Source organism: Saccostrea echinata, unplaced genomic scaffold (genome assembly GCF_033153115.1).
Source record: "Saccostrea echinata isolate AGI-Se365-2 ecotype Australia unplaced genomic scaffold, CSIRO_AGI_Sech_v1 ptg000029l, whole genome shotgun sequence".
In the NCBI taxonomy this organism is placed as follows: domain Eukaryota; kingdom Metazoa; phylum Mollusca; class Bivalvia; order Ostreida; family Ostreidae; genus Saccostrea; species Saccostrea echinata.
In genome coordinates, this window is record NW_026889778.1 from 20,762,041 (window position 1) to 20,906,219 (window position 144,179).

The 144,179-nt window shown below is 32.4% G+C and overlaps 6 protein-coding genes and 1 pseudogene across 6 annotated transcripts; 1 reads left to right on the forward strand and 6 right to left on the reverse strand.

Annotated features, from left to right (window-relative positions):
• Positions 1 to 19,691: 19,691 nt before the first annotated feature.
• On the reverse strand, positions 19,692 to 31,954 carry LOC133195086 (perlucin-like protein). The gene is made up of 6 exons (XM_061330962.1): positions 31,894 to 31,954; positions 30,907 to 30,909; positions 30,054 to 30,290; positions 29,688 to 29,767; positions 20,125 to 20,221; positions 19,692 to 19,924 (listed from the first exon to the last, which is right to left on the reverse strand). The coding sequence occupies exons 1-6, from the start codon at positions 31,952 to 31,954 to the stop codon at positions 19,692 to 19,694; spliced, it is 711 nt and encodes a 236-aa protein (XP_061186946.1).
• A 4,529-nt stretch (positions 31,955 to 36,483) lies between these two features.
• On the reverse strand, positions 36,484 to 53,436 carry LOC133194621 (IgGFc-binding protein-like). The gene is made up of 6 exons (XM_061330545.1): positions 53,368 to 53,436; positions 49,392 to 49,470; positions 46,688 to 46,717; positions 41,172 to 41,355; positions 38,165 to 38,263; positions 36,484 to 38,088 (listed from the first exon to the last, which is right to left on the reverse strand). Exons 2-6 carry the CDS (start codon positions 49,452 to 49,454, stop codon positions 36,812 to 36,814), a joined length of 1,653 nt encoding a protein of 550 aa, XP_061186529.1. The 5' UTR covers positions 49,455 to 49,470; positions 53,368 to 53,436; the 3' UTR covers positions 36,484 to 36,811.
• Positions 53,437 to 71,316: 17,880 nt separating this feature from the next.
• LOC133194622 (IgGFc-binding protein-like) lies at positions 71,317 to 72,931 on the reverse strand. The gene is made up of 2 exons (XM_061330546.1): positions 72,836 to 72,931; positions 71,317 to 72,752 (listed from the first exon to the last, which is right to left on the reverse strand). Exon 2 carries the CDS (start codon positions 72,337 to 72,339, stop codon positions 71,476 to 71,478), a length of 864 nt encoding a protein of 287 aa, XP_061186530.1. The 5' UTR covers positions 72,340 to 72,752; positions 72,836 to 72,931; the 3' UTR covers positions 71,317 to 71,475.
• Positions 72,932 to 75,058: 2,127 nt separating this feature from the next.
• Positions 75,059 to 82,915, reverse strand: LOC133194623 (uncharacterized). The gene is made up of 3 exons (XM_061330547.1): positions 82,835 to 82,915; positions 75,529 to 75,558; positions 75,059 to 75,390 (listed from the first exon to the last, which is right to left on the reverse strand). The coding sequence occupies exons 1-3, from the start codon at positions 82,898 to 82,900 to the stop codon at positions 75,088 to 75,090; spliced, it is 399 nt and encodes a 132-aa protein (XP_061186531.1). The 5' UTR covers positions 82,901 to 82,915; the 3' UTR covers positions 75,059 to 75,087.
• A 22,373-nt stretch (positions 82,916 to 105,288) lies between these two features.
• Positions 105,289 to 106,206, reverse strand: LOC133195087 (IgGFc-binding protein-like). Its single transcript, XM_061330963.1, has one exon. The coding sequence runs from the start codon at positions 106,204 to 106,206 to the stop codon at positions 105,289 to 105,291; it is 918 nt and encodes a 305-aa protein (XP_061186947.1).
• A 10,212-nt stretch (positions 106,207 to 116,418) lies between these two features.
• Positions 116,419 to 117,716, forward strand: LOC133194624 (uncharacterized; annotated as a pseudogene).
• A 12,687-nt stretch (positions 117,717 to 130,403) lies between these two features.
• On the reverse strand, positions 130,404 to 138,261 carry LOC133195697 (uncharacterized). The gene is made up of 3 exons (XM_061331622.1): positions 137,992 to 138,261; positions 137,394 to 137,468; positions 130,404 to 130,466 (listed from the first exon to the last, which is right to left on the reverse strand). The coding sequence occupies exons 1-3, from the start codon at positions 138,254 to 138,256 to the stop codon at positions 130,426 to 130,428; spliced, it is 381 nt and encodes a 126-aa protein (XP_061187606.1). The 5' UTR covers positions 138,257 to 138,261; the 3' UTR covers positions 130,404 to 130,425.
• Positions 138,262 to 144,179: the final 5,918 nt, after the last annotated feature.

Consider the following 144,179-nt stretch of genomic DNA (forward strand, 5'->3'; position numbering starts at 1 on the left):
CCCGCACTTTCTAAAGAAAGTTCGGGTATATTGTTGTTACTCATGTCTGTCCGTCCGTCCGTCCGTCTGTCACACTCTTCTTTCTCAAACTCCTCTTCCATTTTACACAGTAGCCTAATCATCTTTTGGGAGGTGGTTGGTGGTGTCATGTAGATGTGCAGTAAGGTTTCGGAATTTTCATTTTCACCCTAGGGGTCAAATGGGGGTCGAAAAATGACGTTTTTTATTCAAAAAGCCCCTGGTTCCCTGAACTCCTCTTACATTTTACAGAGTAGCCTAATCATCTTTTGGGAGATGGTTGGTGGTGTCCTGTAGATGTGCAGTAAGGTTTCGGAATTTTCATTTTCACCCTAGGGGTCAAATGGGGGTAAAAAAAAAATGACGTTTTTTTTAATGCAAAAAGCCCTTGGTTCCCTGAACTCCTCTTACATTTTACAAAGTAGTCTAATCATCTTTCGGGAGGTGGTTGGTAGTGCCCTGTAGTTGTGCAGTAAGGTTTTGGAATTTTCATTTTCACCCTGGGGGTCAAATGGGGGTCGAAATATGATGTTTTTTATACATAAAGACCCTGATTCCCTGAGAACTCCTCCTACACTTTACAAAACAGCCTAATCATCTTTTTGATTGATTATGATTGATTACTATTGTTAATGCCGAGTGGGCAATAGTTCAACCATATTTCGGCAATCAAATTAAGTGTATATTCCCATTTATGAATTTTGACACAAATTTAAGAAAAGTGAGCTCAAGGTCAAAGGAAAGGTCAAGGTCAAAAAATGTTGATTCAGTTGAATAGCTTACATCAGTATGTATCAACATATGAAGTTTGGTAACACTTTCTTGAATGGTATCTTTAAAACTGAGCTTAACACTAATTTAAGAAAAAGGAGGTCAAGGTCAAAGGAAAGGTCAAGGTCAAAAAATGTTGATGCAGTTGAATAGCTTACATCAGTATGTGTCAACTTAAGAAGTTTAATTACACTATCTTGAATGGTATCTTTAAAACTGATCTAAACACTAATTTAAGAAAAGTGAGTTCAAGCTCAAAGGGAAGGTCAAGGTCAAAAATGTGGATGCAGTTACATAGCTCTCATCAATATCTATCGGCATAGGAAGTTTGATAAAAATATCTTTGAAAGTTTCTTTGAAACTTAGCTTTGAACAGAGCTAAACGCAAAGCGTGACGGAAAGACAGACGGAAGGACGGATGGATGATAGGAGGGAAGACGGACATGACAAACACTATATGCACCGGCCATAATCATGGCGGGGCATAAAAACAAGGTAAAAAATTTTGTTTGCATGCACCCTTTCTCCATACCACCTCTCCATGTTCCAAGATTGAAGTTTTAATGTCGAAAGGTTCTTAAGTTATGGTTTGGAGGTATTTATCTCAATTTGACCTTGAATGAAGAAAGGATTCAAGGTCAAAATTTTATTGCAGTCCATCTTTTGTAAATGTCTTTTTTTTATGTTACAAATTTGAAATCCTAATGTCAAAGGGTTCTCAGGTTATAGCCTGGACTATATTTTTATGTAAAGATTGGCCTTGACCTTATCGAAAGGTCAAGGTAAAAAAAGTTTGGTGGCCTCAACCCCAATTCCATACCACCTCTCCATGTTTCAAGTTTGAAGTCTTAATGTCAAAGGGTTGTCAAGTTAAGGCTCGGTCAAAATCTTTGATTGAAGAAGAAAACTGACAAAAACAATATGTAGACTAGTATAGTCTACTTGTTGCATCAAACCTGTAGGAGGAGTAGTTTTGAAAGAACAAAATAGTTTCTACATTATGAAACTTTCACATAAGATTCAACTTTTCTTGCCTAGTGGTTCTTGAGAAGGAATTTTTTTTCTTTTACAGTAAAGCATGCTTATAGCGAAACAAGCCTATAATGAATTGATACTTACAGCAAAGCGATTTTCATTTCCCGTGACTTTGAAATATATTGTAAACTTAATGGATATAAGCAATTACACTTATAACAAAGCAAAATCGTTCGTCCCAGGCACTTTGTTATAAGCGTGTTTTACTGTACATTCCCATGTTTTCAAAACTTTGATCCCCTATTGTGGCCGCACCTTACCCCTGAAGGTCCTGATTTGGACAAAGTTGAATCTTCACTAAGTAATGAAGTTTCACATAATTTTAAACTTTTCTGGCCCAGTGGCTCTTCAGAAGAAGATTTTTGAAATAACATTAAATTTTCACTCATTCTTATCTCCCTTTAGAAGAAGGTTTGGCCCTTCATTTGAACAATTGTTTTACACAAGAAAGAATATTTCGCATGAGAAATAAAACTCTTTGTGTTTCGAAAGATTTCATCACACCTCTAGTGTGTTTCTTCTTATTTTAACTAATGATGATTAAATGATGACTTCAATTTTGTACAGGCCTTTGTATGATAATTATATCCTGAGGGTATGTTTACCTGTCTTCAACAAGTCAGGTGATTGTTCACAGTGAGTTCTTTTCAAGCATAATTGATCAAGTTCATTTCTGCCTATTGAAAATACTGATTTTGAGCAAATTAATAGGAGTTCCAAGTGAAATTTGTAACAAACTATATTAAAAGAACTCTGGCTGTGTCCTTTTGTAATAATAGATATAGATCAAAGACAAGATAGTGAGTAAACTTATTTTTTTTTCTGGGAGGGATAACATTCTTGCTGCAATATGAATTAAAATCCTAAAAAAGTAATCAATTAAAAAAAAAATGTCTTATAATTCGACTTTAATTTTGACTCAAGTAGATGTTAGAGAGAGAGAGAGAGAGAGAGAGAGAGAGAGAGAGAGATTACACCAGGTATATAGCCCCATGCAAAATATATATAGCTGTGATAGCAAATTCTCAGGAGACAATTTTTGAAAAGCAATTTTCCTTCATGCATTGTTTTCAGAAAACTCAAAGCTGAAAATTTAAAATTTATACCCATGTCAACATAGTGCAACTTTTATCTATATTGATAAAAATGTACGTTAAAAAAAGTATGATTAAATATCTAAAATCAAAGTGTTTTGAATAGCAAAAGCAAGCTATACCAGTATAGCTAATTAAACTACAGAGCTTAATTTTAAGAGATTGTGCAAGACCTGTTTTAATTCTTAATCACTCTTAAAATATTTATATCACCATTCCTGATTCAAGGGAGAGCTAGGCATATGACCAAAAAAGTCCATGATCTATTGATTTAATAAAGACACATGTATGTTGTGGGAAGATCGGTAAATAATGATGACAAGTGGGAAACGATCGGGTTAATATTCACAAATTTTAGGAGTTTTCAACATTTAAGACCATGCAGACATAACTCCTTCCCCTTTTCCACCTTCTCAGCCCCAGGCTCATTTATTTATACAAATTATTTATAATTTGTTTTGGTATAAAATAAATTGTGAATAATACAAAAATGTACATGTACACAAAGTATAATGGCGGGTTTGTTTCTGAATCATTTTCATTTTCTAATTCTAGGAGGGTGGACTGACCCTATGGGGTCCTGAATGAAATGTCAAGCATATTATCACTAACACCCTTTTGACGCAGGTCATATTGTGATAATTTCCAGTTTCAGGATGAGGATGATTTCAAGGGGTCATAACCTTTATACCATTTAATGCATAATGACTCGAGGAACAATATTATATATGGTTAAGGGGAGAGATTTCAAACATTTTCAAGATACAATGTATATGATCACGTGAAGTTTTAGGGGTTGGAATGACCTCTGGGGGGTCATGACCCCATATATCCTATTTAGTGTGTTATAATACAAAGATGACTTAGGTGCTTTTACTCTAATGAAAGCTATTTTATTGTTTACGGTTCCAAAGATCGAGTGGAATGACCACAGGGACTTGCCTCATTGTATAATTTGTATAATTGTGGCATTCCAATGATCTTTGACCCTTTTCCACCTGTAAACCATTTTCATTTCCTATTATTTTAATCCGTTCTTGTCGCCCGTGTGACGCAGTGGTTAGAACGTCTGCTCTAGAGTCGTGGAGTAAGGAGTTGATCCTTAAGTCGCGAGTTTGAATCCACTGCGGGACATGGAGATCAGTTCTTCGGATGAGAGTGTATAAACCGAGTTCCTATCTTGCAGTAGTTGTTGGCACAAAAAAGATCCCTCACTGCTCAATGGCCCTAAGTGTCGACCCTAGGTTAAAATTTGCAGCCCTTCACCGGCAAGTGGTGGCGTCTCCATATGAGTGAAAAATTCTTGAGAAGGACTTTAAACAACAAACAAACCCCGTTCCATACTAAACGTTTAAAATAATATATTCATAATGTACTTACCGCCTGTTATAGGTACTGTTTACTTGATAGAATAATAGATCCATTTAAAACACACACTAAATATTAATAATCCCAGTGGTTATAATGATGTGCATAACAATAATGATAACGGTAAAAGTAGTGCTCGCAGTGTGACGTAATTCTACGCACGAGTCTAGAAATTTTCCAAAAAGGTGTACATTTGTAAAATTTTTAATTACATACAATTTTTTTTCATAAGTTTGTGTTATCTATTCTAAATATGACAGGAAAATGGGTGAATCGTGGGTGGGGGTTGATTTTTGACAAAGTTGATTGGGTCAAGATTGGAAAGGGGTTCTCCGAGTCCTACCCAAATACCGATAAAAATTTGCACAAGTTGTCATTTTGGCATCTAAATTTTTTTTAAGTTCATCAAAAAAGCTCTGCACTAAAATAATAATATTTGTTGGTTTGACAATAAATTCAAGAAGTTCCAATTATGGGTAGAAATTACCCCCCCCCCTTTTTTGTACACAAATCTTTCAAAAATTCTCTCTTTATCAGAATTTTCATTTTTAGGTAATATCAGACTGGTAATGAAATGCGCAAGTCTAGAAGGAGAGAGGGGTCCGGAATCTATATACGAAATGTATATATGAAAGCAACTAAAAGTGACCTTTGACCCCCCCCCCCCCTGATTTACATAAGAGACCCATATGGGCTGCATATTCACCTGAGCATTTTATGCTTGATTGAAATGTGTGCTTCTTCCCTGGTTACCAGAATTTGAAGGACAGCAGTCACAGCACATTTCAGGACCTAGCAACGTTTTTGAAAGGGGAGGGGGTGCAGCCAGAGAAAAAAAATTCAACTTACCTTAAAAAACTTGAAAAGCCATAATTTTTTTTTTTTCAAAACTCAAAAATCCTATTTCGTGGGGTTTGGTGGGGGTGGGTTCCAACTTCTTTCAGTACCCCAATTTTATATATACACTACTTCATTACCTTTATTTGACTATAATGCAACAAAAAGTGGGAGGGGGGCAACTACTCTTTTATGCATATTTTCAATAGTAAAAAGTTATGTTTTGAAAAAAGTGGCTGGAGGGGGGGGGGGGGGCTCTGCCCCCCCCCTCCCCCCTTAATGCTATTTAGAGGCAAACACATTAATGCGGGTATTACTTTCTTATGACAGCATCTAGTTAGAATTGAGTTTGCTGCAAATGACTTAGCGGCGCAGGGATATGTAATAAAATTGCTTCAAATGTGGTTTGTCCACTTCAGAGACGGAAAAATGATACAGAGATGACATAACACACTTGAACGCTAGTAGAGAAGTTTTTTTAATCGTATAAGAAATTCTAGGACCATTTTTACCTCCATCCCGTAAATAGTTACGCCTGTATGATGTAGAGAATTGTTTGTTAAATTCAGAAGGTGAGGAACGTTATGGGTCATGATCAACGTCAATTGTGTGTTTTCTCTGCTACCTACGTGTACTTTTCATGTACCTTTCGAGGACTGATATTTGAATCTGATTAAAAAAAACTATGGACATTGGTCAGCTTTACTGAATTCCTCAGTCAACAGTGGTTTTCCACTTGATATAATAAAGAAAAGCTTAAGAGACGCTTGTTAACACACGTGACAGTATACTTAAAAATGATCATGACGTTATAAAAGACGTAAATTACGTTTGCTTTCGTGCGCCTATGTACACTTATATGCATTCTTCATTTTTACATTATTATATTTATTAAATATGTTATTATTGAAAACTTTAAATTCATTATCATAAAAAGTTGCTTCTTACTATGAAAAGATTGATTGATTGATTGATTGTATGTTGTTTTACGTCCCATTCGAGAATTTTTCACTCATATAGAGACGTCACCATATACCGGTGAAGGGCTTCAAATTTTGACCTTTACTCGGCACTCAGGGCAATTGAGCAGTGAGGGATCTTTATCGTGCCAACGCCTGCCGTGACACGGGGCCTCGGTTTTTAAGGTCTCATCCGTAGGAACCGCAACTTTATAGTGTCGAGCGCATGACGAAGGAACAGTTGCTACCCATTTTTTATCGACTTGGGTCTTTAATCTAGCAAAGAGAACCAAAATTATTTTCCCTGTCTACGACTTTTTGGACAACCCTCGTGCTTTAATTTTTTACATGTATATACATGTACTTTAATAATCAATATATCATTTGGTTATTTAAAAATTTTCAATTCAGTAAGTAATTCAATTGGTGCCTGCAATACATGTAGAATGCAATTCAATTAACGCTATCAATAATCAAACTGCTGAGCGTATCAAATGAATTTTCGTAAAATAATATCAGTACCATATTCATTGAAAAGATGTGTGTGTTTAATTTGCTCTTCACTTCCACTGAATTCATAATTCTTTCAAATATTCTATGAAAGTCTCACTTATATCAGTCATACTAGCTTAATTATTATTTTTATTATATCCATACATATAATATCTGATAAGTAATTTTTTCAACATTTATTGTTAAATAAGAAATCAAAATTAAATTTTATCATGCAGGATTCATGGTCTGTTGGCTTTAAAGCGTGTTACTTAAGATGTATGAAGTTATCAAATTGACTGAGTGAATTTAAGTGTACATTTTACGGATTAATGTGTAAAATCTACCGATTAAAGTGTAATTTTTACAGATTAAAGTGTAAATTTTACAGATGAATGTGTAAATTCTGCACTTTAATGTGTAAAATTTACAGATTAAAGTGTGCATTTTACAGATTAAAGTGTAAATGTTACAGATTAAGGTGTAAAATTTACAGATTAAAGTGTGAAAAAATGAAAAAAAAAAATTGTCCAAATCCACTAATACGCTTCAGTATTTATACGCTATAAACATTTTACACACTCTTCTTGTTGAGCTTTGATGATGATAAAGCTACATTGTTGTATGTGTATGTAGCATTTGTAGGTTGTATTTAAATATATGTTGGGACATCCTCTTTGTAGGCAACCCTTGTTGTACTTGTTTACAATAAATTCATAACAGCCTTGTGACGGTGTGTGACGGTACATATTGTCATTCTGTATATATTGTCGACGGCACCAATATGTACCTACTATCTTTGCACATATTGTCGTCCATTGGAACATTTCGTCGCCGGCAACAATATGTACCGAGACGAGCCTATTTTTCATCCTGCATAACTGATGACAAAATGTGTAGTCATGCATTGGCACATTTTGTCGTCGGCGACAATATGTACTGCGAACATTTGCACATATTGTCGCCTATATATTGTGTTGAAGAATATCAACTAAGGTCATGGAGAGAGAGAGAAAGACAGAGAGATAGAGAGAGAGAGAGAGATTGACACGCACACACACACACACACACACACACAGAGAGAGAGAGAGACAGAGACAGAGAGACAGACAGATAAAAGGATATACAAGGCATATATATATATATATATATATATATATATATATATATATATATATATATATATATATATATATATATATATATATATATATATATATATATATATATATATATATATATATACAAAATACTTAAAAAATCTACTCATGAACAACAAGCCCATGATTAGTGATGATGATATGGAAGAATCATCAGGTAGTGAAGATTTTAGTTTATTCAAATCATGACCCGGGTTTAGTGTTGGGCCAAAATGAGCTGTCAAAGTTCTACATAGGAATGTATAGGAAAATTCTTTACAATCTTCCTCTTAAGAGCAGCAAAGCAATGAGTAGTCATATTTATTTGAAAGCATTGTCATGAATTGCCATGTAACATGTACCGATGGACGACAGAATGTGCAGTGAGGGTAGGCTCGATGGTGATGGAAACAGAGTACCCTCGATATACAATGCGTATATATCATAATACACCACGTATCAAAATAGAGTTGCTAACATGTAAGAAGAAAACATCAATTAATTAGTGAAATTGAAATTTAAAGTAGAAAAAAAAGTGGGGAGGGAAATATCTACTTCTGTTCCTAAACCAACTACAGGACTTTGAACAAATATTTCTTCCTGCTTTATGCCTGTAATTTATCAGAAATTAGAGAAACTATTAGTAGAAACTATGATATATTACTGGAATTATTCCGTCAGCAGTGGTAAAAATCCAATTCCTCGCGCTTGCCCGGGATTTCATCTAGTATTTATATATGATTTAGATTTGGAAATACTTTGAAATTCCTTAACGAGGCCGAGTCTAGTTCGAGTGCGCATGACTTTGCGCAGCGTTTTAGTTTCATGCAATCGTAGGTGCAACATAACACTTATCCTTAGTATTGTAATTTTGATACAAAATTAACATTATATTACGTCATCTGTAACTTTTATGGGTCTTAAAATGTGATTCTAAGACAATGATTAGGAATAAACGCTGAAATGGTTTTCACGACGTCATTGTTTTCCTGTTTTCTAAGCAATGCATGACGCTGAAGAATGACGCATGACTTGCTTGAGTTTTCAAGACGTCCATGGACATTTTATTAAAAACTGTTGACAGAACATCAAAAGAAACATACCAACAATCTAAACATTGTTATTTTGTACCAAAATAACTTATCTGCGCCGTTATATGCAAAATTTATGCCGCAATATGGCAAATTTAGAGGTATTGGGCATAGGAAAAAAAATAAACATTTTAAATAATTCCTAGACCAAACCAGATGGTAAACTTTTTAAAAATTTCACGATTTGGTGACTTTTTACAATAACTTTCATGTATTTGACTGAAAAGGAAATCCCTAGGGCAGAAATAAAAAAAAAAAAATAAAAAAAAAATGGGGAAAATGTGATAATTTGGCGCTTTTCCAACAAATTCCCATAGGGTTCAATAGAAAAAATTGACAACTTTTGAGATGGCCCCCTAAGAAATCAGGATGGTAAACATTTGATTTTTTTATTTTAAAATAATTGATATAATAGTAAAAATTCATTCAAGAAAATTTATCAAAATATCTAAGGTGGAAATAATTAGACTCGGCCTCGTTAAATCACATTATTTAAGATATGTCTACATGTATCTATCACCGAATGATTGTATTCCTTTATATGACCATTGTGAAATCGGAAGTGGTTGTCATAATTTTGCAAGGAGACCATAACTGTTTACTTGTTCAACTGATTTATAAGAAAATATTTAATTGTTACACATTGGGATATCTGACCGTAGGGATTTTTGTTAGCAGAAAATTTCCTAGTTTTGAAAATTTTGTAATTGTCTTGGTTTAATTTGCGGTCGAGGGTATTCTTTTAATATGATCGCGACCTTCTAAACTATTTTAAATCTGATGCATCCTGTTGAATACAGTAATGTCGTGCAGTAAATGACCATATTTTATTAATTTTATTTGGTTCATTTGTTTAATTTACAAAGTAAAATATAACCATTTTTGAAAATAGTAAAAATATGTTATATTAATATTGTAATTCTTCGGTTTGTTCCTCGGTTTTTTCCTCATTCTGCATGCAAGGCATGCGATACAATACAATTATGCAATGACTGATTAATTGATTAGTTATAAATATAAAAAAAATTACAATACTATGAATAATATGGACTGCGCATGCATACGAATTGAATAATGTATGTGATGACATTTAAATTCACTAAATGCATTTAATTTTTGTAAATTTACATAATCTTAAACATTCTGCACTTGCCAACACTCTACAGTATTGTTAATCTTTTAAAAAGACTATTTTGTTTTTTGCTTAAATGCCTCTAAATTTATCATTTGGTACTGTATTTTCAAAAACTTCTTCCAAAAGATATCAACACTTTACTGAAATTTGAACATGCTTGATACGCATGTTGTTGTGAGAATAATTTGTATATTTATGTACCTTGCGTGCTCTACGTTTACATACATGCACGTGGTTTCAGCTGTCAGATATATATCAAATATTGTTTAAATGATATTGCATTTTCCTATATATATATATATATATATATATATATATATATATATATATATATATATATATATATATATATATATATATATATATATATATATATATATATGTATATACATGTAAAAATGTGTACCAAAACTTTTCTCTCGATTTTTTAAAAGTAAATGTAAGTACTATTGTACCTTTGCATTCCTATACCAATACAGCTCTCAAAATCGTCAATTAAAGTACTCAGTGTTTTTTTTTTTTTTTTTTTTTTTTTTTTTTTTTTTTTTTTTTTAAATTAAGCAATTTTGAGCCTGAGGTACATGTAATCTATACTTACAGTGTGTATAAAGGTCTTTAAAAAGAAAAATAATCATCAAAGATGAAGGTTGTTATCCTTGGAATCTTAGTGTGCATTGTCAGGATTGCTACTGCTACCCTTGTTCCCTTTGAGTGCAACATTTGGAAATGCAAAGCAATCTGTCGTGAAATGGGCTGGAAACCTAAGTGTATGAAGGACTCTGTGGAAGGTAAATCAATGATTTTTTTTTTAATTGTACAGGATATTGCCACTTAAGTTGGATACCATGGCCCAGTTTCCTCCTCCTCTAAAATCACCTATAATTCAAAATTTATTATTTTACACAGAACCAGTATTTTGTTATCTATAGTGTACCTGCAAGACTTGCCGAAGATTACATCGAAAACTTGCGTAATATTTATTTCAGTGAAAAAAAAAATGAGAGAGATAGAGAGTATTCTTATGATTGCAAGCAACGGACATGCTATCTTATGATTCAATGATTTATGTTTGAGTCTACTAGAGACAGACACAAATGCGATTACATTTCCTCAATTTTCATGTATTTGGTTGACCAAAAAAGCAAAAAATGACTTATTCTAATAGATTCTTTCTATTCTAATTCGGGTTTACATGTAAAACTTCCGAAACAGTATTTGCTAGTTTCATACCAAGACGCACCTGTAGTCCATATTTTATCATTAAAATTGGAGACATGTCGTTTCCAAAGTTTGTTGGTGAATGTATGTTAAGTGCATACCAAAGTATTTTGATAAACAATGATACTACAATACTTTGAAGTAATAGGAAAGTGTATTGTTATACTTAGGTTTAATATGAAACTTTATTCTCGAACTTTACTCAACGAACTTTCTTTGAGCATCAGATCTTTAATTACTTCTTGTAAATGTAAATTTTACAAAGTAATATCTGAATTTGAGAAGCATTCAGTTAACATTTTAAAATTAGACGATTTGGATAAATGAATTACAACAAATATGAAATTCATAGTTAGATACTTTGATTTACTATTTTTCTCAAAATTTTATTTTTTAGGTAAAATTCTCATACTTTAATTTACTATAGTAAAGACTTTGATTCCATAGTAATCTATAGTTAAGTATAGTTAACACTTGTGTTCACTCAAGTTAACCCAATTGCAATCTTATTTCAATTATTAACGTATGAATTCATGTATGCTAAACTCGTAATTGTCACCTGAAACATCTTATTCAACAAAACGATATGTTTCCCCCGTAAGCAATCAAATTTCTCTCACATACAACTATACAATGCTTTATTATTGTCTTACTTTTTTGTCCATTTACAGATCCAAATCATGCCATAGCCTTCTACGCTGTGCTGTCAAAACAGTTGAATGGTCTTCCTGACAATGCCATAGTAAGATACGACAGGGTGAAGGTAAATGCTGGGAAAGGCTATGACCCAGATACTGGTGTTTTCACTGCGAAAAAGGCCGGTGTCTATTCCTTTAGCTGGTGCTACTTGACGAAGAAATGGTATACTGCCTATGTTGGTGGATATGTTGATAAAAAGTTATATTCTCCTGCAGTAATTCACAACCAGGCCAGTACCTGGATGAGTACATGTGGGCATATGATAGTTACATTGAAGAAAGGAAGCAAGGTTTCAACGAAAAATTATTCCAGGGGCAGTATTTATTTGCATGATAAATATACATATTTTTCAGGTCATAAACTGTAAATCAGTATCCTTTCTTGCTGACAAATACTGCTGTCACTAAAATAAATTTTTGACTTTACAAGAGATTGTGTTCATCTTTTTCAATCATTCAAACTGCCATTTAGCTCATACGGTAAAGCGCTCGTTCCGTGATCAGAAGGTTGTGGGTTTTAATCGGCCTGCGACTGACCTAAGTCGTAAAATATAGGTAGAAACCCTTCCACTGACAAGCAATCGACACTTTGAAGTGAAAATTGCGGGTCTTTTGGATGAGACCTTAAAAACCAAAGTTCCCTGTCACACAGGCTTTACCACAATAAAGTTCCCTCAATGCTCTGTGGTCTTGAGTGTCGAGTAAAGGTCTAAATTTGCAGCACTTCACCGATATAAGTTGACGTCTCTATATGATAGAAAAATTCTCGAATGGGAAGTAAAACAACAAGCAATCAATAAATCCATCCAACAGTGAGAAAACATGAAGACTCCACCATAAGTAAGTAAATTTAATAAAGAAATTATGTATTTTAGTTATACTAGGTAGACTTTAACAGAAAAAGAAAATCTTACCAGTACTTTGTTACTTTTTGCCAAATTGACGATTGTTTTAATTTTAACTGGTCGCCCGCGTGGCACAGTGGTTAGAATCTTTATTCTAGAGTCGCACAGGAGATTTTTCTTACGTCTCGGGTTGGAATCCCACTGCTGGATGAGGAAATCGTTCCTTAGGATGAGGCCGTTTAAACCGAGGTACTGTGTCGCAGTAGGTGCTGGCAAGAAGTAGATCCCTCACTGATCAAAGGTCGTAAGTCTAAATTAGCTGCCTTCCGACGGCTAGTTTAGTTTTAACTGTTTCAACCTGTGTAAATAATTCTCGAAGGAACGTTAAACAATCAAATAAAAATTGGTTTTGTGGGGACGTCATTTTGTGCGTAAGTCTATATTCAGAAGATTCAATGAATAAATATGTTGACAAAATAATTGTTCGTGGGGATGTACATTGATAAGGGTGACCCTAGAAATTCACGAACATTGGTCTACCAAGAACATTGGTGATTCCACAGTACTACATGTAAAGTCAAGTTAAAAAAATATTTATTCTCCTCCACAAGTAATGCTATAATCGTGTGCATTTTAATTAAGAATTAGATTTCTTTTAGAAAATCAAGAGCATTAGCAAAATTTGAATGAGTGACTAGGGAGGATGGACCTTAATTGTGTTTTGATTGATTGATTGATTGAATGTTGTTTAACGTTCTATTAAAAAAATTTTCACTCATATAGAGACGTCACCGTATGCTGGTAAAGGGCTTCAAATTTAAACCTATACTCGGCACTAAGGATCATTGAGCAGTGAGGGTTCTTTATCGTGCCAAGGCCTACCGTGACATGGAACCTCGGTTTTTAAGGTCTCATCCGAAAGATCCAAAACTTTCACTTCTAGTGTCGGTGTAGCGAAGAAAAGTGACCCCTGTAGAATATTGAAATACTGACTGAGGGTCTTTTTTCTACGTAGAAATTTGACCCCCTGGTCAATATTCTACGGGGGTCACTTTTCGTCGTTACACTGGGCGCTTGGCGAAAGAACAGTCACTATCTATAATTACGTCTTAGGTTTGACGCGGCACCGAGACCGAGAATCGAACTCGGGCCTTCCGATCACGAAGCGAGCGCCCTACCACTAAGCTACCGTGACTGGTTTAAATTTATGCTTTGGAAGACAATAACTTAATGGTATGGGTATTTGAGACATACAGTACCGACCAGACAAAACATGGCACCCAAGCAGTCCAAGAAACAGTCCCCGGGACTGCTCTGGGACCGCTGCGGGACTATTCTAGAAAGCAAACCCAGCAGTCCCTGGAACTACTTTGTTCATCCGTGCGTGAAAATAATTCTGAGTGACAAGAAAGCCCAGACCCTGTATTCCGAATTTGTAGGTATCATTTTGTACAGTGGTTTGTTTACTTTCAGCAGAGAATTTGTAAAAGAAGAAACAAAGAGGATTTTCCAAATATTTAACAAGTACGGTTAGTTACTGAAGAAATATAGGATACTAATATACGTCAACCGCCGATTTCGCACAATTGCAGTGTAAAATCAATTAGAAAAATTAATTAAATGTTGGTAATAATAAAAAGTTGTTTTGCCAGTTAAAAGAAACGGAAGTCGTAAAAAGATTTTTTTTTAATTCGTGTATTTAACATAAAAAACAGGTGTTTATAAAATTAAGCAATTTATTTAATCAATTAAAGCTGTTAAATTATATACTCAAAGTTTACATTTTTGTATGTCCTAAAGAATTAAACAATCACTTCCTTAAAGATTTAAAAGATATTCAAAGCTACATGCTGCACCGGAAAGTGATTATTTTTAAACTGTGAAGGGTGATACATGTATCACGGGAAAAAAAAAAACATTCAATGCCGTTTTTTACCGCTTGAAAATAAAACCTCATAATTAATTCAAATAAAGACAATCTTTTTCAATGAAATAAATTTATCTGATATTCTCCCGTCATATTAACAACGTGAGCAATAATTCGTTGATTTTTTCCCAGATTAATTTTTAACTTATAATTAAGTTTACAAAAAATATATAATTATATTTTTAAATAAATATGGTTGAAAATATCGAAATTTGTGTTTTTATTTCTTATTTCTTTTGAGTACGTTTGAGGAAAAACAACATACACTTAACAACTGCACTGTCCGGCCGATTAAATGCCATATACAGTCTATGTTATATGTACATACCTCGCTAAGGTTTCAGTCGCCTTCGGGCATGAATAGCAGACAGTCCACGTTTTTTATTTGGGTATCAATGTTACACATCACTGACCATGCTGATCAATAATGGCATTCATTTCGTTCTTCAGACAGCAAATATCCTTGTTTGAATAAATAAAGTATAAATGTATTTCAGGATTATTTAATTTTTAAAATAGCTGAGATACTCACTTGCATGATTTACATGTACATGCACACCGATGTAAGGGCTCAGTAAATATTTTAGTGATATTGTTTTACGGTACGTAATGATTCTAACAATAATTAAATGGACAAGTCAATAAAAATTATAGGCAGAATATATTAGTCGGCAAAGTTTGATAAAGAATTGACTGTCATTAAATTCATAGTATATTTTCTCAAGCTTCAACGTCAATGAAAATCATATTCGGAGTAATATGGGAATCGTCCTTGCTCTATAATTGTAGGATCTATAATATTCTAGTCTAAAAATAAACCATTTATTTAATAAGCACTTGCAAACATTGTATGATTAATTTTCCATAAAAGAGTATACCGTAACCATTATCAAGAAATCAAATTTAATAGCCAAATTGGTTTACTTTGGTGTCAAATTAATATGCTATAGATGTAATTACATGTATTTAGTGTTAAAGTTTCTTTTCTTCTATTATTATTATTTTTTGTTTATATACTGTAATCTTATTACTTAATCAGAAATAATTGTCACATAAGAATTGTGAATATGTTGTACATGTAATATAACACTTTTTCTCCTAAAAAACGATATCATTAATTTCAACTGCCTTTATATTACTGACATTGTTTGTAGATTCACTGTCCAAATAGTTGCTACGCCCATTACATTATCAGACCCGCCTACTGGGACTGGTGGGACTGCTTTCTGGGACCGCTGGGACTGCTGAAACCGCTGTGGGGCTGCTCTGGGACCACTCTGTGACTGCTCTCAGACTGCTCTAGAAGTCCCAGAAAGCAGTCCCTGGGACTGCCTTTTGTCAGGTTGGGTCTGGTTGGTACTGTACATATTTCAAACTTTCTCTGTGTTGATTTAAATTCTCTCATTTCTGGGAGAAACATTCACAATTTAATTTAAATTCAATTTTGTTCTCACATTTATTTTAAAAAAAAAACAACATGAAGAAAATACAAAAACGATATCAAACATTATACAAGAGTGTACAATTTACATTAAATTTGGAAGGGTATATCTCTTTTTGGGTAAATTATTCAATTTACTGAGGTTATCGATGACAGATACTTTTGAAGGCCACAGCGTTTTCTTCCTCTCTTGTATAGTTGAATAAATTCTTCTTCATAGGAATATAATAACAGGCTAAACGGCTAATAAAGGAGCACAATTATTGCCCATCAAAATTTCAATAGTTTGTTGGAAGGCCTGGTCTCCGAGTACTATATAGATATTGTCCATGAAGAGCTCCATTATTCTTTCAAAATCAACATTGGAGTACTTTTGCGCAGAGTGATTTTCAAAAAAGTTATTATGTTGCTGAACAATTTTAAGATACGAAATTTTCTGAATTCATTTTTTCGCAGAAGCAGCTGTCTATTCTAATTAAAAGTTTATTTTTTAATTTATCGTGAGGAATGGCTGTAGAAAACAGTGTAGAAAAGTTGCACGTTTTGATGTTATTGATTCATGAAAATATATAAGTTTTAAAGATAGGGCTTGGTAGAGCACTTGCTTATCCGCAAATTCTTTTTGTAAGTAAGGATGTATATGAAGCCTGGGAATCTAGTATAGGTAGCGTACATCGAACTCACCTTGGTTGACTGGAATGCTAAAGGTATTAAACACTGAAATGTTATTTTGAAGAATCTCATCTTTAGACAGTGACCTTTGAGTATAATTTGGATTTCACAGAAGTAAAATAAACCAGGCTCCTCTCAAATACAGTTATAACAATTAGCTTTGCAAACAAAACGATAGTGTTACAGACCTTGTCTGCCCGAGTCAAACCATAGTTAATGCAGGTTTTTTTTCTTGTTCTTTTATCAAATCATATTTTGTGAAAACGGAATGATAGACAGTTTGCATATTGCCTTTTAGCTTTCTAATACGATTCTTTAATATATTTCTAAAATACTTTATCTGACAAAATCTGGCATAATCTTCGACATAATAGAAATGAATTTCTGAAGCCTATTAAAAGATTGGGGCCTCGTGCATTTAGGAGTTTTTAAGATGATTGCTTTTATTTTAATTTGTTTATAATTTAATAAAAGATTGGAAGCTTAAGCTTCTATGAATTGCCAATTCAAAAAAAATAAAAATTCAAGGGTTGTACGATGGAAGGATGTGATAAATTAAAGGGTTTTTATCACGTACCTAAATTTCTTTAAAATAAAACACTATTATATTCTTGAAACATATAATTATCGTTTAATTATGAAATATTGTTGAAAACGGCCGTAATTAGACGATAAAACGTCCGTAATATAGGGTCCTCGGAGTAAAAATTCTCCACTAATTAGATAGGGGTCACGTGGTACTGAAACGTCATAGGTGTCAATGGTCAATCAAACTCGTAAAGCTTATCGTTAGAAAAAATACATTGAATAGATATTTACGCTAAATAAATAGAATACACAACACAGCCGGTTGAAATTTTGACATCGACTATATTCCTTTGGTTATGGACGGTCAATCTTTTATGTATGAACGTCTTGCTTTACAGTTAAAATGATAAAACTGCGTAAATTTATAAAAACTATCTGTGAGAGAGTTGGCTCTCCTGGTTAGGTCATTGTTAGCTTTTTGACCTTGTACTTTTTCTGTTTCACGCATGCACATATATTTAACTATATCTGTAATCTGTCTCTACACTGTACTTAATGTCAGTTTATGAGAATAAATTCATTGTCATTGCAGAGAGAAATAACCAGAAAATATGCCGACAATTGGAGAGGTCACCGAAGACGAAGCCGTTGATAACTCGGGACTTCGACTAAATAGAACGCAAGACTAAAGTTTAACTTCGTAAACATTTATAAATATGGGAATTCTAAATTCTCCTTCATTATTATTTTAATTATATATAAATAAATCCTATATATCTTCTATCTGTTCTAGCAGTGAATATCATGTACTAGAAATGACACTACTTCAATGGCGCCGTACGCCATTACGAAGTTCACAGCATTCCGACGAGACTCTGTGCGACTTTTAAAAATGCATGTTTGTCATTTGTTATCTTTTAAGGTATCTTTCCTTAAAATATTTTATAGGACAGAAAAAAATAATTCGTGATCGATCGGGCATAAACGATTTGCAGAAAAGGGCCTCCCTTTCATCTCTCGTCCTGGAAATGTGAAAAAAAGAATTTCCTAAAAACCTTTCTTATGCACATGTGTGCATCCTAACGCCATGAATTATACCTTACTAGCTGTCAATTATACAATTATCAATTAATTATTTTCTAACAGGTTTAATAGACACAACAAATGACCCTTTTGTATACACAATAAGTACTTCGCTTGACCAGGATTAACACCTATGACATCAGAGCAATGGCGCGTAACATCGGCGATCCAAATATGCATATTGGGAAATTCAAACTTTGAATCGCTGAATCATCAAAAATATTAATTTTCTAGTAAAGATTTCTAAATGTATGATTTTAATAGCATGTAAACTTTGTCATATCCAAATATTTTGATACGTGATACATGTAAAAATCCTTTAAGACGTAATTGTTAGTTGACGTAAGGCAAAATCAAAGGAGTGAATCGAAGGAGGCATTATATATGTTTGGTCCATTGAATGATCGTTGTCGTTGACTACGCCTACGACTAGGCGTATCGTTAAAAAGTCCCATCACATTTACATTGGCACAGTGTGGGCTTGAAACATTCCCTACATTATTTATGTGGTCGTTGCAACCATGCGTATGGGCTGTGCCTAGTTTCCTAACCAAATATTCTTCTCGTTGTCAACGGAATGGACTATAAGATGGATGATATATTTTTTCGGAAATTCTAATCTTCATTGTAAAAATAATCAACGTAATTGAAATGTTTACAAAAACGTTGATTGCTGTCATCAATTATTTCAAACCTCTGTCCCGACACTTTCTCACTGAGTGAACCCTTTGTGTTCAAAATATAAATCAGTCAGCATAGAGTTTATTCAATTCCATAGAAACGTTTGAAGTTTTACAAATCAAATTTACTCCTGTTTTAATATTAAATTTTTTTCTCATAAAGATTGCAATAAAGTAGTAACTGTTAAAAAAATATCACAGGTTTTGCACAGGTTTAGAGGAACATGTTGAAACGAAAGACACAGGGTCTAAAAAAAAAATTAAAATATCTCTGAGCGAAACCCTACAATCTTTAATTTTGGTAAAGATTTTGTTTGTTTTATGCCAAAACTGTTTATCTGATGACTTCATTTATCATAAACTGTTAATGTCTCGAAGGAGAGTTCGAGTGGCACCAACCATAATGTCAGAGCCTGTGCCCCTTAAAGACTCAACCGAATCGAAATTCATATGCATATCTCATTAGACTGACTTGCGCTAACAGTTTTAAAATAATTATAAAAATCTACAATATTCTGTGTGATGCTCTTTAGTATCCTTATTATTTACATTATGCCAACATTCTTTATTCGTATATATTGCATTGTATATGGAGAGTTCAAATAAAATGAAAGATAAAAAGTAAATGGAGCACGTGAAGAAATGTTTTTTTTTTTTATCTTAATCCTTTTCACAGACGAAGGAAGCAGCAAAGGTGCATGTGCGATCCATCCAAAATCCATTCTGGCACAAAGCTGCGCAGTCTTGATTTCCATTAGCATCATTAGGTTCATCTGTATACCAGTTCCAATATGCCATGCTTCTTTGTTGGGTCCAAGTAAATAAACCCTCTTGATCAATATCACTTGTCCCAATCCAAGTATTGCAACATCTCCACAAAACCGAACAGGCAGCTGAAGGCAAAAAAAAAAAAAAAAAAAAAAAGACAAGATATTCTACTTTCAGTATTTCAATTTTTTTCTTATTCGGGAAACTCTTTACCAGGTTAAGATGTTCATCAATTCTTAAGAATTAGTGCATTATGAACTATTTATGCTGCTTAATTAGGTTAACTTTATTCTCTCTTGTACTCATATAACTATCTTTAATTCACCAGCATCCCATGGTGGCACGAAAACATCCATGATCCATTGGTTCTCCTCGTCAGTGTCTATTGTAACCATGTGAGCACCACGGCTCTCACAATATAGCTGAAAAATGTATCTTTAACATTAGAATATTCATATACTAAGATAGCAGACGAGTGTAATTGATAAAAGCTACATTTTCATTTGATACTAATCTTTTTTCTCTTTTCTTGTTACAAATTTTTCTTTTGTCCTTAATTCTTCGTTTTTGATATTTCAAATTACCGTTCTATTTGTTACTTATAAGAACAAGTATATAGCCCTTCTTCTTTTAAGTATATAAGCCCTTGATTAAGAAAGTTATATGCAAATTATAATAGAAGAAAGGAATACGCATACAGTACCAACCAGACCCAACCTGACACAAAGCAGTCCCAGAGCAGTCCCGGGGACTGCTTTCTGGGACTGCTTTGGACTGCTAAAGCAGTCCCAGAGCGGTCCCAGAGCAGTCCCAGAGCAGTCCCACAGCGGTCCCAGCAGTCCCAGAAAGCAGTCCCAGCAGTCCCAGTGGGCGGGGTTAATTAATTTAATGGGCGGAGCTTACTCAGAATGAGATTACCAATAAACAATGTAACTATATAAAAGGCAGTTGAAATTGATGAGCAATTCTTTCTGAGTAGTATCAACAAATATTTACAATTCTTATGCGACAGTCATTTCTGAACTGTTAAGAAAATCACAGTACGCGTATAGAAACAAATTATAATTATTGAATGAAGAAGACGTTCACACCTATTAATCACATGAATATTTAAACACAATTATTTGGTATATTAACATCAATTCTCTGTAAGGACCAAAATTTTACTGTTGGGCTGTGGCACACACCATGAGCGATTTTCATGAAACTTTTTCAGGCGATTAATGACCATACACTATGACATAATCAACATTCAAAATTAAAGTTACTACCTTGGTTGCCATGGTAACGGGCTAATATAGATTTTGTCCCAATTTACTCTCAATTCAAGCATAAAAATGCTATATACTTGATTTCTTGTGGTTTAATCATCTTTATTATTTTGAGATAATTCATACATTATATGAATAGAACAAATGAAGCACTATATAACACAATAAAAAAAATTCTACAAGTCACCTGCAAATTCTTCAACTGATGGCTCAAAGATGACCAAATTCTTACATTTTGAAAATGGTCGTTTTTACCCTATATTTCAAGAAGTCTTTCAAGAAATGCAGGCAATTCAAGAAAAAATCACCTTAAATTTTAGAAACACCATAATAATATCAGTTAACTTTTATGAAAAGTGGAGTGGGGATTTTTTTCGTTTCGGTATTTTTAACTTCGAAAATTGACATTTTGCCAAATAATATTTTGTTCAAAATGTTACTAGACACTGGTTGTTTTATAAAATTCTTTTCCAAACATTTTTCTCACTAATAGATAAGACAAACGGAATGATAAGTAAATATTATTAAAGATAATAGATAGGATAAAACAAAATTAAATGAATTATTATTGTTTCTCTATGATCCTTTACAAAGGGCAGGTAACTCAAAATCTAAAGAAAATTAGCTATTCAACTTTTCACTGGAACTTATTTCAGTAAACAACATTTTCAAATACTAGGTAAAAAATGGAAAAAGATAATGGATTAAAACTCTAATGATACTTTTCAACAAAAAATAATAAATAAATAATAAATTATTACTTTTTCATGCATAGGTAGGTAGATACGGTGTATTAATTTAGCAGGTTTGAAATTTGATAAGCTAATGTAAATTTCCTCCTTTTAAATTTTGCTTGTTCCCAGATGCAAATCTTTAGATATCAATTTTATTTGGTTAAAGAAATTTAGAATTATTTAGACTGACCATAAATTAACACCCCATTAAAAATAATACCATTAATGTATAGTCTTACAATCAGAAAACATACACATATTCATGTGAATATGTATAATTTTATCGTTACTTTTACAAACAGTTTTTTTTTTCAAATTATTAATCAAGCAAGAATCTACATCTAAACATTATCCAAAATGTGTATTTAGAGATAAACAAAATGTAGAAAATAGCTGCTATATATATAGCAATTTTGTAGACAATAGAAACAGCTAGGCTTGATGTTTCCATGATTTCTCTTTACATCAGAGGTTGACCATTATGTGGTGTTGTGTCTGACCAGTCAAGAAGAATTTTAAATGGGTTTGAAAAGTGATACTTGAAATAATCATCTTCATCTTTTCTCCTGGATAAAAAAAACATACATGTATATTTTAATCAAAAATTAATTGTTTAATATCTAGTACATTTTTCATGTGATAACAAATAGAAGTATATAAGCATATCTATTTTTATCAAAATGTATATAATACTAAGCGAGTAGTTAGTATTTACATCTTGAAATAAATTGCCTCAAAATTCCTGCATGTGTACTTAAAAAAGCAGGCTTCATATCACAGGTGCTTGGGGACGGGACCCCCCCCCATAAAAATTCATACTCTCGGATACTAAAAGAGAACTTTTAGTATCAGAGAGTATGAATTTTTATAAAAGGTTAGTTTTAGGTTATATTTTGGATTTTTGAATTGTAATACTTTGTTAATGTGTCATAGAAATATATTTTATTATAAAAAAAAAAAAATCGGGGAGAACCCTTGGAGTATGGAACGCGGGGGAGGGGATCCCATTCCCAAGCACCTGTTCTTCATATTTTATCGCCTTTAACGCAGACAACAATGCATCAATTAATGAATACCTTAAATAAATCATTAATAAATACAATACATGCCGCAGACGTACGTAGCGCTAATTCATGATTACGCCAACCACTCCATACCCAGTGATTGCGCTAAATTTTGAATACGCCAATTTATGTACACATACAGTATTTTCAGTGTAGCGAATTGCAAGATAAAGTAACTGAAACAATTTACCATCACCTACTTCAAAAGCTGTCCCCATGCTCTAACAGAATCTTCTCCAAAGGAATATTGTTCAGTTAAGATACTGTCCGATGTTCAATTCTCACGGTCAATTGCAAGGTTTCTGTCTCCATTAGTTAATTTTGTAACTGCCTTCTGCTTCTGGTATATAGCCTTTGTGTTGAATAAAGATGATAAAAACACAAGAATAAAGGTTTTCTTTAATCAGTTATTTCCCAAGCATTTGCAACTATATCGATCATTACTGTATACTGGATATTTCTATTTGTAGTTAATTTATACATGTAGGCCTATGCAATTTTCTTGTATAAATCATATGCATTAGGGATAATCATACAAGTCATCAACACTATTTCATATATATATATTGAATTAATTAAATTATAGTGTACTTACAGGTGCTCATATATCTTTCATCGTTGTACTATTTGAGTTCAACCTTTCATAAGTGATGCTCCTGTGTCACAGTCCTAAAATGTTAACAATATATACATAATAGTATATATAATCAACAACCAATTTGTATTTCTTTTCATAATTATTACACCCCCAGAATCTGTCAAAATCATGACTTTTATAAAAGATTGATAAATTTATGGTGGCAGTGGCATTAAAAAAAAAATGAAAACTCATTATCCAGACAATTGTAATATTAAAAACTAAAATTCACCTGCTTTTTACTGAAAATTATTTCTCTATATATCTTTTCATCTTTTTTCTTTTCAAAGCACCAGTACATCTAAAATATGTTCAAAATATTTTTTTTTCAAATTAAAGAAATTCATTCTTATTGTCAATCATGAATGCATACATTTACATTGGTATATTATATTTATATCTTATTAGTTTGTATTTATAGCTGCAGTTAAATATGTTTTGTTCTTTTACAGTGAATCGGAATTATATGACTTCTTTTTAGGCTAAAAAAAATTGTATGTGTTTCCGTTAAGTCGACCATCTCTAATTTTTACCCACGACCTACTACTTTTTGGCCAAATTAGATTTTAAACTGTACCAATTGCGGATTTAGAGCCCCCCCCCCCCTTGTGTCCAAAATATACATCAGATTTAATAAATCAATTTTTTGGTGTGGCCTTGAGCCAGTACCCCGAGACCAAACTGGTCCCCACCCTCTTTTCAAGATTCCTGGAACCACCACTGTGTACAATGTTACCAAAAATATATATATTTTTTTAAATAGCCTTGTGTATATTTTTCATTACATACAAACTTACATCTTCTACAATATTCTCCTTCTTTTGATAAACTTTGTAGTTATGATTTGCCAAAGTAAGTTGCTTTCTGAAGCAAGCAAAAATTCCTATAATGCAAATATATTAATAAGATATATATCTGGAATGTCCTGCTAACATGGTGATCTTTGAATATAGACCAATTAAGTCTATTATATAAAAAAAAATATTTAATTTAAAATTATGTCAATTTATTTGAAAAAGCTTCTTACATGTAGTTTTTATACAAAATGAATATTTGAAAACATTCAAATTTATACCTGTGCCTAGGGTTGTTCTAACCATTCCCACTGACTGCCCTATCTTCTGCTTGTTGTTTTCCTCCAATTGCATCTTGCATTTTTCTCATGGGTTTTAGAGTACATGGAATCCCACATGATGGGAATGCAAGTCAGACCTCATAAAATTTGTTTCAATATTTTGCAAAGTGAATTTGACATTAAAAATCTATTATCATAATAAAGACCTGTACATCATTATCAAGTTGAATGCTGAGAAAGCAGTGTGATGAATTCCTTTGCCATTCACACCTGAATTCCATTTTAAAAAGTTGAAAAACACGTCATTTTTCCGTTATTGTTTAATGTTTATTTTTCTGGCGTCTGTTTTTGCCACATGTTGTTATAAACTTCTTTAGACTTCAATACAGGAGAGTCAACAAAGGGAAATAACACCAGTTTAATTTTTTTGTCTTCAGTGCAAAAGAGTCAGCAAAGGGAAATAACTCTAGGTTAATTTTTAGGAAAAGTTATAATTTGAGGGTATTGGAATATGACTTTTAACTGATTTCCCCACCTCAAATCTTTTTGCATCTTTTAGATCTAAGCTTGATCTTACTAAAAAGATCTTTTTTCTAAGTTTCAATTGCCTGCAAAATTTAATATGCATATCAAGAAATAGGCACCTTTGTATTCATTTTTTATGACAAATTCATGTAAATTGATCTGTATCATATTAAAAAACCTTGGGTGAAATTGAATAAAATTTAGATGCACAGAAACTTTGATTACTTAGCTATAAAATGAAACCCATGTTATGTTCATAACTTTCCTACATTAAGGAAGCACGGAATTATTTTACATGGTGATGACAATCAGGTCAGTTTTGCCATGACAAAATATTTCAAAGTCGTTGCTATGGAAACCAAGGAGGTACTGTCCAAAATTTACCCACCAATAGTCTTTATATAGGGCACTCTCTAATATTATAGTGATAAAATAAAATTCCATGATAGTGCGTGGCCAAGCATTTTTGGTCCTTACAGAGAATTGGTGTTAATTTTTAACCAAAATAAACCAATTTCTTTTTTTTTTGTGATTGATATTGGTTTTCATATTTATTTTTTTTATATAGAAAATTAAACTGGAATTGTTTATTTTATACCAGAATTAGCTTTAAATAGATAATAATAATTATAGAGCAAGGCCAATTCCCATACTATACTCTGAATGCATTTTTCTTAAGTATTGGAGCTTTTGAAAAATTCTTTGTTAAACATTGCCGAGTATTATATTTCAGTCATGATTATTTTCAATTACTTCCCAATTTAATTATCTTTAGATTCTCAGTTTTAAGTGTTTTAATATATAAATGTTCGAGTGTACATCTGTAAATCACGCAAATGGAACCCTCAGATTATGTTCAAAATTAATCCCGAAATAAATTTATACACAATTATTGAAACTAAGATTTTTTGAAGGACATAGATTGAAATTAGTGTCAATGTTGACCAGCGTGTTCAGTAATGTGTAACACTGATACCCAAATAACATGCATTGATTTTCTGCTAATTATGCCCAAAGGCGATTGAAACCTCAGGTGTTGACACCATTTTATACAATCCAATTGTATTAAACGGCCAGGTAAACACAATCAAAAGAAATAAGAAACAAGTCACAATTCCCGATATTTTCAAATGTTTATTTTTTAAATAAATGTACTCTTTTAATGACTTGTTTATAAATTAAAAACTAATTCATAAATAAATCCCGGAATAATTGTTCACATTGTTTATGTGACAGAAGAATGGTAAAATAATTTTATTTCATGGTCATTAAATAAATTATTAGGTTTTATTTGAGGGTGGTAAAAAATAGCATGGAGTGCTCTTTTTTAAGCATGGTATTAGCTTTTTCAATTAAGAAAAAAAATCCAGTACAGTACGTTCCTCTGAATACATGTATCTTACTGAAATGACAAATTTGTTTGCTTTTTGTTTGTTAATGCAAACTTTGAGTACATATGTAATTTGACAGCATTAATTTATTAAATAGGCCTAGATAATTTTTTTTTCAAACACCTGTATTGAAGTTTAATTTAAGGGATAAAAATTATCCCCTGACTTCCCTTTTTAACTACTTTTATTTTCTTAAAATTAATTCTAGACTACAATTGTGTAACTTTACAGCCCTCTGAAGACATTTAGTAATTACATGTATAACTATCTCTATTTATTTAATTTTTGTAAGAAATTAATACTCGATTTTTTTTATATTTGCTTTTATCTTAAACACCTCTCTGCAGAAAGTAAACAAAACAGCAACAAGGAGCTGCAAATTCAGAATACACAAGGGGCGGAGCTATCATGTCACTCAGAACCTTTTTCACGCATGAGTGAACAAAGCAGTCTCAGAAAGCAGTCCCTGGGACTGCTGGGACTGCTGGGTCTGCTTTCTAGAGCAGTCCCACAGCAGTCCCAGAGCAGTCCCATAGCGGTCCCAGAGCAGTCCCAAAGCAGTCCCGGGGACTGCTTTCTGGGACTGCTTTGGCGTCAGGTTGGGTCTGGTTGGTACTGTACGTTTACAATACGAAGAAAAATCCGTATCTACCCTAACACTCTCTCCCTCGAGACCAAAACCGAAAAGATGAGTGAGAGATTCAACATACCTAGTTTATAGTTTGCAATGACATTTAATGAAAACTCGTTGTAAAAAAAATTGCAATGAGAACTCGTGATTTTTTTCTTCTATTTTCACTCGTGCTTCGCACACGTGAAAATATAAAAGAAGTCCTGTCCCAATCTTGAAATAAATTCCATATCAAACGACAAAACATTGAATATCCTCTATATACAATAATAGATAGAGGATAGTGAATTATAGACTGTGATGATTGAGTGTCATGTACATTTAGCATACTTGTCATTTTTAAAAGATGACTATAGGTTTCTAGACGTAATATTAAACGAAGAAATATACTACCAGACTGTATAAACCACTTCCTATTTCTTTCTAAAGGATGACTGCACTTAAGAACATACAAAATTTGCGACAAAATAAACTTTCAAAACAAGCATTTTTCTTTTCATTGCAAGAATGGCCAACATCCAATCTACAACTTTATCTAATTACGTTTGATAAAAGTGTGTGTTTACGAAGTTCGAATCTGTTTTCAAAGGCAGGGGTCATCACAATTTCTTAAATCTCTGTTCGATAATGAGGAGGCCCACTTTTTTACTGACTTTATACACAGTCAGTGCATGTTTGTCTGTTGTTCTACGATTAACAGTACTTGTATATTTGCATAAATAATAATCTGTCAAAAGGAGTTTAAAAGACAAATATGCGCTTATGGTTAAAAAGAGAACAAAATGCTTCTTCTAACATTCGCTCCATGTGTTGTAACCAAGGATTGTGACATGTTGAATATTATAATTCACCACGTGATTTCTTACCTCAGGTAACTTCGTGAATACTAAATTCCATCACGCGACTTGTAAGGTAGCATGTTTTGTGCTTACTAGGACATTGTGTTCGAACACGTTAAGTGATCTGGCATTGATATAAAATATGCTTTAATTACATTGACGTGCTAATATCATCAATTTCGTTTAGAAACCATTGTAAGAAGTGTATTTGTGCCATACAGAATTGAGAGGGAGATTGAAAAGAGTGATCACGTTCTTTTTTCAAACATGTCATTGTTATTTATCAAGTCTAATTCTAGACCCATTCGTACAATGTTAGCTCCACCTCTCATGCATATCTAATGTTCAATCAAGGGCAGGTAAGTGTAAATTCACTATATTTGGAAAGCAGTAAGGACAAAAAACATAGAGTCATTTTATTATATCACAGTCTAAAATGGTTTTAAGATTTAAATTTGGCTCCAAATTGACAGGATTCTTTCATAAACATACAAAAGTGAAACAAGGTTTAGATATAAAAGCAACAGAAGCAACCGAAAAATACCCAAAAACAGGCGTTAAGTGCAGTCATCCTTTCGGTTTCACACTTTGATATTTGACCTTTACCTTGGTAAGGATACTACAATACAATTAACACTAAGATTCTACTATGATATTATTTCAATTAAAACAATTAAAACAAGGTAATTGATTTAATTATTTATATAAATGTAATTTTTAATTCCGTAATAATCAAAACCTTTCCGGTTTGATGCAACCTTTTCCGAAATTTTGTATAAATTTAAAGTTCAAACAGTAGGGATTTGATTATTTATAAATAGCTTTAAGTTTGATTGTGAATATGTAATGTTGTGGACCCATTCATTTTCATGGGGGTGAGATGTTTTGGTTTTGGAATAACCATTATGTGGTTGATATGGAAAAGTGTTTAGATGAAACTATTTAGTCAATTTTATATTAAAGAGAGCCGCCCGCGTGGCGCAGTGGTTAGAGCGCCTGCTCTAGAGTCGCGAAGTAAGGAGTTGATTCTTACGTCACGGGTTCGAATCCCACTGTGGGACGTGGAGACCGGTCCTTCGGATGCGACCGTATAAAGCGAGGTCCCGTGTCGCAGTAGGTGCTGGCACGAAAAAGATCCCTCACTGCTCAATGGCCGTAATTGCCGAGTATAGGACAAAATTTGCAGCTCTCCACCGGCAATTGGTGGCGTCTTCATATGAGTGAAAAATTCTCGAGATGGACGTTAAACAACATACAAACAAACAAACAGATATTAAAGAGAAAATTTAAAGTTTGGCGATTTAATTTATTTCACGGTCTTGAAATAGAAAGAAAATAAGAAAGGATGGAACCACTGTATAATCTTTGATATTTGTTAACGTAAAGATTCGTTCCTGTAGTCAATAAAAAATAAAATAATTGAGTTTTAGAAAACAAATACAATTTAAAATGTATGTATCTTCTCAAAGCCTCTTTTTGTTTTCAAGAGATGATTCATGAACTCGTTCTTCAGGATCTTTATTTCACAAGGAGAGTTTGCAACGAGACTTGTACATGAAGTATGGAAAATCTTTGTTTCCTTAATCCTTAAGTCCTCAATTATTTTTTTATCCCTGTTATCAGAGGTCACATAAATCTTATGAAAGGATATAATATGTCGATACTATCCATTCTGTGAAGTAAATGAAACTTTAACACCATGTCCTCAAGGTAAACCTTACCTCAGCAGTCATCCAATTCATGGCAGTTGGGCTCGCAATGTAACAATGTCCATCGTACAGTATCCAACCTGAGTCACAACCTATGAAACAAAATGCTTGAATTTACTAATGTTTACAAGAAATACTTGATTAAATCGTTTTGAAATAGTCATTTCGATAATTTTTTATTCATTATATCTGAAAGCTATAAGCAGCTAGGTTTAAAAGAATTAAGATACCTTTAAGGAGCAAAGAAGAATTCTTTTTGTATGTCTATAACTAGTCTAGAGATATTAATAAATTAATGACACTGATATTAATATTAATGTGTTTTAGTCAAGCTTAGGACTACATTTTATGAATAAGTCGGAATGATCATAAACAAACCATTGCTGTGCACAAAAAGTTCCCATCCTATTTCTATTCGACTTCTGTCAACTGTTTGTTCATTAAGGCTAGACTTCACAGTTTTACAGTGTTCTGTTGCATTATTGTACAGCATTCCTGCACAGTTTTTGTTGTGTAATAAACAGCGAAGTCCACACTGAACTCGACTAACACCCTGTAGCGTTTGAGAGACGTACACAGCATCGCTTTTTGGTAACAAATTTCTATACTCAGAATCTGGTTTCAGCAAATTGTGGTGAATTACCAATAATGTTGTGCCGTGTTGAACAAGATGTGTATATGTATAAATCCATATTAATTCTTTTGAAAATTTAATCTTTTCTAGAAACATCGGTATTTTATTACGTTGAAAAATGTGTTATCTGTAAAAGAAAATTATATGTAAGCATATTTTAGAATTTTTTTGAAAATAGAATAAAAACACGATTTAAAAAAAGAAGAAGAAAAGAATTTTTATGCTTTTTGTAGGCAACTTCATTTTACTACTGAAGCACTACACACTTTAGTGAATTTCATTAACTATGATACTCTCTGTTCATTATCTTTTCAGAAATTTAGTCACAAGTACTCAAGTCTCCAAATTTCCGTACGAATAATGAATTGTGATAATGCAATTGAATAATATTACGATTTAAAAAAAGAAGAAGAAAAGAATTTTTATGCTTTTTGTAGGCAACTTCATTTTACTACTGAAGCACTACACACTTTAGTGAATTTCATTAACTATGATACTCTCTGTTCATTATCTTTTCAGAAATTTAGTCACAAGTACTCAAGTCTCCAAATTTCCGTACGAATAATGAATTGTGATAATGCAATTGAATAATATTACCTTCTGAAATATAAAAATAGACAAAATGGTACTGTTAATCTTATTTTATTAATCAAAATGATATAAATTGATTTTTAAAGGATGAATCCTGTATCAATCTTTTCAGGAACCACTGAAACACATTTTACTTATTGTCATGTAAAACGTCGAATATCACACAGTAATACACATAGCGTTATTATGTGGACCCTTTTCTAGAGCCTTTTTCGATCTCAATTTCAATGGTTTTGATTTTCACATAAGTAACGAGGATTTCGGAAATGTATGATTTTTCCGAATAGGGTAGCGGATACATGTAACAAACAATATAACCTCTCTCAATAATATTAAAGCTGAACACGATTCATAAAAGGAATTTGTCGGCCATATTCTTTTATTCCGTCATTATATCTGAGGGCCCCTATATAAGCCGTTCACTTAGTCACTGTTCAGTGTAATCAATTGTCACCGAGGACGTATGCTATATAGCTATTGTACAACACTCGGTAGCGACAGAAGTAAAGACAGGAGAGAAAGATACAAAAGAAACTTACATCAGCTGCCGTATAAAAAACAAACACAAATACACAATAAAATGTAAAGAAAGATAATATAAGATAACCAGCACAAACACGTGTCGTCAACTTCACGCAGGTAACGAATGTGAAGGATATATCCCAGTGCTGTTGTTATCGGAGATAGTAAAATTAATATGGTGTTTACTTATGTACAAGTCGTGTTTAGCTTTAGGTATATGTTAGAAAATTTTTCCCGTGTACCATGAGATTTGGTGCGGAACGAAGCTAGGGATCAAATCAAATGGCGATGGAAAAGTTTAACAACATACTTAGAACATGTTTTATACGAGAAATTAAACCCTTTGTGTCTATTTCATTACAACTCGTGTGTTTCTTGTTATTCCATCAAGATAATGATGTTTTAATTCTGATTGGTGTCATTTTTGTACAGGCCCAGATGTGATAATTATACCCTTAAGTGTATATCTACCTGTCTGTAACAGGTCAGGTGACGGTCCACAGGGAGTAGTTTCAAACATAATTAGGTTCATTTCTGCATATTCAAAATAAAGTCATGTCTTTTGGAAAGGATTTCAGTCAGAAGCTTAGGAGTCTTTTGGACATTTTAAGCTATCAATAATAATGATGATAATAGTTTGAAAAAAAAAATTATGCACACAATGGCATAGTCACTCAACCATGAAGCTTGGGCTTGGAGTGTACCAAGTTATTTCAAATTGGTAATTGCAAAAATTCTTTGTTCGAGGTGTAAAACATGTATTAACATATGCCAGTATAATTTGAATGTCTGGCTTTGAAATAGCATTTGGTCACCTATACTTTACTGACGATAGGACAAATATAAACCCAGATCTCAGATTATTCTTCTTAATATAGTCATTTAATCTGAAGTAGAAAAAATTATAAATTTATGTTGGTTGGAAGACCTTTTATGTTTGATATATTTTAAATCTCTGTATCCCAATTTCATAAAGTACCGTGTTTTTATGCAATGAGTAAATGATAATGTCGCATTTGATTTGACGCATTTTCAATAAGAGCTTTTATGTTTTCTTTTAATTAACATAACAAGGATAAAAAGGATATTTAATCATCATTAGGAGAAAAAGAGACGACACGATTTTAAGCATCTTATTATCTTTATGACAAAACAAAACTTTAGTCCAATAACTTATCTATGCCTATGAACAATAACATTGATTCCAATAAATTATTTATCTCAGATATTGTTAGATTTAGAAAGATAAAACAAATTGTGATAACCAACTGTCAATTTTTTTCTGAATCAAGATGTAACATCATCAAAGAATACACCTGAGATTCATATCTTGTATATGCTTTAATAGCTTTGAAATTTGTTAGTAAAGTGAAAAAGGTGAAGATATCATTTATAATGTCGCAGAAAAGAAAAATGTAAGAACATTTTTTTAAAAAGTTGATTTTTATTTATTGTCTCCAGTCTTTGGCACCTTTTTTCAGCTCCTCCAAGTCTTTTTTATTTAAATATTTTGGATTTCGGCTTGAGCATCACTGAAGAGACATAATTTGTCGAAATGCGCATCTGGTGCATCAAAATTGGTACCGTATATGATTTAAATTTTCATAGCTTCTTGAAGGATACAAAGACAGTATATAAGTAAATTGCGAAAGCAGTCTAATTGTGGTCTTTGATATAGGTACAAGGGAAAAAAAACACCTATCTAGAACTTCAGTTTTATTTACAATTTTCATAAAATAAAAATACAAGTCTATATAAATGATAGATTGTATGTTATTTAACTTTTTTTTTTACTCAATACTCGGCCTATATTATTTTTTATTGTGCTTACGCCCCGCTGACCTGGGACCTCGGGTTTTACGCCTTAGATTTGATGCTGCGAGGTGAACGAGAATCGAATTGGCCTCCCGGTCCTTTTACTTATTGAAGTTGGAGAAGGGAAAATTTAATAAACCATGTATATCCTGTAAAAAGCAGTTTTTTGGGGAAAAAATGTTGTTGTTTTTTTTTTCAAACGATTAAAACGTTAAAGTACATTTTGTAATGAACCAGGCATTTTTTTTAAAATATAAGATAACCCCAAACAAATATTTACTATAATTAACTATGCATGTAAATGGTGTATACTATAGTTAACTATAGTCAATTCTTTGATACTTTAGTTTACTGTGAAACTTTAGTTAAAAACTTCTTTCAATATTTTTTTCAATGCTTAGATTTTCTTAAATATAATAACGATGCTGTAAAGTTTTGAAGTAACATGTGAATATACACGTAATCCTATCATTTATTAATATTACAAATGTTCATGTATGAATTGGAGAATCAGAAGAAAAAAAAACGAACAACAAATTTGAATCCATTGTAAAGATATTTTGATGAACTGTTGAAAAAGCTTTGAATTGCTACAGTAAAATGTTGTTTGTTTCGGGCATTCAAGAGGAAACGAAGGTCGCGGATATTTATTTGTAGGGAAACTTGGTTTATGTACTGTACATTGCGTATGCTTACAAATAGTTATGTACTTAAGGTTTCTTTTAAATATACGTTGCCTGTATGTTGTAAATTGTTTCAACACTTCTGGTTTGTTGAAGATAATAGTTTGTTATAAAGAAATGCGATTTACTAAAGCGTCTTGCAGTTCAAATCTGAGTAGCATGTCAAACAGCAGTCATAATAACTAAATCCTTACTGACCCTATTCATTGAAAAATAAATAAAGTAGAAGTATAATATAGTATTTGTAGTAAGGTTTATATTATGTTTGTATTTAACATACATGTAGACACATGAACAAGAACATCAATAAGATATAAATAATTGTGTGAAAACAAATAATGTATTGATGAAGTTTAAAACAGAAGAGTACAAAAATTATGAATATTTACATCAGGTACAGCTTACTATGCAATCATAGTTAAATTTAAAAATAAATGATAATTTATACAACCTTCTTATATATTTAAAGAACTTTTTCACAGTACAAGATTTCCAGCCCTATCCGCTAATTTTAAATCATACAAATTAATAATAAGAATGCATATTTATTTATGTAGAAAAAAAATTAACTTTTGTAATATTAATTTCCTTCTTAAAGTCCTCAACTTACCTGAAACACTATCTTCTACTTTACTATAAACTTTCTAAAACATCAAAGGAGTGTATTTTGAAATCTCGCATGTAAATCTTTCTTCAACATATTCAACCAAATGTGAACTTGCGCTTTCCTTTCATTGGCTGGGTATAAGAAGATCTATGATGATTGGTCCTGTTTATTGAAGATAAAATACATAATTTAAGATTCCCAGACTGCGTCATGTAGAAGACAAAAGCACTGTTTTCCATCAAATATGATTAACTATCTGTGTAAACTCAAAAATAATAAATTTTATACTAAAAATCGTTTTAAATTGAATTCTTTTTTATATATATATTTAAGAAAAATACTTATCCTTGACACTATATACAGTACCTGCAAAGTAATTCTTTACAATTATATTGCGTAATGCTGTTTGTGTGTCAATAGCAACGTTAGTTTCTCCATTCAGGTTGAATGTTTGTCGCATCGAATGCTTTGCATTTATCGGATTTTCCGTCTATAAATGCAATATTATTGAGAATCCCTATTGTTCTTAAATATGGTAAATAAAAAGGATGCCAATTTTCATGGGGGCACTCTTCCTGAGAATAGTCTTTTCTGTTCTTTCGAAATGTAAATTTTCATTTAAACCCTGTTTGGCCCATCTTTTGTTGCTGTTAGCAATTTTTGAAAAATAATTCAACCTCATTTTAGAAAAAGCTCTACCTAACCCCTCCCCCCTCCCCACCCCAGGAATAATATTTTCGAGATTAGAAAGATTATACTTTTTTGCTTGGCTTGTTTTTTGTATCCCCACCCAACATTGATAATTCTTTCTATAGGCTTGTGCTATAGGCTTGTGCTTGTGGGAAATCAGTGTTAATGATTGAAATTATCTATTTGATAATCTTTGAAAAAGGACTTAATTTAAATAACATAGACGTACACCTACTACTTTTCTGTAAATTCATAAATTTTGAATATATACCGGTTTTCAGTGTCTGAGGTTTTCCAGAATCGGACTTGACTTGTGTAAAGTTTGCAAATAACATTCACTGATGAAATAAATATTTACTTCACTGGAAAATGAAAAAAAAAAAATGTTGGCATGGGATCATATCTTGTGACATACTTACCCCATTTTCCAAAATTGTTAAACTTGTATTACCATTTTGTTACATTAAACATAATAGACGAACAATTATTTTAAAAATCGCACGAACTGTTATAGACTAAGACAAGACAGTGAAAGGTGTCATTCTGCCTTGAATACAATTACGCTTGGAATTTGACTGCTAAAGTGGTTTATATTTATTTATCTCCATATTTAACTATGAGAAAGTTCGATAAGAAAAAAAAAAAGAGACACAAAAACAAATTAGTCCTAAACATTAATTTTTTGTAATTATGCTTGTTTCCAGTATAAGATATGTCCTTTTCCTTGTCAAGCCAATATTGTTCTTGTCGAAAGGCTTGGGCAAGTAGTCACCGAAATCGTTGAAAACTGTTTGGAATTTTCAAGCAGTATTTTCAAACTTGTGAGGAAGAGTAGAAAAAAATTCTGAATACCTCTCAGATGTAGAAGGAGGATTACAAACAAAAAATAAGAAAACTTGAAAAAGGTCAAAACGCAATTTACATATAACAATAATCTCACAATAGAAATAGCGTTTTTAAAACGTACGATAGCCGACGTCCTTTTTTATACATACATGAGAAAATGGTTCAATTAAGTATTAATTACGTACAATACTTTATTTAGCACACTGAGATAACAACGTAAAAACGTAGAACCCTTTGGAAAACTTTATCCACTCAAAAATAAAGTTCCTCTCTGGAAGTTGACATAACAGTAAAATATCACAAATTTACATACGTATAGTGAAATATGCATGCACAAAATTCCTAATTACATATAATGAAACATTTGATACGACTACAATTGAAGATTGTAAAAAAAAATAACGTCAACGGATTGAATACATATAGCTTATAAAGTAGAACTGAATTTCTACTCCTTTATAATGGTGTACAAGGATAAAAAACAAAATTTTTTGGATTAAACTCATTCGAAACAAAACTATATGTGAATCACAAAGAAGGAAATAAATTTACAAATGGCATAAATAGTTTATATTTCAAATAAATACAAATACACTCTTGCTTACATGTTCTTTTCTATCAAGCCCCACTGTGTGTGTATTATTATTTAAGTCCTTGAAGAGGGGATTCTGAGATAGTATTAAATTTGATCTTATATACTTGATGAGGCTTTTCAAGGAGAAATTCATATTTTTTTTCAAACTTGTTGTCAAGTCTCACAGTCAGTGGTCAACAGTGCATTTCCAGCGTACCCATGACCGTCATGTTTGCGTTGACCAGTAACGATAAAACCAAATCGCGACCCATCAGAGGTTTCTACATTAATTACTCCACTTGGAACACTTGCGGTACAAACATTGTATAGGTCAATTCCAACTAGAAAGGAGGAATGAAAAAGACAGCTATCTACATCGATGTTTGTTCCGTTGATTTGAAGATTTCTCAGAGAATCGTTTCTAAATACAAAAGTAGCAAAGCTAAAATTATATCCAGCAGGCACGAAATTGGTATATGAGTTGAGATACTGATTAATTCCAGGGATCGTCACCATAAAAGTATCGCCATATACTTTAGCCTTGGTTGAAGATACAGCAATACTGTTTACTAAAACAGGTTTTGTAGAAAATATAACGCCCACTTCGTGTTCGCGAACAATAAATTCAGCAAACCGATTTTTCAAAAGATGTGTCCTCGTTGTGATTTCTTTGGTAGTATATTTAATATCCGTGTTTACAACCGAGGAAATGCGTACATGCGATTGGAATCTATGAATATTTGGTGGAACAATGAATACATTATCTAATTTTTTAGTAGGTGGAACCATTTCCATAAGCATGCTGCAGTATCCGTGGTACCCCACAGTAATACACCTATTCCCTGCGAAAACAGCAACCGGATTGGAAGAACGGATTGTTGTTCCTGTCAGATCTGCATTATGTCCAATTTGAAATGTTTGATACTTGTTTAAAATTAAATTAAAAGTGTCCCCTCTCCCGTAACCTTTCCCCTGTAGCACTATTTTTGTGTCATGATCAGCTACGAATACTATGCTAACAAGAGTATTGTCTTTCATTGAAGCAACTGTGAAATGAGTTCCACTGCCTAAATAACGATCTGACGGTGCAGCTGTAGATATGATATAATACGTTGAAAGCTTGTCCATGGGAAAAACTGTTGTCGTATCTGATGATACACGGTAGTCGGACAAAGACAACACAGATGACGTCACAGAGGTGGTAATGATGATAGCTTTAGATTCAGTTGTAAAGTAAGAAGGAACTAGAGAGTAGTGTACATTTAACTTCTTAAATGTTGCCGTTTTACTTGTATGACTAGAAATGGATATCAGATTTGAATTTTGACTCTCTGGCAGTGAAACTGTTAAATTGAAATCAGTTTCTGATGACGCAATAATAGTTCGGTTTGTTGTATTTCCGTCGTTGTGATTTTGTATAAAACTGACCAGAAAACTTCGCCCTCTGCTTCCTGAAATTTTTTTTTTTGTTTTAGCAAAAGTAATTTATATATAAGTAGAAAATTTGCTAATTAAATACATCCTTACCTAAATTTGTACTTCCTTTATCTGTAAATTTGGATATTTGACTTCTGCAGGGTTTGTTGATAAATTCATCCATAACCAAAAGTTTTGGTGATTGCTTCTCTGTTCATAAAGCAATAAAAGATTTGATGTATGATTTCTCTGCTAGCGTACATTCTTTTATTAACGTAAAAATTGTATGTAAAAGTAACCACGCACATCTTTGAAATGTATGGAAAAATGAATAATTGAATTGAATGTGTTAATAATGTTATAAATCATTTAGGTTTTCGTTCAGATATAATCATAGGTAATTGACGTAAGGGGCATTCAGGATGACAGGTAACGCTGGGTCGCAGAAATCAGTTACAAAAGCTTTAAAAAGAAATTTGCATTCAAATGAATGATTGAATGATTAGTTTTGAAAGATATAGTCTTATAACTGAAGTGATGTGTGCAAATGATTTGAGTAACGAGCTTTAGAACGTAATGATTTTTCCCCCATACAATTGTACTTATGAAGCCACATCTTTCAAAAAATAATCATTCAACGCTTACATTTTTGACTACTTAACTTGTTTGCAGATTGATATTTAAAATCCCCTGTCAGTATTATCCTTTGGGTAAGTTACATTTGATGGAATGGCTATAGCAACGGCTACTGCCGTCATACTACTCATTGTGAGCGTTAATTTTGATTTTTTTTTTTTTGTGGTCTTATTATAACGTTGCACTAGCACCGCGTTCAACGTCCGTGACATCAGAAAAAGTCATGCTTTAACCTTCCGACCACTCGTTCGTGCTTTGAGTGCCATGGCTTTCTATAAAATGATCGTTCATAATACCCGTTAGCAAGGACACGTTTTAAAACCGAGGCCCCGTGTCACGGTGGGCGTTTGCACTATAAAGAACGTTTGCACGATAAAGAACCCTCATTACTCATCACCCTGAGTGCCGAGTAAAGGTCTTAATTTGAAGCCCTTCACCTGTATTTGTTGATGTCTCTAAATGAGTGAACAATTCTCGATCGGGACGTGAAACAACATACAATCAATCAATCAGTCAATCTTGCTTAAATAATCTTGCAAAAGATCATGGTAGTTACCGTGATACATAGAATGAGTAAGATAGATATCATCGTCAGGTAAATACTTTAGTGAAAATCAAAACATTAAATACCAGTTTATCCTTTTAGTATAAGCATCGTTCACTGGTTTCAACATCTTCGCTAGCCAAGGGTTTCTGATACGGTACTCTCCTCATAAACCCTTGGCATACGGTGCTGACAAAAGACGGGATTGTTTTTGTCACGTGATCACGATTCTTACCAGATACGCACAGATTGCGTCATCGACAGAAATAAAAAGCGTATTTTAAAAAATAATATTTTTAAAGAATAATTAACAAGAAGGTATTGAGTTATGTTAATTTGTTATTTAAACATGTTAAAATGCAAATCTACATCTTCAGTACTGATTCTTAATCATATATTTTGCACGTAGCTTAAGATATTGGATGACACCATGTAGCTATTCATAGAATGGCACGGATCGTTGTTTACTTGTGTTTTTCATTCCCGATATTAAAGAGTCAAGATATATCCCGAACGCAAATATCGTCATAATTACAAAAAAAAATTGCTCATTGGTCGAACGATGTCGATCAACTCCAATCACAACTTGAGAAAAAAATCCCAACTTTTTTTAACACCGTATGCCAAGGGCTTATGAGGAGAGTAGCGTATCAGAAACCCTTGGGTAGCGAAGATGTGGTTTCAATAAAGAATAAATACAGGAGATATCATTGATATATTATACATATTTTGCAAAAATAAAAGTTGGATATAGTAACATATAAACTGTTTGATTTTCTTTTGTTTAGAAATGCAGGTCTGAAGAGAACTAGGTTTTTTTCTTTAGAAAGGTTTTTCTTGATGCCGCTTAAAGTCAAGTGATATTCCTTTCATATTGAAAATAGTAAGGTGTTCGTTTATTTCGAATATGCTTAGCCTAGTATTTTGCCGTCTCTTGTCCTGTATCGTCTGTTTACATAAATATTAAGCACTACATCTCAAGAACTATCAAATATCATTGTCAACAAATCTTCTTCAAGTTATCCTTATGTAGGAAAATAAAGTCATATTTTTCTCGAGGACAGACTGTTAATTGTTCTCAAATATAGCGGACATAGTAAGGTTCTATTGAGTATTTAAAATGAAAAATTAAAACTTTTAATCCTAACATATCAAAAAGAAAAAAAAATTGAATAAAATAGGCATTTTATCACTTTTATAGATTGCACTTACTTTGTTTTGCCTAAATGCAAATAAATTTAATTCATGATATTTCATCTCCTATGCACTTTTGACAACCCAGAAATATTCTCTTCAGAATTTCTCAGAGTTAATTCGTATAAAAATCAAAACAGATATATACAACAATATTGTATTTTTTATATTGAACATTTTTTTTTATTAATATTGTCTTTTGGCATTATTTGACTGGATTTTTTCGTATTTTTTTAAAATATAATTTCACTGGTACTGCAAGTAAATCATAAAATAACAAGAGAAAATATAGATTTTCATACTAGAGATATTTAAAAAAAACATCAGCTCAATATGTGTGAAACCAACCATGTTTTGAACTAGTTTGAGATCACAATATAAGACAAACTACTGCAATATTTTGAAAAAAAAAATAATCTGAAGTTAAACAGGATCAAGTCGATTCAGATGAGGAAAATGGTTTCTTAGCCAAATGTATTTATTTCAACGACGTGGCGAATATTTAAATACGTAATAGTTCAAAAGCAAATGAGATTTATTTCAAAGATAAGATGATTTAATTGTTTTGATATGTAAAAAATAGAAGCATTTGCTATATATACGATTTTTTAAATTAATTAATTATTGAAGATTCCCTCGTCTAAAATTATAATAATAACACTTTATTTAAAGAAGGCAACCCGGTTAATGCAAGCACTATTCTTCTCTGCAGGCTTATAAATATTAAACGGTTGTATGAATTACCATTTGATTTGTTTCTCTCTAGAAAAAGAAATGCACTTGTTGTGGCAAGTCCGAGGATAAGAACGATGATTAAAATTACCACCAGAAGACGCTTCATGGTCCTTTTTGGAGAATTATGTTGAATAGTGTCTCCAAAGACGTTCATCTGTTCAATATTCCGTGTTTCTCTTGACTGCATCTGAAGCTTTCAGAAAGAGATACTTACGTTGGTAAAAAAAAGTGAAAAACAATATTGTTTAAGGGAGACTCATCATCTGACAAAAGAGATCACTTTTCGAGTAATAAATACTACTGTTACTCATAGTTTACTTTTTCAGGGTTTAATAATTGAGACCATTGAGTACTCAATTCGATTAAACATGACATATGATGGAAACATTACCTTCTATTTCTTTTGCATATACTTTTCATTTTTTTTTTTTATTATATTTGACAAAAACGTTTAAATCCAGTAATAAAGCCCTTACAAATTAAATAAGTTCTATCATTTTGATGACCATTTTAACAAGAGGCCCAAGGGCCTTAACGGTCAACTGAGTATAATGTAACGATCCATAGATTAAAAGAAAATAAGCTGATAAATGAAAGTGTTGCCCAAAAGCAGGTGGTATGGGATGATCAGGGATAAGCAAAAAGATTAATTTAGTATTCAGTAACAAATCTTAAAGTTGATCAATTTATTTGCCTTTACTTTCCCCAATTATTCATTATCCTCGAGTGGATTAAACAGAACAATAGTTCTAGTCTAGAACACTAAATAATAAGTTAACACATTTCATTCCCCCTCACATTGGCCTCTCTTAGTCTTTGAAGATTATTTCTATGTGCAAAGATATGATATTTTGCCCCATTTTCATTTATTTATTATTTAATAGTCTACCTGATCATAAAAATTATGAAAGTACTTTAAGTTACATTATTTACAGGGATTAACTGTCATATATGAGTAGCAAAGTGGAATAACTGCTTTCAGTAGAAATTAATTCAAAATCTGGTAAAAACACCCTTGCTTATTACAACTTTATGTACTTTGTTTGCCTCCAAGACGCCCAGGAGCAGAGAAAATGTTCAAAGAAATAATCCATTTTTCAATATAGATTCAATATTGCCCCACCCTAATAGCAGAAACCCAAGAAACATGTATTCACAGTTATGGAAGATGCGCTCTTGCACTTAGTATGTTTTCTTAATAACAATGGGCAGAGAAAAATATTCTCAAAGAAATAATGGATTTCTATTATACATTTAAAAGAGCCTCACCCTAACACCAAAACCCCTAACTCCGGGGTTATGAATTTCAAACTTTTTTGAAAAGACAACCTTGCTTATAATAACCATGTACTTAGTTTATCTGTTACATACCCAGGGGCAGAGAAGAAGACTTTTCGGGGAAAAAAATGCATTTCCACTATATATTCAATATACCCCACCCACCCACTCAGATGAACCTTAGACCCTGGGGTCACAATTTTACAAGTTTGGAAGAGGCACCCTTGATCATCATAACCATGCACCTATTTTAACTGTTTGATACTCAGGAGAAGAGAAGAAGATTTTTAAAGAATTTATGCAGTTTCAGTATATATACAGTCCCTGAAACGTTCTACTTTCCCATTTTTCCGTTCGCTCATCGTTCGTTCACCGTTCGTTCAGCGTGCGTTCACCGTTCGTTCACCGTGCGTTCACCGTTCGCTCTCCGTTCACAGTTTTGCGTTCACCGTTCACCGTGCGCTCGCGTTCACCGTTCACAAAGCGTTCAGCGTTCGCTCTTCGTTCCGTTCACTTTGCGTTCACTTTGCGTTCAGCGTTCACCTATCGTTCAGTTTTGATTGTCATTCGGAACTCCGAAGTGAAAGGACTTATCTTTTTGTAGGTAAGGAGTTACAGGTTTTTTTAATTTAATAACTAACATATCGTGTTTGAAGAATCATTATTTCATGGGGAAAAATATCTACGATATATATATTTATTATTCTAACTTAGCTGTTGGGTTATTTATTAAATTACTCTGGAAAATAAATGTTATTATAAGCACATTCTGTACCTATGTAGACCGATGCTGAAATATTAAATTTAACTAAGGGCAATGTGCAAATACTTCAAGCACTGCAACAATTTGTTGTTTTGTTAAAGACGACAAATCGTTAATGCTGATATAATTATCCAAGTAAAATAATTACGCAGCAAAACTACGAAAATATTTATTTCTAACACCTTTTTTTTCAATTACTACAGAAAATATGATAGAACTAGTTCTGAGAGTTATACATAGTACTGCGGATATCCTGTTAATTTATTATCTTTGGAGCGAATTAAATTGATAGTGTGGTTAAAGGAAATATTTATTAAAAATGTAATACACTACAGAATTTTCTCTACTATAATATGTTAAGTTTATATATAGTTATAGAGAAAAAAAAATTCTTTCTTCACCGTAACATTATATGTTTGCCATTCGATATGATTAATACCCCCCCCCTCCCCTTTCCCCCAAATCGGTTACTTAGTCAGTACTGTATTTCCAGAATATTTTAATTAACATTTAAAAAAAAATGTTAAGGTCTTTTTTAGAACAAAAATTTCAGTCTCAAAACAAGCATGCATCTAAAAAAGTCACAAAACAATAGTAGTTCAAAATGTACACGTGTCGGCGGTGGTATTTGAAATTGGCAGAGAGTATGTTTCAAAGTCAAATGCTAATGCCCAATGTATTTTATTCATTTATTATTCAAATGTTGGAATCAAATCTAGAAATGATAAAAATAAATGTTATAACTTGTCGGAAGTACTCGCACTTCGCCTTCGACGTGACGAAACTTTCACACCTGCACAGTGTCGAGTGATTTTGATTGACAGGACAAGCACTTGGAGTTCGTGTGAACTTGAAGCAGGAAAATAAAAACGAGTATGACTGTCAAACAAATGGATATGATTTGTTGATAAAAAAAAAAAAGTTACTTTCACTGCCTGATATATTTAGAAAAAAAATTCAGAGTTTTTGTTTGATATAGGTACAAACATTTAGTGAAGCCTGAAAGGAAGGGGGGGGGGGGGGGCTAAAACGGAATATTTCTCTCTCTCTCATTTGTCTGTTTAATGAAAACTATAACAGCATATTACTTAAATATCAAGTTCTGAAAATTGAATTTATAACAAATAATATGAATATGCATCTTTGTATTATCTTCTCCGAGTATAATCACGGCCATCTTCAGAAACATGTAGAAGTCTGCTCAATAAATCATCATGAAAAAGTAGAAATGACACACAATATATTATTGTATTAAACATTTAAATACGAGCGTATAAATGCAAAACGTCCACTGACCTTTGTAATTATTTTTTTTTTCATTACTTTACACGAAATCGCCTTGACACGGAGATGTTTGAATGGATGTTACAACCGCTTTAATTCATTCTGTAAGTCAGAAGTTTTCTCTGATTTGTTATCAAATAAGAATAAACATTCTTTTTTTCCAACTAAAAAAACATCTTTTATACTTCAGCGTTCGGCAACAATTACAATGTTATAATGCGATAAAAATCGTGTGATTAAAAACTTATTGTGCATGCATCGTCTTTCTTAGGACAATTTTGGAGAATTTATTTTATTGACTTATTTATTCATTCATTTATTGGTTTACTTATTTATTATTTATTTATTTATTGGCACCTGACATTATAATACAATAAAATAGTTTCAATGCAAGGAAAAGATCAGAGGCATTCCGAATATATCGTTCATCTTGCGTTCATCGTTCGTTCACCGTTCACTTTGCGTTGGCGTTTGCGCTCCGTTCGCGTTCTGCGTTCGCTCACCGTTCACCGTTCACACATCGTTCACCAAGTTGCGTTCGGCGTTCACACATCGTTCACTCACCGTTCGCTCTGCGTTCGTTCAGCGTTCGTTCACCGTTCGTTCACCGTTCGCTCACCGTTCAAGTGGGAAAGTAGAACGTTTCAGGGACTGTAATCAATAGATCCCTGCCCCATCCCCAGAACCCATAACCCAGTGGCCACGATATTAAAAAATTTTGGAAGAGGCGCGCTATCTATTCATAATTATATACTTAGTTTATCTGCTTAATATCTAAGAGCAGGGAAGAAGAATTTTTTTAAAGAAATAATGCACTTTCAATATATAATCAATAGAGCCCCCTCCCGCAGGACCCCCGACCCTAGGGCCACAGTTTTTACAAATTTGGAACAGGCACCCTTGATCATCAAAACCATGCACCTGGTCTATCTGCTTAATATACAGGGGGAGTAAAGATGATTTTTAAAGAATTTTTGCATTTTTTACTAATATATGATCAATAGATCCCCGCCCTCACACCAGAATCCCTGACCCAGAGGCCAAGATATTCACAATTTCGGAAGAGGTGCTTTTGCTCATCATAACTATATACTTGTTTTATACGCTAAGTACCTAGGAGCGGAGAAGATTTTAAAGAAATTAGGCACGTTCACTTAACATTAGAGCCCCCCTTCCCACAGAACGCCTCACCCTGGGGCCACAAATTTCACAATTTTGAAAGAGGGACTCTTGATCATCATAGCCATACTCCTAGTTTACCTGTTTTTTACATACAGGGGGGGGGGGTTTAAAGAATTTTTGCATTTTCACTATATGATCAATGGAGTCCCACCCTAACTCCAGAACCCCTGACCCCGGGGCCATGAATTTCAGAATTTGGTAGAGGGCTCAATGCTCATTACAATCATACCAACATTTTGACTGCTTGATATCCAGGAGTAAGAAAATTTTTAAAGATTCCACTTTTTTGATGGATTTGGTCCCATCCCTAAGGCCCCGGGGGGGGGGGGGGCAGGCACCATGACATTCACAAACTTTGTTCCCCTTCACTCATAGATGTTCTATGTCAGACTGGTTGAAATTGGTCAGCGGTTGCAGATAAAGGCTGAAAATGTTTAAATGTTTACGCACAACACATGACACACGACGAGGGAGGAAAGCAAATAGCAATAGGACACCTGAGTGACTCAGGTGACCTAAAAGTGTGAAGTACAAAATGTAGAATTTTTGTTAATATTACATTTTTTTTTTCAATGAAAAAAAAAATTATAGTAAAGATAACACTTGCGATTCTTTTCTTACAACCACATATAACATTGTGATATTCTGACTTAGGAAGTAACGCTTAATTATGTCTTCTTATATGAAATTAATAGGTATGACATTAAATATTATTTTTATATACACCTAATATTTTTAATTTTATGTTGTGATAATAAATTATTACTTTTCATATTCTCAGGATTTAAATTTTTTCATATTATGATCTGACATAAAAAAATCTTTTCTGAAAAAATAAGCAGCGCTTTATAACTCATACTATTTTTCATTTGAATCTGATGCTTTAGCTCTTGATGAAAATCAATGTCGGGAAGTTAAAAAAAAGAAATTTTAGAGCAGAAGGTAATAAGTAATTAAGTTCATATACCGGAATCCATGAGTATTCATTAATGGGAAAATATTTTGAAATGTTTTTTACCTGTTCATAATCTGCATCACCTTCCACTTCCTTTGAATAAATAAAACAAACATCTTAATAAAGTGTTAATAAAGTGGAAAAATAACTTAAATAATGATTTATATAACCAGACCCAACCTGACACCAAAGCAGTCCCAGAAAGCAGTCCTCGGGACTGCTCTGGGACCGCTCTCGGACTGCTCTAGAAAGCAAACCCAGCAGTCCCTGGGACTGCTTCCTGAGACTGCTTTGTTTACCTATGCGGGAAAATGATTCTGAGTGAAAGCCCCGCCACTTGTGTATTCTAAATTTACAGGTTTCAATTTATACACTAGTTTCCTTTACTTTCAGCAGAGAAATTGTACATTAAAATAAAATCAACAAACATTTTCCAAAAATTTAAAAAGTACGGTTATAATAAAATCAATTGGAAATATTAATTGGTTGTTGGTAATAAAAAGTTGTTTTGACAGTTAAAAAAAACGGAAGTCAGAAAACGATTATTGTAATCCGTGCACTTAACGTAAATGCAGGTGTTTGAAACTTAACAATTCATTTGATTAATTAAAGCTGTTCAATTATATACTCAAAATGTACATTATTCTATATTCTAAAGGGAGAAACAAGACGATATAGTTTTAGGAAATATTCAAAGCTATATGCTGCACTTCAAAGTGATTATTTCTAAACTGTAAAGACAGCTATCACGGAAAAGAGAAAAAGAAACGTTCAAAGTCGTTTTACTACCGTTTCAAAATAAAACATTATAATTAATTCAATTAAAGACAATCTATTCTATGAAATAATCTCCAGTCATGTAAACATCGTGAGCAATTATTCGTTGATTTTTTTTCCAGATTAATTTTTAACTTTTAAAAAAGTTTTACTAAATATATGAAATTATATTTTTTAAATAAATATGGTTGAAAATATCGAAATCTGTGTTTTATTTCTTATTTCCTTTTGTGTACGTTTGAGGAAAAACAAGATACACGTAACAACGGCTTTGTCTGGACGATTAAAATCCATACACAGTGCATAAAATGTTCAAACTTCTGGCTAAGTTTTCAATCGCCTTTGGGCATGTATAGCAGGCAGTCCACGCGTGTTATTTGGGTATCAACGTTACACATTACTGACCATGCTGATAACAATGGCATTCATTTCGTTCTTCAGACTACAAAACTTCTTGTTTTAATAAATATGGTACAAATGTATTTCAGGATTATTTAATTTTAAGAATATCTGAGGTAATCACTTGCATGATTTACATGTACTTGCACACTTATGTAAGGGCTCAAGAAATATTTTAGTGAAATTGTTTTACGCTGCGTAAAGATTCCTACAATAATTAAATCGACAAGTCAATGAAAATGAGAGCCAGAATATATTTGTAGACAAAATTTGATAAAGAATTAACTGTCAACAGATTGATGATATATTTTCTCAAGATTCAACGTCAACGAAAAACGTTTACTTAGTAAAATGGGATTCAGTCTTGCTCTATAAGCAATTCATCTTCTTTAGCACATGACTAATTTTCTATTAAAAAATATACGGTAACCATTATCAATAAATCCAATTTAATTAATTTAATTGTTTTTCCTCAAACGTACACAAAAAGAAATAAGAAATAAAACATGCATTTCGATATTTTCTACCATATTCATTTAAAAATATAATTTTATATATTTTGTAAAACTTATAAGTTGAAAATTATTCCGAAAGAAAATCAACGATTAATTGCTCACGTTGTTTACATGATGGGAGAATGTCAGATAAATTTATTTCATAGAAAAAAAATTGCCTTTATTTGAATTAATTATTAGGTTTTATTTTGAAGCGGTAAAAAAACGGCAATTTTTTCGTGATAGCGGTTTTACAGTTTGAAAACATTAATTATATTGTTAGCAAATATAACCTATCATTGGATTGTCTTTTGATTGTCATATTGAAGACCAATTGTTATGTCTTGTTTTTATTCTAAATTTGACTATATACAAAATATTCCGTGAACCTGATCAACAGATAAAATTAACGGCGTATGTGACTAACCCACATGTAACGCTTTTTTCCCTATTTACGAATTTGCATTTTTGGTAGTTTTATTTTTTTCATTGTGGCTTATCTTCACCTTTTTTATTCTATTTGTTACTCATTGTGTTCTTTCGGACGAGTAATGGTTCTATTTAAATGTTAATAAACCTTTTTCAGAATTATAAAGAAAGTATTCTTTAAAGAAAATGTAGCTAGTTATGAACAATTAATTTTGCTCTGTGCTTCAGCGTTATTATATGGATATTTATGGTGACCAGTGACACTATCTAAAGAAATGAAAAGTAATATATAAACAACTAAAATCTATGAACACTATATAACTATAAAGAATCGTCGAGTTCTTTGCTTTGGAAAGAATGGAATTTGATTCTTTTTTGGCCTCATGTTTGATTTTGCTTTTTTAATAAATAAAAAGGTTATATAAGTTTGTTGTTTTTTCCTTGAAGTTAAAAAATGTCTTAAAATAATACATGCAGTAACCAAATATTTTTGATTACCAATGGCTACATAATGCATGTATTTGTCAAGTTTAAATCTATGCGAGAGTGTACTTTGAAATATAAAAACTGAATATTATTTTTCTAACAAATAAAACAGTTTGACTTTTCAAAATAATAAATTTATTTATTTACTTTTTTTTTGGTAGAAAAAATAAAGTATTAATTACATAGTCTGTGTAATAGTCTTCTTTTCCGCTGAATCCTTTCATATTCTGTGCGTATTGATTCATTCCCCGTTTCTTTTTCCTGTAGAAAAAAATTCCATCCTTTTACTTTTTTAAAAACAAAATCCAATCAGAAATATCTGCCTTATGCCAATAATATGGATATATATATATATGACTTTTCAACTCCTACACGAATATTTCACTTGATAAAATAGAGATGAAATATATGGAGATAACGAGCAGTATTCAAGCTCAAAAGTCCATTAAACATTACAAAATAGGTGCACAGCAAACACGGACCTTCAAAACATCAGAGGTGGGATCAGGTACCATGAAGAAGTGAGCATCTCCTGCTGATCGGGAAATAACGGAAAAATCCATAGACAATTCAGTGTGTAAATAATGGCCTAACAATTAGTATGAAAAACGTCAGTCAGCATTTGTCTCAATGATAAATTGTATTTGCTGACAAGGTTATTGTTTCGACCATAGATCTTACGAAATGATGACTTTAAACGCGACTGCTGATATTCTTGTTTCATCAACTTGTTTGTCAATTATTTACCTCGTTTTAGAAATTGTACATAGGTAGAGCATGCTCTTGCGTATAGAATCAACTGAGAGATATAAACCCCGTATGCAGGTGACGAAGGTATATTGCTGCATAAGTAAGGGAAGTTGACGATTGAAAAGTTAAAGTCATCACATTTATCATTAAGCTTGATTGTTAGATTACCATTAACGTCTTTTTCAAGTAAAATATCCAAATATGAAGCAGATGTGTCAGACTCTGTAATATCTTTTATCTCAAGCTCAACCGGATATATATCGACATAAGAATGGAAATAACCATTGTTAATTGACAATACGTCGTCGATATATCTAAATATCGAGTTGAACGCCACAGAAAGTGTTTTCTTCTTTTCACGTATAAGATTTTGGACAAATTCTGCTTCATATGAATACAAAAAAGGTCTGCTAATAACGAGGCGCAATTGGTACCCATGGGAATTCCAATAGATTGTTGGAAGACCTGGTCTCCAAAAATCACATGGATATTGTCAATCAGAAACTCAAACATATTTTTAATGTCAACTTCAGAGTACTTGTGTGTACAATCAGAATGATTTTTAAAAAAATAATTTTGCAAATGACCAATGACAAGGTAAGTAAATTTACGAGTTCCATTTTTATTGAAAAAGCAGTTGCCAATGATATCAAAAAGCCTGGACTTTAATTTATCGTGGGGAATGGTTGTGTATAAAGTTGAAAAGTCGTAAATTTTCAAGCTTTTCATTTTGGTAAAATCTTGTGATTTCACATTTTCCAAAAGTTCCTTGGAATTTTTAAGTATCCACATCTGATTTACACCACTTCTCGAATATATTGTTGCACAGTACTCCTGAGGTTTCTCCTTCACTACTGTTAATATTTTAATGAGGAGTAAAGAAAGAGGCTTGGTTGAACATTTACTGGAACCCGCTATGTATCTTTGTTTGTAAGGATTTTTATGAAATTTCAGAATCCAATATAGATATGGTAATTCAAATTCATTTTGGTTGTTTGGAATATTAAAAATCTTCAAAACTGACATAAATTATGATTTTGAAGAATTTCTGATCAGACCTTTTGACGTTTAATCAAATATTTTTGCGACGCCTTATTTTTACGAGGTAAAAATATTGTATTTATACATGGATGCGAGGAATAATTTTCAAAAAACTGGTATTATTTTATATGATTTTTAATGTATGTAAACTTATACGCGAAGATGAATTTTTTTGAAAGCAGACAGTCTCTTGCGGAATTTCGACAAAATACAGTTCTAAAGAATAAAGAGTGATTAAAGTAACTAACTGCTTTTACAACAAACTGAAGCTAGAAGACTTAAGAGGATGAAGGACACATGGTCACATGACTCTGTTTAACTACGTCATAGTCTCCGTTTATATAAGTGCAAAACGTGTAAAGCATCAGTTCATGTATAATTTTTTGACAATTTTTTAACTTTAATTACCATCTTATATAAAAAAAAATTAAAAAAAAGTTTTAACATTCTTGTAAACATTAACAAATTATAAAAAAAAGATTTATCCACTCCTCTGTTTCCCTAAACTGCGCGTCCAACAAGTCGGTAACGTCATACACGATCTGTTAGTACAGCAAGATCATACTCGGTGAACAGAGGGGCGGTATTATTATGTAAAAACAGGTCATAGTCAGTATATGATGAAATATTTTGAGAAACGGGGAACACAAAAATTATTTTTGCATGGCTGATGATGGAAATCTTATGTAGGTATATCTTATTTCGTTTATTTAGCTTACGTGTGACGTCATAGTTGTTTTTTTCCCGTACTCGAGAAATGTAACATGACACGTTTTTGTCACGCTTATGTCCTCTTTAACGATGTCTGTGAAATAATGAGGTCAGCTTCATCATTCGAAACTTTTACAGTTAGTCAATAATTTGAAGGATTTGCATTTCAACGTAAATTAAAAAATATTGAACGATAGAATTTTTTGTAAATTACGTTTTTTATTGTTTAAGTTGTCCTAAAAAGTGCGCAATTTTCCCTATCCAGATGCAGTGTGATAGACAAAACATGCTTTTTCGAATTTTAAATCCTAGGTATACTCTGAAATATTTAAAAAGATACATGTCCACTTTGATATTTTTTATGTATGCTTAAAAAATCCCGTTATGGCCAGAGTAATGCGCCCGGAAACATGGAGAATTAAAACTCCACTTAGATATTGCAGGGCATAGTATTTGTCAATCAATATCTCCAAAATAAGGTTAGAAACCTAATGATACAACTGCTTTAAGATATGTGGGACATACATAATTAGAAATATACGAAATATGAAAAACATTGAATGACAAGTATTTTTTCAGCCTAAGGTCCTTCTCCTCCTTAATATTGTGCTATTAATTATCGAACTTTGGAGAAAACGCTTTCCAACGTCAAGCTGTTCGACGTACATCTCCAAGGCATCTGTTGTCACATTGGTATTGACCTGTTCACGATTCATATTTTGCTTTAAGTACTATCCCTACAATCCCTCTATAAGCCGCAGACCCGTTAACAGTTCAAAGTATTTCGCTAAGGAGGTCTCATCTGTGTGGACGTACATCTTACATTACCGTGTTACTCTGTCGTGATGAAATTACTTTTTCCGAGCCAGGAGAAAAGAAAGATCAAACATATAAGTCAATGCATTATTTACAAACAGAAAATGTACATAAAACAGGAATAAACGCACAAAATCTAAGACCTCAAAAGGAATGCTACACGTCGGCCACGAGTTTCAAGTGTGCAATCGGGTGTAACGAAATTGAAGAGTTTATATATCCGTGTGATGGTGCCTATTTATGATCAGTAGTGTTCAGTTTTAAATCTCCTAGGTATCAGTCATGGCATTTGCTAGGTCCCTGTTTTGCTTTAGTTAATTACGATTCGTTTTGTTATACAAAAAAGGAATACGCAGCTACATGTATGTTTAGGCTGTCCGAAAGCTTAATATGCATTAGATATATACTATTTCATTTTGAGCAATGTTTTGATTTCAATTTATAATCTATCTATACATACACAGTTATGTTTTAAGAAATGTTGAATAAGGTATTATAAAGAAGCATTTTAGTGATGTCACATGACTGTGTTGACAACGTGACGGACACATATACTCTCTTAAATGTTGCACAAAAATCGCATCGGCACAAGTGAAAAACAATATTATTGTGAACGGCTTGTTACATAAATCAATTACATGTAAACGTATTCCTGATTGTTTTTAAATCTTATATATAAGAGAGCGTGGCATTTCTATAATCATTTCGGGCTTATGTGACGCTGCTTTAACATTCTAAAACGTCAATTTTCATCTTTATAGAACTATTGTATGATATAGATCTAATACATACATCGAATAAGAAAATCTTTTAGTCAAATAAACATAGAATACAAATTACCTTTTAGATTACTTTCAGTTCCTTTAGGAATCTTTTGTTATTCTAGCCGTGAAACAGAGTTATCCTCTTTTACAAAGATTGAGTTACATATAGTAGAAAAGGGAAGTGAAACGCTTAACAAAGCATATCACGTGATTAAAACGAAGGGAGTCATCTTACAAACTCTTTATTACATTTACATTTCTAGCATACGAATGTTAATTCTTTAAATAAAGTATCGAAAAAAGAGAACGATCATAGCATTAAAGTTGTATATGAGGCAAAAGCAATAAACTGAAGAGAACATAGATTACGGTAAACAAATTATTAAAATTTACATAAAAATGAAACTACATGTACTTTATATGCAATATTTCAAAAGTTCCTGAAGGAATAAGAGTTATTCTGGAACTTTGATATGGTGTAAATTGACTGTGTGAGAAAATCAACTATATGTTTTTGAGTTACTTACTTTGATGGTTATTTTAATTTTATTTAGACTACCATATTTCGTACAAACTGTTAGATCTTTGATTTTTTATTAAATTTTACTTCAGAATCAATCCATCTACCTAATCAATACATAAAGCTCACTTCAAGTGTTCATTGTAACCGGCCGACAATGGGAAGGTTACTCCTCCTAGACACCTGATCCAACCACTGGATTTTTATGGGGTCCTTTTATGCCCTATTCACAGATTTGGTCTATTTGTAGGTTTTTTGATCAATGTTTATTATCTAATCCTATTTCATCTCTCTAACAAAAATATTAAGTTTTGCCAGAACACGAAAACTAAGCTGCTAGATTGGACACACTCAAAAATCATAAGGACATGCATCCTGTTTTCCAGATAACTACTTATGGTCGAAAATTGTAACCATTTAGTAAGTGTTTATCTCTCAGTTGTACAGAAAAATCATGCTGACTTTAATAGGTCATTGCTTGGTTAAAAATTATGACTGACATAGGGTTCTAAAGTCCATTCTTCCTTAAGTAAAAGTTTAAATATCGTGACACTCTTCAATCCACTTAAATCTAATTTAGTCTACTCATTTAAAGATCTGATACTGTAGGAAAGAATAACAAAGATGACCGAGCAATAGCGAGTAATTTGTGAATTTAAAAACGAAAAAGAGAGAGAGATTTCGTTTGTTCCTTATGTTGCTTTTTTATGTATTCAGTTTTCAATTAGAGGAGTATAAGTTAATGATGGAGGGAAACTATAAATTCAAGACAATTTTACTGTTTTAATTTTTTTTTTAACGCTTAACGAGCCTAGCCTTCTGTTGTGTTGCTAGTATCTTGAGAATTCTAAAAAATTTTCCTTTAGGAACAAGAAGATGCATATCGTAACATTGCAACGTAAAATTACATAAACCTGATTTTCATGTATTATCTGATATTTAATATCAATAAGTTCTCAAAACACTTCCTATTTACATTATTGGTTCTTATAGGTAGTACTGGTAAAGTTAATAAGATGAATTTAAAACAAAATCTAAGATTAGGTCTACTACATGTAGTAGGGAAGCTGCCATTAAAATTACCTTCATGTATTCTAATATACATGTAGGTATTGATAATATTAAAGCAGAAAGATATAACAATCTGTAATAAATATGATTCTATTTAAAATTATATCGTTAAAAACTATTTTTTATGTTTAATCTTATTCTACGACGTAGTGTGATTAAAATGTCGCTAAATTTGATGTTTATGTAAAAAAGTGCATTATAAGACTAAAAATAAACTTTAATATGTAGAAGATGTTAGGCCCATTTAAACATGTTCATATGTAGGAAGTAAAGAAGTAACAAAGGTTAAAATAACTCCAGAAACTTCTGATATGTAAAGAAACTACCAGTCAGTCCTGCAGTCAGACGCCCCTTGAATTCTTGCATGCTCTTGTCTAATCTGAGGAGTTCCGTCGTTCATAATTTACTTCTTTTAATTTCTGGATTTTCATACCCAGGGGCAAAGAATTTCACAATTTTGGTAGGGGTTCAATGTTTATTACAATCATGCCAACAGTTTGACTTCCTGATTCCAGGAGTAAAGGAAAAAAAAATAAAGATTGCATTGCATTTATTTTGATGGTTTTAGCCCCGCCCCACAAAAGCAAAGGGGGATGAAATTCACAATTTTTGTTTTCTTTACCCATAGATCCTTTATGCAAAAACTGGTTGAAATTGGAACAATGGTTCAAGCACTACTGGACGAAAAAAGTGCTGAGAATTCCAAATTTTACTGATAATGTTTGATAATTACTGATACTGTGCTGTTCTTGCTGATAAATACTGATATTTACTGTTATTCTTACTGTTGTTACTGATAATTTTAGTTGTTTCTGATAAATGCTGATAATTACTGTCGTCTTTACTGTTGAGTCTGATAAATACTGATAAATACTGTTGATGTGCTGTCGATGCTGAGATTTACTGATAATTACTGTGGTCATTGTTCTTGTGCTAAGAAGGTGCTAAAATAGAGTTAAGGGTTGTTTAACATAAGTCACTGTAATACTAAAACATTAATGCTTTTTGAAAAAAAAAAAAAAAAAAAAAATTGATAGCCCGACTCAAGAAATTTGGGTAAGGAGGTTGGTGAATTTTTTCATTAAAAAACACTGATTATGCATATTTTTTAATTTTTTTAAATGTTCGGTCTTTCTGATTTTTTCCCTCTGAAAATCTGCCCGAAACTGATAAATTTTATGCTTTTTTAAAATAAATTGAGAGAAGAAAACAGGGGTGAATATGTTCCGTCTGGAGGCACCTTTTTTTTTTTTAATTATTTTTTTTCTTTTTTTAAGAATACGTAATGCAAGCATTCGTAAGATCGTCCCAGAATATAACTCTGCTACATGTTTATACATGTGCAACCGGTAGACGGGGACTGATAAAAAATTATTTGTCAGAATTGTAGCGTAAGTGCAATAGTATACAAGTGTACATGTAACTTTGATGTTGGTCTCTTACAAATTCACAAGTCACCAAATAATACATTTTTATTCAATAAGTTTTAAAAATCTCATTCATTTAATTTTATGGAATGGAAAATAAGAAATGCGACCTACTAAATGTAAAAAATGGATGATTAAGTTGATCGATTTTAATACTGTAAGGTCACAGATCTGAATGGAATACACGTTTAAATTGATTTGTATTGATCAGAAATCGAAGATCAACCCGTGATTTGGCTTTGTACATGTCTTAAGCACTGGGGCAGAACGGGGTACAACATGTATATTCCATGTATGTTGTAGTGTTTAGCGTAACAATGGGCACTAATTACCTATTGTTTTGCGTCTGCGGCCACCGGTGTTAATAATAAACAAATGAACCTACACAGTACATGTACTTGCAACTTCAAGCCGGAATAATCTTTATGGACGCACAAAAAATTTATTTTTGTTATCGATTTTGTTGACAAAATAAATTGATATAAAAATGTTTAGCAAAATAGGACACAGTACATATGTACAAAATAAAAAAAAGGGAAAAGAACTGAAGTTATATACATTATACAAACTTATTAATTAAATAAAGTAACTTAAACATGTTAAAATAAATTTTAATGAAATTTATTTTAATTCACGTAGATCTTTGCTCATTATTTAATATCATTTGCTAGTTTTACGTACATTTCTTGAGATAAAGTTAAAAGAATATCCGGGGGGAGCGTCTACATGTAAATTCATTTGAATCTCTGTTAACAGTGTTTAAGGGCCTGTAAAACGGAGACGAGGATTTCGACTTTATCTAATAAATAATTATGCAAAATTTGTACGAGATTTTTTTTTATAAGATGGTTTAGTGATTTGGCAATTTGTGTAATGATATTATTATCAACTGTTCACAATTCAGAAGCGCAAAAACTCCGCATTGCTGAATCCGAGGGAAAAAAAATCTGACAGGTTATGAATTTTGAATGTCAGTAGCATGCTGATCGCACTCATGAATCATGGTATAGCTGAATTTTGTATTGTTCCTTGATTCTCTAAAATAATTTATTCACGTATATTATTGATATTAAGTAATTATTACATGTATAACTTATGGAACTTAAAACTAAAGAATCAACCTTGCGCCTATCAGCTTAGTTAACAGTCTTTCATCCCCCCTTTTTTCTTCTACAGTCTGAATAACTACATGTAATTGAATCATGTCGCGTGTACTTTGAGTACACTGGTCTCTCACAACGAGAGATGGAATGGACAACAAATATTTTACTCTCTGTACAAGGTTATTTCTAATTTTATTAAATGCATGTCGTAAGAAATACAAAATGTACTAATATTTGACCCGATCCTCAAAACGAAAGTAGAAACTTCTACACGTGGTGGACATGTATATATTTTACATTATATATATGTGTTTTAGAACAACCGAGTAATTTCAAGTTTTGTTTTGTTTTGTTTTTTAACTGACTGACCGCGTATAAGCAGGTTATTAATTTTTTTAAGTTGATCTAGCTGTTACCAGTAATTACGGAAGAAAGAAAGATGCGTATTTCATTGAATGAAAATCACACTGCATAAGATTTCTAGTTCGCTAGTTAGCACTAGCTAAAAGAGATAATTCAACAAATTTAAGATCATGATTAAATCTTATTATCTGAACCTGTCACATTCTTCATTAAAGGGCATAGTATATGTTATATGAATAGATTTTTGTGAGAAATATTTAATACTGCCTTGTGAAAAGGAGAATGGTTTGTAGAGGGGGAGGGGGGGGGGTCTCAACTAACAGAGCAGACGGAACTCATGTTACTTGTCAAATATTCAAGTTCACTACATGAAAATATAAATTTAATTGCAGCCATTGACTGTATTAAAGATGCTTCCTAAAATTTTTAACGACAGTACAAATACACGCGGAAAAAAATATGAGATGGGATTTTTTTTTTTTTTTTTTGGGGATTCTCAGCACTTTTTTCGTCCAGTAGTGAAGAGAAGAAGCTGAAAATGATCAGATGTAAACGGTAAAGTTTGGTTTTTATTGAAGTTTTGACCATACTCTAAGGATTCGAAGTGAAATCCATAATTTGTTAAAAAAAAATATTCGACAACAATTAAAGTGAATACAAGACATCAGTTATGTATTTCAAATATCTTCTAAAGAAATGATTCGCCTATATCGACTGTGTATTAATTTTTTGCAAAACGTGTAATGTTTACTTTGAAAAAATAGTATAATTCATAAAGAAAAATTTCAGAGACAAAAATAAACGCTTTAATACTTATCACACAGTCAATATATATATCTTAGAGTTTCCAAAATATACCTTCTCCCAAGGAATTTGCATGCATTTCTTTCAAAATATTTATTCTATTCAAGTTTCAAGTTTCTTTATTTCCTAAAGCTAACTGCTTCATCAGAGTAACAGGTATATGCAATTAAGAAAGGAATCATACACAGGGGGTGAACATAAAAATACATGCATAAAAATAGTGGTATACATATATTTTGTTTTGTTTTTCTGAACAATGTGGCAGCATTCAAAAACTTGCCTTAATTTAAAAGATATTTAACATTATTAGTGCTTGCAATATGATTAATTTAAAGACACTAGGCTTACCAAAACAGTACTTTAAAAAACATTCTTTCTTAGGTCGTTATAGAATGGGCATTTCAGTATGAAATAAAAGTCGTCCCCTATATCATGAAGATTACAACATATGCATAATCTAATAGTTTTAATTATGTAACGGTGTCATCCTGTTTCAATATTCAACATATGATTAGATAATCTAAGTTTTGTTAATAAGTGTCTATATTTTTTGTCAATAGGTTCTCTTATATATGATTGCAAGCAGAAATTGTCAATTCAATGTTGATATTACTTGGCTCCAGTCTTTGACACTTTTTTCAGCATTTCAAAGTTTTTTATGTCAAGCCCTTTTACTATTTATTCGTAAAATAAATTTTCACTCAAAATTACAGAGATACCTCTTATTTTAGAGAGATATCTCTTAAAAAACAGAGATATCCTTAACTTAAAGAGATATCTGCCAAGGAACATTTTTTTAAATTCTTTTTTAAGAACTGAAAGATTGTGTGTACATGTTTCAGCAATTTCAGCACTTAAAATAAAATCTTTAAATATTTTATTACATGTACCTTACTTCAGCAAGCAGACTAATTAAAACAGATTTTGAAACAGGTTGCCAAACCAAATTTGATGATAATGACGTAAATTCAATGGAAACTCTGCATCGTGTCATCATTAAAATGTATCAATGCAGAATTAAAATGAATGAATGAATGGTCACACTTTTTAGGCAATTTTCAATATTTGTAGAGGACAATATCCGATCTGAAGGTTTATTGTGAAAGTCACTTTATACTTAAAGCACTGTTATACTATTAGAACTTCTTTAACATTTGTTTGCTCCTGTCTGTATCATATATTCAGTGCGCTCATAAAAATTATATTCTGATAGCTCAGAAATACTGTGGAAAATGTGATATGCATAGAACAAAGTGTCTGCAATGTTATGAACAGATAAATTACTACTATTCAGTTACATTATCCTTTTTTTAGAAATACGCCTTTACATGCTGGGAATCTCTCATTGCCAATCGGTTTTCTTTTTCATCTGTATGATTAAGAAATATATCAATTTCAGAAACCCTACATGTATAATGTATTTGATGAATTTTGAACAAATATTTATGAAAGCAGGCATTGTGATGCTGATTAAAATTTGTCTTCCTGTGACAAATAATTGAAAACCTAATTCTAATACAATTCTGTTTTAAAATTTGTTCAGATTTTAAAAAGATGATCCTTCTTACTGTAAATTTTTCCGACTGTTGTTACGTCCCGCATGTTCTGCTTAACAGTGTATTACCAGCGTAGCCATGACCATCATCTTTGCGTTGACCAGTAACGATAAAACCAAATCGCGACCCATCTGAGGTTTTAACATCAATTACACCGCTTGGAACACTCACAGTACAAACACTGTAGATGTCTGTTCCAACTAGAACAGCAGAAAGAAAAAGGCAGGTATTTACATCGATTTTTGTACTTTAATTTCTTAAAGAATCATTTCTTATCATGAAAGTAGCGAAGTTAAAATTATATCCATCTGGCACGTAATTTATGTATTTTTTGAGATACTGATTTATTCCAGGAACTGTTATTATGAATGGATCACCATATACTCTAGCCTTGCTTGAAGCCCCTGCAAAACTGTTAAATAACACAAGTTCGTTAGAATGTATAACACCTACTTCGTGTTCGCCGACAGAAAATTCAACAAATCGACTTTTCAAAAGATTTGTTCTCGTATTGGTTTCTTTAGTAGCATACTAAATACCAGTTTTAACAGTCGTCAAAATGCGTACAAGCGAGTGGTATCTATGAATGTTTGGTGGAACAATAAAAATATTGTCGAGTTTGTCAACTGGGGGAACCATTACAACAAGCATACTACATAATCCAAAATACCCGACATCATTGGACCTATTTCCCGCAAAGAAAGCGATAGGATTTGAAGAATTAATCGTTGTCCCTGTCATATCTGCTTTAAGACCGATCTGAAATGTTTGATACTTGTTCAAAATGATATGGAATATGTCATCTCTTCCATATTTCTTTCCTTGGAGCAATATAGTTATGTCATGATCTGCGGTAAACTTTATGGAAACAAGCGTATTGTCTTTCATCGAGGCAACAGTGAAATGACTTCCACTGTCTAATGTGTAATGTGACGGTGTTGCTGTTGATATGATGTAGGATGTTGAAAGCTTGTCAATGGGAAATATGGTTGTGGTATATGAAGATAAATGAAAACTGCGATGAGACAATACAGATGACGGGGCTGAGGTGTTGATGATAACGCATGTACTTACAGACTTGCCTGTGAATATCAAGTAAGTAATATGTAGAGCGAATAATTTTTAAAGTGGCTTGACTGCAAACATCTACATATGTACCTCATCTTTCACAGTGTATTAAAATACAGGTATTATAAGTTCTAGTGACACAGAATAATGCACAGTACATGCGACTAAAAATAAGAGTTCAGTTAAAATATGCAATTTAAGTATGTGCAGTTTTAGCCTACGTATACAATTATGAAACATTTAGCTCCCACCCCGTCTGTTATCAAAACTTTTACTGTATCTGTTAAGGACCTTTTTATTCTAATTGCAAAATGATCTCCACGTTCCTTTCAGGAAGCAACAAAATACATGTTCTGTTCATTGTTATAAGAACTCTGATCAATCGTTTAATTAAAAAAAAATTGTGACCAGATGAGGTAACTTTAGGGCCCATTAGGTTAAGGAGGGTTTATCAAAGTTCAAATGCATTATTGTTGGGCACACCGTGTCCACAAAAACGGAATAGATGCTAAAACAAGAGTAGTTTAAAAATCAAAACGGAATAATCTGGGCTCTTTTCACCCTTTGATTCAATATGGGACATTTAACTATCTGCGCACACATTACACCCTGCACTACTGTTTACTATGCACTGCCAGCTCCATGTAAATCATTCATAACATGTTATGTACGAACGAGCATTTTGATGCATTTACCTTAAGATGCAAACGTTTGTACAGTTAAGCGGTGAATAAAATTACATTTTTGTTTACATGAGTAAGAATTCATTCGGAAGTTAACTTCCCTTAAGGGTGAAGTTTATTCGTTCATGCCATATTTGGGTGTTTCGGAATGCAACTAAAATATTCAAGTCAAAACGAATTAAGAAACAGCGACTTATCCTATTCTGTCTATTTGTAGCATTGTGGACTTTCGGCATTTCATCGTTCATATAGAAGTTTCGAATCTCACCAATTTCAGTTTAGATGTATTTTGAATTTTACCGTAATGGTGATTAAAAACACATAATATGAATGTAGGAATACTTGTTTTAAAATATTTATTATGATAAGAGTTAAATTCCTTGCGTCGGGCAATTCAAGAAAAGCAAGTCATAGAAAGTGCAAAATACACATTAGCAATCTTTGGAGCACATGCCTTAGTTGTCATGTTGAATAATAATGAATTTTAATTCAGATAAAACAAATCAAATACCATAAAAATTACAAATATATTAATGATTGCTTTAATTTACGCATCCGAACAGGTAAATGTTTAAAATTATTTTTTGTTGACAATATACATTAGATGTTAATAGGGTATGTAGAAAAAAAAATACTTAAATGAATAAAATAATGTTTTGTAAAAAACGAGATGTTACTAGAAAAATTCAAATGTTGTGGTAGATATTGTATTTGTCAGTCTTTAGCATTATAAATTTTAGTTAATCTTCATTATATTTTCCCCCGTAGACTCGAAATAATAAACCCATGTAGAAATTTACCTCTGTTTTTTATTTGGATGTTGACTGACCGCAGTAAGTGTTATATCTACATGTAAAATGATCTTTAGCCCCAAATCTAAAGCTAGAAATAAAAAAAAGGAGATTTTACTTGGAAATAAAGTGTGTTGTTACGTGGTCAAATCTTCAGAGAAGCAAATCGCGCTTTAGATCATGTGACTAATCCACTTCCTTCTTAATAAAGTATTTATTCCTCATAAAAAATTCTTTGCTTTAATTTTGTTTTTTTCTGCCAGTACCTTAGCAAAAATATCTTCGATGCCTTTCATACCATTTTGACGTAAGAACAACAACAACAACAACAACAAAAACCAAACAAACAAATAAATAAACAAATAAACAAACAATCAGAAATATTGTTTATGTTGAATCTGGAAAACATAACAAAACAAAGTTACATAAAACAGCTGAGTGAAAGAGACTTGCAGCTATTGGTATACACAGTCGAAAACGATTTTTGCGTACTCTTAATATAGTATTTTATTTCCATGCGTCATGTCCCAGTATCAATAAAATGTACGGAAAAAGAAACGAAATTATAAGATGAGGCATATAATATTTTAACACGCGTATTCTTAAAATATGTATGGATTTTCTGAATGAGATTTTTTTAACTACAATGCATATTTAGCCTTTGAAAGATGGACCTTGCAGATATTTCTCGATTCCATGTTTCCTTTTCTCTATCCTTTCGTTCAACAGCTTGTTGTTAACAGTACATTTCCTGTGTACCTATGATCGTCATTTTATCAAAAAGAAATTCAGCATGTTAAAATGTTTTACTTCAATTTAAAGATGCTTTATGTAAATGTTGTGTTACAAAATAATTTGTTTTTTTTTTACATTGCGTGCATTCACACTATATTTACTTACATTGTTTCAGATATCAGATATATCAAATATACTTTTAATGATATTGCTGATTTCCGATATATGTATAGAAATGAAAAAAAAAATCACAAAATACTTTTTCTCCGGAGATTTTTAAAAGTTTATGTAAGTACTATTGAATCTTTGTTTTCCGATACTGATATTTAAATTTTTATATTTCTCACAATTTAAATATATTAGAACATTTACTTGAGAATTACGCTATGGAGATTTATTTGTTACCTAAGCATATCAATCTTTCTTAAAAGGTAAAATTTATCTCAAAAATGAAGGCTGCATTCCTTGGAATTTTAGCATGCCTTGTCATCATTGCTGTATGTACCTCTACGCTCAATTCTGAAGAATTTTTGAACAATGTAATGTACTGTAAAGCAACTTGTCATGAAATGGGTTGGGAGCCAAAATGTACTAAGAACCCTGTGAATGGTAAATAATACAATATGATTTTTTGTAATGTTAGCACTTTCTAAAAGCACATAATCATTCCATTAGGTTGTAAAAAAAATGGGTATCATAAAAGAAGACCTATGCCTCCTCGCCTCTCTATTGTCGGAAACCTCAACCGATTTGTTAATACTCAGCATCCTCAGCTCAATCATAAATGAATCAGATCATACATGATGTCTAATTTATTCTAAGTGTTATCACATTCAAGAAACACGTTAACATCCACTGAGAATGTAAAGAGTGGATATCACAGAAGAAAAGTAATTAGTATATATTTGTTAGTATGTAACATTCGGAGCTCAGTCCTTTATGAGTTTGTTAAAATAATACAAGGGAAAACAAAACAAAAGACAAACAAATAAACAAACAAAATAAAAAAAAACCAAATAAACACACACACACACACCCTCACACACACACACACACATACACACACACACACCCACACACACACACACAACAAAAACAAACCCCCCCCCAGAAAAAACAGAAAATGCTAACTATATACAGATAGATGTCAACGGAAAAAAATACTTGAATCCTTTTTAGCATTAAATAGCAGACTATACTGATGTAAACAGAAAAGTGCTATTGTTCATAAATTCTATTATTTACGTATGATGAACGGGTTAGGGGGGTTATAAGGATTACACGAATATTGATATTTGATCCGGTGTATTTCCAATTTGTGGCATGAAGTACAATGTAGATATGCTTAAATGCACATAACTTATCTTCTGGAAAAAAATAATCAAATAAAAAAATTCAGGCAACTTTATCGTTCATTTTGATCCAGCCCTTACACAAATCATTCATCTGTACTAAAAGGTCTTTAATAAAGTTGTTTCAATACGGATTAAAGTAGAAAAAAAAATATATATCTTAATATGCCCCTGTGATGCATTTGGAGAGAATTAGATGTGAAATTAAAAAATAATTTATAAATATCTTAATTACGTACTTTTGTTAAGTTCATTTTATAAATATTTAATGAAATAACGTTAATGTAAGATTTAATCTTAGCTTTATTAATTTCTGCTAATTTTGTTACTTATAAACAATCGATCAATAAAGAGCAAGAGCCACGAACCATCAAAAATGGCCCTGTCTAATAAAGTAACAGGGTTTTGTCAATTGATAGTGTAGACTTTTAGCTTTTCTTTGTCGTTTTTCCTTTTTCAATATCGATTATATTTTTTGGAAAAGAGAGCTTGAGGTATGACGGTGTTTTAAAAGAAAAATGCTAGTAGAGCGTCATTTTTTGAAACGTAACGTCGTAGGGCGGAAAAATTACCTTGAGCGATTTTACATATGTGACTTTGAATTAAAACTAGTATTAAATGGGATAGACATTTATTATCTTACATACTAATAAACTTCATAATTAATTTAAGACAATTAAGAACAGTTGGAAATTGATTTCACATCGCAGTCTTGATGGCAACTGCGTGTTTAATTGATTGAATTTTATACATACATGTACAGTATAAATAATCTCCGTTACTGTCCCGGAAAGTTTTCACTCTACCTGGTCCCTATGCTTATATAATTTTTAAGAAGGAACAATGTATTTCTATCCCTTGAACACATTTTTGTGCGATGCATCGATTACATGTAAGTATTGAGTATTGAACATCATTAAAAAAAACATACGACTTGCTTCAAATGACGATAGCCTGTCCAACTTAGTTTTCCGGACTTTTTCCTACACGCCTGCAAATATTAGCTGATCTTTGGAATGCGCGTCCAGGCATGAAGATTGTTTTCCAAAGTGGGGAAGGGGGCAGTCGGAAAAAAAATAACAAGATACCTGAAATGATCTTAAAACGAATGTTTCTAAACTGAAGAACTACAATGTAATTCAATAACTGGATAGAAGTAATTGCAAAAAAAAAAATGTTTAAATGGAAATAGACTTTAAATGCGAAATTCTTAGATCCTGAACTTGCGAGTATTTTAACATATAAAAGTTCTAAATGATTTGGAAAAAGGGAGGAAGTAAAAAGTTGGAAGGTCTTGTTCCTAATCCATTTATTCATTTGTAACAATAATTTGAACGTCGTTTCCAAAAAAGAAGCATAGAAAATTATAGATTAATTGAAAAGGGCAACTTATCAGAATGGTTTATTAAGTAAACAGAACTCATCAAAACATTGTCGCCCTAAATGTGAGTTTCTTTGAAGTAATATGGAATACATTTCAAAAACAAGATGTGTTTGTGAAACACTGAGGCCCGCCTATGGCAACTTATAGCGAAGTTTAAACTTCCTCAAATGCAAATCAAATATGATGGTACCATACCAAAAGTGTACTTGTACCAAGGAATATACCTGTGAAATATGAAAGCCCTAGCTGCAACCATTGAAAAGATATGGAAAGGTTGAAGATTTTCAGAAGTAGGTCAAACTCCAAGGTCAAGGTCAAAGGGTCAAAGTTGCAGGTATCCAAAGGAAGGTCTTGTCACAAGAATTACACATGTGAAGTTTGAAAACACTAGCATTAACCGTTCAAAAGTTATAGCCATTGTTAATGTTTTTCAAAAGTAGGTCAAACTCCAAGTTCAAGGTCAAAGGGTCAAAGTTGTTGGTATCCAAAGGAAGGACTTGTCACAAGGATTACACATGTGAAGTACGAAAGCCCTAGCGCCAACCGTTCAAAAGTTATGGCCAAGGTTAAAGTTAAGAAAAATTTTGTAAAACTTTGGTCAAGGTCAAAAGGTCAAATGTGATGGTACCCAAAGAAAGGTCTTGTCACAAGGAATATACATGTGAAACATGAAAGCTATAGCTTCAACTAATCAAAAGTTATGAGCAATGTTAAAGTTTTTGCGGACAAACAGACAAACAGACAGACAGACAGCTAGACAGACAGACGGATAGACAGGGCAAAAACTATATACCCCCGAATCTTTGATACGGGGGCATAAAAATATTCTTAAAAAAGATAAATTTGTTAAAAATCACTAATTTAAGGCTAAAGCAGAAAATAAATCAGCCCTGTTCGTTATTATATATTTATCGATATATTCGTTTTTAGCATATGTAACTATAGTGTAAAATTCCCACTTTCGATTTCATTGCACATAATGGTTTTTATGGTTTATAAAAAGAGTAGAGCTGCATTTATATTGTTTACATGTGCAGGCCTGTAGGAAGCAAAATCAATTTGGGGGGCTCAGCCATACATTTTCAGTTGACAGTTGAGGAGGCACTACCAAAAGTTTCCTGACAAGCAAAAAAGAAAAAAAAAAGGTCATCAGACGTTTTTATTGAGGGGGCACAAGCATATAGTATCTATGTTTACTATAGTAATCGATATATCGAAAAAATTATTAGGGGGGGGTAAGGTCCCCCGTGTCCCCCCCCCCCCTCCGTTCCTACGGCCATGATGTGGGTTACAGTCATAAGTGAAAGACATGTATGGGTGGTCATTTATCCTTGTCTTATTGTCCTACAATCAGCGCAAGATTGATTTTATACAACAAAATATTGTTTAAAAAAGTCTTACCCGCAGAAACAATAAGAGCTGTTCCTATATTTTCTTTTCAGTTTTCTTTTTTAAATATTTTTTTGTACAGAGTGGTGGTGCCGCACCAGCCTCCCCCCCCCCCCTTCTTTCTGAGGAAAAAAATGTGAGGAGTAGGAAAGTCTAAAGCAATTTTTCAATTTCTATATTGATTTCTATTAATAAACAATAAAGAAAATTAAATTCAAAACAACTTATGGGATTAAACTTTAAATAATTACATTAATTGCAAGTTTTGCTGTCATTAGTTTGTGACCCCCCCTTTTTTTAACCTCACTGGAAGTCTTGGATCTACCTCCCCTGAAAAGTCCTTTCTACATATCATAATACTAATAATTAATTAATACTGAGGAAGGAGATTCAAGTGTACTATACCAGAATAAGCTGACAATAGATTTAAAAAATATTATTATTACATGTATTATATAAAATTTTTTTACTTCGTTGGGTATAAAATAACCAGCTATAAACAACTTACGCCCATACGTTTCAAAGAATATATTCTTGGTTTATTGTTTTGAGTTTTAAAAACATTTTAAGGACTCTCTCTCTCTCTCTCTCTCTCTCTCTCTCTCTCTCTCTCTCTCTCTCTCTCTCTCTCGCTCTCTCTCTATGAGATTTCATGGTGCTGAATTCTTAGATAAAACAAAACTGCATACTTACAGTCGCAATGAAGAAATGGTGGCAGATAAAAAAAAATGAAGAGCAATTTATATGTAGTGTACTTTATTTTGTTTAATTTTATTCGTTATTTTGTCTCAATAGATTTCAAACCACTACCCCCAACTGTCTGACGATCAGAAGCATAAATTACTTATATTGTGATAGTAACAATAAAATATTTGGGGCACAGTAAAAGATGCATAAATATTTTATACTGGATTTATAAGACATACTCTGATATTTTGTATTCATTTTTACTCACTGGGGTGTAACTGAATTATGTTTCACAAATGATGAGAAAATCAGTTGTGTTATATGTACACATGCATCATCAATATCTTCACTTGGAATTTATTAAATGCAGACATATTGAAAAATATATATGCTTTTGAAGCAGGATGGAAATTTACCCTTTTGTGTTCATGCATAAGAATCATCTCAGAGGATTTTTTAAAATACAATTATTATATCGATAGCTTATACATGCTGGTACAAAAGTATATAGTTATAGTATATGTGTATGTGTGTATCGATATCGGGTTTCGTCACTTGATGAACCCGCGCCCTCGACCTAGATTCTGTTTAGCGGAAAAGTAAATGATTATCCAAATGCGTTTTTCCCCTTTTTTAATATTCACTTTGCACAGCAAGCTATGTTTTTATTATTTTGCTTGTTTTACAAAGGTCTAGCGTGATATCTTTGCTACATTCTCTTTTAATTTGTTTACAATTTGAGTCATGTCTGTTAAGACGCACAGCATTATTAAAATTGTCACAAGAATATCAAAAATAAATAAAATGAAATTATATATAAATTTAAAAAATGCTTAAATATAAGATTGTAGGTCTAATAACAGCTTTAAAAAAACAGGCATTGTGGGGTTGGGGTGGGGAAGGGGTGTTAAGGGCAGTAAAGAAAACAATTTGGCGTTAATTTCTGATAATTAATAATTTGATGGTATCATCCAGTTGGGCTTAAATCATACAAATAATGACAGCATTCGAGAGCATAAAAACTTTTCAGCAACATTCGAAATAGTTTCCAGCCTTTATGACGTCACAACTGACGTATTATTAGTAACGTCATATGTAATAATGGACCTATTCACAATAAAAACCATGTTTTGCCAGATATTTATTTTAGAAAATGTTTAATCTTGAGGGTATTTTTCCCACAATAAGCGTTTTAAACGAACAATAAATTGCTTTTTTCGCATATTTTGTGAAATTTATAATTTTTTATTGTTGTATGAATTAAATGTTAACGATTGATTCACAAATTAGTGATTATTTAATGCATCAAAATGGCCACACCCACGAACAACAACGATAATAAGCATAAAAATTTGTATCGGCAATATCTATATCTATGGTAAGTATAAAAGTTGTTCTTGACTGTGGCCACATCTAACTTTGGGAAAATCTGTCGAAAAATCGACATTTTTTAACTTTTTTATCACACCGTCGCATGTTCCAACCGTCGCACTTGCCTAATGGCGCATTATTTAACAAAATAAGTTACGTATGGAAAACAAGTATGTTGTCCTCTAACATTTAATGTATAGCACTCTTGTTGAATCGAAACTTTATTTTTGTGAAAAACACAGGGCCAAATTTGATGGTTCGTGGCTTTAGCGCTTTATATACAATTATGCAATACAATAAATATTATACTTTCCTTTTTGTACATTTACAGATCAAACACAAACGACTGCTTTCAACGCAGTGCTGACAAGCAATATAAGTGCACTTACCAATGGGGCTATAGTAAATGTGATACTTTAAATTGAAAGTTTGGAAATGCTATGGCAAAGACACTAGTGTTTTCACTGCTAAAATGGCCGGTGTCTATTCCTTTAGCCAGTGCTTTTGACAAAGAAGGGATATACTGCCGTTGTTTGTGGATATGTCGATGCAAAATTATATTCTCGTGCAACAATTTACAAGCAGGCTAGCACCTGGATGACTACTTGTGGAAACATGATAGATACACTGAAGAAGGGAAGCAAAGTTTCAACAAGAAATTATTCCGGGATGAATATTAATCTGCATCGGGCGTATTCATATTTTTCAAGTTATGAATTGTAAATGAGTATCTGCTCCAACTGCGGATTACGTTTGACCCTGAAATAAATTCTTGAATTGATATTTCTTTTTTATTTGCAATCCTTGAATCACATGGAAACATAAAGACCGTTTCATATTTGAGGAAATCAAATAAAGCAATTTTATTTCAATTGATAATGAAAAGTTAACAATGTATATTTCACAGCATGCAAAACAAAAGGCTTTTAAATCTTAATTGAATGACTATAGTAGTCCTAAAATTCAAATACCTTACTTCTGTTTGGGATCCATAGGAAAGTTCAGACTTGATTACAATGGCGAATACAATCCGTTTACAAGTCCTAAAATCCGATTTTGTAATAAAAAAAAAAAAATATAAAAAGTCCTATGGGCACATCTAATTATTTAACGTTTAATCACTTTGCCTTTCATTATTTATAAACATGATGGATTATTCCATTGATGTTGATTTTTGTGTAAAGGTTGGTGACAATAAAATGATAGTGGTGCAAGGATAAATAGATATACATATATGTAGTAATGCATCAATAAGTATGTATGCACACATCATTATATAACCCTTGATTTGAGAGATAACAAATAATCTGTTTTCAAAATTGTGTAGTGATAACTATGTATCTTAAGGACAGATGATACAAACAAAAAATGGGTTCCAGGATTGGTATATATATTTTGGATCTTATTTAGTTGCAAATGATGTGAATAATAAATTTCTAAAATATGAAGATAATAGTGTAAACTTTTTGTGATATTCAAAAGTTTTGCCTTTCTGTAACCATCGTTATTTACCTATACAACTTTTTGTCACTTTAAGTATCATTATTGTCTGTAAGTGATATGTTTTAAAGAAAATAATGAGTTACGTACCTTATATATAGGTCTGCATTTATTGTAAAAAATAGTTTGGATGAACAGAGGAAATGTTACCTCTAAACACTAAATTAAAAACAGAGGAAATGTTACTTCAAATTCTAAACACTAAATAAAAATAGGTGAAAAAATGTTCAAATTACTTTGAGTTAGAGGCATGTAATATTTAAATACACATATTCTTTAAAAATTGTTATTTTTCTGAACGTGAACTACAATGTATACTAAACTTTTGAAAGATGATCCTTTTAAATATTTATCGAAACAATTTTTCTTTTTCTCAATCCTTACGTTCCACAGCTTGTGGTTAACATGGTATTTCCCGCGTACCCATGGCCGTCATGTTTGCGTTGACCATTAACGAGAAAACCAAATCGAGACCCATCTGAGGTTTTTACATTAATTAAACCGCTTTGAACACTTATTGTACAAACACTGTATAGGGCAATTCCAACAATAACAGATGAATGAAAAAGGCAACTATGTTCACTGATGTTTGTTCCGTTAATCTGAAGATTTCTGAAAGATTCGTTTCGTATTATAAAAGTAGCGAAGCTAAAGTTATATCCATCTGGTACGAAATTGGTGTATTTGCTGGCATACTGATTTATTCCAGGGACTGTGATCATGAACGGATCGCCATATACTTTAGCCTTAGTTGAAGACAATGCAATGCTGCTCACTAACACAGCCTCAGTGGAATGAATAACACCTATTTCGGGTGAGTGGAGAACAAATTCAACAAATTTATTTTTTAAAATCACTGTTGATGTTTTGATTTGTTTCGTAGTGTATGTAAAATAAGTTTTTACAGCCGATAAAATGCGTACGTGTGATTGGTATCTATGAATGTTTGGTGGCACAACAAAAGTATTATCTAGTTCTTCAGTTGGTGGAACCATTTCCATAAGCATGCTGCAGAATCCATGGTACCCAACATCATTACACCTATTTCCTGCAAAGACTGCAATAGGATTAGAAGAATGAATAGTTGTCCCTGTCAAATCTGCATTATGTCCAATTTGAAATGTTTGATATCTATTTAAAATAATGTTGAATGTATCCCCTCTTCCATAATTTCTTCCCTGTATCAATATCGTTATATCATAATCCGCTGTTAACACTATGCTTACAAGCGTATTGTCTTTCATCGAAGCGACAGTGAAATGACTTCCACTCTCTAAAACACCCTTTGTTGGTGTCGATGTTGATATGATATAGTGTGTTGAAAGTTTGTCAACGGGGAAGACTGTCGTGGAATCTGAAGAATACAGATATTCGGACAAGTACAATATTGATGACGCCGCGGTGGTGTTAATAAGAATAGCTTTATATTCGGTAGTAAAGTAAGAAGGAACAAGAGAATAGTGTACGTTTAACTTCTTCAATGTGGCATTTCCACTTTTATGACTAGATATCGACACCAAGTTTGATCTTTGATTCTCTGACAGTGAAACCGTTAAATTGAAATCGGTTTCTGATGACACAACGATTGTTTGGTTTGTTTCGTTTCCATCCTTGTGGTTTTGGATAAAGCTTACAAGAAAACTTCGCCCTGTGCTTCCTGTAATATTTGTTAATTCTAATTAATATGTTCAACATACATGTAAATAATATAAAATATATTCAAGTTCAAACATTCCTTACCTGAGTCCTTCTTTCCCTGTACCGTTGTTTTTAGGTTTCGATTTCTACACGGGTTGATGATGAATTCATCATTAGTTATCAATTGCCGTGGTATCTTATCTGCTTAAGGAAGCAATAAATATTTGATATCAATTTAGAATAGTTCTAAGAAATAATACTGTGGTTTCATCAGTTTCTTAGGCTTACTTTGTGATTTTGCCAACATTGAAGTTTTGTTGCTATGTTAATTTGTAAACCTCGTCCAATTATATTATTAATGAAGTTTCAATTCGTTAATTACGTAATTCATCATTCTGTGGTTTGGCTGAAAACACGTTAAACAAGGAAAATTTGTATCTGATAATTCATCATATTAGACATAGATGTTTTGTTATGTAAAATGATGAAATTGATCAGGGTTCGTTATCTACGTATTTTACATTGAAATATGTTGATTGTTTGATTGTATGTTGTTTTACGTCCCGTTCGAGAATTTTTTCACTCATATAGAGACGTCACCATGTACCGGTGAAGGGCTTCCAATTTAGACCTTTACTAGGCACTCAGGACCATTGAGCAGTGAGGGTTCTTTATCGTACCAACGGCTACCGTGACACGGGGCCTCGGTTTTTAAGGTCTCATCCGAAAGACCCGTGACTTTCACTTCTAGTGCCAGGCACTTGGTGAAGAAACAGTCGCTAGCTATGTTTACGTATTAGGTTTGACGCGACACGGCGAACGAGAATCGAACGCCGGCCTCCCGATCACGAAGCAAGCCTCTTACAACTAGGCTACCGTGACCGGTTACAGCGTCTTGTGTATGCAAATGTTTTATTCGCGAATCGATCATAGAAAACTGTCACACGATCAATTAAAGTAAAATGAGTTGCTCGTGAGATGCTTAGATATCTCGCTCATAAGTATCATAGAGGGTTTATAGCTTATTCGCTAAAAAAAAATAATAAGCCCCATATGTTGTTCCTACTCAAGCACCAAAGGGTAATGAATTCAATAGATGTAATCCTAAAATAATGGGAATTTTGAATATTTATAAAATTGATGTGACCCTGTTGCAGCTGTGTGAAAAACAGTTTCCCATGTATATGCCTCATGCTTAATTTGATCCCTAATTTAAGTCCCACCCTGTTTACGGTATGGAGAATTTGAACATTGTTGACTTTGTTGGCCTGGTTATGGTTGCATAATTATACTTGTTAATATTTTGAGTGTTTTCTTGTTACTCTAAAACATTCCTATGGAAAATTTGAAAAACCTTCTTAATTAAGCCCAATCTCAGCACTAGGGGCCTTGATTTTAACAAATATATACTTGCACTCCAAAGGTATGCTAGCACTTTAATATGATTTTTTGAGACGCAGTATATTATTATATATAAATTATCACTGTCTTGTGTAATAAAAAAAAATAAACATATTTTTCAAAATATTCTATTTAAATAATTGATCCCCTTTACACCATGATTTGCAAAATTTTGAATCTACACTATATTGGACAGATGATCTTAAAGTTTCGTCTTTTCAATATCTTAAGACATCTGCCTATTTTCACTTTTTTTTATTCATATCCACCGATCCAATTCAAGTTTAACTTGCCACAAGATCTGTGTTTTTATCAGTTTGTTTAAATGAGGAGCCTCATTCGATTTAAAGAGGAAATAATTCAGAAATAAATAGATGTTATTTTTTAGAGCCACTTTGCCCAAAACAGAACAAAATAAAACTTATCCAAACACTTTCTTAATTAATATCAATTGACGTTTGTTCAAATCATGACATATAGGGGTAAGATTCGTAATGAAAGGTTAAACGTGGGAAGATTAAATATGAAGATAACCAACAGTTATTAAACTCAAGAGTCTATTGAAAACAAATTAGGAGTAGGGCAAACACGGACCTCCAAAAGCATACAAGGCGAGATCAGGCCCATGGAGGAGTAAGGAAGATTTACATATGTACAAACCATTCCCATCCCTGGGGTGTAGAGTAGAATGCAAAGGAGCATAGATTTTTTTTTTCTTGAAAAGAACTTCGTAGAAAAAAATATCAATACGGCCATGTTTAGCTATTTTAATATGCAAGCATTCACTGGTAGTGTAGATTTAAAAAAAAATATTTTTTCGAATTATAGTTCTGGGCAGTAGAGGGTCACATTTTGGAAAAATGGATAAGGAGGAAATTCTTAAAAACTACATGCCAGTTTTAAATATTTTAAATATTCCCAACAATCACAATAATTATAAAGAATTAATGTATTTAATAAAATGTATTGAAAAAAATATTATATTTCAATACATTTAATCTCGAAATCAGCAGGACCACCACAATAATGGAAACATGAACGAAATTTTTCATGTGAAAAGTATCTTTTACGCCAGTGTGAATAACGTATGTTTTACTTTTCTCCAGAGCAAATAATGCGCTCGTTGTGACAAGTCCACAGATGAGAAAGCTTATAAGGAGAATAACCAACACAGGTTTCCAAGATTTTGTCGATGTATTCGACTGATTTACATTGGTGTTGACGCTTAATTTTTCGATAGGTTTTGCTCCAATGGGCTGCAGAGAAAATGATAAGTACAATATAAATAGAATTATCGCACATTGTTGAATTAAAATAACTAAGTTTAGAAAACGAATTATAGCATATGTGGTTCCGTTTTTTAATTACTGAAAAAAATGTTTGAAAGGTTTTACCTCAAGATATCCTCCACCATCACTAAATTCCTTAACGAAAAAATAAATAAAAAGAAATCTTCTATAAATACATTTAATGATCGGGGTATGGAAATATAAATTTTTGAACAACATTTCTTCTATACTCTTCTTAATTGAAAATAAAAGGTCCATATAGCATATATGTGAAGAAGAATGTTCATAATTTACAAATGATAAATAGCTTCTATAAAATATTTTTACTTTTATTTATAAACTTTTTGCGTACAAAAATAAGAGAAGGCATCGTAGATGAGGTTTATCTTGATGTATACATTTCAAGTAGTTCGATTAGTTTGTTAATATTTCAAGAACAGTTGACCTAATTAAGGAATTGATTTTAAATTACGTTACAATAAATTAAATCTACTAATCAGAACTAACACCAACAGTATTGCGGGAGAACTCTCTTTGCCGGTCAATGGTAAAAATTAAATGACAGTCAATATTTTCAAGACGAGCTAATATCAATTATGTTGACTGTTTTTCTTTAAAGAAAATATAGAGAATCTTCTTTATTGAATATAACAATGTACATTATAGTTAACTACAGTGATAACTTTGATAATTTTATTTACTATAGAAATCACTGTGAAACTATACTGTTAACTTTGAAAACTTTTATTTCTATATCATCACTTTTTGTTCTGTATATCGTTGTGAATATGTTGATGACTCTTTACGTCTGTTTTGAAGTACTTAATGGAATTCGCAGACTTTGACTAATTAATGTGCCATTCAAATATAAAAAGTCATTGGATCTTTCTTTTACTAGATCCATCTTAATAATACAAACAAGAGGCCCATGGGCCACAACGCTCACCTGAGTAACTTTTACCCTGTTGCTCTTCACCAGATTCTCCTCTTGTAATACATATTGTGGCCCCACCCTACTTCCGGGGGTCATGATTTGAACAATTTACAATCTATACTACCCCAGGATGCTTCCATGTAAGTTTCAGCTTTTCAGGCCCAGTGGTTCTTGAGAAGAAGATTTTTAAAGATTTCTCCTATATATTTCAATGTAAAACTTTGACTCCCCATTGTGCCCCCATCCTACCCCAGGGGTTACGATTTGAACAATGTAGAATTTACACTACCCAAGGATGCTTCCATGTAAGTTTCAGCTTTTCTGGCCCAGTGGTTCTTGAGAAGATGATTTTTTAATGACCCCATCCTATTTTTGTTTTTTTCTTGAATATCTCGCCTTGTAAGGGGGTTTTTCCCTTCATTTTTACAATCTAAACTCTCCTTTACCCAAGGATGGTTTGTATTAACTTTGGTCAAAATTGGTCCAGTGGTTCTTGAGAAGAAATTCAAAATATGAAAAATTTACAGACGGACAGACAGACGGACGGACGACGGACAACAGGTGATCAGAAAAGCTCACTTGAGCTTTCAGCTCAGGAGAGCTAAACACCCACACAGATTGAGGTGATTTTTTTTCATAAGTATCTTTTCATAAGCAGACATTGAACATTTTTAGATTTCAAAAGTACTTACAATAGAAAATTTTAAATAAGAATAATTGGTTAAATAAGAGAATTCTGCAAAACTTGAAAATATTTAAGTTTTAGAATAAGATGAGAAGTTCATCAAAGAAAATGATTTACTTAAGGAATCACTGTCTAGTTAGTAGAGTATGCCAGGGCTTCGCCCGTTATGCAAATTATCCCTTGTTTCCAACTATCGTTGATGTCCCTGGCATACTCTACTAACTAGACAGTTATTCTTTATATTTCCATTTCATTGTGAAATAAAATTGTAAATTTAGATTTTAAAAATGTAGACTAAGAGATTTAAATTACACGAGGCCTCACATGTCAATTTCAATAGTCCCCGCCCACTGACGTCAAACACAAAGACAGGCGCACGAGAATTAGATGCATATTAGGCCTCCTTAGAGTCAGACACAAAGACAGCAGCACGAGAATTACATGCATATTAGGCCTTCTTAGCTCCTGACCTTTCGCTTGGCGAAATTTGCATTCCGTTAGAATGATCAAGAAATCAACTCTCCTAACTTTCAAAGAGATATCACAGAGAAAACAAACAGAAATGGAAATATTATTATTATAACTTTGAAACTTTTATATACTACATGTAATTACCACTTTAAAAAAAGATCACTAGTAATAACTTTGACAGTTTGATTTACTTTAGTGAATTATAGTAAATTATAGTTATCTATAGTTAACTTAAACTTACTAATGAAAGTATTTTTGGTTGGGTTCTTAATAGTTTTATTGATCACTAAGTTATATATTACAGGCAGTTATATAATATTTGCACTTTTTAACAGGAAAATAAAAAATTACAGCAAATATTTTTTTTAAGATTGAAAGAAAATTTTAGATACATGTAGATTGCCACCTTGTATGTATTAACTCTGCAATCAGATACGCGAAATGACTGAAATAATAAATAAAACACCAATAGGAACACTGCATGGTTTCGAATTTTTCGACAAATACTTATCCATATTTATTGAATTGTTTTGAACAGGTTTCTGCATCAACAAAATCAAAAATCATGTATGTTTAAAATTGTAAATAATTATAAACTTTATAAAATAATGTTAAAATATAATAGCTCAATAAATACATACATATAGTACATGTTAGAATAAAACTGTTGCTTAGAGTGTAGTTAAAATAAATAAGGCCAAAAAAAAAAATGATTGGTTCTCAAGCCCCGCCGCATTCAAGTTTACCCCGCCGCATATGTTTTTTTTTTCGGTAAAATTATTCAGAGTATTCCGGAAATCGTTATTTTATCATGACGGGTTTTAAAATTAGAACGCCCAGATCTCTATCATTAAAGCGTTTTTGAATACAAACGGTGAAGTTATATGACTCCGCTTAAAATAGACTTAGATTAGTAGTTTACCTTAGAGAGGACGTTTTGGCGCGGATTCGGACAGTCATGGCACTGTTATCGTGTCAGATTACTTGTGGCCCCATTGTTTTGATGCCTTGGAGCATAATAGGCAATTACAGTGCCAACATATCTGTTGGAAATTTATTTAATTCCATTCGAGACGGTCACATTGGGCCTGAATGGTGGACTTTTCCTTCCAAGTACACGAGTTATGCAGTCGAAGCATCGATTGGAAAATCAAAAACGGATTCGTTTGATAGAGTGATGCTGTCAGTTGGCATCAATGAAACTGTTGGTTTGTTTGGAAGGTATGTGAGATATAATCTAGTTGAAAATCATGATGCAGTTCAATGTGATGACGGGCAAAATTCAGATTCAAGTCAGCAGCGTAATCGAAGTGCTTTTGATGTTCTTATGATGGCCCACAGAAAAATGGTATTACCTGAACCCTATTCAGAAGATACTAAAATCACAAATAACAAGAGAGTGTTATTTAACAAGATTCTGTGTATGATCCAGAAAGCGGGATTGGGATTTACACATTCATCTCTGGAATCAGGTACAACATTAATACATACCCTCACTGACTGTTTATGGTATATAGATCCCTTCTTACACAGAATGGAAGAAAGAAGCTGTAATCTTCCTCTCTTATTTGAGCATCTTGCAGGTTTCAATAACCCAGATAGACACAAACACAAGAAAGAGGATATCAGACATCCTGTCTTGCGGTCTCATGTAGCTAAATTAGAGTTGGCTTTAGAGAGTACATTTCTTAATGGACCTCTGTGGTATCCTATCAAGAAAGCTTTGTGTGATTTGTCAGAAATGTGCAACAAATACTGTATCTATTTGAAAGATGCTGCAAAAAGAACCAGTGAAAATAGAGAACAGATGTTTCCTGTAAGAAATCCAGAAGACACACAGTCTTTAAAAATCTTGTATCCAAAGTATGTTGTCTGTCCAACTGTGATGTCGCGATACAAATCATTGACAGAACATTTATTAACTGCTGATTTCTATGTCCCACTATGCATTGATGAATACACTCCTGTGGATACACGCAAGCGCAGATATTATTTGGAAAATGTTCATCAAGGAATGCAACAGAAGTGTTATTTGTTTCGTATTTCAGCAGGAAATAACTTGGGGACACACAATTTCATATGGCGTGTTTCACCTAATGACACAGAAAATGATATTTTGGCAAAGAACAGTGAAGTAATTAAAAATATAACCAAAGAAATCCCTGTCTACCATACAAGAGCTATGAGGCGAAAGTTTGTTCAGAGTGCTGCACTTGTGTTTGATGTGAAATCCATGTATGCAAGAACTGCATACAAAATATTGACTGGTGACAGTAGTGCATCAACAACAGAAAATGAAAGAAAGATTGATGAAAGAGTTCAACAGGCATTTGATATGCATGATCCCAGTATCATTACAGACTTGCGTGAACACAATGAAGGTCGTCCATTAAAATATGAAGTTTTCTTTGAAAAGACGAAGGAATATCTAGAAAACGTTGTTGAAACCGCTGTTGATGATCGCCGCCATGACTCATTTACTCATCTTGCAGCAGCAATTTCAGTACCAGACTTACTTAGGCAAGTGAAAGATCAGTGTCCTCCTGATACACCAATACCTAGTGAACAATGGCTGCGTTTACAATTTGCTCCAAAAGTCCCATCCAGCATCAGTTCTTTACAGTATACTGGAAAATTATCTGTGAAATTTCAAGTACAGTCACGCCAGCTTCGGAAAGAACATCAGGACTGCCATTATGCCTCTGCTATTTTTCATTACCAGAAAGTTATGGCAGTAAAATTTAGAGACTATAGTACATTTGTATGCATGGATGATAAGCACCATTGTAAGGTAGGAGAACCTGGCCATTCAGTGGCTGCAGTTGAAAGAGGAAAGCGAGTGATTGTGTCAGAATAAAGTTTTTGCAGTATCAGACCATGATTTCACTAAGTTCAGTGTTGTGCCTAGTGTTTGCATGTTAATAGACATACCAGACTCCATCTATGGCTCTTTCTACAGGGGACAAGTATATGTAGGTGTAAAGGACTTGGCATTAGAACCATCTACTCCTCTCCGTCACATGACTGAGCTATCCAAGATTCTAACCCAAGAAAACCAGAATAAGCCAATCTTATTTTTGTACACTGATGGAGGACCAGATCACCGTCTCACTTACTTATCGGTGCAATTAGGGCTTGTATGCCTTTTTCTCCAAGGTGATTATGACATGCTAGTTGCAGCAAGAACACCCCCTATGTCCTCATGGAAGAATCCTCCGGAGAGGATTATGTCCATATTGAATTTGGCTTTGCAGTGTGTTGGTCTGATGAGAGAAGAGGCATCAGAAGAATGTGAAAAGAAATTGAGATCAGCTTCAGGATTAGGACAGATTAGAGAGATTGCTAAGGATCCATTGCTGAAGCAAGAGATTCTGGACAGTATTGAACCAGTGAAGGTATGAATTTTTAGATTACAGCTGTTTTAGTATGCATTTAGAAATATGTTGTGTCTTAATACAATTTGTTTTGAAATTTGATACATGTATTTTAATGCAATTTCCAATTTTACAGATCCTTCTCACTAAACTCTTTGAACGACTACATCTGAAAGAAAAGACCATTTAAAACCTTTCCTGCAGGGTCCAAAGAGGAGATTAATGGCATGTGGCAGACGCTAGAGAGATTTGGGGCCCAGATAGTGTGTGAAATGTCACAACAGAAACTTTCGTAGGAGTTAAAAGACAGGTAATTTTAAGACTGTGCCATCTATAGCATTTGATTCAAAACTGAAATATTTATGAAATTAAGAGTTAAACTTCATTCAGATTCAGTGAGAAAAATAAGTATTTGAAATGGTATTTCTGATGATAATAATTCCTTGTATTTGTTGTTACTTTTAAGACAGTGGAGTATGTTGGAACTACCATTACTTAAAGGCATGTTTTTGCATTTTCCGTAACCCATATATATGTACTAGCTTTTAGATATACTATCTAGATTTCCTAACTCTATCTGTCCAGCAATCTTAATATCTACTAATATGCTTGCATCCTAATAGCTCTTGGCATACTTATTTCAGGTGGTAAAAAGAAAATTAATGTCTTCTTCCAACTGTCTGCATGTTCGTCAACCTTTGCTTTGATCAAATCTCTTTCTCATTTTACACACAAATATGTTCACTATTCTTTGAGAATAAACCAATTTTGACTATATTTTGATGGTGATATTGCAACATACATATACATTATTTTGTTTTGCATACTAACTTCATGTTTAAATGTTTCAGGCCACAGTTACAAAAGTTTCTTGATCACTGTGTGACCAGTAGGGCCTACTTCTTTTGCATTAAGAAATGTGGAGATGCTACATGCACCTTATGTACCCCACCACGGTTACCCCCTGATGTGTTTGGTCAGCTTCATAGATTCCCTGATCCAGTTCCAGGTATCTTCAAATCACAGTCCAATCCATGCTATTCCTTTGAACTCATTTTCATTTTCCCTTAGTACAATAAATATGAGAAGTTTAAAGGCCTCATAAAAATCTTGTTTCTTTTTTAAGGTGAAGAAAATCATTACAAAGATTTTGATGATGTCTTTGGAATAGACACTACTGAAGAGCACAGACCATCTTTGCAGACAAAAATAACCTTAAATCATGGAATACCTTTCTCCCCTAGTGCCCAAACTACTAAAACTGTTCAGAAAGTTGTTTCCTGTATTGTATGTGACAAGCCACGCGTTATTTATGCTGCTAACAAGCTTTCTGCACAAGAACTTGCGCTGCTGAGCAGAATCATTGAATTATATCAATACTCATGTGGTTGTGAATTACAGGATCTCAGAGCTTCAGAATTTACCAAGGCCCCTCGCATAAATTCTCTGTTGGAAAAGGTTTTCGTGAGAAAGAACTTGTCTTGCTCGAGTCCAATTGAGATTCCCTATTTCAGTAGTGCTTGTTTTCCTGATGTTTGTTACAGCTGTGGAAGCAGCGACAATGTACACAAAGTGGATGGTGCATACCCTGTCTGTCTTAATCATACAGATAAAGCTCCCACTAAACGAAAACGTAACTTGTGGAAAGAAAAGAATACCAAAAAACAGAAAGACAAATGACAATTTTGAGTGTTAATTGAAATACGTGATGTAACGTAGTATTAATATGAAAATGATCTTTTTTTTGAAAATAAAAAAAAAAAAAAAAAACCTGCCTGCCTCATTTGATTTTCTAAAAGATGGCCTGAGAACCAATTTTTTTTTTTTTGCTTGGCCTAATGGATTATTCTTATAACAAACAAAAACATGAACATTTTTATATTGTACTGATATTTTGAATGATATTTTTATCGGAAGAAACAAGGTTACATATAAACATTTTCTTACATGGTCCACGTAGATGTAAAGATCTTCTTCTCTTCTGTTACGTTCACCAGTATCCCGAAGATTCATTCTTTTGTCCGTTGATCTGCTACAAAATATAACATTTCTTTCAACCATATACCCTTCTAAAGTGCATGGCTACTGCTGATCCCTTTTTTGTAAAATACATGATTGGCTTTATTTCTGAAATATATATCCTGTTTTTAGCAAATAACAAGCAAGAGTATAAAATGGCCTTGCCCATACCCCAATTAACTGATCAGGACTCAATGTCTAATTTCAAACATCAATATAAAGTTGGAAATTGGAGTTTTATTATGAAAAGTTTCCTCTGCGATTCCAGGTATTGAAAGTCAGGCTTTGTTAAATTGCAATGTTCTTGAATTTTGAATAAAATTGGTTTATTTGAGTACTTTCAGCATAGAATTAACATACGCCCAGCCCTCGGTTCAAAAAAATACAAAATGGATTACAATATGGATTACAATATAGATGTTTTGGTCTATGTAAAATACCAGTATTAAATTTGGCCATGTTTTAATTAATTTTCAGGTTTCCAGGATAATGATGCAATTCATGACGTGGTAATACATGGACTAGAGAGAATTGAGAGGAAATTACGTCATTTTTAATAGATATGGAGTCACCAAGGGTCCATGTAAAATTTAGGGTATTTTCAACTAAAACTGAGCAGTTTTGTTTTTTTCCTAAATTCACAGGGCCAAAATAGGCCCTATGAGACCTTGTTCTTAAATTTATTAATAGTACTGATTCCTTCGCCTAGCTATAATATTTTTGTGAATCAGCGATGATTATGTTATAATATATTGATAACACAATAAGAAACATGCAAAAAAAGTCCAAAAGAAAAAAAAATGCTAATAGGAAACTAAAAGTCTTACACATGAGTCTTATCTACCTTGGCAAAATGGCCGTTTACGAATTGTTAATATGTAATGAAAACCATATACGGTACCAATTTTGATGTACCAGGTGCGCATTTCGACAAATTATGTCTCCTCAGTAATGCTTCTACAGAAGCAGTGGAAATCCAAAATATTTAAATAAAAAAGACCTAAGAGCTGAAATAAGTGCCAAAATCTGGAGCCACATACGTCGAAGAATCAGAGATATGCACAAGAGAAATAATCCTTAATTTTGAAATAAATTTCTAAATTTTACTAGGGCAATTAAATGTATGTCCGTATCTTCAAGCTAGTACCGAAGTACTTAGCTGCTGGGCTGTAGAAACCCTCGGGGACTATCAGTCCACCAGCAGATATAGGCCTCGACCCAGAGGTCATAATATAAATCACATACGGTACAAATTTTAATGCTTCAGATGCGCATTTCAACAAATTGTCTCTTCAGTGATGCTCATGCTGAGGCGTTGGAAATCCAAAATATTGTAATAATCGATCTTGAATTAAGGCTTCAGGGTGATGTGTAGTTTTTCAAACATAACTAGTTTCTTATACAGTCATGAATATTTGAAAATCGTATTTATTCATGGAATTAATGGGCAAACGTTGTGCAAGGCGGTTGCTACCTATTTGCACTTCACTATGAGTTCAGAGTTTCAGTTCAGGTAGGGTTAAGTTGGTCATTTCAAAAGAAACACGATATTCAAGTGCTCATCAGATACATATTAACCAGCTGTTCTCATAGTGGAAGGATTTTATATCAAACTAGATGTAGTCGGATCTCACGATGGTTGAAATTTAAGATACCGATTTTCATTATGTTTTTCGTATTCTTATTTACTCAACACTTTTAACCTTCGTTTAGTTCTAAAATAAAAAAAAAACCCTCAAGTGAAAGAAATATACTTGTCCAGTAAAATTTGAGATATGAAATATGAGATTAAAAATTACTTTTATTCAACACCTGTTGGTAATAAAAAATAATTTAAAAAAAATACTAAATCGACTTTAATCGATACTAAATCGACTAAAAAATACTTTAAAATAGTATCTTTACGTCGCAAAATTTTCAAATCATTTATCTGAATAATCACAGAGTAAATTGTTTTACACAAAATATTTACCTTATAGATACATGATTTCCTGAGGCATATTCCGCCACTCACTGCAATCAGATCAAGGTAAATTGTGGTTGACCTGGTTAAAATAATGATGTTGACGAGACTGTGACCGTAGTAGATATCTGTTTTTTAAAATAATCTTTAGCAAGTCACAATATTGCATAGTGATTGAGGAGGGGAGGGTATGAAATTTGTTTAATTTCCTGATAAGCAGGATATTCATTAGGGATTGTCACGTATGTCCTATCTGCAGGAATTCATACATACTGTACATGTTGCACCAGAACACTTTAAGCACTGGAAGTGGGATACATGTATATTTTCATTCTTTTTACTTCATGCATAGAGGGATACTTGTATTGAGAGAACCTAACGCCATAGTCTTGTTTATCAACAGCAAAGACGTCACACTATAAGTAAAATGTACTAATATTCTTTTTCCTTCTTTTTTTCTTTATTATCTTTTTTTCCCTTGAGGTTACAAGTCTGACAAAAATGCATAAGCAAATAATAAATAATAAATAAATAAAGGTAAACGATCCAGAAACTTATTCAAAGATCCATGCTTGTACTAAGAATTTCTTTCCAATATCATTTTACAAGCTTTATTAAGTTTTAACCATAATAACTTTTTTCAGCCTTTATAACCAAACACTAAAAAATGCCTATTTACGTTGACAATTTCTGATTATGTCGTGCCTGCAGGAAAATTAATGGCCAAACGTACTGATCCCATAATATCAAATATATTCTCAAAACTGCCATTGCTTCTATCTCTTGTTATTATTTCTTGAGTTACGTAAAAACCTGTCTTTTACTATCTATAATACATAAATATGTATTTGGTTGTACATGAAATGCTGTCAAAATATTCAGCTACGTAACTATGCGCATGTAAGATACTTTGAGATGTTCATAACCAGTAAAACGGTATTTTTCCACCTGCCTACTGTAGTTATATGTTACAGAAGCTGCAGCGTTATTGTTGACAAACCAGTCGTATAGAATTCGTGAAACGTTCGTGATCGTTCATGTAACGTGAGGAATCGTTCGTGTATTGATCAGGCTCAATCGTTTGCGGTTTTAATCGTTCGTGATCGTGCGGTAAGAAACGTGCAAATTTCGTTTTGTAGGTTTTTATCGGAATGTAATTTGCTAAACAGGCAATTCGCTTGTCTGTTTTAAAGAAATGAAGCGCGATTAACATAATTGAACGAACTAATTATCGCTAATAAATAAGCAATATAGTAAGTCGTTCAATATATTAGATTTTCTTAAAATATTGTAACATTTTTAAATGATAAATGTATTTTAGATATTCAGCTATTTTTTTTCTGAACATTGATGCTCATTATATTTACTGCAAAGTTTGGTCAAGATTTGTTTTATCGATACATCAGAAATGTATATCTTAACAAAAAAATGAATAATTCTTAATGCTGAAATAAATATTAAGTCGGCAAATGTTACTGACATGATTGTCGAGGTTACTTTCATCAGTGTTTACCTCTGATACTTACTTTATTTTTATAATTTCTGCAAATAAATGAATTGTAAATTAATTACTGATTTTAGAGATTCACCAATGGAAATATTTTTATATGAAATTATTTTTTTAATCTTATTCCCCTAACTGCATATCATAAAGTCCAACGGAATCAAAACTCACGGCCATGCACCTATATTATTTCAATTCTCATAGAACATGTAGCAATCAATCAAAAATTACATCATAACGAAGTCGGAGAGTCTCATAAATAATTATTTGTAATCTAAAATAACTATTAAGTCTTAATTGGTTTCAAAAATATCCATTACTAAGTAATTTTTCAGTGTTCTAAAGTCGATAAATTGCATCAATTATGATATTATTTGTAACTATTAAGCCTTATTTCGTTCTGAAAATATTCACTCCTAAATATTTTTACTTATTTTGGGTAAAGAATTGTGCCTTAGCAATCGTGTAAGATCGTGTAACGTGTAGAATCGTATATATATATATATATATATATATATATATATATATATATATATATATATATATATATATATATATATATATATATATATATATATATATATATATATATATATATTATATCAATATAAAATCTATTTTAATTCTCTAAAACTGCAGACATAAGAATATATTAAGTGATTCCAAAATATCAAGCAAAACAATCAAGTCTTTAGTAGAAAATTATCAGGTCATTTCAAAGTCACTTTTTCGTGAAATGCTGCAAATATTCTTCTCATAAACATTGAAATCTATTTTAATTATCTTAAACTATGCTATCAGAATAAATCAGGTCATTCCAAAATATCAGGTCATGTTAAAAATCAGGTCTTTAGTAGAAAAATTATCAGGTCACTTCAAAGTCGGTTTTTTTTTTTGGGTTGTTTGTTTTGTTTTGTTTTTTTTTTGTTTTGTTTTGTTTTTTTTTTTTTTGCACATGTTGTTACAAATATTTATCTCATAAACATTGAAATCTATTTTAATTGTCAAAAATTATGTTCTAAGAATATATCAGGTCATTTAAAACCACCAGGTCTTTTGAAAATATCAGAGGTCTTAAGTAAAAATATCAGGTCATTCAAAATTATTAGGTCATTAAATTTTGTGAATTTACCTTGATATAAAGCAAACATTCTCAGAATTGTCCCCTAAAATTGTATTTTAGAATAGAATCAGCTTTCCTCATAAATACTTTTCCCCAAAAATATGAAATATAATGTTTAAATTGATAATTTTATATGAGTTTTTTCATCAGGTCAATATCAGGTCTTTCGTAGGTTCCTTCGTGTAACAGGTTTAATCGTGCGTTAATCGTGCGGAATCGTTCGTGTAACGTGATCGTTCGTGTAATTAAGTTGTCAACAATAACATTACTGCCACTGTAAAAATTGTTATGGAATTTTACGTAATTAAGTATCACTATTAGACGCTTTGTAATGTCTTTTCATTTACACAAATACATACATGTATATTGATTGTACTTTTTATTCAGCGTGAAAAGTAATAAAATAAAGTGTTAATTTTGAAGCCATAAGACAGGAAATTTGACGACAATGAATTGAAAAGTACTAGTTGGTATTGATACTTGAATAAAAAAAAAGCGGTGATGATCGAGGAACAAGACGACCAGCCCGGAATAAGATGCAGATTGCAAATTGACACCAAGACTGGTTGAGTTCCTTATAGACTTCATATTGGTGTGGGTCTATTGGTCAAGGGCGATATTGGCAGTAGCATATATACGATGGCCGACAGCGGCCGCCACTTTTGATTCTGAATATTGTCATTTTGTACAGCTTTTTTAGTCAATTTTCGTTGACAAATTACAACTAAACTGGTAATGCTGTATGTCCATATACAGTTTTTACACTGACAATTTACACTGGAGAAAATTATTAAAATTCTTTCTTGTGATATGAAATGAAGATACATAAAACAGGTTACTTGAAGGTGATAAGCTTAAGGTTCTAGCAGAACAGCAAGGTCGGGGTGATTACAGATTAGTATTGTCTTCTAGATATGCTTTCTCGACAGATTGTAGTAATTAATTCATTAAATTCCATGTTGGTGTACCTGCTGGTCACATCATAGGTAACCAGGATGAAATTTTCCAGGTCTGTCAGAAATTTGATTTTTCATAATTGGACGTGTCTTTGATGTATGAATTTTGTTTTTTAAACAATGCGCACGAGGAAATGATCACATTAGTTACATGTACCTATATTTTCATTCCCGTGCCACATGAAAAATAATTGGCCAACCAGGTGGAAGTCTTGAGATGTTGCGTTGGCCTTTAACAGTGTTTCAAGCCTTAAGTTATTAATTTTATGTATTTAGAGAGCAAATACAGACTCCCACATTTAAGGTTGTCATTTAATTTTTGTTTAAAAACGGGTATATTTCCGTATCTAAAGTTTTGTTTTTGATACATTCCATAAACTTTTGATTGGATGCTCACATGTAGAGCTACTAAATCCTGTTTTTCTACCTCTGCATAATAGGTAGAAACGAGTTGTCTAATACAATCTGAGGATCGAGATATATCCATTATATTCATGTATATCCATTACAACAAACGTATTACTTTTATTCGCCTTTTTAATTACAATCCCAAGAATATCTTTTTTAATGATACAACAAGGTAACAGAATGACGATTAACGTCTAATCTAGGATTAACTTGGTTACGATATCTCAGACTAATTGAGGGTGAAAATCATTAAAATGCTCCTTATCTCTTTCAAGCCACCTGTTTAATGTATCTTAATTTCATATCTCACGAAAGAATTTTAATGCTTTTCGCTGGTGTAAATTGTCAGTGTAAAAAGTGTACATGTACATATAGCATTACGAAAATTGACAAAAACACTGTACAAAATGACAATATTCTTAATCAGAAAGTGGCGGCCGCTGTCGGTCATCGTACTAATATGCTTAGCATTATCCAGGACGATCTCAGTGTTGATAAACTTAAGTACCGTACTACGACTTTTGAACATGTATTGAATATCAAACTTATGGCATTCGGAACTGTTCTAAATAGAAATATTTTCAAGAAATAAACTGGATATATATATTTTTTTTTTTGCGCCGGAAACTGCATACAAACAGTTTTCTATGAGATTTTGTACAGTATCGATTCCTCTCTATCAATTTTTTCCCGTTATTATTGGTTACATTACATATTAATAATTATAATCATCAAGATATAATGTAAAAAAAAAAAAAAGTCAAAGTCAGCTGTTCATGAGTATTACTTTTACCGTTACAAACTTTTTTGATAACAGTAAAAAAAAAATAGAAACGAAATATTATTGATTTTTCAATGTTAAAGAGGCTGGTTGATATTTTTGAAGGGGTGGGGATGGGATAAAAATCAGCTGAAGGAGTGAACTCTTTTTGATTTGTAAGTCTGATAGAGACCTTATGCACGTTTACTTTTCAGTATATTAACCAAAAAATTTTTTTAAACATTTTTCTTTAATTCAACGATGGAACAAACGCTACATCCATATTCAAACTGACTGTCTAGATTCTAGTTCTTAGTACTATTATCTGAGTTTTTAAAGAGTGGATAAAATAAGAACTTATTAAGAAATTTAATCAAAGAATTTTAATTTTAATAATCAAGAAATTTAATTAAAAAACATAGTAATGCTTTCAAAACATTATTTAGATATTTTCATACTTTTTGCACTTTACACTTTATATTTTTGAAAAGTTTGAATATTATTTTTATCTGAAAAGGTTTTGTTATTTCATACTGCACTTTACAAGAATGCATCGGAAAAAAAATATCGTCACACTAACGCTTTACTTCAATTTATGGATGACTGATGCACAAGTGTTTTTGCAAATAGTTTGTATGTATATCTTCCGTGTCTTCACTTTGGGTTTAATAACTGGTTTCAGATATCAGAGATATCAAATATTGTTTTAATTATATTGGTTACACGTATATATGTGTATAGACATGAAAAAATAATTCAAATACAAAACTTTTAATCTGGAGTACATGTAAGTACAGTTACATTTTTATTATCTCACATACAATGTAAGCTGAAAGTTCAAGTGAGCTTTTCTGATCACATTTTGTCCGGCGTACATCTGTCCGTCTACCTGTCTGAGCCCTCTGTAAAATTTCCACATTTTTGACTTCTCAAGAAACACCATAAAGCATCCCTGGGTAAAGAGCACAATAGGATATGAAAGGTTTACAAGGGAATTAATCCATAGGAAACATATTTAAAAAAAAAATCTTCTAGTTAAGCAAAGCAATGATTATTTATTTTGATATGGAAGCATCCTTATGTAGAATAGATTTTAAAAAAATGTTGTAATCATGTCCCCTCTGGGATAAGGTGGGGCCACAGTAAGAATTCAAAACATATGAATATATAGGGAAAAACTTCAAAAATATATTTTTTTTCAAGAACATACTGAAACATCCTCGGGTACTGTAGACTCAACTTTGTTCAAATCATGGACCCTTGGTTAATGCGGGACTTCAATAGAAGCAGTTTATATAGAAACATATAGGAAAAAAACCTTAAAAGGCTTCCTCTATTGAACCACAAAATCAGTATTAGTAATGTATTTACGCAAGCATCTTCAGGTAATATACATTCAAATTCTGTTTAGATCAGGGTCCTCGGAATTGGGTTGGCAAGACCACTCTAAATCTATTTAAAAGCAAAACATACCTAAATTATGTGGAATGGCCGTTTTGAATTATGAGCCCTGGGAACAGGGTTTGGTGGAAATAAAAGATAAATAATTTTACAAAATACATGTGTACATTAAAAAAAATCTCCAGAACAGCAAGGATAAGTTGATCGTATTGATATTGAAGCATCCCAGTGTTGTATGGATTCAACTTTAATTAAATCATCGTTCCGTTCAGGAAGATTTCGGTCGCTTATGTGGAATCAAAATTTTATGAAATTAAAAATGTCAATTTAAAACAAAATCTACTGATGAAGAACAGCAGGACCAAATTGACTCAGGAGAGAGTTGTGGTCTGAATAGAAATCATTATCGATAATTTCTAATGAACATACTTTTTTCAAAAAACATAACAAAGTTCATATTAAAGTTTCTTGACTTTCTCTGCAATTAAGCTTTGCGGAGGAAAATATAAGCTTTATTTCTAAAACTTTCTTTTTTTGAAAAGGTAATTTAAACATCAAAGATGAAGATTGTTTTCCTCGGTACTTTACTATGCCTTGCAAGCATTGCCACCTCCACGCTTACTTCAAAAGGATTTCTAAACAATGTCATGAACTGCAAAGCAACTTGTCGTGAAATGGGTTGGGAACCATGTTGTAAGAAGAAAACTGTGAAAGGTAAAAAAAAGATCCTTCATTGAGGCCCCACTCAACTCCAGCGGACATGATTTGAACAAAATTGAATCTTCTCTACCTGAAGATACATGCTAATGAAAATGACTTATAATGTCTCTGTTCTTGAAAAGACAATTTTAAAGGATATTTTTCCTACAAATTGCAATGCGAAATTTTTTTTATTTCCTATTGTGGTTGAAACCCACCCCATGGTCTTGGTTTAGACAAGCTAAATTTCAACTCTGTTTGAGGAAGCTTTCACATAAATTTCTTTGAATTTTTTCTTGCCCAATGGCTCTTAAGAAGATGATCTTTAAAAGATGCCACCTTCTTAACTAAGTTAAAATATAATATTTATATGATTTTAACTAATTCATTATCATCTCTTCTTGAAAGAGGGAATGACTCTTATTTATAACAAAGTTGAATCCCTTTTATTCATTAATGCTTTGTTGGAAGTTGGTTCAAATTTGCTATATGGGCCTATAGAAGTGTAAAATGACGATACACAATAAACGACACTGGACACCCTTTGATCAGAAAAAAAGCTCGTACGAGCCGTTTGCTCAGGTGAATTCAAAATGAAGCCATCGACAAAGATTCAAGGAACTCCATTATAAAGATCAGAAAAGAAGACTTAAGTCTTTCCCCTTATAATTGATAAAAAACAACTCAGCCAAATGCTAATACGTAGGATGTTTTGTCAATCATTTCTGGTTTATTCCATAGACAGAAGTCTCATTGGAAAATGATGATTTGATAGTATAGTACTTTGAAAATTGAATGAAGCGATTTCAAGAAAAAAGATAAATAAATAAATAAAATCAGACACTACATAAGAATGCTTCTATATCAATGACTAATCATGACTTTATTGTATGTCGGAGTAGTTTAAGTAGGAAATATAATTGATATAGCGTCTAAGGTTAGCATTTTATTTCATTTTCATTTCATTGAAATGTAGAAAGAGATTTCCTCATTCAAATTAAATTGAAAAGTGATTGAAAGTAATTGAATCATCAATTAATAAATATTTGTCATTTAGAATTGGTTGATGCAATAACTGTTTTAGTTCTTTTTTTCGTATATTTGCAGATAAAAAGCATACGACAGCTTTCCATGCTGTACTGTCAAAGAGCATTAACAGTCTTGCTCACAATACCATAGTACAATACAAAATAGTGACAGCAAATATCGGGGGATGTTATGACCCAGACAATGGTGTGTTCACTGCTAAAGAGGCCGGTGTCTATTCCTTTAGTTGGTGTTTTTTGACGAAGAAGGGTGGAACTGTCTATTTAGGTGGAGATGTCGATGGCAAGATTTATTCTTATGCAATAATTGAACATCAGGCCAGCACCTGGATGAGTACATGTGGGCATATGATAGTTACATTGAAGACTGGAAGCAAGGTTTCGACGAGAAATAACGGGAAAAATGTCTATCTACATGTCGGTTATACATATTTTACAGGGCATAAACTGTAAATGAATATCCTCAGCTATTCATGAATATCTCTGACACTGAAATAAATTTTTGACTTCGTAAAGATGTTTCAATTTTGTTTAAATTCTTTAAAACCATCTGGAAAAATAAGACTGTTCAACAGTTATTTGAATTAAATAAATTTAATATAGATTTCAATTATAGCGAGAAATCAACAGGCAAGGAATGAATATAAATATATCGAATAAATCGCACAAATATATAGTCACTTCACGCAACATTAAGAATTTTTTAAAGTTATTTTGCAAGCTTTAATCATTACCCGGGTTTAAATACCATATTCCCAACTGGGTTTCAAAAATGAAAAGTTCAGACTCAATGAAAAGCCTTTAAAAGTTAAAAGCATTTCACACAAATTAATTTTCTGCCCACTTTTGAACACTATAATACGGAAGCCTATTTAGGAACTATCAATAAATATTTTTGAATTTGATATAACGAATTGTCGAATTTGTTATAACGAATTTAATTCGTTATAACAATTTCTTTGAATTCTTTATAACGAATTCAATCTGTTATAACAAATTTGTTGAATTCGTCATGATGAATTCAAAAATTTGTTATAACGAATTAAATTCGTTTATCGAGTCAAAATTTGTTATAACAAATTAAATTCTTTTTAACAAATTCTAAAATTTGTTTTAATGAATTGAATTTGTTTTATCAAATTCAACAATCGGGTTCTATAGAAAATTATATTTGAATTCGATATAACGATTTGTCGAATTCGTTTTAACGAATTTAATATGTTATAACAAATTAAAAAATTCGTTATAACGAAATTAATTCGTTATAACAAGTTTTGAAATTCGTTATAACAAGTTTTAGAATTCGTTATAACAAATTAAATTCGTCAAATTTGACAATTCGTTTTATCGAATTCAAAAATATTTTAGATAGGTCCTGAATGGGATTCCATCCATACTATACCCTTATATTATAGTTTTATACAATTACTTTTTTCAATTACCCCATCCCTGTTCCATACCATACCCTTATATTATAGTTCATTTATTTATAAACACAATGAATTAATTAATGGATGATGAAATTAGAGGAAAGCTTCTCCATGCATTGACTCATGATATATTTTTATTTAGGATTCAAATTACTCTGTTTTTGTCTATAGAAAGAAAATAAAACATTTTCATGACTTAGATAAAAGGTACATTTAAAGATAGGTATCTCGAATATCAATAACTCTAATATCATGGAATAGTCGAAGTGATTTGGATGTTCCAACCACTTATTTCTTTAATATTTTACCCTCATTTTCTCGAATCCGTAGATAGCTGGAAGTTTTTTCTTTGTGTCATCGATTTCGAGATAACGAGGTTTAAATGTATTTAATGACCTTATGATACTACTCTTTATAAGGTATTCACTTCATTCTTTTCTTAATTTTTCCGAGTTCGTAGAAAGGGGACTGATTACCTGTGAGTTTCTCCGATGCACCTGTGAACTGTCTATAATCCTTATGTAAAACTAAATTCAAATCATTACTTTCCTCAAATATTTAGTAGTTTCAATCAATTTAAAGATAGAATGAGACAGTTGGGAAGACAAATCAAGTAGCTGTTGTCACTAGCATACTAGTTTTCTCATTATGGAAGGATTTTACCTTCACGTGTTTACGTTATTTTCGAAAACCTACCCCTACCAATATATCAACTGAAATACTCTTCATTTATGAATAAATCAATTTGTCTTAAAAGTATACATATTGCGAGTTTTATAAATGTAACCTTTATGATACAAGGGTTGAAACAAAAGTAATGTCACTGCTGCTATTAATATATATATATATATATATATATATATATATATATATATATATATATATATATATATATATATATATATATATATATATATATATATATATATATATATATATTAAAATTTCATTCACCTTCGTCCACTCATCTGTCACAGTAGACTATAGTCCGAAATATCTGACGTTTTCCAGGCATTTTGTTCACGATTTTGATATTTTACATGCAAGGAAAACCGGCGCCATCATGAAAAGTGGAGAATCGCGAACCGGAGGCGGCATTCTCGGGTCGGTTTTCGATACATGCGAACCGAATCAAATGACTAACTCACTTCTTATAAATATCAACAGTACAATATTCCGAGTACTTTCCAATATCGTTTTTCTTCTTCCTTTGTAATATAAAGTGTCTGGTGAAAATATTTTATCAAAATATAGAGGTTTGCTCTGATTTAAGGCATTTTGATTCCGTACATTGATTGGAAATAAACAAGTTTGCCTCTGATGAATAACCTCTCAGTACGTGAAGATCAAACCCCCTTGTAGCCCCAAATATTGGAAAATGGTCTGAATATTAACTGCAAATATCAAGGGCGTAGATAATTACTTGCACAATAAACTATATATATGTATTTTTAGAACGATTATTGTTCGAAAGTCCGTCAGTAGTATATTTTTGAAAATACTTTGGCAAAAATAATCAACTACACACATTCACAATTTCTGATAATTCAAAGGCAAACTTTAAGAATATCAAATAGCTTCCCATATTGCCTGTACAGTTGAACCTCGTTAATCAGGAAGCTAGTGTTAACAGCAACTTGTACAGATTAATGAATCCGGATTACTGAACTAGACCAATATATCAATTGGTAGATATTAATGTTAAGTCTGTTCATCAACAAATTTCGTCTAGCGGGTTAAAAATACGGATAATTGTCGTCCAGGTTATCAAGGCTTAACAATATATTGTCAACAAAATTATCGAAAGATGAATGACCCTTCTTTCTCAATTTTTGAAATTTTGTGAAATCGTGCCCATAATTTTCGCATAGATATGAATGTGTAGCATATCTGTTTACGGCCTTCTACTCCTGAATAAATTCAAGATTTATTGAGTGATTGTATCTTGTTTTATGTTCTGTTTGAGAATGTTTCAGAGACGTCACCATATACCCCTGAAGAGCTTCAAATTTAGATCTTGACTAGGCAATCAGGGCAATTGAGCAGTGACTGTTCTTTATCGCGCCAACGCCTATTAATACGGGGCTTTGGGTTTTTAAGGTCTCATCCAAAAGACCTGAAACTTTCACTTCATGGTGTCCAGCGCTTGTCGAATGAACAATTGCTGTCTATTTTGTATCGACTAAGGTCATTATTTGCCGGGGGTTGGAACCCACAACCTTCCGATCATGGAGCAAGCGCTTAAGCGACTGAGCTAACGTAACTGCATGAATGTAAGAGTTTAACGTTGCGTTGCATTTCGTAATATAAGAATAAAATCGCATAAAGGCTTATTTCAGAAAGCAGTTTTATTGAAATACAAGTATACGTGTACAATTCGTTTTTATCTTTGTTCAGCTTTCGTCAATCTACCTGAGAATATAACAAAATGTTTGAAGGAAAGCAAAATGTTTACAGCGCGTTCAAGAAATAAAAAAAGATTTTTCATCTTAATCCCTTTCACAGACAAGGAAGCAACAAATGTGCACGTACGATCCATCCAAAATCCATTCTGGCACAAAGCTGCGCAATCTTGATTTCCATTAGCATCATTAGGTTCATCTGTAAACCAATTCCAATATGTCGTCCGTCTTTGTTGGGTCCAGGTAAATAAACCCTCTTGATCTATGTCAATTGTCCCTATCCAGGTATTACAACATCTCCACAATATCGAACAGGTAGCTGAAGGAAAACAAATCCTACTTTCAGTATCTCAGAGTTTTTTTTTTTTTTTTTTTTTTTTTTTTTTTTTTAATCTAATAGTGGAAACTCTTTACCAGGTTAAAATGTGCATTAATTTCAAAGAATCAACGTATTATAAAATATTTATGCAGCTTAACTAGATTAACTGTATTCTTTCTTGTACTCATATCTTAACTATCTTTAGTCATTCACCAGTATCCCACGGCACAAAAACATCCATGATCCAATGATTCTCCTCGTCATTGTCTATTGTAACCATGTAAGCACCGAGTCTCTTACAATTTAGCTGAAAAAATGTATCTTTAACATTTTTATAATGTTTTCTATATTCCGATAGCAGTGTAATTGATAAAAGCTACATTTTTATTTGATATTTGTCCTTTTTTTCTCTTTTCTTGTAACACATTTTTCACTTGTCTTTAATTCTTCGTGTTTGATATTTCAAAATCCCGATCTATTTGCTATGAAAAAGAACAAGTATATAAGCCCTTTATATATAAAGAGAGTTGTACTGCAAATTAAAATAGAAGAAAAAACTGCGCATACGTTTATAATACAGAAAAAAATCTGTATCTACTCTATAGTTTGCTATGAAATTTAATGAAAACTCGTTGAAAAAAATGAAATGAAAACTCGCGAGACAGCATTTCTTTTTATATTTTCACTCCTGCTTCACACTCGTGAAAATACAAAAAAAAAAAAAAAAAAAAAAGATCCTGACCAACTCGTGAAATAAATTCCATATCTAACTACAAAGCATTGAATATCATCGATATACAATTGTAAACTGTACAATATGATTTAGTGTCCTGTACATTTAGCACTCTTGTAATTTTTTAAAGATGACTATGGTTCCAAGACTTAATATTAAACGAAGAAATATACTACCAGACTGTATAAACCACTTCCTATTTCTTTTTAAATTTCGGTTTTACCCATTGACATTTGACCTTTACCTTGGTAAGGACACTATAACACTATTTACATTAAGATTCAACTATGATATTATTTCATTAAAAACAAGGTAATTGATTTAATTTTTTATATATGTAATTTTTAATTCGGTAACAATCAAAAACCTTCCGGTTTCATGCACCTTTTTTCTGAAATTTGGTATAAATTTAAGGTTCAAACAGTTGGGTTTGATTATTTATAGATAAGTTTATGTTGATAGTAATTATATAATGCTCTGGACCCATTCATTTTCATGGGGGTTAGATGATTTGGTTTTGGAATAACCATTATGTCGTTGGTATGGAAAAAAGTGTTTGGATGAAACTATTTTGTCCATTTTATATCATAGTAAAAATTTAAAGTTTGTGATTTAATTTATTTCATGGTCTTGCTCCACATCGAAATAGAAAGAATACAAAGAATGATGGAACCATTGTATATTCTTTGATATTTGTTAACGTAAAGATTCATTCCTGTAGTCCATGAAATATAAAATAATTGAGATTTAGAAAACAAATACTATTTAAAAGTATTATCTTCTCAAAACCTCTTCTTTGTTTTCACAAGATGATTCTTGAACTCGTTCTTCAGAATCTATTTCACAAGGATAGTTTTCAAGAAGACTTGTAAATGAAGTATGAAAAAACCTCTGTTTCCTTAATCTTTAAGTCCTCGGTTGTTTTTAATCCCTGTTATCAGAGGCCCACATAAATCATATGAAAGGATATAATATGTCGAAAATATCTATTCTGTTAAGTAAATGAGATTATAACAACATGTTCCTAAGGTAAACCTTACCTCTGAAGTCATCCAATATTAATTCATGGCAGTTGGGCTCGCAATGTAACAATGTCCGTTGTACAGTATCCACCCTGAGTCACAACCTTTGAAATAATTTACTTGAATATACAAATGTTTACAAGAAATTCTTGATTAAATCGTTTTAAAATAGTCATTTCAATATTTTTTATTCATTATACATGAAAGCTACATGTACAAGCAGCTAGGTTTAAAAGAATTAAGATGCCTTTAAGGAACAAAGAAGAATTCTTTTTATATGTCTATAAGTAGTCTAGAGATCCAATATTAATAAATGAATGACATTGATATTAATATTAATGTGTTTTAGTCAAGCTTAGGACTACATTATTATGAATGAGTCGGAATGATCATAAACAAACCATTGCTGTGCACAAAAAGTTCCCTTCCTTTTTCTACCCGACTCCTGTCAACTGATTGTTCATTAAGGCGAGACTTCACAGTTTTACAGTGATCTGTTACATTATTGTACAGCATTCCTGCACAGTTTTTGTTGTGTAATAAACAGTGAAGGCCACACTGAACTCGACTAACCCGACTAGCCCCCTGTAGCGTTTGAGAAACGTACACAGCATCGCTTTTTGGTTAGAAGTTTCTACACACAGAATCTGGTTTCAGCAAATTGTGATGAATTGCCAATAATGTGCAGTGTTGAACAAGGTGTGTATATCAGTATATGTACAGATCCATATAAATGGTTTTTGAAAATTTAATATTTTCTAGAAACATAGGTATTATATTACGTTGACAAATGTGTTATCTGTAAAAGAAAATTATATAATGTAAGCATATTATAGATTTAAAAAAAAAAATAGAAATTAAGAGCACGATATAAAAAAGGAAAACACTTCTTTGCTTTTTTGTAGGCAACGTTATTTTACTACTGAAGCACTACACACTTTAGTGAATTTCATTTACTATGATACTATCTGTTCATTATCTTTTCAGAAATTTAGTCACAAGTACTCAAGTCTCCAAATTTCCGTACGAATAATGAATTGTGAGAATGCAATTGAATAATATTACCTTCTGAAATATGAAAATAGACAAAATGGTACTGTTAATCTGATTTTATTAATCAAAATGATGTAAATTGATTTTTAAAGGATGAATCCTGTATCTATCTTTTCAGGAACCACTGAAACACATTTTACTTATTGTCATGTAAAACGTCCAATATCACACAGTAATACACATAGTGTTATTATGTGGACACTTTTCTAGAGCCTTTTTCGGTCTCAATTTCAACGGTTTCGATTTTCACATAAGTAACGAGGATTTCAGAAATGTATGATTTTTCCGAATAGGGTAGCAGATACATGTAACAAACAATATAACCTCTCTCAATAACATTAAAGCTGAACACGATTCATAAAAGGAATTTGTCGGCCATATTCTTTTATTCCGTCATTATATCTGAGGGCCCCTATATAAGCCGTTCAATTAGTCACTGTTTAGTGTAATCAATTGTCACCGGTGTAGAGGATGTATGCTATATAGCTATTGTACAACACTCGGTAGCGACAGAAGTAAAGACAGGAGAGAAAGATACAAAAGAAACTTACATCAGTTGCCGTATAAAAAACAAACACAAATACACGTAAACGACAATAAAATGTAACGAAAGATAATATAAGATAACCAGCACAAACACGTGTCGTCAACTTCACGCAGGTGCCCGTGACAAGAAAGCAGTCACATGTAACGAGTGTGAAGGATATATCACAGTGCTGTTGTTATCGGAGATAGTAAAATTAATATGGTGTTTACTTATTTACAAGTCGTGTTTAGCTTTAGGTATATGTTAGAAAAATTTTCCCGTGTACCATGAGATTTGGTGCGGAACGAAGCTAGGGATCAAATCGAATGGCGATGGAAAAGTTTAACAACATACTTAGAACATGTTTTACAAGAGAAATTAAACCCTTTGTGTCTATTTCATTACAACTCGTGTGTTTCTTGTTATTCCATCAAGATATTGATGTTTTAATTCTGATTGGTGTCATTTTTGTACAGGCCCAGATGTGATAATTATACCCTTAAGTGTATATCTACCTGTCTGTAACAGGTCAGGTGACGGTCCACAGGGAGTAGTTTTCAAACATAATTAGGTTCATTTCTGCATATTCAAAATAAAGTCATGTCTTTTGGAGAGGATTTCAGTCAGAAGCTTAGGAGTCTCTTGGACATTTTAAGATATCATTGATAATGATGATAATAGTTTGAAAAAAATTTTGCACACAATGACATAGTCACTCAACCATGAAGCTTGGGCTTGGAGTGTACCAAGTTATTTGGTAATTGCAAAAATCCTTTGTTCGAGGCGTGAAACATGTATCAACATATGCCAGTATAATTTGAATGTCTGGCTTTGAAATAGCATTTGGTCACCTGCTTTACTGACGATAGAACAAATATAAACCCAGATCTATTATTATCCTTTTTTATATAGTCATTTAATCTGGAGTAGAAAAAATGATAAATTTAAGTTGGTTGGAAGACCTTTTATGTTTGATATATTTTAAATCTCTGTATCCCAATTTCATAAAGTACCGAGTTTTTATGCAATGAGTAAATGATAATGTCGCATTTGATTTGACGCATTTTCAATAAGAGCTTTTATGTTTTCTTTTAATTGCATAACAAGGATAAAAAGGATATTTAATCATCATTAGGAGAAAAAGAGACGACACGATTTTAAGCATCTTATTATCTTTATGACAAAACAAAACTTTAGTCCAATAACTTATCTATGCCTATGAACAATAACATTGATTCCAATAAATTATTTATCTCAGATATTGTTAGATTTAGAAAGATAAAACAAATTGTGATAACCAACTGTCGATTTTTTTCTGAATCAAGATGTAACATCATCAAAGAATACACCTGAGATTCATATCTTGTATATGCTTTAATAGCTTTGAATTTTTTTAGTAAAGTGAAAAAGGTGAAGATATCATTTATAATGTCGGAGAAAAGAAAAATGTAAGAACATTTTTTTTAAAAAGTTGATTTTTATTTATTGGCTACAGTCTTTGGCACCTTTTTTCAGCTCCTCCAAATCTTTTTTATTTAAATATTTTTGATTTCGGCTTGAGCATCACTGAAGAGACATAATTTGTCGAAATGCGCATCTGGTGCATCAAAATTGGTACCGTATATGATTTAAGTTTTCATAGCTTCTTGAAGGATACAAAGACAGTATATTAGTAAATTGCGAAAGCAGTCTAATTGTGGTCTTTGTTATAATCTAGGTACAAGGAAAAAACACCTATCTAGAACTTCAGTTTTATTTACAATTTTCATAAAATAAAAATACAAGTCTATATAAATGATAGATTGTATGTTATTTAACGTCCCATTCGATATTTTTTTTTTACTCAATACTCGGCCTATATTATTTTTTATTGTGCTTACGCCCACGCTGACCTGGGACCTCGGATTTTACGCCTTAGATTTGACCCTGCGAGGTGAACGAGAATCGAATTGGCCTCCCGGCCCTATTACTTAGGTACCGTGACCGATCTGGAATATGCAAAAAAAAGGACAAAAATATTTTGGAATTGAAGTTGGAGAAGGGAAAATTTAATAAACCATGTATATCTTGTAAAAAGCAGTTTTTTGAAAAAAAAAATGTTTTTTTTTTTCAAACGATTAAAACGTTAAAGTACATTTTGTAATGAACCAGGCATTTTTTTTTAATATAAGATAACCCCCAACAAATATTTACTATAGTTAACTATGCATGTAAATGGTGTATACTATAGTTAACTATAGTTAATTCTTTGATACTTTAATTTACTGTGAAACTTTAGTTAAAAACTTCCTTCAATATTTTTTCAAAGCTTATATTTTCTTAAATATAATAGCGATGCTGTAAAGTTTTGAAGTAACATATGAATATACACGTAATCTTATCATTTATTAATATTACAAATGTTCATGTATGAATTGGAAAATCAAAAAAAAAAAAAAAAAAAAAAAAAAAAAAATTGAATCCATTGTAAAGATATTTTGATGAACTGTTGAAAAAGCTTTGAATTGCTACAGTAAAATGGTGTTTGTTACGGGCATTCAAGAGAAAACGAAGGTCGCGGATATTCATTTGTAGGGAAACTTGGTTTATGTACTGTACATTGCGTATGCTTACAAATTGTTACGTACTTAAGGTTTCTTTTAAGGTCAAGATCTAGTAAATGAGTTTAGACTTTTTTTTTGGTCCTAAATCCATTATGACGTCATAATAGATTTAAACTTAACTTTTCCCGTACTTTATGGCTGTAATAGAATTATATAGAAAATGAAGCATTTTCATGAAATTCAATTTGAAATCATGATAAAAGTAACCCCGATACCTATATCAAATTTAATATTATTTTAAAGCAGAGGTCAAAATGATATGAAAAACCGTTTTCTGGGAGACTGTAGGCAATCTGGATATATTTCCTTTCTCTGAGTTGGAAAAAACTCCGAAATTCATACCTGATTTCCTTCATTTTTTCATCAAAAATGTCAGATTAAAAAATGTTTTACCAAAAAATTATGTCCCGATACACCTTATTTTATCAAGTTATATTTGTAAAGGATCATTAAAAGAATCTGTAGGCTATTTCATTTACTAGATCTTGACCTTAAATATACGTTGCCTGTATGTTGTAAATTGTTTCAACGCTTCTGGTTTGTTGAAGATAATAGTTTGTTATAAACAACTGCGATTTACTAAATCGTCTTGCAGTTCAAATCTGAGTAGCATGTCAAACAGTAGTTATAATAACTAAATCCTTACTGACCCTATTCATTGGAAAAATAAATAAAGTAGAAGTATAATATAGTATTTGTAGTAAGGTTTATATTATGTTTGTATTTAACATACATGTAGACACATGAACAAGAACATCAACAAGATATAAATAATTGTGTGAAAATATATAATGCATTGATGAAGTTTAAAACAGAAGAGTACAATAATGATGTATATTTTCATCAGGTACAGCTAACTATGTAATCATAGTTAAATTTTAAAATAAATGATCATTTATTTAACTTTCTTATACATTTAAAGAACTTTTTCGCAGTACAGGATCTCAAGCCCAATTTGCTAATTTTAAATCATACAAATTAAGAATGAGAATGTGTATTTATTTATGTAAAAAAAAAATTTTTTTTTCTCATATTAATTTCTTTCTTAAAAGAGTGCACAACTTACCTGAAACACGTCTCTCTTCTACTTACATGTATCTATAAACTGTCAAAAACTTCTAAGGAGTGTATTTTGAAATCTCGCATATAAATCTTTCTTCAACACATTAAACCAAATGTAAACCTGGGCTTTCCTTTCATTGGCTGGGTATAAAAAGATCTATGATGATTGGTCTTGTTTATTGAAGATACAATCCATAATTTGAGATTCGCAGACTGCGTCTTGGATATGACAAAAGAACTGCTCTTCCATCAAATATGATACACTATCTCTGTAAATCCAAAAATTATTTTACGGAAAATATCATATTCAATTGATTTCTTTTGTTTACATATTGAAGAAAAAAATACTTAATTTAAATAACATAGATGTACACCTACTATTTTTTTTTTTTTTTTTTTTTTTTTTTTTTTTTTTTTTTTTTATAAATTCATAAATTGAGAATATATGCTGGTTTTCAGTGCTTGATGTTTTCCAGAATGGGAATTGTGCAAATAGTATGCAAATCACATTCACCGATGAAATAAATATCAGTTTCATTGGGAAATGAAAAAAAGAGTTGACAGGAAATCAAATCTTGTAACACACTTACCCCATTTCCAGTGACATTTTCATACTTGTTTTACTCTTTTCTTACATTAACATAAAAGACGGACTTTTTTTGTTAAAAAATCGCACGTACTGTTAAATATTAAGACAAAACTGTTTCATAGGTTAATCTGCCTGGAAAGTAGTTACCCTTAGAATTGTGCTAAAGAGGCTGAAAATATGCTGAGATATTTATGAAAAAGTTCCATTACCAAAAAAAAAAAAAAAAAAAAAGAATGGAGACACAACGCCAAAATAGTCCTCAGTATTATTAACCTATAACACTATAACCTTTGGAAGACTTTATCCACTCTGAAATAAAGTTACTCCCCCTCTGGAAGTTGACATAACAGAGGAATATCAGAAATATATAAATATGATAAATCATGCATGCATGAAATTTCTAGTTACATAAATAATAAAACATTTGATAAGACTACAACTGAAGATCATAAAAAATAACATCAACGGATTGAATACATATAGATTATAATATATTTGAATCTACTCCTTTATAATGGTGCACATGAAAAAAGAACAAACAAGAATTGAATTAAAAACATTCGAAACAAAACTATACTTGAGTTTCAAAGAAGAAAATAAATTTACAAATAGCGTAAATAGTTTATATATCAAATAAATTCAAATAATCTCTTTCCTACATGAACTTTTCTAAGAAGTTCCACTGTGTGTGTTAATTATTTAAGTCCTTGTCGAGGGATGATCTCATATACCTCATTCGGCTTTTCAAGGAGAAATTCATCATTTAAAAAAAAATATTTGTTGTTAAGTCTCACAGTCAGTGGTCAACAATGCATTTCCAGCGTAGCCATGACCATCATGTTTGCTTTGACCAATAACGATAAAACCAAATCGCGACCCATCAGAGGTTTCTACATTAATTACTCCACTTGGAACACTTGCGGTACAAACATTGTATAGATCCATTCCAACTAGAACGGACGAATGAAAAAGGCAGCTATCTACATCGATGTTTGTTCCGTTGATTTGAAGATTTCTCAGAGAATCGTTTCTTATTACAAAAATAGCAAAGCTAAAATTATATCCAGTAGGCACGAAATTGGTGTATGTGTTGAGATACTGATTAATTCCAGGGATCGTCAACATGAATGTATCGCCATATACTTTAGCCTTGGTTGAAGATACAGCAATACTGTTCACTAAAACAGGTTTGGTAGAAAATATAACGCCCACTTCGTTTTCGCGAACGATAAATTCAGCAAACCGATTTTTCAAAAGATGTGTCCTCGTTGTGATTTCTTTGGTAGTATATTTAATATCCGTTTTTACAACCGAGGAAATGCGTACATGCGATTGGAATCTATGAATATTTGGTGGAACGATGAATACGTTATCTAGTTCTTCAGTTGGTGGAACCATTTCCATAAGCATGCTGCAGTACCCATGGTACCCGACAGTAATACACCTATTCCCTGCAAAGACCGCGACCGGATTAGAAGAACGGATCGTTGTCCCTGTCATATCAGCATTATGTCCAATTTGAAATGTTTGATACCTGTTCAAAATGATATTGAATGTATCACCTCTCCCATAACTTCTTCCCTGTAGCACTATCTTTATGTCATGATCAGCAGCAAACACTATGTTAACAAGGGTATTGTCTTTCATTGAAGCAACTGTGAAATGACTTCCACTCCCTAGAAAATTATCTGACGGTGTCATTGTTGATATGATATAGTACGTTGAAAGCTTGTCTATCGGGAAGACCGTTGTCGTGTCTGATGATACATGATATTCCGACAAGGACAATACAGATGACGTCACAGAGGTGTTTATGATGATAGCTTTAGATTCAGTGGTAAAGTAGGAGGGAACCAGAGAATAGTGTACATTTAACTTCTTAAAGGTTGCAGTTTTACTTCTACGACTTGAAATAGATATTAAATTTGAACTCTGACTCTCTGGCAGTGAAATTGTTAAATTGAAATCAGTTTCTGATGACACAATAATTGTTCGGTTTGTTTCATTTCCGTCGTTGTGATTTTGGATAAAACTGACCAGAAAACTTTGCCCTCTGCTTCCTGCAATAGATATGATTTTTAAACAAAACGTTCGTTGTATGTAGGTCGAAATTCTCTAAAATAACAAATTTTACCTAAACCTGTCCTTCTTTGATCTGTTGATTTTGATATCTGGCTTCTGCAAGGTTTGTTACGAAATTCATCCATTGCCAATGGTTTAGGTGGTTGCTTGTCTGTGCATAAAAAAAAAGATTTATGTGTGTTCTGTGAGCATACGTTCTTTTATTAAGGTAAACATTTCCATCTTATCTATAAAACAAGAAGGCACATATCTTAAAAATATCTATTAAATAAATATAACATGTGCAATTCGAATGATAGATTAATGTAGGTATGCAAACTGTTATTTAAGGGATGAATTTAATAGCTATGCAAGTTATACTGTATAACGTGGTTAGTGGCAGTTGACGCTTTGAAAACTGCAAAGCGGTTTATATAGTAAAAAAAAAAAAAAAAGAAAAGAAAAACGTAAACTGCTTCAACCCAGGTTATACCATCATTACTTTGATTGCTATAAAATTCATTCCTTATAATTTAATTTCCCATCATTAAGTGTAGAAAACAGGAGAATTGCTCCTTCAAAAATACCTTCAAATTGTAATTTAAAATGTAACGTCAATCGGATTGATACGTTTTTGACGTAAGTCATTGTGACGTAGGCAACACAGGTTATATCAACTTTTTTTTGTCAATCAAATTGTGCGTTACAACCAGAATTAAATTATTGATCATTGAGTTTTTTTGGCTCAAACATAATTATTAGCATTTGATAGGGAACATTAGGTTGACATGCAATGCTGGCTCGCAGGTATTGTTAATAAAGGGTTAGTTAAGAAAGAAAGTTGCATCCCATTAGATACTAGTATCATCTTAGAACTCTTTTTAAAATGTGATCTCACTTGGCAAGTTTGCTTCTACATGTATATTTATTGAATTATTCTTTTCACGTGATTAATGGAAACGATACTTTATCAAATCTGCTAAGAGATATCTTTGATGGTTTCAGTTAAAGTCAGTGAAAGTCGAAATATGGTATTAAAAGGCTTGAATTGAAATTAAATGATGAAAGCTTTAGTCATTAACATGCAGAATTCCTGTCTATTTCATCACACTAAAGATCTCTATGGTTACTGAGATAGTTGGAGTTGATAAGATCTTCAACAATAGATCAAGCAGCTTCGTGTGAATATCTTATTGGAAATCAATACTTTTAATGTTACTAGTATTTTATCCTCAGTCTTTTCTTTGGATTTAGCAAACATGTAATTAACATGTTTCAAATGAGAATAAATACAGGAGATATAAATAAAATTTTATCCACATTTAGCATCAACTATGACTGAAATATTGGATATGGTAACATTCAAAATGTGTTTGAATGTATGTTTTAAATCAGCTTTACAAATATGAAGTGAAATAGGTTTTGGTTTTTTGTTGTTGTTATTTTAGCCCACCTGATAATGCTCAGGTACATGTAGTTTCTTTTTCTTTTTAATGAAAATGGTTTGATGTTCGTTTTTCCGCATGTTAGTATATCTGTCTGTCATATGTCCTTTTGTCGTTTGTCAACATAAATGTTGAGTATGTCCTCTCCAGTGCAACTGTCTCAATGTCATTCAACCTACACAAAGCACACTTATGTAACGGAAATTCACATTTGAGGAAATGAAGCTATATTCTCTTCCAGATTCGGAGGGGGGGGGGGGGTTAATGTGGTCGAAATACAAAAAAAAACATCTCAAAGTTTTATTCAGAATAAACAAAATAAAAATGGGAATCAGTAATGTTAACTCAAACATTTTATATAAAATAAAATGAGGCTGACATTGGCATAATTTTGTGCGGACATTTATACATTGTACTCGGTATGCTTTGCTAAAATACAGTAATTAAATTTATGATATTTTATCTGATTTGTTCTTTGGATATCTCACTCTGCACAACCTTTCAGAATGTATTCCGCATAAAATCAAGAAACGCATAACTAATGATATTGTAAATGTTTTGAATAAAAATTATTGTTGACTATTTAAAAATAGAACTTTTTGCTGAGGTCAATTGTGTTTTGAATAAAGGGAAATAGTTTATAGGCAAACTGTGAAGTATTTCAACAATGTGGAAATTTTTGACATGAGTATTGGTTCACAAGCGAGTGGGACTTATTTTAAAGATGTGATAAATGTAACTGTGGTTTAATTTGTTTACATACATGGAATCACTTTATACTAGTTTTTTAAATAGCCGTAGGAGTTTCTTTCCTCTAAAACAATTAAACGTTACTATAAATTACCATTTGTTTTACTTCTCTCAAGAAAAAGTAATGAAGTCGTAGTTGCAAGTCCGAGGACGAGAACGATGATAAAGAGTACCACCAGAACTGGTTTCTTCGACCTTTTCGGAGCATTGTATTGAATAGAGTCTCCGAAGACGCTTATTTGTTCAATATTTCGTGTTTCTCTGGACTGCATCTGAAGCTTTGAGCAGAAGAAACTTAGTGTTCATAAATTATAGTATTTATAATAATAGTAATAATAAAACATCTTGTTTACGCGGTTAATATCAAATCATTTCTATATTTTAGAAGATTTTTTGACAAGTTTTTACCTGTTCATAATCTTCACCATCGACTTCTTCCTTTGAATAAAATGACAAGGATGTCTTGTATTAATTGATTTATATACTTTGCATAATCATATATGTATAATTTTTGTCTCTGCAGTGAGATATATGCTATTTTGTTTTTCTTTCATTTTGAAAATATGATAGACATTGTTAGATTGAACTGATTCTGTTAAGAAATCATCTAATTATTTCTATATATTTCACTGAGTGAACTTTCTGTTTACATTTATATCCTAATAAGCAATTTTCAACATTGTAAATAAATTATTTCAATTAACGGAAATGTAACTACGATGTAGGTATCAACAATTAATTCTTTGCATCAACATTTATACATGTATCACTAACTGAATAAAAAAAATGATATATAGAACATAATATGTATAGACAATTTATTAACATATACAATATAAACATCTTTTTTTTTTGAAGAATGAAATCATTTATATTTGCGCTCATATTAAATGATTAAATTCCTGCTTTCTAATGATACAAAGTTATAATATTAAGTTGTTGTTCACCATTTAAACTAAAAGTATGGAATGACCACATATATTTGTTCAATTTTTTACCTTTTGCCAGGGTGAATTTTGAGTAAATTATGACTTTTTTTTTACAAATAAAACAAACATTTTCAAATGATATAATGATTATCATTTTTTAGAGAAACAAAATAAAGTTTTCGTTACATAGTCCAAGTAATAATCTTCTTTCCCACTAAATTCCTTCATATTTTGCGTCTACTGACTTATTTCCCTACTCTTGATCTGTAGAGAAAAAATAATTACAAATTAAAACCACTTTTTCACAAACATTTATGATAAAATTTTAAGCCATATATATAGAAATTGTCAAATATCAATAACATAGAAACCTGTGACTTTACAACACCTGTAAAAATTTTCCACTCGATAAATTAAAGGTCAGACTTTTGGACTACATACTCTAAATTACAAAAGCTTTTCACGACCCGATATTTTCATAAGAGATTAATACTGAATTTATAAGCAGGACAAAATTTTCACAAGCTGGTTATTGTTTTATATGATCTTTAATAATACAATTATATGCCAGGGGAAAAAAATGCAAGCATACAGTATCACGGAATTACGCCTAAATAAGGTTACCACGAATAAAGAGTGCCTTATTTAAGCTTACTCACAGGATAAAGCCCTGCCATTCAGTTAACTTAAAGGTGACTGAAAGATTGCTGAAAGGCTACTGAATGACAGAGCTCTGCCATTCAGTGACCTTTCCAGACTTTTCAGTGACCATTCAGTTGACTGAAAGGTGCAGTTTTATCCTGTGACTGCTTTTATATTTGGATACAATGCCCTCCAAGAAGCCATTGGAATTCTCTCTCCTAGGCACCTGTTTTTACCTTGGTTTTGCCCTGTTCACGATTCATATTTTGCTAACATCTTCTAGATATCTGATGTAACCTCTGCCATTTGCAAGGTTCGTGTTTTGCTTTGTTCGCGATTTATTTTATAATACAGAATTCTGGAATGGATAATTTTGTCATCATCAAACGGAAAAGATTTTTCATACATTCAACTTTCCTCTCTTTATGTATTATCATGATTCATCAAACGGTGGGGATGTTGCTAAAAATATCCGGTCCGTCGGTGGATATAATATTCTGGACATAACCTAATTCTGAACAATAACTGGGAATGTTTATAATAACACAAGCTTGATGACACATTCATCGGCTACAATATTTTTTCCTTGGTCTTATGCTTTTTGGTAAAAATGTGTGCAGTGCAGTGCAGTTATACATTAAATTTGGACGGAGACAATATGTGCAGGGGACAATGTGTGACGGACACTTCCGCTTCTTACAAAGAGCGAAAAATCGGGAAAAGAGAGATAATGAGCTTACTTTTGAAATAAATCTTAGACTCTTTTTTCATTTAAGAAATAAGACTGGATGATTTAGATATTTAACTGAATTACCAGATATATATGTTTTTTTTTTTTCAAATCTTTTATAAAATAGTGTGTAATTTCTATAATTCATTTCATGCTTATGTAAGGATGGTTTCACATTTTGAAAGGCCATATTTCTAAACTTTTCAAAATAATTAACAAAACATAGTAAAAATTAGATTCATCATATCACATTAAATGAAAATTAATCCAATTAAACAAAAAATACCTTTCAGGTCCCTTTAAGTTTCTTCAGTAATCATTTGTTAACAGATCAGTCTAAAAGATTTTGTCTCTTTACAAGGATTCAGGAAGTGAAATGCTCAGCAAAACATATCACGTGATCTTAACGTAAGAGAAACAACTTACAAGCTGTAACATTTCAATTTCTATCATACACATGTTAATCCGATAAATAAAATATCGGAAACAGAGAATTATAGCATAAAAGAGAAAAATGTGACAAAAGCAACACACTTAAGAAAACTAAGTGTAGACAAATTTTCTGAAGCTATATAAACTAAAATATGTCCATAGGACATGAATGCCCCGCCGAGGGTATATTAGTAATGCAACATTTTAACACAAATCGAGAAAAGTGATGTCAAGGTCAAAAATTGTTGATGCAGTTTAATAGCTCTCATCAGTATGTATCAGTATATAAAGTTTATTAAAAATATCTTGAATGGTTTCATTAAAACTGAGCTAAACACTAATTTGAGAAAAGTGAGGTCAAGGTCAAAAGAAAGGTCAAGGTCAATAAATGTTGATGCAGTTGAATAGCTTACATCTGTATGTATCAACATATTAAGTTTGATAAAAATATTATGAATGGTTTCTTTAAAACTGACCTAAACAGTAATTTAAGAAAAGTGAGGTCAGTGTCAAAGGAAAGGACAAGGTGAAAAAATATTGATGCAGTTGAATAGCTTACATGAGTATGTATCAGCATATGAAGTTTGACACTAATTTAAGAAAAATGAGGTCAAGGTCAAAGGAAAGGTCAAGGTCAAAAATGTTGATGCAGTTGAATAGCTCTCATCAGTATGTATCAGTATATGAAGTTTGATAACACTATCTTGAATGGTATCTTTAAAACTGAGCTAAAAACTTATTTGAGAAAAGTGAGGTCAAGGTCAAAGAAAAGGTCAAGAAAAAAATATTGATGCAGTTGAATAGCTCTCATCAGTATGTATCAGCATATGAAGTTTGTTAAAAATATCTTGAATGGTTACATTAAACCTGAGCTAAACACTAATTTAAGAAAAGTGAGGTCAAAGAAAAGGTCAAGGTCAAAAAACGCTGACGCAGTTGAATAGCTTACATCAGTATGTATCAACATATGAAGTTTGATTACACTATCTTGAATGGTATCTTTAAAACTGAGGTAAGCACACATTTAAGAAAAGTGAGGTCAAGGTCAAAGGAAAGGTCAAGAAATGTTGATGCAGTTGCATAGCTCTCATCAATATCTATCAGCATATGAAGTTTGATAAAAGTATCTTGGATAGTTTCTTTGAACAGAGCTAAACGCAAAGTGTGATGGAAGGACAGACGGAAAGACGGAAGGACAGAAGGACGGAAGACGGACATGACAAACGCTATATGCCCCGGCCATATTCATGGCGGGGCATAACAAATGCAAATACTTGAAATAAAATGTTGCAATATTCCTAAAGAAATACAGTGTAATATATTCTTAAAATCTGATGTGTAAATAAACCTTGTGAGACTGTCATTACATGTTTTTGAGCTTATTATCTGGATGATTAATTTTCAATCTTCGAAGTACAGTTAAGGTGTGCAATGGAAATATCGACTGTTTTACGATGAAAAAATATATTCTTTTTCAGGATGGCGATTCTTTTTAGTACTTAACTTATATCGGACAGATGTAATTATGATTATTACATGTAACTACATGTTGAGGACGATTAGATTTTCTATTTAGACTTGTCACATGATGTGGCAGTCACGTGATTTTAGCACATTGACTTGCAGTATTGAGTTCACCTATAAATTTAAATAGTGCAAGGACATAACCAAGCTAATATTCTTAGTTTAATCTATAAATATTTTCAACATCCATTGTAGTTTGTGAAAGGTGCTGCGATCCTATATGATCTCTTCTATTTCATTGTTTAAATCATATTTGTATAATCGAATACTGATTTTTTTTCTGGTCAGCTGCATTAAATATAGAAAAAGCTTGTCATGATCCATTGAGGATATGCCCTTGCAGAATTAAATGAAAAAAAAAATCATAAAAAGACTTGTGTCCAAATTCATGGCCTTTTAAATATCTGCAAATAGTATTTTATCTAATTATAAAATACATTTTTTCGTTGTAAGTTTTGATGCAGTTTAATTCTCTCTTACAGTTTGAAATCGCAAATCACTCCATTTTGTAGTATTTGTAAGGATTCTTGGTTTCAAATGTGAAGTCATAGTTAAAATTTCCCGTATAAATTACGCTCCGCGTTTGATTTGATTTTCCAAATTTGACTAAGAATATCGATGCATGATTGATGCATAGGGCTCATGGCGAATGTACATGTGCAGCCGGTCGACAGGGATGCTTACTCTTCCTGGGCACCTGATTTACCTCAGGAATTTCCATGGATCCATGTTTTATGCCTTTTTCACGAATTTGTGTCGTTTGTAGGTTTCTTGAGATCAATCACTGTTCGTTATCTTCAACTATTTCATCATTCTAACAAAATATAATGAGTTTTGCCATAAAACGATAATCAGAGCTGCTAGATGTGGACTAATAATAGTTACTATAGCAGATGTATGGACACACTTCAAAACAACAAGTACATGCATCCTGTATTCCAGAAAACCACTTGTTGTCGAAATTTGTAACCACTTAATAAGTGATAATCTCCCACTTGTACAGAAAAATTGTACTTGCTCATAGACCTTTGTTTGGTGCGAATTTAGTACTGACAGAGAATTCCAAAGTACTGACTTCCTAAAATAAAGTTTAAAATATCTTCACTCTTCAATCCACTTAAATCTTATCTAGTCTACTCATTTAAAGATATGATACTGTAGAAAGGAATAACAAAGATGACCGAGCAATACCGGACAATTTGTGAATTTAAAAACGAGGGAGAGAGATAGAGATATAGAGATATTTCGTTTGTTCCATATGATTTTTTTTATGTATTCAGTTTTCAATAAGAGGAGTAAAAGTCGATGCTGGAGAAAAAATATAAATTCAAGACAGTTTAACTGTTTCATTTTTTTATATAAATGATTAACGATGATTAACGAGCAGAGCCTTATGCTTTCTTGCTAGTGTCTTGAAAATTCTAAAATATTTCCTTTAGTGATAAGAAGATTCATATCGTAACATTGCAACTTAGAATTACATAAATCTGATTTTCATGTATTATCTGATATTTAATATCAATAAGTTCTCAAAACACTTCCTTTTTACATTTATTGTTTCTTATAGGTAGTACTGATAAAGTTAATAAGATGAATTTAAAAAAAAAAATCTAAGATTGGGTCTACACGTAGGGAAGCTGCCATTAAAATTACATGTTTATATTCTAATAAACATGTAGGTGTCGATACAATTATAGAAAAAAATATATAACAATCTTCAATAAATATGATTCTATTTAAAATTATATCGTTAAGGAGGGATTCTTCTCATAGGAACACTTATTTCTTATATTTAAAAATCAATGAAATTTTCACAGAATCAAGAAGACAATATCACCAAGTGATGGTATCAGTTAGATTAAATTTGACCGTTTTATATTAGAGGCAAGGTCAGGTCAAGGTCAGTACCTTTTCCCTGGACATTAAGAATAAAAATTACTGTTCCCAATCATGCGATGCCTACTTCTGTTTCAATGAATTAAATGTTTTTCTTTTTGCATAAAGAGATATAACCATATAGGGTCTATAAGATGATAGTACCAAATTGACATAAATAATTTAACTAAAATGGATATTGGCTAATCCGAATTTTCTCTATTTTTCTTAAAATTTTAAGATATTTTAGTTATTTTTATATGCTTCCTATATTTAAATTTTTCTTATTTTCACTTATGGTAAAGTTGTCACATAAATATACAAAATGATATAAAAACAAAAAGTTTTGACCGTTTACTAAGAGAGAAAAACACTTTTTACGGATTTTTGGCTAAAATCTGAACTTAGATTGGAAGCTTTTAAAAGCTAACATAATTGTAGTTTGTTTGGAAAATCATTTATTTGATATATTTTAAAACTTTAGTCCCTTATTATTAATTTAACTTACATTTAAAAAATTTCTCCAAGTCTTTGATTGTGTAAAAATTATAACTAAATCATTGTTCTATAATTATTTTGAGATGCAGAAAAGAAGATATTTTCATACGCCGCCATTCCGCCAAAAATATAGTCCCTGCTAGATTTCAAACTCAGTTTACCATTTCTATTTAAAGTTGTACAGTTGTGATGAGGAAAGAAAAATATTATCTTTTAAATCTCTTACATCTAACTATATAAAAAATATAAGCAAATATACTTTGAATATTTCATCTAGTCAGAAACCAGACAAGAATCCCTCCTTAAATATCATTTTATGTTTTATCTTATTCTTACGACGTGAGAATAATAAAATGCCGCTAACTTTGATGTTTATGTGAAAAAAAGCATCATAAGACTTTTTAAAAAAGAAAAAAAATATATATGTAGAAGATGTAAGGGCCTTTTAATTTGTTCACATGTAGGAAGTAAAGAAGAAACAAAGGTTAAAACAACTCATTGAACCTTTGATATTATAGAAACTACCAGTCAGTCCTGCAATCAGACGCCTCTTGGATTCTTGCATGGCGTTGTCTTATCTGAGGAGTTTCATCATTTATAAGATTTATTTCCTTTACGAAATAAATCCAATTATTATAGCGATGGTTACTGCTGTGCATGAGATCCGCGCCTTAGATTTGTGCGCGTAATGCCCTGCTGTAGATGACGTTATCGCTGTTTTATGTTTGACGTCACAATATTTGTTACAGTTGGATTGAGAGGTGGGTGTTGTTTGTCTCGTAGCTTAAAAATTTTATGTAACTGTTAATTTTTGGAACGTTATCCCTTCATTTATTTCTTATTTAATAATCACAGTGATAGTTACTTATAAATCAACAGAATTCATGTGTATAATGTATTATTTCCAAATATAAACATACTTTTAGATCTATATCGTCAGTTGTTTATCTCAACAACGGCTTTATGATATTCAACTTGTTTTTATACATCAGAATTAAAACATATTTACATATTTTATTTCGAGAGTATGCAATCTCGACAAAAGTCACATTCCACTGACGAAGGGGAGAGGTCATCTAATGGAAAACGCAAATCCACAGGGAAGGCTAGAAGACCGGGCGTTAAGAAAAGATGTCAGACTCAGAGGGAAAAGAACCCAGAACCATCTCAAAAACGGATCCTGTAACAAACAAGGAGTCAATGCCAGATCTAGAGGAAGTTGTTTCATCAGTTGCGGAAAAAATGCTGCCGGAAATCAATAAAAGGATAGAGACGATTATTTCTCAACGTCTTGAAACGTCGTCGACGGAAGGTAGCAAAGTCTTTAATAGCACATCAACTACAAATTTACCAAATCTATCCGATTCAGATCAAGTCGTTTGTTTTGACACAATTTCCCCTTCATGTACATCACCTCAGAGCATAACCAGTGTAAATGACGATCTAGGTATGCATGTTACACAATCAGTTAGACAAAAAATCATGAAAGGGGAGTTAGTGGAACTACATACACTTTTAAATAAGCAAACAGATATTGAAACACAGAAAAGTAGAGTTCTATTTACGAATGGTCAACTTACACTAAAACCTGCAAATACAGTCAAAATTACAACAATTGATACTTGGCTGGACGCATTTTTTATTTATATGAGTATATATTTGTCAGCACATATTGATCAAACTCACAGTCTTATCAAATATATGGCTAATGTAAAACTCGGTGCCAGTCGAGTTTCTGGTGGATTAGGTTGGAAAGAATATAACCGACAATTTCGATTAAAAAGAGCCAAAGATAACAGTTTTTCCTGGGACAAAATTGACTCAGAGCTATGGCTTCTTTACATAACCCTAAATGCTCAGTCAGTATATAAGAATCCTCAGGGCAACTCAAAATTTTGCTATGAGTACAACAACAAAGGTTCTTGTCACTTACAAAATTGTCAATATCAACACCATTGTTTAAAGTGTCAAAACAAACATCCTGCTATTCATTGTCCTGATAAACAAGCTGTACAGAGGATTTCATCCTCAAGGGCTTTTCAAGCTCCCTTCTCAGTTTTTCGTCAGTCAGGCAGCAAATATCCAACAGGTTCCTTTCGTAAGAACAGGTTTAACTCCAATTAACTTGAACAATATGTGTCCTTACCTGGCAATTTTTCCAAATCAAAATATAGCTAATGAATTAAAGAATGGTTTTGCATTAGGTTTTTGTCTGCATTATGAAGGTCCGAGAGTGTCAACAATCTGTAATAATTTAGTTTCTGTGAACGATCACCCTAAAGAGGTAAAAGAAAAAATTGACAAGGAAATTTCTTTAGGTCGTATAGCAGGCCCTTTCAAACATGAGCCCTTATCGAATTTAAGGCTATCACCTATTGGGGTCGTAGCAAAAAAGGATGGGGGTTAGCGTCTCATCCACCACCTTTCATATCCTTCTAATTTTAGTGTTAATGATTTCTTAGACCCTGAATCTTGTTCTCTTCATTACACTTCTTTTGACGAGGTGTTAGACATGATAGGGGCACTGGGAAAAGGGACTTATCTTGGAAAAATGGATGTTAAATCAGCATTTAGATTGCTTCCGGTTCACCCTTCTGACCATCAATTACTTGGTTTCAAATTTAATGATCAATATTATTATGATATGTGTCTACCAATGGGTTGTTCAATTAGTTGTGCTTTATGGGAAAAGTTTGCACACTTTATTCAGTGGGTAGTAGAAGTAAAAACTGGAGTTCACACATTGAACCATTACTTAGACGATTTCATATTTGCTGGAGGCACGTTAGAAATATGTAACTTGTTGATGTTTTCATTCAAAAGTACCTGCTCTGATTTTGGTATCCCTCTTGCAGAAGAGAAAACAGAAGGTCCAAAAACAGTTCTTACATTCTTGGGTATAGAAATTGATACAGATAATATGGTTATTAGAATTCCTGAAGAAAAAATTATCGATCTGGAGAAATCGCTGCTAGATATGTTACAAAAAACAAAAGTTACATTGAAAGAATTACAATCTTTATTAGGTTCCCTAAATTTTTGTGCTAAAGCTATTCCATCTGCTAGGGCCTTCAACAGAAGATTTTGTGATGCTATGTGTGGAATAAAATATTCCAGTCATTTCATTAGGGTAACAAAGGGAATGAAATCCGACCTTCATGTGTGGCTAGATTTTATACACAGGTTCAATGGTAGTTTAAATTTCATGAATGTTAATTGGTTGTCTAATGACCAACTTTATCTATACACTGATAGTGCAGTCAATCAACAATTAGGATGCGGTGTTTACCTTCATGGGCAATGGGCATATTTTTGTTGACCGGATAGCTGGAAAAACCCAGATATTATGTTAGACATAACGTTTTTAGAGTTAGTTCCAATTGTCCTTGCAATTTTCTTATTTAAGAATGAATTCCTCGACAAGAAGATATTGCTACACACTGACAATAAAGCTTTAGTTTCCATTTTAAACAAAAAATCATCAAGATCACCTCGGGTTATGGAATTGGTTAGGCCATTGGTTTTGCAATCTATGGTAAGCAATTTTTACTTTAAAGCTTGTCATATAGATGGTTATAACAATGCTATAGCTGATTCTATCTCCCGCAAACAGTGGACCAGATTTCGTGTTCTCGCCCCCAAATCCGATCAACACCCAACACCTATTCCAGAAGATTTTATAAAAAAGATCTTGGAGCTGAAATTAAACGCCTGACGCTTAATTCGGTATCATTAAATACAAGACAATCATACTCCACTAGTCTAAGAAGTTTTGAGCAATTAAGAATTTTGTATGAACTGTGTTCTATTTGGTCCCCACATGTTCCACACATTTGTATGTTTATCGCTCATTTATCACTGCAAGGTTTGACTCATGCTACCATTTCATCCTATATATCAGGAATAAGTTTCAAATGCAAAATATTGGGATTCTGTGACAACACAAAAAAATTTTTTAATTAGAAAATTATTGGAAGGAATCAAAAGTCAAATCATTCAAAAGATTGTAGACTTCCTATCACAAAACACATTCTTGAGAAACTTATAAAAACAATATGTTTAGTTTGTTCGTCAAACTTTGAGGCCATCCTTTTTGTCAACGGCATTTTCAGTAGCTTATCATGCTTTTCTTAGAGTCGGTGAATTTACTTTTAGTTGTTCAAATCAAGCAAATCCAATTATTTCCTGCAAACTTATAAAGTTTAAAAAAAATGAAGATTCTGGGGAAAGTTTCATAGAGCTTCGAGTTCCTTTCTCAAAAACTGACCAACTTGGGAAAGGGACATCCGTATTTTTGCAACAAAGAATTCTATCTGCCAAGTTAAGTGGCTGAAAAGGTACATTGCTACAAGGCTAAAATTTGATGGCCAATTATTTATACATATGGACGGTAGTCCTCTCACAAGGTTTCAGTTCTGTTCGGTATTAAATAAGACTCGAGAAGGAGCCGGCCTTCCAAACTCACGATGCAAATCTCACTCTTTCCGTATTGGGGCCGCGTCAGATAGTTTCTCTTACGGTCATTCGGAAACAGAAATAAAAAAGCAAGGTAGATGGAGTTCGAATGCCTTCAAAAGGTATATTAGGATTAAGTGATGTCCTCAATTTATTTTCATATTTTTATATAGGAAGTGAAAAAGTTATTTGGATTGTTGGTTCTTCAATTATTAAGTGGGCGTTCTACTATGCAAGAAAATCCTTAGATGGTGTGGATGTAGGTTTAAGACGAAGAAATTACAGAATTTTTTGGCAGGGAAAGGGAGGTATGAAATGGTTTGACCTTATTCCAAAAATAAAGCTTTTGTTAAGGTATGAATCTCCACCAGAAATTTTAATTATTCATTGTGGAGGTAATGATATAGGTAAAATTCCTTTATTGCAACTACGGTCCATTATGTGTTCAACACTCGAGGAACTTAAACAACTACTCCCTAAAACTACACTTGTTTGGTCAAATATGTTGCCAAGAATTTCATGGCGTTTTAGTTCAAACTCGAAAGCGCAAAATCTTGCTACTGTCAGACTCAATAATTTTATGAATCATTTAGTCACTGTCAATGGTGGGTTCTTTATCAAATACCCAGAGATTACTTGGGATTCAAAAGAAATGTTTAGTAGTGACGGAGTTCACCTGTCATATTTCGGTAACTGTTTCTTGCTATTCCACTTACAAAGGACTCTACAAGAATATGTTTTACTATAAAATGGTAAATATGTACATGTAGATTGAGCTTCAAGATGTGGCCACACCTACACATACTTTGCGTCTCTCATTCCACCTAACTTTGTTGGCGGTGGTTGTCCTTTTCATCGGACAACCATTTGGCGGTTATTCGAGACGCCTTCTATGATACAAGTATTTTTCACAATTTCTGCTGAGTATCTGCTCACCCAGTACCAGTATGAATGTTGTCACTATTCACATTTTAAGGAATTTATAAGGATAAGGATTATAAGGTTTATAAGGATAAGGATATATATGGTTTATAAGGATAAGGATTCTAAGGTTTATAAGGATAAGGATTTTAAGGTTTATAAGGATAAGGATTATAAAGTTGATAAGGATTAATGTAAATACGATTAAATAAAGTATATATTGTATTATGTAGGTCGTGGCCACAAACGCCAACTCAAAAATAAATAATTATAAGAAGTTATGATTGTCTCCATCGTCTTTAATAATTTACTTTTTTTAATTTCTGGATTTTTATACACTGGGGCAAAGAATTTTACAATTTTAGTAAAGGGTTCAATGTTTTTACAATTTTGATTCAAGGACAAAAAAAGAAGATTTTTGAAGATTGCATTTATTTTTATGGTTTTAGCCCCATCCCTCAGTAGCAAGGGGGGATAAAATTAACAATTTTGATTCCCTTTACCCATTGATGCTATATGCTAAAATTGGTTGAAATTGGAACAGTGATTCGAGAAAAGAAGCTGAAATGTTCAAACGTAAACGGCAAAGATTGGCTTTTGTTGAGGTTTTTAAACAATATACAATTTCTGACCATACACTCAGAAATGAAATCCATTATTTTATGAAAAGAATTATTCGACAACAATGATTTTGAGTACAAGACATCAGTTACGAATTTCACACATCTTCTAAAGAAATGATGATTCGACAGTGTCAACCTTGTATTGAATTTTTGCAAAACTTGGAATGTTTACTTTGACAAATATGATTCATAAAAAAATGTCAGAAACAAAAATAAACGCTTTGATACTTCTCACACATTCAGTATATACATGTACATCATAGAATTTCCAAAATATATGCGTATGCCTCCTCCCTGAATGATTTTGCATGCATTTCAAAAAAAATTATCCATTCTAATTTCAAGTTCTTTATTTCATCAAGCCAACTGGCTCATCAGAGAAAAAAGTACATGTTATTAAGAAAATAATCATACAAAGAGAGTGAACGTTAAATAACATGCATGAAAATAGAGTTATACATACATTTTGTTTGTTTGTTTTTGTTTCTTTAAGCTAAGGTTTAGTCTCGACCTGGACTTCCGCTTTTTTGTGAAACGCAACTTAGTCCGATTGGCGGTTTAGTCATTGATTTAATCCGGACTAAGCTTACGCCTGGCCCCGGGGCCATAAAACTTAGACGAGCTCACATTTGATCTCAGTCTCACTTTTCCACTATATATTCCTTTTGTAAAAGTGAGACTGAGATTAAACGTTAGCTCATCTAAGTTTTATTGCCCCGGAGCCTGGTCGTAGTCCTTTGTGAGAAGCAGGCCCAGGTTTTTTATTGCTAGGAAGACAACATTATTTTATCCCCCCCCCCCGCTTGAAAAGAGGGGGATTATAGTGATGTGGCGTCCTTCCGTTACGCTTTGGGGTGCCCATCTCTTATCCCAAATCCTTTTATACCACTGTATAAAAGAAGAAAGTACGTTATGTACCAAAATCGGCCCTGTCCCCAAATCTGTCGAAGATTTTTTTGAAGCATGTCTAAGATGTCCTCTTTTTAATTCAGCTTAATTTTTTTAATTTTCTCAACTCAATTTTCCTACAACGCTATCTGAATATAGATAGTTTCTTTTGAAAATAACACCATGACGTAATGACGTCATCCTAGCGACACTACGCAAATACGAGGGTTGTTGGAAAGTTCGTTATATTACTTTCAAGAAATATTAAAAAAGAAACATTTTCTTATATAAAATAGTTATTTTGTTGATATGTGAAGTTTCATTCCATCCGATTTAACAGAAATCAATTTACTTAATTTTTAAAATCAACATGTTTGGTATCCCTGGAGCCACAGTATAACGATGTTTTCAAAAAAAAATCTCCCTTTACATTTCACACAGTTTGTTCCAATAATAATTTAATTTTGTTTGTCCATGTTTTATTTCTTTTTTATCTTACCGCGTAACTATGCATTTACAAGATCAGCAACTGTGAAGCGCCTTTCTTTTTCCCATGACTTTAGCAACTCAAAGTTTCTGTTCAGATTTTTACAGATAATCCATTTTCTCACAGACCGCCCTTGTCTGATACAGAATTTTAATCATTCGAATACAGCCTCTATCATTTATACACATATGCACAAATCGCTTTTGACATTTGCTTCCTACAGTATTTCAGAGTTTATTCTGAAGATTTCCAGAGTACAACACAAAATTTTGTTACATATACCTTTAAAAATTGGTTTCTATATAAATCTATACACATTCCTAATGTTGTACTGAGCGGTCATAAAAAAATCGAAGTTTGGCCGCGGAGTAAGATATTTGACCTGTCGATGAAAAATTGGACAGCTTACTTTAAAATTGTGGGCGGGATCAGCTAAATTTAATTTACAATCGTTGGTGTTCGACAGGAACGGAATTGACCAATTTTAACCGCAGTGTGATTTAAGTAAATTTACATCATGGAAGCTTGCACAAGATACAAAGGTATATCTGGCAAAATGCGTTTTGTTGACCCATCGAACGGTTAAATAACGGCCCCAGAGTGAGACAAACAGTTTGGTTTTTTGGGTCCGACAATATACGTATAAATAAAAGATTAATTTATATGATTTTAAAACGAGAGAGAAAGGGGGGGGGGGAGTGAGAGAGAAATGCGTAACGTATATTTAATAGTACGTTTATTATAAGTATCCGATTATTCTAATTCAAGCAAGAGTTTGATTTTTAAAAGCTAGACTATTTTTTATGCGAATTACTTGGTTTGTTTTTAAGATTGCATTAAAACTTTTAACACTATTTTATAAATGTCAGATTCCCTATAAAAGTTTATGAGAAAGCATTAAAGATATTTTCGAAAAATATTTGAAATTTTAATTAATAGATAACATTGAAAGGGCAAATTTCCCAGCCCATTCTCGCGACGTCATTCACGAATTTATTTAAACAAAATGTGTTTTAAACGTTTCTGTCTTGTCATCTGAAAAGTTTCAAAAAAAAAAAAAAACAACTGAAAAATTACTGTCATTCGATTAATAATTTTGTATGTCACCAGATGGTCCTTCTCAAATGCACGAATCAAGTACCCCCCCCCCCCCCCCCCCAAACAAGCTGTAGCACTTCTCTTGGATAGTTGGCATGGGCAACCTTCTATCGAATTTTCTTTAGCAACTTACTGAGACTTTTTTCACCAACTTAGTATAGCTTCTCAAAAAAAAAATAATAATGAATAAACAAATAAAACAATAACTAAATAAATAAATAAATAAAATAAACATGTATAAACATTTACTTTTTTTGAAAAACACTTTTACGATCTTTTTTTTTAATACGTAAATATAATTATAAGTAAGTATTGTGAGCCTTTGATACCAATCCTATGGAGAGAATGATTATAGGCACTTACGCCTGCTTTTCAATCCATTTCAGGTAGAGCTCTCGGTGGTGTGTTCAAATCACGGCCGCGACCGACCTAAGTCGATAAAAAAACTAAAAAATAGGTAGCAACTGTTCCTTCGTCAAGCGCTTGGCACTTTGAAGTGAAAGTTGCGGGTCTTTCGGATGAGACCTTAAAAACCGAGGCCCCGTGTCACTGTAGGTTCAAACTTTTTTTCATTCTTTTTTCACAACCAATTTTCCCCCAATACACTAAATTCCTAAACTTTACCTAAGCTACAGCAAATAGAGGGGGTGGGGGTGGGTTAGTCTTTCAATGAACATTTTCAAAGTTCGAAAAAAAGTGGGAAGGGGCCCTGCGTCGCTGATTCTTCGTGCCTGATAAATAACTTGTTTTCAGACTTGTCCACACTGACGGATAATTTTGTTCCACAGTACTTGTATTAGATTGTGTGGTACACTTACCAGGGTTCGACATTAACTTTTTTAAGTAGTAGACAAATCGGGCTGCTTCCGATAATATTTACTAGCCCTGACCATAAAAGCACTAGCCCTGACCAAAGTTGCAAATTTACTTCTTATAATCGAGAATTTTAATGAGGTAACTTCTGAAACCATATTAAGAAAGACATTGTCTTTTGCACGTGTCAATTGTTCGATAGTTCCCAGCAAATTGAGTTTGGTTCATCAGGACAGTATCATAATCCTTAAAGAAAATTAATTAAATAAAATCATTATCGTAAATATTAATAAATTTAAAACTGTACTATACGTAGCTATTTTAACCATATTGATACTGAACGACAGTAGTTTCGACTGTGACTTGCTAATTACAGCCGTGGCTAAAAATAGCGATTGTCCTTCATACAGCGATGGCTTTGGAGAAAGAAAATTTCTTTTAAAGTTATTAGATTATTTATTTGAACATTGAATGAGACAGTTATTTTATCAACACGACCAAACGGTCTAGTTCCCGTACATTTTACACGATCGGACCACTCATTTACTAGACTGGGTCGGTCGGGCGTGCCTTAGTGTCAAACCCTGCTTACACTGCCGTAATGGGGTGAAAGAATTTTCTAGACAGGTAACCTTGTGAAAAGTGCACCCATCATCCGATACAGCTTTTATTTATTTTTTTTTGTCCGAAATTCCTTTTTGAACCTTTCTGTCGCTTTCTCATTCCAGTCTTCTTTTAACTTCACTGGATCTTCGACAGACAAGAAATTACATCTCTGGTATATGTGGAATGATCTTAAGTAGAATATACGGGTAAAAAATAAAGAGTCATAGCTGCCTCTCCGACGACACGGCTGACTCAAGAATTTAAAAGGAAATCACCTGATTCTATTTATAGATATACCTATTCAATTCAAGATCAAACTATGTAATATGATTTGAGGACGAGTGTTATATTTTCGTAGTTGCAAGTATGTCAAGTGACAATCATTTAATTTGTTCAATACTGAAATTCTGAGACAAAAGATTTATAAAATCAATAAAAATAAAACAAGTAGCTATGAATTTGCAAACTTTAATAAAATAGCTTAGGACTGTTTTTCCCGAGATACTTTTAAAGTGTAATGTGTATATTATGACTTTCTGAAATTATGTATATCATAAAACGTAATAAAGAAAACGTAGAAAAGATACACAAAGAAAAACAAATTTAAGAAAGCATAAATGGAAAAATGTGGGACTCGAACTCGGTATCACCATATTTACATTCCAGCAATCATACCGCTGTGCCAACGAAGTCAATGACGTTGAATAAATAAATTTAAGACAGATTGCTAAATCTTACGATTATATGAGAAGAAAAATTGAATATATATTGTCGTCATTTTCAATATGAAGACCACCTTTAACCAAAATTAGAAGCGCAGTCATTTCCAAATAAAATCATTCAAAAGTTGTTTGTTTTTGTTTTTTTTTTTTTTTTTTGGTTATGGGTAGTCTTTGGCAACTGAGTTTGTCATCTTTAGGTGGATACCTCAATATTTACTATATACTCCATACAAACTGGATAATTTTCATATTTATCATATGAGGAAACTATTAATATTGAAATATCATTATTGTGTGGTATGGTTTTACGCATGTATAAACTAAGATTGTATGACAACATTTTGGTTAAACGATGAATATAAGAAATCACTACTAGAGTAGGCGAAAATGCCTATCAAATGCGCTGTGGCTCTTTTACAAGGTGAAATATGAGCCTTTGTTTTTATATGGCTTTGCATAATATTAACGGCAATGTCTACAATATGTAGATGCAGATGCAACACGCCTAGATTGTGTGTTATAAAATCTAAAAATATATTAAACATCAACCGTGCACTTGTATAAATGACTGAAAATACAAGACTTCAGAATATTAATTAATCTGATCAGTCCTGACCAACAGCATCCAAAAGATTGGGAATTTATCCCCCCCCCCTTTCCAAAAAAAAAATAAGTTGCAAGGGGACCTATTGTGACGTCATCTTTAAGAAATAAATAACAAGTTTAAAAACTTCAATGGGAATTGAAGTGGGGCGGTCACGTGATCAAATCCTGTGAAGGCCGAAGGCCTTCTCAGAAGATTTGATCACGTACCGACCCACTTCAATTCCCATTGAAGTTTTTAAACTTGTTATTTATTACTTATATATACATTTGAGACGGACAATCGAATGTAATCGAATATAAATATTGCACTAACTGTACGTCGTAGATTTTGACAAATTACGCTAGGTGTAAATCGGCTTGAAAAGCGGTTACGCTTCAAATTCATCTGACAAAGGATTGTTTTGAAGGGAATGTTCTGTGAAAGGCTACTTGTGATCAATTATAGTGAGCATATTGGTGTCTGGGAAGTTTTGTATTCATTAGAACCCATATTCGATGTTAAAAAACACAAGAAACACGTCCGATGTTTGATACTAAAAAGTTGGAGGAATTTCGGTTGGAAAGGGATGGATGGAGACACTTGTCCAGACCAGATAACTTGAAATCAAGTACAAAATTTGATCAAAAACATAAAATCTACAGTAAGGCATATTTATTAATTTATGATGTTGACATGGAGACACTGGCGACAGCTTAAATTGTTACATGTAAGACAACGATCTCGATGATGGAGGTGTGTCTACCGAACTTCCAAAGTGCAGTGTTTGTCAGCTGTTTGTGGCGTGATTGCGTTACATTGATATTTTTCAACAGATTTTCAAATTTATTGTGAGTAAAGTTTAATGAAAAAAAATTATAGCATTCAGAGGTCTGCGAGAAAAATAAGGGTAAACGTTGAGACTATGCAGCTCAGACATGAAACTTATAACACGTAGTTTTCTATTCTCTATGTAAAATCGATCAAGAACTGTATTAAATACTCGTTTACATTGTAAATAAAATGATTATTATTTTACTTGCGTATTTTGTACATTTTTTTGCATGAAAAACTTGCTATATTGCTTAGTGGAGTAAGTCTTTTTAATGTAGATATTACTGCGCTGTGTGATTAAGTCACGTAATGACCTATGACCTTCGAAAAACTTCATACAGGTATGAAGATATTTGCTCTCTGCATGTTTATATAATAGAGAGATACCACAAATGTATATATTTGAGTTTATTGCGTAATTTATTTACATACATGCAGACGTCAACTATGCCGTTTCAGTAGCAAGATAAAATAAAGGCTAGGATTTAAGCATTTTCTTTTCTGCAATAATACTTTTAGTGATTTCATTTGTCAGCTGAACATTTTTATTTTATTGCTTTAGTATATTAAATTGATCTCTTACCTTCTTGCTGGCAACATTTATCGAGTGTAAGGCTTAGTTGTATAAAAAAAATATCGTTTCTATAAAACATTTTTTGTAGTTTTTATGCTATTTTCATGACAAATATATTTGTATGAGCAATATAACTATGGTCATTCAATGATAAATTTAGTTCTTTAACATTATTACACGAAATACACCATTATTATTGCTCCTAGATAAGAACTCGCCTCTCGACTAACTTGGTATCCGCCAACGGAAATAGTCATGAAATGTCAAAATTAACATACTGCACATTCCTCGAGCAAATTCTTACCATTATTTTTGCTTGTCTTTTATCAAATTATTTTCAAATATATATGTTTTATTTTGCTCGAGGGGTGTGTACTACTTCAATTTTGGGAATTGGTTGTAAAAATAGTGGAAAAAATAGCAATTTCCGGAAAGAACGGATGTTTAAATCCTGTGAATACCTCTAATCAACGTACTTGCGAAATTTTGTTATGCATATATCAAAACTACGAATCTTCTTCTACATGTACATAGTAGTTATATTTTTTCAAACGTGTATATAAAAATACGAAAAATTGTGGGCCTTCGAATAATACATAACGTACTTAGTTCTTTGATTAAACTTTCATAGAATCTTTGTTACATATAGTGCCATTATGTACCTCCTATTTTACTTTTTGATCCAACACATATTTCGGGTTTCCAGTAGCAACCATAGAAACTGCCATTCTTTCTATAATATTGAGAGGTACCCATCTCTTATCAGCAAATCCTCCTTCACCTCTGAATTAAATTTTATGATACTTTCACAGAATCTTTATTACATATTGCCATTGTTCACCTCTTCTTTTATTTTTTGATCTGACACTTATTTCGGGTCTCCCACAGCAAAACATTGATTTTACCATTGTAATCATATGGGTGGCCGAGGGTATCATTTTGTGAGCTCAGTGCTCACAATGCCTCTAGTTCTAATAAAAGAATATTTTTGCAAAGAAAATTTTCCTTAGAAATGTTTTGTCTTAATTTTATAAATTTCAATACTAACTTTACCTTCAGTACTAAATTCAAAAATTGAATATGATTTTTATATATGTGAAGCTATCGGCCCACTCCACATCTTGTTCTCCTTTCTTCCTAAAATCTTAAAAGTTGGAATGCATCATTTGATTGAAAATTCAATAAAAGTTCTAACAATTTTATTTTTGGAAATCAACAATTAAACAGTTCAAATAACTGACAGGAGTATGTTCTTTGTAAGATTTTATCAACAAAAATGTTCTTAAAAGAATTCTAAAAATTCAAGAAATGTATATTATTATAACGTTCCTTGGCAACGTTTCGAACAATTGGTAGTTTACACTGATACAATATAAAATAATTAAATTTTACAATATTTAGGAAATCGAAAACAATCTTCGCACATGTATTATTCGCTCAATTTCGCTAAACTACTGTTACACATTATCAAATTTAAACAGGCCGTGTTTTTCCAAAGTGTTTTAATATTTCATTGAAATCATTAATAACATATTCAATTATTGAATTGTACGCCAAAGCATTGTCAAGAAATACATGTACGAATTATATTGTGCCTTTGTCAGGACATTTCCAACAAGTTTTAAATCCAAATATTAATTTTCCGTGGCAAATATTTAAATAAAATTGAATCATAAAGAGAAAAAAATATCGAACATACACACATAATGAGAGAGAGAACCAGAGAGAGAGAAAGAGAGAGAGATTAAAAACATGCGAAACCAACAATGATGTTTTGAATTTTAATTGTTTATCAAGTTGTAAATTTACAAATAAAGCCATTAAAACACATATGTTTTAATTAATCAAAATGAAATAATTTTATACAACATCAAATAAAAACTGATGAAAATAAAAAAAAAAATTGATAACTCATTTGACGTAAAAAGGACGTGAACAGGTTAAAGATTTACTAAATGTAGCAGATAGAATACAAACATCAAAAAAGATCGCTTTCAACGGAAAGGAAAATCATTCACACACACACACACACCTTCACACACAAACACACACAGGAAGAGAGAGGGGGTGCTAAATAAGGGTAGTTTTAATACACTGGGTCAGATTATCTGAGCTTTTAAAATAAAAAAGTCAGTACAAACAAAAATTAATAAAGTTAACATTATCAATATGCAAAGGAAAATCAAGGGTCAATTTTGGTAGGGAAAGGAGGTATTATAATACATCCACACATCTTGTTTTATGTGGGAGGTTTTTCGGATTACATGCACACATGATTTTAAAAGATCTGCAGAATGTTATGGAATGTTATCTTTCGTTTCACACTCCATTAAAGAAGAAAGGACAAGATTTTCTTTAATGTCTACATGAGTGTAGAAGCAATCACAACCACACATTTACGAAGAATGCTGTTACGTAAACGAAGAATATCTAATAATAAATGTCTCTTTCAGGACTTTTGCCTTCTGCGTCTGAAATAAAAAAAAAAAAATATCATTAGGGTAACAAGAGCGAAATCGTATTTGTGACGGGATCTTTTGTAGTTGTTCCATAAACGTTCCCCTTCTCTATAGTTGTACCCAATTATATTTATCACAAGCATCTTTCATTTTCTTATGACATTCTTAATATTGTTAACCAACTATTGTTCGTGTCATCTTTTATTCGCGATTCGTCAGTTTGAAATAAGTCTGCCACGATTAATTTTTTGCGACTGAGGAAACATTCTTTAAAGATACAAAGCAAAATAAGTGGTTCGCGGCGATTAATATTCGCAAGTTTTAAAAAAAAAGGTTGCAAAACTCGCAGTTATTTCTCGAATAAAAGTTGTTTTACAGTATATAATTATGTTACCTATACGAAATTTGCAAATATATTGCCTTTTCATTTATTTATTATTCTGTATTTTTCCTGCGTACTTTTTGGACTGTGATCTCGGAAAGTATTCATATTGAGTTGATACCTTTTATTGTTATTATTAATAGGTATATTAGGCAGAACAAAGGTCATTTTGCACCCATGAACCCACGGCCGATGAATGAAACGACCTATGTATTTTGATATGTTTGATGAAATGCGTTGTAACAAGAAGACATGGTCACATTAACATGATCTCATGAACATAAACATATGCTTCTCTCTGATTTGTTGTTTCTTGTTTCTTTGACAATTCTTTTGAAATTCAAAATAAAGGTAGATATTATAAGGTTCTAATATATTATATATAACATTTCTTGAAAACACACATGCACATGTGTTGATTTTTTTTTTACTGAGACCTAGAATTGCTATTAGTTCTTTAATTTTCAAAACAGAATGAAAGTTATAATATAGAAAAATTATAAAATCTTCCTCTGTTATGTTACTATCAAAATTGAATGCAGGGCCATACATGCACGTGTGCTGAATGATGTTTGAATCTCACTTTGTAAGCAGTATTTTACTAACTATAGAATACAAGAGGCCCAAGGGCCTTTACGGTCACCTTAGTGCAACATTGTAAATGTTCATGGAAGTGTAAAATAAACTAATAGATGAAGATAGGTTGACTTAAGGCAAGAGAAATGGGATAATCAAGGATCAGCAAAATAGTTTTATTACTATTTATTACAGGGGCAGAGAAGAAGATTTTCAAAGAAATAATGCATTTTCACTATAGAAGCAATACCTCCCTACCCTAACACCAAAACCCATAACCCTAGGGCCATGAATTTCACAAGAGCCACCCTTGCTTATCATAAACATACACTTAGTTAATCTTTTTGGATAATGAAATTCACAAGTTTGTTAGACGGACTCTCTCATCATAAATTTTCACTAAGTTTGTTTGCTTAATACCTAGAGGCATAGAAGATTGTCTAATTATGCATTTTCACTATGCAATAAGTAGAGCAACGCCAAAAAGTGAATGCATAGGTATATACTATAAGGCACTATAAGAATTTTGTTTTACTTTTTTCTTTTGAAAAATAATACGCGTGAAGGCATGTAAATGAAAGCCATCCATAATTCCCATGCATTTGCTACATCCTGCTATAAGGACGAAACACATAACATATGTATCACACATATTTCATTATAGAAAAAAAAGAGTTACAGACATGAGAGCATTAACCTGTGGTAATTCTGCAACCATGTTTGCAGGTCTTTGTATTCATTTTCGATGATGCTATAATGAAGAACTTTGTAATATTTTCTTATATTCTACATTTTGCCTTGTTTCTTTAAAAAATAGAAATTTCAAGCTTGCTTTGTTTTAATCCCAGTAGATTTAAGCGTACGTGCAGGTTCATTTTTTTTTTAAAGATTTCTCGTATTTGTTTCCTTAATACATTGTCACACAATAAATGCTTATGTGTTACATTTTCTAATTTTAAACTGAATTGTTTACAGCTTTTGGGAGTTAAGCAATCAGAATTCAAGACACCTGCATTCTTGTCATGTATTTTTTTTTCATGGCTTAACTAATGTTTCCATACTACTTTCTACTAAGGATTACTCCATTTATCTGATAAATGCCTGTTTTGCGGTGTATTTGATTTACTAAGCACCTGATCCCACCTCTGGTATATCCAGGGGGTCTAGGGTTCTACCCTGTTTACAATTTGAATTGAACATAGAAATCGTTTAAATTTTATCAAGTTTCAAAGCATTTCACACGAAATAAAAATTAATCGATTGCCTTCACCTACAAACTGACTGTTAACCTTTAAAATTTCAATATAAACAGATGACTAGTATCACACAAAAAGTCGAGAGAATACGGAAGAAACAAAGTAATCTAATGCCTTCACAAACTTCGTTCTGGGAACATAAATAAAATTTTCATGTTAATGATGTTATGTTCTGGGTTCATCATAATAACGAGGACTTCAATACGAGCCATGCTGTTTTATCCCCGTGACGTCACAACAACCCTACATTAGATCGTACATAGAATGTTTCTTAAACTCTCAGATGTACATTATCATATAACAGATTATCCTACATAACCCTTTTCTTGAGATATTACAATTACAATATAGAGCAGTGAATAATATTGAAGTTCATATTTAAACAAACATAGTCGCATTTTTTTATAACAAACAAAACTATGACTAGAAATTACTGACTAGAAAAAAAACAAAGTCATAAGTTCAGTCTTTCAACCGGCTTGGACACTACCAGATCTGGTGATGCGCGAACCTTTTTCATCGACGCGCACACGTTTGTCATTCACAGAATTGGTCGCTGTTAGGTCTTGGCTTGTGCACAACACTTTTTCATCACATACATTATCACGCAAAGGATTTTTAGCACTGCGAATATTATTATCTTGATCCAATGTGTCAATGGCGAACACTTCATCCTTTAACATATCGGTTGGTTCCTAGTGTCGTGATTTCTGCGAATTGATGCGTCGGATGTTTCAATTATAAACATATATAACACTTCATCCTTTAACATATCGGTTGGTTCCTAGTGTCGTGATTTCTGCGAATTGATGCGTCGGATGTTTCAATTATATACATATATAAGAACGATCGCTTTGTTCTATGTTGGATACAACTGTCCCAGTTGTTCCTCCTCCTTCTCCCTTCTCCTAGACGGTTTCTTCAGCATTCAACAGAGATAACGGTCTTGCTCTCTTTGCTTTGCTGAAGTTAAGTTTTTTGGTTCAGACGATATTCTTCTTCTGCTTGACGTACTTTTTCCAAGTCTGGCCATTTTGAGTAGCAGTTTCTCAGAATTTTCCGGTAATGTTGTCCGAAGTTTTCTCCCCATTAAATTTCATCTGGGCTGCTTCCATTCTTTAACGGTGTTGCTCTATATGCAAGTAATGTGAGGTAGGGGTCAGTTGCTTTTCTTTTTAAACGTTTTACGGTCTGTACGGCATGTTCGGCCTCTCCGTTTCCTTGTGGATAGTGAAGGATACTGGCTCGATGTCGAAATCCATAATTCTTGGAGAAAGTCTGAAAGATTAGCTAGAATACTGTGGTCCATTGTTAGACACCAGTGTATCCGGTACACCAAGTCTAGCGAAAATCGACTTCAAATGATTTACGATTGACTGTGAAGTAGTGCATTTCAACTTTGCGGGAGAAATAGTCAACGACAAGTAAATAGTTGTCATTTTTCAGATGGAATAAGTTTGTTGCTAACATCCCCCATGGTCTGTCTAGGAATTTAGTTGGTCGTAAAGGGTTAAGTCTGAATCTGTCTGTTTTTCACACAGTTTCATTATTTATCCCTGGCCCCCAAATTGAATTCCTCACCCGTTCCCGACATTTCAGTATCCCTTAATGTTCTTTATGGATTCTTTGCAACATGTCAGCTCTAAGTACTGTAGGAATAACAAGTTGGTCCCCTCTCATGAGTAAACCTTGACAGAATGAAAGTTCCTCTGTTATCTGCCAAAAGGGAGGAGTGACAAGGTCAATTGATGGATACTCATAATCTGGCCAACCCTCCCCACAGTACTTCATGATAATTCTCAGAACACTGTCCTCATGCAGTTTTCTCCGAATTTATTCTAGGAGTGACTCACTCGCTGGAAGAGTTTCAATGATGCTGTCTACATACGCTTGTACCACTGTCTCCTCTTCTTTTGCAGTTTCTCGCTTCGATGATCTAAAAAGTGCATCAGCTTTGTACAGTGTTTTACCAGGGACATGGTGTATTTCACACTCATATCACATAAGTCACACACGGAAACGTTGAACTCTTGGTGGTTAATCACAAATAGCTCTTGACCCTAGAAGTGATATGAGGATTTTGCGGTCTGTCTCTATCCTGAATTTCATACCAATCAAGAAATCTGAGAATTTTTCAAAGGCCCATGTAACTGCCAGTGGTTCTTTTTCAACTTGTGCATATCGTTGTTCAGTTTGGCTCATAGATCTTGACGCAAAGGCAGTTGGTTTCCAATGGTCTGCATTGTTGTCTGTCACTTGTAGGAGTACAGTTCCAAGACCACAGGAAGACGCACCTGCAGACACCTTTGTTGGTGCTTTAGGCTCCTGCGAGTCTGTTGAGGGTCTCCTCTGTGCTTGGTATTTGAAAGTTTTCCCTTCTTACCCACTTGTTGAGTTGTATCAAGTCGATACAAAGTCTAACACAGTTGTTTTTCTTTGGTATCACAACAAGACCCTGAACACCAGTCTATTAACTCATCTACAGGTCAGATAACTCCTAAGCCCTCCATTCCGCGCAGCTCGGCTTTGACTTTCTCTAGGTAGGGTAAGGCCACCCTCCTCAGCGTTGTGACTGCGTACGGTTGCACGTCCTCTTTTAGCTTTATCTCGTACTCCCCCTGTAGTTTTCCAAATAATTTAAAGAGTGAAGGAATTTCGCTTGTAATCAGAGTGCAGCTGCAGGCTTGCAATCTGTTTGACAATTTCTAGTTTCTCAATGGCTGGTCTATCAAGAAGTGATTTGTTGAGGCCTCGAATGACGTATACATTTTGATGTGCTTTGCGGTTTTCTAGAGAAAATTCACAGCAAAACTTTCCAATCATATTTAAAGTGTTTCTACCAGGGCCTTTAGTCGCCCGCGTGGAGCAGTTGTTAGAGCGTCTGCTCTAGAGTCGCGATGTAAGGAGTTGATCCTTACGTCGCGGGTTCGAATCCCACTGCGGGACGTGGACACCACACTTCGGAAGAGACCGTATAAACCGACACCTCACTGCTCAATGGCCCTGAATGCCGATTATAGGTCAAAATTTGTTGCCCTATCCCGGCAAATGGTGGCGTCTCAACATGAGTGAAAAATTCTCGAGAGGGACTTTAAACAACAAACAAACAAACAAAAACCAGGGCCTTAAGACTTTTCTGCAAGGATTGTAGATTGTTCACGTTCAATGTCTTGAATATGTGTTCGGGTATTGCTGTGACATCGGGACCGGTGTCAACTTTGAATTCATCTGAATGTCCATAACTTGGATGGTTGTCAATCATGGTTTGCAGTTACCGGAATTGGCACTTCCATGTATTCCAAGAATTCTTCATTTTCATCCGTTTCTATGGCGATTTTATGCAGACTTTGACATTTTCGAGCAGAGTGTCCAATTTTATGGCATTTGTTCCATTTCTGGTTTCTAGCTGGACATCCACCCCTACCAAGGGCTCGCAAATAACCACATCTGTGACATGATGATGATGCGCCTTTGTTATTGTGTCCACCGAACGGTTTTAAAATTCTTTCTTGCCAGGCTTTCCAGAATGAGCATGTTGAAAATGTTTCTCTCTTACTTCCTATTTCTTGGAATTAGTTACAGAATCTATACTTGATGTTCCTCCAGAGGAAGAGCTAGGTAAATTGTGCACAATAGCTTGTTGTTTTTGGACAGCTTCTTTTTGACGTGCTTTGTTAACAGCTTCTTCAAGTTTTAGTTGTGGAATTAGCTGAAGCTCTTCTGATAGTTTGCTATCTCTTATACCTACAACTATTCTGTCTCCAATCATCTCGTCTTTTAGTGCTCCATACTCACAGTGTTTAACTAAAGTAATAGTGCTGTTATAAAACTGCTGCGGACTCAACCTGTTGTTTTCTTTGATTAAATTTGGCTTTTTCGGAGCTGGCATTTCTGCAAGACACGAAATGTGTCTGGAATTTGTTACTTACTGTATCATACTTCTTTACATCATCTTTCCCCAATCCAAATGAGTGAAAAATATCCTCCGCCTGTTTTCCATGGCGTAAATGAGGGTGTTAATCTGAATTGTCTCATCTTCCCTATTTAAGCCCGACACTATTCTAAACCTTTTAAACCCTTTTATCCATTTCGGCCACTCTCCGGGTTTTGTGAAGGTTGAGCCTGGTACGACGCCATCATAAACAAAGAGTCGAAAAACACTAGGCGGATAATGTCCGGAAACACTGGATGTATTTGTGCACGCGAACTATGCACTGACTCCGCAGAACTGCTGATACTTCTTGCCAGAAAAAACACATTGAAATCCCACTTTTGACACCATGTTATGTTTTGGGTTCATCATAATAACGAGGACTTCAAATTCGAACCATACCGTTTTATTCCCGTGAGGTCACAACCTTATATTAGATCGTACATAAAATATTTCCTAAACTCTCAGATGTACATTATCATATTACAGATTATTCTACAAATGACATGAATATTAAAAAAAATAATTGATATGATCTGCTTAAGAATTCGATTCTGCAAAAAATAAATTAATAAATACATAAATAAGTAAAGGATCATAATAAATTAAATGCTTAACGTGAATGAAGTTTTCTAATTCTTAATAAATGGCGAAACTATCTTTCAACATGTTTGACATAAAGGGGATGCATGGTGGAGTGGTGCTTGAAACGAAACAAATGCTCTTTCCGTAATACACGTGTATGACCTGTTTTGATGCAATTAAAAAATGGACAATTTTTTAGAATCAATTACCACATCTCTTAAGTAATGATTTGAGTTCTTCTCTCCTTCCTTTTCTTTTTCTACAGAGGGTATTTACTTCGGCGTCTGGAAACAAATAAGTATTCATTATTTGAGTTCAAACTATGTGTATTACCTATTGTATTGAGCAGGCATACTGTTTGATAAAAGAATCAGTGAAAATTTCTTGACTTTTAAACAATTCTTTTTCAAAATTCATGGAATTTGAAGAACTTAAAAAGTAATATCCACTGATTTAAAAAAAAAGCAAATTTATGGAAAAAGATCTAGAGCAGTTAGTCAAATTTGCTGAATTTTTTTAAATTTCAATTGTAGAAATTAAAAAAAATCATATGGAATAAACAATTCAGCAGTCAGGTTTAAAGACTTATTACATTGTAAACTTTAAAGAAAATAAACTCTTAATAATATCGTATTTTGCTTTTATTCTTTGACGGCAAGACTTTTCAACTAAATCTATCTGATGTTAATGTCGTTGGGAAAAAGAAATTGAATTTTCTTATATTACACAAAATTAATACTATGTTTGAGAAGCAGAAAACATTTATGATCGGTGGACATTCATACAATTCACGGTTTATGGTTTTACCCTGTTTTTCCTTTAATTTAATCTCAGCAGTAACATCATCTACGGAAGCCTTGTACGTTGTGAAGTCGCAAGCTTCCATACTATTTATAATGAGTATGTTTTTCCTGCTGCCGCTGTACTTGTCATGACTTAAGTCAATTTTTTCTGTTTTCTTTGAATAAGGGTTGACCCTAGACCACTTTACTTCTTTATGTCTTTTGGGAACTTCGGCACATAGTACAGCTCTCCCACCAAGTTCTACAAACTCTGCACCGTCTATTTTCATGTCTTTGCACTCTTAAAAAAAATAATGAAAATCCTTAAATTGACCCTTGTATAATAAAGAAGTTTCACATTATCACAGATAATGTCATCACGAAGAGATTTCTGTAAAAGATTTAGATTCCGTCGGAGTCTACGAAAATGCGCTCAAAACTTTAAAGTTGCAAAATAAGCTGTAATTGATAAGAAGTGGAACCATTTTATTCATGAAAAAAGAAGTGAGCTACAGGGTGTAGAGTTGATATAGATTACGAGGGTCGTTCAATAAATAATGCAACATAAAGTTTATCATAACAAATGTAGAAGTACTTAAGTTTATTTCTGAACAGTTGAAAACTTCTATTAAAGAACTCATAATCACAGAAATTACCATGCTTTATTCCTACTGTTGTCGCGGTCTTTTAGTCACTTCTAAAGTAAGCATGGTCACTACACTTTAGCTGAAAACTGTTTAAAAAAAATATCTCTACCAAGAAGATGAAAATGAGGGTGTGTGTGAACACTTTGCTTCAATACATAAATAGCTGAATAACCCATATTGGAGATGTGATTTTGTTTTGTGGATTGAGTAGTCTTTCACGCTGTATAGTTTTCAGATGGATTCGGAAATTTAAAAGAAAAAAAGTACAATTTAAAGACCGCAGTCAAAATGGTCGATCGAAATCTGTAGGGGTACCAAAAATATGAATACTGTGAGCAACATGATATCTGAAAATGCCAAATTTCCATTGATAGACTTTAATTTGCTATAACACAAAACGTAGTATTTTTTCTGCACCTAAAACGTTGCTGCAAATAAGCATAGAGAAATAAATAAAATTTTGAAGAAAGAAAAGTTTACAGAGCTAAGGCACCCCCCATATTACCTAGATCTCAGTCATTGTGATATCTTTTTCTTCCAAGAACATATACGCTATTCATCAGTGTCTTTAGGGCATCCCTAAGGATGAGTGTGCTAAGGTTTTCTGGTCATGGGTACAAAGACTTTAGACATGTGCAAATGTTATTAGGAAATCCTTTGAGGGATTAAAAATATTAAGAATCTGCTTTACATGCTTTTCCTATTTTTAGATGACCTTTTGCATTATTTATTATTGAACGACCCTCGTGTTAAATGAGGAAATGGTCAAGTGTGTCTGAGCGATACATTAATTGAAAAGTGTTTTTAATCAGTCATTTATGTTCAGCAAAAATGAATGGATTTTTTTATGAAGGAAATCTTTTAAATTTGTTTTTTTTTTAAGTTCTACAGAAATTTTGCAGATTACATTCAAGACACAATTTTGATTGAATAACTATCTTTGAAGAAAGGCTTATTACATTTTTGAATTAAACCAAGTCATTAAATGTTTAATTGAACAGACCTATGTTTCTGGAGTAAGCATGGATCATATTTTAAGATTGCTGGCTTTGGTAGATGAATGAAATACACAAGAGATAAACATCTCGCTTCAAAAGTGTTGTAGTACCAATATTGGCGTTAAGGATTTAAGTACTGTACATCCCACAAAATTAGTATATTCCATATATAATATCGAAAAACCATTACCTCGTGTGTTCAATTTTCCTTTCAAAAAGGGATTGACAATCTTTCTCGAAATTAGCTTTTACTTTATTCATTTGAAGGATATAAAGGAGATAATTGTATCGTTTTTACTGGCAATGTAAATAACAAACTTTAGTGATCATTGTTTAACACAGTTGACTCCCTCCATCTGGCGGTAACAATGGTGAAATTTCAAAGAGAAAAAATATTACAATTGTTACTTTAAAACTATTGCTAAAATATTCACTTTGCATGTTGACCTCAAAATTGCAGCACAGAAACAATAAATATAATCTGTTACCCTCGAACCGTGGCTTATTAGATTTAACTATCGGAGCAAGTATATTAATAATTTTATAATAATTATTTATTACAATATAACAGTGATATACTGTAATTTATTGAATAAATGTAATATTTTGTCACAGAGTGAAAGAATATCAGAGAGTTGTTTTGTCATAGTGCTCAGGAATATGAGAATATCAAAAGTCGAGAATTTCCTTCGAATTCTCTTCATGAAGATTTTAAAATACTCCCCGGCCGTTATGAGATAGTAAAAGTTAATCAAATATGTTGTCAATGTTGAAATTCAGTGTGTTTGCCTAGCTATGACGTCTCAAACGTCAAAGCCAAAAGAACAATCAAAGAAAATGTAATAAACAGAACATTCAATATTTTGTGGTTGAATATGGAAAACATTTCACTCGATTTTTTTTATATTATCACTCGTGCTTCGTACTCCTGAATATATTAAAATGCCCTGCAAATTCTGTATCCAACTTCAAAACATTGAATATTCCCTATCTAATCAACAATATAACAAGTTTTACAAACTAATTAGGAGAATTTGTGTCCCCCAATTAAGGAATAAAAAGAAGAGCAAATGCAGATCCCCCGGATTAAATGTATATAGTGAAACAAAAATGCCATTATGGATATATAGATTTGATTGCTTATTCTTTTAAGTATATATAGAAGATTCTTTTTATATAAAATATTAATCACACCGTAATAAATTTTATGAGAAGGTTTGTACACGTCATAACTTCTTCATTTCATTACAAAAGCTAAACGGCTTCTCGAGATATTGCGTGGAAATGAAAATGGTACAGACAGACAGAAATACAGACGAACGGACGAACAGACAGCTATACACACGAGAAATACATTGGACAGACGGACTCAAATAAATGTCTTTATTTTCAGTGAAAGTGCGGAACAAAATATAGCTGTTCTCTCTGTTTACATTTCTATGGTCCATAGGTAACTTATAGAAAAATTGCGTATAGAACCTAATATTCGATTCAAAATATTAGAATTAGTTTACACACTAGATATTTTTGTATCGCCTGCAGAGCAGAGCGACACTTAGGGATCACATTACCTGGCGCCTGTCTGTCTGTCCGTCCGTTTGTCGCACCCTATTTCTCGAGAACTGTAAGTGGTATGGATATGATATTTCGCACATATATCGCTTGACACAATGGCTTTTGTAAATTACCATGGTTACCGACCCCGTAACCCTTGACCTACTTTTCAAAATAATTTATAGTGCCGATATGCAGAATATTTTTAAGAAGTAATTCTATGCTATTTAGCATGTGCACTGTTTGCCAAAGACATTGTAAAAAATACCAGCATTAAAATCAACTTGACCCTGACCTTTGACATACTTTGCCAAAAATACCCCTTGCAGTTTAATTCAACTTATGACTTTTTGAAATTTTTGGGGCAGGATTTTGATAATTAGCATTTATACATGTGTATGTGCTTATGTTACTGTACATTGAAAATATATGATATCCAGCTACCACACAACTTATATTTAAATACTTTAAAAATACAACGGATTGTGTAGACTGACAATTGCAGCAAAGACAGACTGAAATCTCTTTTGGAGGATTGTTGGAAACACGTACTAATAAAATAAACTGTATAGTATATCAGAAGGTTGTGATTGAGTGATTATGCGCATATCATTTGTTTTTCCATTAAGCTAATTTCATATGACTGAAAAAATTCTCGAGAGGGACGTTAAACAATAAACAAACAAACATTTCATTTGAAAGAATGATTGTTTAATACTTACTATAATGTTGCCTCACAAAAATGATAACAGCTAATATACAAATGCAGATCAAAACTGCGACTGCAAACAGGTTTTCAGTCTCATAATTATAGTTAAAATATGAAATATTTTTCGTTGAAACTGTGCAATTGTATTTTGTTTGATGTTGAAACGTCCTAGAAAGAAGAAAATAAAAAAGACAAAATTTGAAATCAGAAACAGGTTCAAACACAATGGGAAAGTCAACTCAATTACAGAATGTGTTCGAGGTAATTTTTTAAATACTTTTTTTTAATTAAAGTGTTAAAGAGAATTTCGTAGAAAAATTTTTTCATCATAATTAAATCTTTTCAAATAATTAAAGACTTAAAACCGTATAATATAAACATTTGGCCCCGGGGATGACATATTCCGGACTTTTTACTTTCATATTTAATTGGATTGTAACTGGGTAATCATTATTTGATTATATTCTCAAATAAGTGTAATATCATATAAAGAGATACATGTGTTTTATAGAACTTTTTGCCTCTTTATCTTAGCAATATAACCCCCACCCACCTTGCACATATGCTCATTCATGTTTAGCAGACAATCAGCGACCATCAATGATTTGAAAATTTTAATTTTTTATTTCATGAAACAAAAGGATATTTGAAATATAAACGCCAATTTGAAAGCAGACCTATCTTGAAACCGACATCTTTTCTCGGCAAGAAAACATTTGTTTTGAAAGTCGATCTGAAGACACACTGGATCTGAAATGTAAAATAAAGATAGGTTAAGGCAAAAAATAATATATGCTTTGAATATTCTTGGAAAGCTAAAGACGTTTTATCACTCTTTAACCAATTTGAAAATAAAACTTAAAAGTATCTTACATTTGAATATCTTATCGCTATCAAAATGTGTTGCAGGGCATCCATACTCAAAATGTGTACAGTTTATTCCATCAATTCTCGTCGATATGGTGTCTAAAGTCACACAGTTTCCTGGAACGAGATGTGAAAATAATTTTCAACAGCAACAAAGTTTGCTCTTTTTTCAAATCAGCACTATTTCTGTTCGGCAGTACTCTGTGAAATATTATCTGTGCAACAAAAAGTTGATGCGCGTCCCACTGTGCTTTTAGATGACATTTAAAGAAATAGTTATGAAGTTAAAATAATATCTGGGGTATAGTGAGAAATTAAGATTTATTATTGGTTGTGCTAAAAAGGACGTATGGCTCATTTACTTTCATCACAAAGATGGAATAAGATTAGATAAAGGACATTATATTTGCGTAAAACGTATTTAAGACTTAAAATAGTGGAATGACCTGACAACACTTGGAATGGACTAGCCAAACCAAAGAGTATATAAGGCAAAGCTTTAGAAAAGTCAGACATTCAGAAACTAAGCTAGCGGAAGAAGGTGAACGTTGAATCATCAATAAAAATAAATAAAAGTTATAAACACCAGTGGCAAGTTCCCTGGGAATTGATGTGAAGTTCTGGGTGAAGTAAATCTGAAGAAGAATCAGAAACCCATTTCTTATCTAACAATGGGAAACTACGGGGAAAACACGGTGCAAGCAGTACATGTACCTAGCCCAGTCCCCGTCTCTAGATAGGAAAAAAAAATACTGTGTGATTTACCCTCAGACAGAGCTGTCTTAAAAATCATTTCAATCATTAACTCAGACAGAATAAAAGGAAAACCTAATATATATCCCTGTAAGAACCTGGTCATATACGTTACATAGGGAATATCTTTCAAATCTTCTTCTCCGCTCCGCTTCGAATCACGGCCGCGACTGACCTAAGTCGATAAAAAATAGGTAGCAACTGTTCCTTCCTCAAGCGCTGGCACTTTGAAGTGAAAATTGCGGGTCCTTTGGACGATACGTTAAATATCGAGGTCCCGTGTCAAGGTAGGCGTTGGCACGAATAATTAACAACCATCACTGCTCAGTGGCCCTAAGTGTCGAGTAAAGGTTTATATTTGAAGCCCTTCACAAGTATATGGTGACGACTCTATATGTGTGAAAAATTCTCGAACGGGACGTTATACAACATACAATCAATCAAATTTTCTTCTGATGAACAAGTTAGCCATTATTAGTCATATTTATACAGAGGCAACCTTAAGTACTGTAGAATCAGGTCTTTTCAAATTATGACCCCCTGCTCAAGAAAAGCGAAGCCATGATAAGTCATATTATTATAGAAGCATCCTCAGGTAGTGTAGATTCAAATTTGTTCAAATTAAGGTGGGTAGGGTGGGGCCACAATGAGCAACCAGAGTTTTACATAGAAATACATAGCGGGA

Excerpts from the sequence above, each read along its gene's own strand:
- LOC133195086 (XM_061330962.1), bottom strand. The coding sequence starts at position 31,954 with ATGAACCTAATTATGTTTGAAACTACTCCCTGTGGACCGTCACCTGAC. Across the intron at positions 29,768-30,053 it reads ACTTTTTGTGCACAGCAATG|GTTGTGACTCAGGTTGGATA; the intron begins GTTTGTTTATGA and ends TTTGTTTCATAG. Across the intron at positions 20,222-29,687 it reads TGAATTGGATGACTGCTGAG|CTATATTGTGAGAGCCGTGG; the intron begins GTAAGGTTTACC and ends TACATTTTTCAG.
- LOC133194621 (XM_061330545.1), bottom strand. The coding sequence starts at position 49,454 with ATGAATCAATACGCACAGAATATGAAAGGATTCAGCGGAAAAGAAGAC. Across the intron at positions 46,718-49,391 it reads AAGACTATTACACAGACTAT|GAAGTGGAAGGTGATGCAGA; the intron begins GTAATTAATACT and ends ATTTATTCAAAG. Across the intron at positions 38,089-38,164 it reads TAAAGGAAGTACAAATTTAG|GAAGCAGAGGGCGAAGTTTT; the intron begins GTAAGGATGTAT and ends AAAAAATTTCAG.
- LOC133194622 (XM_061330546.1), bottom strand. The coding sequence starts at position 72,339 with ATGAAAGACAATACGCTTGTAAGCATAGTGTTAACAGCGGATTATGAT.
- LOC133194623 (XM_061330547.1), bottom strand. The coding sequence starts at position 82,900 with ATGAATCTTCGGGATACTGGTGAACGTAACAGAAGAGAAGAAGATCTT. Across the intron at positions 75,559-82,834 it reads TTTACATCTACGTGGACCAT|GAATTTAGTGATGGTGGAGG; the intron begins GTAAGAAAATGT and ends TTTTTCGTTAAG. Across the intron at positions 75,391-75,528 it reads ATGGTGGAGGATATCTTGAG|CCCATTGGAGCAAAACCTAT; the intron begins GTAAAACCTTTC and ends TTTTCTCTGCAG.
- LOC133195087 (XM_061330963.1), bottom strand. The coding sequence starts at position 106,206 with ATGACACCGTCAGATAATTTTCTAGGGAGTGGAAGTCATTTCACAGTT.
- LOC133195697 (XM_061331622.1), bottom strand. The coding sequence starts at position 138,256 with ATGAAAATAGACGGTGCAGAGTTTGTAGAACTTGGTGGGAGAGCTGTA. Across the intron at positions 137,469-137,991 it reads TAAATTAAAGGAAAAACAGG|ACGCCGAAGTAAATACCCTC; the intron begins GTAAAACCATAA and ends ATTTGTTTCCAG. Across the intron at positions 130,467-137,393 it reads ATCATTACTTAAGAGATGTG|ACGCAGAAGGCAAAAGTCCT; the intron begins GTAATTGATTCT and ends TTTTTATTTCAG.